A 128,915-nucleotide genomic window follows, 5' to 3' on the forward strand; every position below is an offset into this window, starting at 1 on the left:
GTGCTGGGAGAACTGGACAGCAACATGCAGAAGGTTGAAACTAGACCACTTTCTCACACCATTCACAAAAATAAACTCAAAATGGATAAAGGACCTGAATGTGAGACAGGAAACCATCAAAACCCTAGAGGAGAAAGCAGGAAAAGACCTCTCTGACCTCAGCCGTAGCAATCTCTTACTTGACACATCCCCAAAGGCAAGGGAATTCAAAGCAAAAAATGAACGACTGGGACCTCATGAAGATAAAAAGCTTCTGCACAGCAAAGGAAACAACCAACAAAACTAAAAGGCAACCAACGGAATGGGAAAAGATATTTGCAAATGACATATCGGACAAAGGGCTAGTATCCAAAATCTATAAAGAGCTCACCAAACTCCACACTCGAAAAACAAATAATCCAGTGAAGAAATGGGTAGAAAACATGAATAGACACTTCTCTAAAGAAGACATCCGGATGGCCAACAGGCACATGAAAAGATGCTCAACGTCACTCCTCATCAGGGAAATACAAATCAAAACCACACTCAGATATCACCTCACGCCAGTCAGAGTGGCCAAAATGAACAAATCAGGAGACTATAGATGCTGGAGAGGATGTGGAGAAACGGGAACCCTCTTGCACTGTTGGTGGGAATGCAAATTGGTGCAGCCACTCTGGAAAACAGTGTGGAGGTTCCTCAGAAAATTAAAAATAGACCTACCCTATGACCCAGCAATTGCACTGGTAGGAATTTACCCAAGGGATACAGGAGTACTGATGCATAGGGGCACTTGTACCCCAATGTTCATAGCAGCACTCTCAACAATAGCCAAATTATGGAAAGAGCCTAAATGTCCATCAACTGATGAATGGATAAAGAAATTGTGGTTTATATACACAATGGAGTACTACGTGGCAATGAGAAAGAATGAAATATGGCCCTTTGTAGCAACATGGATGGAACTGGAGAGTGTGATGCTAAGTGAAATAAGTCATACAGAGAAAGACAGATACTATATGTTTTCACTCTTATGTGGATCCTGAGAAACTTAACAGAAACCCATGGGGGAGGGGAAGGGAAAAAAAAAAAGGTTAGAGAGGGAGGGAGCCAAAACATAAGAGACTCTTAAAAACTGAGAACAAACTGAGGGTTGATGGGGGGTGGGAGGGAGGGGAGGGTGGGTGATGGGTATTGAGGAGGACACCTTTTGGGATGAGCACTGGGTGTTGTATGGAAACCAATTTGACAATAAACTTCATATATTGAAAAATAAAAAAAAAAAATAAAGTTGCTTTTCCAATATTACCTTGAATAAGAGCAAAAAAAAAAGACAGATTTGTTACATCAAGTAAACCTGTTAGTACTCACCTGTGAGAACTGTTCAATTCGCTCATTCACATCAGGTAGCATCCATGTATCCTCACCCCGAAGTCGTTTAAGTTCTTTACGCCTCTCTTCCTTTTCAAAATTTGCTTTAGCCTAAAACAATGAAAAAAGAAAAATTAACAAATGATCCAATTATTTTTCACAAAAAAAAGTAAAACAAAGTCATTTTCCACTTTCATATAAAGTCTCATAAATCACTGTCTGTCCCTGACAGGAATTTGCTTCTACCAAAGTATAGGGGCAAAAAAAAAAAAAAAAAAATTATATAAATATATATATATATTAATTTTTTTTTTTTTTAAACCCTCTCCTTCCACATTACTAATCACATCACCAGTCTCTAATGAATCAGGGACAGAATGCTGGGATCTATAGTAGACCGCCCCCTCTGCCCAAGCTCCCTGTCTTAAATAGGACTTGAATCTCTTTTTCTTTCACCATCCCACTGCTACTGCCTGGGACTTCTTCAGTGACTGTTAGGAGAATGGCAATGCCTTCAATCTGCAATGTCATATTCTTCTACCCATGCCCTCAAATGCTTCAGGAAGAATCATCTTTCTAAAAACAAATGATCATGTTGCTAATGTGTATTCATCTTTCAACAATTAGTCAAGTAAAATAAGTTCTTCCTAGGAGGTTGCTTTTGCCTTTTCATTCTCTCTCCAAACTCCAAAGCTGGTTTTGTCCTTCTCAAACTCTATGGGTATATCTACTACAAAAAAGTTTTTTTAAGTTTATTTATGTATTTAGAGAGAGAGCAAGAGGGCATGAGCAGGGGAGAGACAGACAGAGAGAGGGAAAGAGAATCACAAGCAGGCTCCACACTGCCAGCACAGAGCCCGACATGGGGCTCAAATTCACGAACCCGTGAGATCACGACCTGAGCCAAAATCAAGAGTCAGACGCTTAACCAACTGAGTCATCCAGTCCCCTTTACTATAAAATTTATCCTAGCTTACAAATCTTACTCCCTCCAAAAACTGCCCGAGATACCAAAAAAGTAAGGATGAAGAATATTTATTATACATGTATGTTACAGTATGCTGAAATCAGAGAACAATACCAACCATTCACCTGTCCAACACTAATCGCCTACTCTTCCCCTTGACATCTGCCTATAGTCATTATGCCTTTGCCCTCTACCAGCTCTTTCTCATCGGTATTTATTTAAAAATATTCCATCTTAAGCAAAAACAAAAACGCCCACTTGTACCCCATGCCGCTCTTCAGTCACAACTTTTCCCCTTCATCCTTACATCTTGTCAGATAATACAGTTTATTTCCTCCATTCTTTACAGGTTACCTCTATGCATCTCAACTTCAGAAATACAATGTGTCTTAACCTTTTTCGAGTCTCTCCTGTCAATCCTTGCATTGATCAGTAAGGATTTACAATAACCCTGCAACTAATATCAACAGTAAGACAAGAGCGTGAAACAGTCTGTTGCAATGTGCCTCACAAGTATTTCTGAAAACGGGAATTTTTATTTCAGATACAAGAGGGGCGAGGGCCGAGGCTGTGAAACGCGCTGGGAGAGCCGTCATTAGAGGCAGAGTACCTCAAAAGGGCGCTGCCCCTGGTAGCCAAGTGATGGAAATATCAAGAATGGAGAAATTAAAAAGTAAGTAAACTCAGGAAAGAAACAGGTCTTCCTAAAAAGAGAATGAGCAACTAGAGACTGCCAACGCATCTCCGAGGCGGGAGATAACCAAGACTTTTTGCGCATCCCAAAGGGAGACCCTCACCCAGATTAGGTGAGACATTGAGGTAGCGAAAGAAGAGAGGGGGTTAGGAAGACAGCCAGAGGCCTAGTTCCCAGGAACCGTCCACTCCCAATTCTAAATGACTCCAAAACCCCCAAAACGGAGATACCTGGCGCAACACCTCGGCCCTGGCAATCCTGGTCTGTTCTTTACGTTCTTCAATACTTCTCTCACTTTCAAACCTGCCACTGGTGGCCGCCATTGTTGCTGTCGTCGTAAAACTAGGAAGCCGGCACAAAAATCTCAGTTTACGACTGTCGTAATTTAATAAACAAACGGGACTTCCTCCTGGCGGAAAAGGAGGGGCGCTCCTACACCAACGGAGCATGCGCGCGTGTGAGCGTCAGTTAAGTCTCCGGTGCTGACGCGGATTTTAGGTTTCAGGGGAGATTTTGCAGAATGAAGTTAGGACCCGTGCTCCCTTCGCAAATTGGAATCTCCTGGAGCAGGAGAAATGTCACACTGCGTTTGTTACGCGCTTCGCACGACACCAACGGCATTCTCCTCGATTTCCTCTTAAAATCTACGAGTTAAAAGCTCATAGAAGTTAAGTCCCTACATCTCGAAATTTCCCACCAAAGTGCCCTTGTGGGCAAAGAATTTCCCTGTGCAGGAGGGATGGCCTGAAAGGGGGCAGGAAAGACCAGTTGCAGTGCAGTTTCGGTGCTTTGCTACAATTCAAGAAAACTTCTTTTTAATAAAAAAGCCATAAACCTACTTACTAAAAGTACGCGCTGTGTACTTGGGAAAATCAACCCAAAACAGCGAGCAATGAGACCTATTATAGGAAAACTATTGGGATTTTAAAGGGAAAACAGTATCTGGAGAATACAGGCAGAAAGATCGATTCAATTGCGTTTTTCTGTTTTGTTTTTTGTAAATATAAATAAGTGTGGCATCAGTAATCAAACACATGGAGATTAGTCTCTAAAAGGTTGCTGAGGACAAAAAATAGGTTTTCTTCTATGACTTAAGTGAATATGTAGTGTTTTTAAATCGTGTTCACCTGTTCATTGTTCATATATTCCATTAAATAAAAGCAACAATTTCATCTATAAAATAAACTAAAATAATGATAATAAAATGGAATTCGTGTGTGTTATAGAACAAATAGAATGAAGGAAGATTCCGTTTTAAGAGAAAGGAAATCAGATTCGCATCGGGTTTATTAGGTCATCTTTCTTTTCCAATTCCTCTCCTTTTCACTCCCTTCCCGTACATGTCAGCCCGGAAGTCATTCATTGGGTGGGCTAAGCAAGGTGTGCATACTTAGGGGGCAATGGGAAGGAATGCTCCCAGCACAGGAGGGTTGAGAAGAGTGCTGCTGTGGCAGAGGGACAGCTGAGACCGGGGTGTCAGGACCCAAGCAGGTGAGGAAGGAGTACATCTGAGTTGGAGGGTGGCCTACTTAACACTGTTGGAACCTGAGTGGGATACCTAGCACAGGATGTCAGGGCTCCAGTGGGGTGAGGAAGGGAACCTTGATGGCATGCCAGGAAGGGAACCTTGATGGCAACAAATACTCATTATATCTTGGATACTTGCACAAAGATGTTAATATACTAGCTTTATCCCTGTTGTAGAATGGAGTTTCAAATATGGAAATGAAGGGGTGCCTGGGTGGCTCAGTCAGTTGAGCCACCAGTTCTTGATTTCAACTCAGGTCATGGCACCAGGATTGTGGGATTGAGCCCTGGGTGGGGCCCCGGGGTTGAGCACGAAACCTGCTTTGGGTTCTCTCTCTCTCTCCCTTTGCCCCTCTCCCCCACTCACACTCTCTCTGTCTCAAATTTTAAAAATACAATAAAACCTTGGATTTTGAGTAACGTGTTCTGCAAGATGAGCAAACACTGCTCATCAATTTTAACGTGACAAACTAGCAGTGTCTTGGAATACGAATAGTATGTGATGCCAAATGTCACATGATCACAACTGAGCCAATGGTTTTCTCTCTCTCTCTCTTGCTCTCTCGCTCTCTCGCTCTCTCTCTCTCTGCAGGAATGGGCAATCATCTCCCATGCTCAATTGCTCGGTCTCAGGCCACAGTGTTTGTCAGAAATCAGTGATTTTTTCCAGAACGTTGGAAGGTGTCCACACGGGCACTATTGTATTTTTTGTCACTTCAAAGCACCTATGGGGGTGCCTGGGTGGCTCAGTCAACTAAGCGTCCGACTTGGGCTCAGGTCATGTCATGATCTCGCAGTCCGTGAGTTCTAGCCCCGCATCAGGCTCTGTGCTGACAGCTCAGAGCCTGGAGCCTGCTTCAGATTCTGTGTCTCCCTCTCTCTGCCCCTCCCTCACTCATGCTCGCTCTCTCTCGCTCTCTCTCTCTCTCTCTCTCAAAAATAAATAACCATTTTAAAGAAAAAATTTTTAAGTAAAAAGAAAAGCACCTATGGACAGTCCTTCGCTTTTCCATACAAGAGTAAGCTTAGGAATGCATTGCTTCATTCTAGGTTATTGGTTCCTTGTTAAAGTTTCACTGAAAGAAAAAGATTCCATTGAGCCAATAGATAGCAGTGATTCCGTCGGTGATAGTGAAAGTCATCCTACACTCTCTTGTCTCCCTCACACCAGCCATGAGATTTCCAAAGGCAAGTTCAGATTAATTTATTTGTTTTTCTTTATATTTTCCATTTTCTTTATTTTTGTATTATATTACAATATTGTAATCATTTTTATATGGATATTTTTGGGTTGTGGAACAAATCATCTGAGTTTTCATTACTTCTTATGGGGAAATTCGCTTTAATATACAAGAGCTTTGGATTACAAGCATGTTTCGAGAAGGAGTTAGGCTCACAAACCAAGGTTTTACTGTGTATGGAAATGAAGCAAACTCTAATGGACACTGTGGTGTTGAATTGGATTTGGAGGTATCTGTAAGCATTCGTGTTGTTAGTATTTATAGGTAGATATAGAAATACAAACATTTCTGTGTATCTATATCACCTGTCTTCCCAGCTCTGTCCATTAAGAGGACCTAGAAACAGCAATCCCCCAATGTTAATGATCGTATCTAATGCCCAGATCTTCACTTTGACCATTTTGAGGTTTACCTGAGCCCTGTGCTCCTGGACACAGCTGTTGTTTTAGAGGTCAGGAGTAGGAATCCACCTACCCATTTGTGTGCCAGGAAATGGCTTGCTGTAAAGAACCATCCTTCCCATGTGATTTAGATGAGACTTGCTCATGACATCCTTATTTACAAATAAGACTACAACTTCTCTCCAAATTCTCTTTTTAAAAAATAATAAATGATTAGCTGGACTGTTTGTTCCCACTCACCGATCTGCACAATCTACCCACTAAGCTGACTTGACCAAACTTGAGTCAGGCTTCTCCCCTCTCCATAGGTCCTTGGACCCTTGTTTGTTTTGTGCCATTGCTTTGACTTTTCTCTTTGGATTCCGTTCGACTCTTCCTTGACTCTCATCTATAACTATCACTTCCAAAAACTTTTATTCCCTTCATTTCTGTTTGATTTTTTTTCCACTTTTCTTCTTCCTCTGCTTTCCTTATACTTTCCAGGTACCTCTTTCTGAAATGTTTTCTTTGATTTCTGATTTTCTCCAAAGTTCTCTGAGCATTCTTTTTATAGCTTCTTTTTTTCTTTAATTTCCTACAGCTTTGTTTAAAACAACAAATTACTATTTTCTTCTGTTTTATAGCTCTATTTCTCCAATATATCATTCTCTGTGAATATGATAGTCCCATCATTCTATTTTTTCCCCTTTACAATATCTTATCTGGGAGATGGGTTATCTAGGAATTTTAAAAGGAGGATGTGTGGGGCCAGGATTACTTATTTCACGGCCTTTTATTACTGTTTCCATCACATGAAAAATGTAATTTCTACATCTTCACCAGCTTTCCCTCAGGTTTTTATATTTCCATTCTCTGACACCTCTTACAGTCTTATCTGACCCTTCTGTCTCCTTTACCAGAAGAGTTCTTGCCCTGATCAGTGTGTTCTATTATCATAAGCTTCTCCTACATCTTGGCTCTATGTTTTCTGGGTGTTTCTGAGAGCCTTGAGCACCCAGGCCACCTCAGCTCAGCTCTTACTTCAGCCTCTGTCTACTCACTTACAGATGGGAGTATGTAAAGCCCTTCCTAGGTTAAACTATTCCTTCATTCGGCGTTGGATGCCCTCATGTTGAAGTGAGCACTTGTTGCTGATCTCCGGGTCATGGTTCTTGGGACACTCAGAACTGCCCTCTATCCCTCCTCCCTTTGCTCCCATACACCTGTGCTTCCTCGTAGCTCTTGAAGTTGTAGATGATTTGGCCTAACCCAAATTCTCCATTGTTGGGATATTTTCTTGCCTATTTGGGTTGAAGTGTTGCTTTCCTAGTTGTTGTCTATATTCGTGTTCGGAGATTTCAAGGGATTCAAAAACTATGACACCTCTGCTGAGATTCCACAATCATTTTTTTTTTCAGTTTATGCTCTCTTGCTGGGTTGTACCTTTTATTAACACATAATGTCTCTTGTTGATAGTGCCTCAAGAGCCCACATGTCTATCAACTGATAAATGGATAAAGAAGATATGATATATATGCACAACGGAACATCAGCCATCAAAAGGAATGAAATCTTCCCATGTGCAATGATGTGGATGGAGCTAGAGTATATTATGCTAAGCAAAATAAGTCAGAGAAGGCAAATACCGTATGATTTCACTCATAAGTGGAACTTAAGAAACAAAACAAATGAACATAAGGGAAGGGAAGGGGAAATAATATAAAAACAGAGAGGGAAACAAACCACAAGAGACTCAATGATAGCGAACAAACTGACAGTTGATGGAGGGAGGAGGGTGGGGAATGGGCTGGATAGGGGATGGGCATTAAGGAGTGCACCTGGTGGGATGGGCACTGGGTGTTGTATGTAAGTGATGAATCACTAAATTCTACTCCTGAAACCGATACAACACTATACGTTAACTTGAATTTAAATAAAATCTTGAAAAAAAAAAAACACATAATGTCTCTAATTACTCTATTTAATTGCTCTGTTTAAAGAATATTTAATGTTCCTCACCTTGAATGGATATTAGTATTACCACTGCTAGCTTTGTTTCTGTGTACTTTCCTGGTATAGCTTCCTTGCCTATATCTTTATTTTTTCAACACTTGGGGGGTGGGCAGGCCATGTTTTATAGACATATTTCTTGTATTCTATATGTAACTGGATGTTGATTTTTTTAAACCCTGTCTTTTGGGAGAAATGAGTTCACTCAAATTTGGTGTAATGACTGATAAACCAGATATTGGCCTTCCTTGTTTTATGCTTCTCTTAAATTTTATTTTGTTCTATTTATTTTATTGTTTCTTTTTTCACCTGTTAATTACTTTCACTGCGTTGGGCAAGGTTTCCCTCATTGATTTGATAATCCTTGGTATGTATTCTAGCTCTCTTAACAGTTATCTCACTGCTCTCACATGATATAATTAAACATTTATATCATTATTATGTAAAAATAATATCTATTTGTACATCCTCATCTGGATCATCTATTAGCCCAACCCTCTCATTTCCATTGAAATCAAAATGCCTTCTGGACATCCTTTCCCTGTCATCTCTAAACACACCTCCACACACATGCTTGAGTTTTCTAAATCTTAACAAGTTATTTGTAGGATGTTTTTGTGTTTCCCTTATATTATGCCTCTTTGGCTTCAAAAACTTCTTTCTCAGCATTTATAAACTTCATTATCACCAATATGGATTAATTTAATACTGCAAGTTTCCTTGCTTACCAATGTTTCCTTCTCTTTCCAAATATGTTTTGTTATTATACAAAACTGCAATGATATATTTTCCACTGTAAGGAATATTGATATAAATTCTCCTGCTATGTCCCTCCCCGCTAGGAAGCACATTGCTGACAAGGCATTTTTGCCAACAAACAAACAAACAAACAAACCCGTGAATTCAATCCAACTTCTAGATCTAACTAGTTTATTGAAAACACAGGAGCTAGAGAAACAGGCTCAGTGACATTACACAGAAGTGATCCAAACCACCAAGTCCAGAATTTTACTAGACAAGTTATACATCCTAGAGGCCATATAGCAAGCTACATATCTCTTCCTGATTCTTTTTCACAGCAGCATAGTATCCAATTATAGGAATTTATTCATCCACTTATGGCCTGTTTTCCCCCATCAAAAATAAATTCTATTAGAGCAGAGATTTTAGTCTGCTCTTTTTTCAGTGCCCACAACAATGCCTACTGTAAATACACATTGTATTTTCTTATTGTTTCTGTCAGGAGAATTTCAAGGCATGTGGTTGCTCTGCTGGAGGAACCCCTAGGTGATAATGACTGTAGGTGGTGGGGAGGGGAGAGGGATGATCTGAGGTCAGCGTTGAGGTTTCTGAAAAGGCTTCCCATAGGCAACAATCCTAAACTGAATCTTGACACACCTTTAAGAACAGAGGACAGGGCATGGGGGGAGAGGGTGACTTCAGGGCAGAGAGCACAATGTAATGAAATGTACAGAAGCACAAGAGAAATGACACCTCGGCAGGGGGAGGGAGGTGAACTGTGGACTCAAAGGTAACAAAGTAGCTAGGAGCCAATTAGAATGATCCTTTTTTCTAATGTAGCCACTTTGGGAGAATGCTGCCTCTTTGAATAGCACACGGATGCTTGATTGTACTCCTGGGCTTCTTGAAAAATCTACAGAAGGTCTTCTCAAACCTGGATATGAAAGGCGTTTCCATCGCCTTGAGAAATATGCCTCAGTTATGAGATTAGCTCCCGCCCGGGGCCTCCTTCTTTGTCTTCTTTACATCTCCAAGAAATAGGTCTTTGCACGGGAGGTCCAGCAGTGTGCTTAGCTGGGCTGGTTCACCTAAAGGTGAGGCCTGCCACCTGCCCAATGCAGACATTATTGGGTCCCGATCCACACTAAACACAGCCAGTGCTCAAGGGACGACAGAGATGGAAATCTGGTCTCTAAGTGACAGACGGAGATGCGCAGGGCGTGGGAGCTGCAGTGCCCCTATCCCTTCTCTCCCTCTGCACCTCCCACCCCTGCGCACGAGTTCAGGCTTTTGCACCTGCTGTTGCCTCTTCCAGGGACTCATGTAACTGGCAACTTTTTGTCATTGATGTCTCAGATCCAATGTCCCTTCCTCGAGGAAGCCTTCCCTGACCACACTCGAATTCCCCTGTCCTGACACTGCTCCCCGGTTACTCCATCACACCCTCTGTTTTATTTCCAACATAGCTCTTATCTCCACCTGTAAATGTCTCCACTTATTTTGGGAGGTTTTGTTTGAGATTTTTTTTTTCTTTTGGCCAATTTGTTTCCTGCTGTCTCTCCAGCATCTAGCAAAGTGTGACAGGGCAGCTCAGCAAATTCAGGGAAGGGATGAATTTATATTTTAAAAAAGTGTATTACTATTGCAGTTTTAAAAAAAACTCTTTGCAAACCTCATTTATTTGGAATTTGTATTAATTCTTGCAGGAAAATCAAAAGCTATCAGTTCATACAGAGTCTCTCAAAAACATCTTTCTACAAGTTGGCTAACCTGCTAGATAAGATAACTTGTTTGAAAAATCCTTCACCTAACTGTATGGGGTGGTTTCTTTGTAGGGGTGAAATTCTACCACCTTTGGGTAAGGCAGGCACAGTCAAAATTATCCATCAAGACCTTCAAATTGCCCATGAAATACAGGCACCTCATCTCATGAAAACAACCGTAAACAGTAATATACACGTATTTGTGTGTGTCAGATTCAGGTTTCTACAACTTCTCCAATACTCTGCAGGTCTTGAAAGTTGAAACTTACCTTGTGAGTAGTCTGACCATATGTCCCAGTTTTCCTGGTGAAGTTATTAATAGCTTCTGACTTTTGGAAGTGTCCCAGTTTGGATGATATATCATACGGCCACTCTACCGTGAAGATCTTACTCCTGCCTATCTTCAGAAGAAGGTAGAGTTGAAGGAAAGGGCAAGAGTCTTCTAACAATATGCTGCAGTCGATCACACAGATTTAAAAGTCCCTGTCCTCCAGCCATGACTGTAATAATTTAAAGGAATTAGTTGGGTGTTAAATGCTCAGGTTCCGAAGCCAGTGTTCTGGGTTAGATACGAACCCTGCCACTGACTAGCTGTGTCAGTTTATATCACCTGTGAAATGGGAATAACGGTCACGTATACCTCGCAGAACTTCAGCGAGAATTAGACGGGTTGAAACGTACAATAAGTTAAACGTTAGAACAGTATGACAAGGGGCATCTGGGTGGCTCAGTTGGCTGAGGTCCGACTTTGGCTCAGGTCATGATCCCACGGGTAGTGAGTTTGAGCCCTGCCTGTGTCAGGCTCTGTGCTGTCAGCACTGAGCCCGCTTCGGATCTTCTGTCTCCCTCTCTCTCTCTGCACCTCCCCCACTCAGGCTCTCTCAAAGTAAACAAAAAAGAAAAAAAAAAGAAAAAAAGAACAATGTGTCAAAACTGCAGCTCAGAGCATGTCAGCAATAATCTTTTCAGACTTCATCCTATCCTTGTCTATTACCTGACGCCACACTAAACCATTCTTTTCTCTCTAATCTTTACCGCAGGGGTGCCGGCTAGATTTATCGCATGCACATTTTCGAGTCATACAGGAAACGAAGAGAACCATTTCTCAGTGAGTCCACCCTGCCAGTACTTGTCCAGAACTGGCAGATCACTGTTCGCCTGGTTGGGCACCAGACAAAGCGCTAGCTTCTACTTAGAGACCATGTGGTCCAAAATCACTTCACCTCACCTGGCCCTCGTTAGTTAAATGCTGATGTGTTTCATTTTACTTCATTGATTCTCAATTAATCATTGATTTTTAAGGTGAGAGATGTCACCATGATGAACTCGTTCACTATTGTCTGATGTCTCAGTAGAATTGCTTTGAAAGTATTCAAACACATCTGTCTGATGTGTTCTGACTACCATGAACCCCAGAGGTCTGCGACCTGACAAGTTCATTTCCACCCAGTGGAAAACTAAAGTCTAAATTAGCAGGATACTGGGAGTGCTTCATGTACTAGGGAGTTAGGTAGTTACTTTTTGACCCAGCATTTGGTGCTCTTGGGGGTGAATCCAGGACAATGGGTGTTTTGCATTCATTCCCCCACTTGCTGTGGTCTATCTACATGACTAGTCTGCAGTTTGTGGTTTTCCTCTACTGGGGTAAAACTGGAGCTGGATTCTAGGACTGGAGCCTGGTTCTGCACCTCAGCACAGCCGGAGGGGGCTCTAGGATCTCCCTTACCTGCCAGCCTCTTTCCTGGGGCTTGACCCTATTTTTGTTATCTCACACTATTTTGCAAGGATCCCCGACCTGTAGGATTCTGATCTCTCTACCAGATAACTAAGATTCCCCACAGTCTTCCCGTTGGCCCAGCCCTCTTGGATATTGACCCTTGCTCTAGGCAGAGCAGAACTGGTTATAGTTCCTTATTCTTAGTGATTTAAGAATGTTGTTTCTCCATGGAGGTCACCATATCTTCTGCCCCTGTTACAGTTTCTCCCAATTCCTGCTACTATTCACTTGTGCCCCCCACTCGATGGAAACACTGGTGTACTGTGTGACTAGGGGTCAGGATACCGATCCCACCCATGTCAGCGGGCTTTGGACTTTCACTGTTTTGTCACATGAGGTTTTCATGGGTTTGGGACCTGGGTTGGCTGAGCCTACAGTCAGCAGATTTTTAGTCCTGTAAGCAACAAAGGCGGGGAATAACAAAATATTAATTTCTATTTCCCATGCATAAAGTTCATTGTGTTTTAAATACCAATCAACACTTCATTATCCACAGTAATAGAAGGGAGGAATGACATATTTCTGTAGAGCACTGTCCTAAATAGCATATGCTTTGGAGCTTCATTATTCTCCCCAACGGCAGATGTACTTTGCTAGTTATCTTGCGTTTGTAATTTTATTGAAATGAGTCTGCTTTCCCTGAGCACTGAGCCTTAAAATCATAGGAGAAGACATCACAAAAGCTTTTTTCAGTGGCAGAGGCCAGACTTGGCTTAGATATTTAGACGAGATGCTTACTATAGGAAAATCCCATACATCTGTGAAGAGTCCGTTATGAGCACTTGAGACATCACGTAACAAGAGCATATGGTGGAATCAGGGGCGTAGGTGGGGTGTAATTTAGAACGAGGCATTGAATATGTGGACAGTTATGCCAATGGAATACTCATGGAATAACACAGGCAGAAAAAAGAGAGAGAACACATTTATCAGCAACGACCTATTGCTATGTGGACATGTTCAAGCACTATGCTTGTTTACCTCACACTGAAAATAATTTTATAATAAAATAGGTAGTCAAGACATGGAGAGAGGGCAGGGGAAAAAAAAGAGAAAAAGAGGAGGGGGAAGGAGAGAGGAAAAGCTCCCACTTGCTAAGTGTATCGCCAAGAATTGTGCTAAGCAATTTATGTGTATTAGCTCTGTGAGTCCTTGCCATGACCCTGTGAGGAAGGTACCATCACTGTCCTCATTTCACAGGTGGGCAATGCAGAGAGGTTATGTTGCATAAGAGCCCAAGACAATCTGATTTCGACAGCAGTATTATTCCCTACTTTCTACCACCTTTCACAGTAGAAAGGGCAGTGATGTTAAGTATAACTTGAACAGAACATCAAAGAAGAGGAAACATTTCTTGTCGTGATTGAGATTTTTTTAATCTTGGACAAAAGATGGCGATGGTTTGAGTGCTAAACGGAAACTAGGGGTAGGTCGTGGAGATATATTTATATTTTTGTTTTCTTGATATCCACATTTGTTTATCTGCTTTTATTTCCCATACACTACTTTTGAATTTTTTTTAATGTTTACTTATTTTTGAGACAGAGAGAGACAGAGAGCGAGAGAGAGAGAACATGAGTAGGGGAGGGGCAGAGAAAGGGGGAGACAGAATCTGAAGCAAGTTCCAGGTTCTGGGCACAGCCCAGACCCCTACACAGGGCTCGAACTCACGAACCGTATGATCATGACCTGAGCCAAAGTTGGACGCTTAACCAGCTGAGCCATACAATACTTTTTAAAGCTAGGTGCTTTAATCTTTTTTTCTTCCAAGATTTTATTTAAATTGAAGTTAGGTAACATATAGTATAGTATTGGATTCAAAAGTAGAATTGAGTGATTCATCACTTACATATAACACCCAGTGCTCATCCCAACAAGTGCCCTCCTTAAGGCTGATCATTCATTTAGCCCATCCTCCACCCACCTCCCCTCCACCAACTCCCAGTTTGTTCTCTATAGTTAAGAGTCTCTTATGGTTTGCCTCCCTGTGTTTTTTTATCTTATTTTATTTTTCGTTCCCTTCTCCTATGTTAATGTTTTATTTTTAAATTCCACATGAGTGAAATCATATGGTATTGTCTTTCTCCGACTGACTTATTTCACTTAGCACTAATACATTCCATCTAGCACCATCCATGTCATTGGAAATGGCAAGATTTAATTCTTTTTGATGCCCAAGTAATATTCCATTGTGTGTGTGTGCGTGTGCGCGTGTGTGTGTACCACATCTTCTTTATCCAGTTCTACAGTTCTACCTCCATTTTAGTTCAATCTGCATTATGCACAACAGTAGGTCAATGCAGATTATGTTTTATATAAATGCCCCTGCTTCAGCAGAGGTGAACTGAGGGCACCTGGGTGGCTCAGTTGGTTGAGCATCCAACTCTTGGTTTCAGCTCAGGTCATGATCTCATGGTTCATGGGTTCGAGCCCTGCGTTGGGCTCTGCACTGACAGTGCGAAACCTGCTCGGGATTCTCTCTCTCTACCCGCCCCCCCCCCGCCACTGCCCCACTCAAGCTATCACTGTCTCTCTCAAAATAAAATAAACTTAAAAAAAAAACAGAGGGGAACTACATCTGAGGAAAACCACACGATAGAAAGGGAAGAGTCTTTGGGAACCTAGAAGAAGAAAAAGCTAAGAACACATATCAGCTATTGTTCAAGAGGAAAAAGCAGATAACACTTTGACATGCCAATCACCAGAGTGATGTGACCTGTCAACGTTTTGTCAATTCTTATCATGGCTGTAATATTATCTGTGCTGTGATTCCCAGGCCATCACGAGGCACACATCTAGGAGCCACCATGTCCATGTTATTCTAGGGATTCCACAAGCATCATTTTAAGACTAACTCTACCTCCTAGGAACGTCAATTCTGACAAGGGAGTGTCTGGAAATACAAGTAAGAACATCTAACAAATGTTTTTGGTTAAAGTTTAGGTTCTAGAAAGAAAAGTCTTCCATTAGACAGGAACAAGAGGGGACTTGATCAGCCTCTTATGACCTTGGGTACTGAGACTCAGTCTGCTCCTCCTGATCAACCCTGGCCTTCTGGTCAAAACTGAGTTTCAGGATCTGCAAGCCTGAGGCCAAAACCCGGACAGTGATGATCACCAGCCCATCTGCCACGTCACGCAGACGGCCCTGTCTGGAAGGCAGCAAGTCTCATTGCTTTGTAACTGCAGCAACTTTTATAATTCCCCATGTTGTACTGGTTTCTATTAACTGAGCACCGTTAGTGAACAGGTGCAAGGCATCTCGTAAAGTGAACACGGTCATTCCCCAGTGAGTTCATAATCTAAAGAGGCGACTGTCCAAGGACAGGACGCCAGGAGAAACACAAGAGTCACACGCTAGGAGGCCCTGGTGTAGGAGCTCGAGCTCCACTTCTCTATAGCTTCTCCTCCTTTCCTCCAGCTCTAGCTTCCTTTTCATCATGACTCACCTTCTTGAAGGGAAGTCCCAAGGTCTGCATTGTTTTCCTTTTACCTAATTTCTTACAGAACGATTTCCTATAGGCCCCCCCAAACCCGCCCAATTCATGGTGCCAGTGTATCTTCACAAAATAAATGCAACGCATTTAATAAGAATAACCGAACCCACTATTGAGGGATTCTGCATCCGATGTGCTAGGGTATCACACATGTTCCCTTCCAAATGCCCTCACTGCATGGGGTGGCTGTGCTGCAGACCAGCATTCAGATTGCAGTCAATACCCAAGCACTTTCATGAAGAAGCGTCTCTGCAGAAGATAGCATTTACCAAAGCAGGGGTGGGGCAGGGCAGGGGGATATACAACACGGCACGGGGTAGGGTAAGGATGCCTTTTAAAATATTTTCCTTCAAGACGGACTTCCAAAAAAGTACTCCTGGGATCGTGACATCCGGCTCTACTGTAGATTTTCACCGAAGGTTGAAATTTCCTTGACCAGTGCTGTCCAGCAGGACTTTCGGTGATGATATAAATGTTCTATATCTTCACTCTCGAATGTATAGTAGCCACCACTAGCCACATGTGGCTACTGAGCACTTGAAACGTGACCAGTCCAAGTGAGGAACTGAATTTTAAGTTTTATTTCGTTTTAATTAATGTTAATAACCATGTGTAGTTAGCGGCTACCATAATGGACAACGCGACTCCAGAAGAAAGAAATGGTTAAGCCATTGTCTGTGCCAGAGAACTATTGAAAAGTCCTCTCCCTGCTTCCACAGCACTCAGCATTGGAGAATAATGACAGTGTGACTCATGGTGATCGGGACCAGGGGGTGACGATTTGTAATTTCTTTCTGTCATTCAGTAAACTGTAGGAGATCAACAGCCGCCAAAGGCCTACATATGTTTATGACCCATGGATGTTACCTCATAAGCAAAAGCTTGACCTACATAAAACAGGCATTTGTCTTTCTCTGATTGACCTATTTCACTTAGCATAATACTCTCCAGCTCCATCCCTGTGGTTGCACATGGCAAGATTGCATTCTTTTTTACGGCTGAGTAATATTCCATTATGTATATGTGTGTGTGTGTGTGTGTGTGTGTGTGTGTGTGTGTGTGTATATATATATCCAACATCTTCCTTATCCATACATCAGTTGATGGACACTTGCATTGCTTCCATGATTTGCCTTTTGTAGATAATGTTGCTACAAACACCAGGGCGCATCTGTCCCTCTGAATTAGTATTCCTGTGTTCTTTGGGTAAATACCCAGTATTGCGATTCTTGGATCATAGGGTGGTTCTATTTTTAACTCTTTTGAGACACCTCCACTGTTTTCCAGAGTGACTGCACACATTTGCATTCCCAGAAACAGGAGGGCAATGACATTGTAATCTTTGGGGTCATCTTCTCCACCTGTCCAAAGGAGGAGGAGGAGGTGGTGGGAGGGAGGGAGGCAGGCATCTCAGACTGTCGAGTCAGTGACGCTGGATTTATCTTTCCCAAGAGCCGGCTTCTCTTTCAGGACATCTCTCCAGGACTCCCACAAGGGCAATTTTCTTTTGCCCTTGTTCCCGCCCATCAAGGCAGTTGCTGTATCTTCTTTTAGGGGATTCCTCCCATTGCTACCCAACTGCTACATTTTCTTATCACGTGACTGTCAAAGACAAATAGGCAAACAAAACTCTTCTGCACTATTTAAGATTCAGGAAAACTTTTCTTTTTTTTTTTTTTTAATTTTTTTTTCAACGTTTATTTATTTTTGGGACAGAGAGAGACAGAGCATGAACGGGGGAGGGGCAGAGAGAGAGGGAGACACAGAATCGGAAACAGGCTCCAGGCTCTGAGCCATCAGCCCAGAGCCCGACGCGGGGCTCGAACTCACGGACCGCGAGATCGTGACCTGGCTGAAGTCGGACGCTTAACCGACTGCGCCACCCAGGCGCCCCTCAGGAAAACTTTTCAAATCACCTTTGACAACCACTGTGGTAGTTGTACACTGAACACCAACAAGAGAGATGAAACTCGAGCTATGAATGCCGGCCTCTTAAAGAAAAAGAGTACGTTTTTATATCTTTTAATAAATACATTTTTAAGTCACCTTTAATATTCACACCTACAACTGGTTCCTGAAGTAGAATTATCTGAATAGTGTGTAAGAAGCATTGGAAACATTTAAAAGGCCCGAGAGACGCAAGGTCTTTAATCTGTTGGAAGGGAGAGAGGAAAAACAAAAGCAGTGAATCACGAGGCTTCTAAGCGCTGGAAGCTTCTTTTCTTTCTGAGTTAGGCGGTTACAGATCAATTATTATAGTGAAAAAGGAACCAAAAATACACTGGCGTCGACACCTTTCCTTTAACCTCCCATCTAGCCAACAAGCACCACAGGGCCTTGAAGCTGCACATCTTCCTTAAAGAAGAAATTCGTTTTTCTGATCTCACCTTTTGTCAAGACAGGCTTATTTGTCTTTCTTTCACATCATTCAGGGACCAGTCTGCTGCGGCCAAACCCCTGCACCCTACTCTGGCCCCCTCCCACCCCAGCCTGATCCAAACACCACCACAGGATACCTCTTCCTGAATTGCTGCTCAGAAAACTATTAGGACTCAGTTCCTATTATATATAAGCTCCACTTTCCTTAACGAGCATTTGAAGCCCACTGTATCCTTATCCCAACCTCTCTCTCCAGCCTCACCACCGGTGCCCCTCCCTCCACGCAGACAACACTGTGTAAAATAGCACTTCTCCACCTACAAGCGCCTGAGCATGCCTACGCCCAGTCCTCAGAGGTTCTTCTCTAGCTGGCCTGGGGTAGCTCAGACCTCTGTATTTAAAAAAAAAAAAAAATTTTTTTTAATGATTATTTATTTTTGAGAGAGAGAGAGAGAGAGAGAGAGAGAGAGAGACAGAATGCAAGTGGGAGAAGGGCAGAGAGAGAGGGAGACACAGAATCCGAAGCAGGTTCCAGGCTCTGAGCTGTCAGCCCAGAGCCCATTGCAGGGCTTGAACTCAAAAGCAATGAGATCATGACCTGAGCGGAAGTGAGATGCTTAACCAGCTGAGCCACCCAAGAGCCCCATCAGACCTCTGTATTTTTAAAGGCTGCCCAAGTGATGCTAGTGTACAGGGAGGTAGAGAAGCCCTGGTCTAGTCAAACCAGACTCTGAAAATGACAGTGTGTACGTTTCTGCTTTCACCTCTTTGTGATTAATTAGCCCCTTTAGGGCTGTGGAAATCCTACCTGTTCTTTATTGTGCCCCTAAAACACCACCCCTCCATGAATCTCTGTCAGGGTTCCCCTAGCCCAAGGTTATCTCAGACTTTCTCCAAATTCTTACACCAATCTGCTCCACCTACACAGTCTCTCATCATGATAACTAATCAATTATCACTGATTTCAGGTCTGGCAGTACACAAAGTTCTTCTGCAAATCTCTCCTAATCTTTTCAATTTACCATATAATGGAGGTTTTATCTCCCCCAGGTTATAGATGAAGAAACTCTGGTTCAGAGTGTGGTTTTTTTCCCCAAGCTCACACAGTTGGTAAATGACAAAGTAGCACGCTGAGCCTGGGTCTTCTGAGCATCATGACCTGGTCAGAAATATTTAAAACAGGAATGGAATCAAATCCCTTGCCGTGCACAAACATCACTCCAGGAGCCTGTTAAAATGCACACACCTGAGTCCCAGCCTCAGCGATTCTAGCTTGTCTACCTGCACAGATCTCCTTGAGCACAACCAGGTAATTCTTAGGCACATGTTAAGGAGCCACATTTTGAGGAAAACTGCTCTCGGTGAATACACACCATATGGAAATTGTAGGAAAACTTCCAAAGGGCCATATGACCCATGTAAAATGATAATTCTACAATAATTAAGAATTAATTGAGGGAAAAACACTTTTTGGCCAGTTGAGATCACAGCCCTTTTGCCCAAGAGTGTTTTCTTTGTAATTGTGAAAGTTGTTTCTTAAAACCACAGCTGTCAGTCTTCCAGACCAGCAGACAGTGGGTTGACCAGATGACTGCTTGGCGGCCACTGCAAACTTCCTCCCCCTGAATTATGACAGGTGCACTGGCTTTATATTTGTCCTTGGGGAAGCACAGAAGTCGCATGCAGCACTTCTCATTCCAGAAGGGCTTTGGAGGAGTTTATTTGGCTTGGAGCTTTCAAACCAAATTTCCCTCATGAGAGACTCCTCACTGACATTCTGCTCAGTTGACCAGGGTAATGTTCTATGGCTTCCTGGAAAAAAAAAAAAAACAAAAAACTCTGCCTAGATTAGAAACAGAACAACCTGCTTCTGTGGAAAATGTTTCCAGTATTTTACATGAGACCATTTTACAACAACCTTGACATTCTGAAGAAAATGTATCACCAAGAATAAAAACTGACACTTGGCCTTTTGGCATGAAACTTCTTCGGCAGGTCAAATATGTCAACAATATCCTGACTTACCTGTGCGAACTTTGTGTCGTCCAAGATTACTTGGGTCTATTCATTTCTCCAGCAGGACTTTTATCAAGGTTATTCTCTAACTGGAGGCAATAGATCTTTCATTCCTTCAGGGAATCTTCCCTCACCTATGCAGCGTCATGTAGAGAAAGGAGAGAACACTGTATCTGATGAGCCCTTGTGTCTAGTTTAAACTGAATTTTAAAAGAAGGCTCTCTATTCTCTTGAGCACCACTTGATTTTAGAGCTCAAAGAACTTCTGTCTTTTGCCCTTCCCAGTCCTCTGGTTTCTGATGAAGGTCAGGAGTATCTGGCCAGTAATAACAATAATACCGAGGATAAGCCTACAGGGTATTGGCAAATTACCCAGGGCTGTGTCTTGCTCTCTGAAAAGAATTTTTCCCACTCTCAAAACAATATTGAGGCCTTCTAGTGCTTTGGAAAGGGGAGTGGGAAACTAATTAACTTTCCGATTTCAAGCCAAAAGGGAATTAGTTGTAGGTCAGACGTGGCAAAATCCAATCCACATCTTTCTCCCTGTGCCCCAGGAAGCTGCCCTTCATGGACTGTATCACTGGGCTCCTTTGTTTTCTGGTTTCCTCTTCAGTTCAGCCAGTGAGGGACACAGGCAGAAGACTGCAGACAGGAAAAGAAAGAAGTAGGGGTATTTATTCCCCTGACTCCCTACCTGCTTGGCTGTAGATTAATAGTCTGTGTTCTTCTATCAAAGGCCACTGCTGCTGTCAAGCAGCCCTCTCCCACGGCCACCAGCTCCTGGTTCCAGAAACCATCCCCTCCCTCTGGTCTTGCTACTTCATGCCTGGAGAGTGTTACGGCTCCCAGCTGTTGCCAGCTATGGGGTACTTCTCTCCGATGGTTTCCCTTAACCTTGCCCACACTTTTGTCACCAGCCCCTTCAGTAAACTTTCCCCCATTGCCTAAGTAGAGTATGTCATCTGTGCTCTTTGCTGGACCCCAACTTATACAGAGAGTAACCCTTAAATAGGCCATAACAATACTGAACATCTTAGTAACCTTGGTGTAAAGACACTGGGGCTGCCTTGGGGCGCCTGGGTGGCGCAGTCGGTTAAGCGTCCGACTTCAGCCAGGTCACGATCTCGCGGTCCGGGAGTTCGAGCCCCGCGTCAGGCTCTGGGCTGATGGCTCAGAGCCTGGAGCCTGTTTCCGATTCTGTGTCTCCCTGTCTCTCTGCCCCTCCCCCGTTCATGCTCTGTCTCTCTCTGTCCCAAAAATAAATAAACGTTGAAAAAAAAAATTAAAAAAAAAAAATAAATAAAGACACTGGGGCTGCCTTGATTCAAATTTGGAAAGTAAAGAAAGAGAGCTCTCAAATAAGGTGATAAATAAGGCAGATCTGACTGGTACAGATCTAACCTTATATCCCTACAATAAATGCCTTCTTTTCAGATGCTGCGACATTCACAAAAACTAACCGTATGCTAGGCCACAAACCAAGCCTCAGTAAATTATTAAAAAGTAGAAACAGCATGGACAACATTCTATGATCATAAATGCAGTAAGAGGAGAAAAGTAAGGGAACTTTTGTAAAAATTTATTATAAAAGCAGAAAATAAATGTTTCCACTGTGCCTGGGAAATTTAAAGGTCTTTTTTGTAATTAACGCTTTGACAAATGGAAGTTGCCAGATTTCTTAAAATCAACCAGGATGGAAACGTGACGTTATCAGAATCTAAAGAAGAGCTTAGAGGACAAGGGAAATCAATACAAAAGGAAAATGAAAATAAATGAATTAAGCACGTGTCTCAAAAAGGAAAGCAGACAGATGTCAGTGAGTTAGAAAAACAGTATTAAGGAATAAATCCAATAGCTAATTCTTTAGAGAGAGAGAGAGTGTGAGCAGCAGAGGGGCAGAAAGAGGGAGATCCAGAATCCCAAGCAGGCTCCAGGCTCTGAGCTGTCAGCACAGGGCCTGACACATGGCTTGAACCCATGAACCGTGAGATCATGACCTGAGCCAAAGTCGGACGCTTAACCCACTGAGCCACCCAGTGCCCCCCAATAGCTAATTCTTTTAATTTTTTTAATGTTTAGTTTTGACACAGAGAGAGAGAGACAGAGCAAGAGCGGGGGAGGGGCAGATAGTGAGGGAGACGGAGAATCTGAAGCAGGCTCCAGGCTCTGAGCTGTCAGCACAGAGCCCGACGTGGGGCTCGAACTCACGGACTGCCAGATCATGACCCGAGCCGAAGTCAGACCCTCAACCAAATGAACCACCCAGGTGCCCCACCAATAGCTAATTCTTTAAAGAGAAAGTTGGACAAACTACTAACCGCATCAAGTGATAATGGGACAAAGTACAGAAACACAGAATAAGAAATGAGAAGAAAAAGTAACCACAGGAAAAGAAAGTTAAAAGAATCATAAAAGACCACTTTGTTCAACCTTGTGTAAACAATTATGAAAACCTGAGGAAGAGAGAGAATATTCTAAGATACAACATCTGACCTCAGAGGAAGCAGAAAAATCTAATTACATTTCCAGAGAAGAAATAGAAAACTTGCTAAAGACTATCCCTACTCAACAAAACAAAACAAAACAAAACAAAACAAAACAAAACAAAACAAAACAGAAAGGCCCAGACCGCTTCATAAGAGTTGTACCCAGACTTCAAGGAGATCATCCCAATGCTATTCAACCATCTCACAGCTTGAGGAGGGAGGTGGAGGGAAATGGGCAGGTGGAGAGAAAACTAGAGAATACTAGTTTTATGAAAAGAATATACCATTGACACTAAAACCTGACAAAGACTCCAAAGAAAGCTACAAACAATTTTTGTTCATGAATAGCAATGCAAAGATCTGGAATATCTTTTTTAGTATTTTATTAAGAATTTTATTTGAGAGAGAGAGAGAGGGAGGGAGAGTGTATGAGTGGGGGAGGGGAAGAGGGAGAGAGAGAATCTTAAGCAGGCTCCATGCTGAGTAGGGGACCCCACTGGGGGGCTTGATCCCATGACCCTGGGATCATGACCTGAGCTGAAATCAAGAGTTGGATGCTCAGCTGACTGAGCCACCCAGGCACCTCCAAGTTTTTTGTTTTTTTTTTAAATTTTTTTTTTCAACGTTTATTTATTTTTGGGAGAGAGAGAGACAGACCATGAACGGGGGAGGGGCAGAGAGAGAGGAAGACACAGAATCGGAAACAGGCTCCAGGCTCCGAGCCATCAGCCCAGAGCCCGACGCGGGGCTCGAACTCCCGGACCGCGAGATCGTGACCTGGCTGAAGTCGGACGCTTAACCGACTGTGCCACCCAGGCGCCCCACCTCCAAGTTTTTAAAATTAAGGTGATTCAAAAGCACACACACACACACACACACACACACACACACACACACACACACACCAGAAACTCTGACATACCAGAAACTTCTTCAGAAACTCTGAAGAAGCACAATTGGTGGGGAGGGAGAGGTGACTAGACTCGCCAGATACAATAAATCTTCAACAATGAAAACTTTATGGAACTAGTACATGAGTAGATTAAGAAATAATGAAACAAATTAGAAAGCACATAAATACATCCAGCTACATACAGAAGATTAATATGTGGTAAATGTGACATCTCAAACCACTGAGCAAATACAGACTATTTAATAAATGGTACTGGGTCAACTGAGTAGCCGTGTGGCAGAAATTAATCAATTTGACCCTTATGGTACAGTATGCAATAAGATAAACTCCAAATAGATCAAATATTTAAGCATAAAAAATAAAGCCAAGATTACTAAAATCTAAGTGTGGGGTGGGAATGGAAGACACAGACCATTCCTTAATATCTTCAGATAAGAAAGATCCTTCTAAGTTTGATTCAAAATCCAGAACCATGAGAGAAAAGATCGACACTAAAGCCCCATGATTGGCTACCAATACCATAAGAAAACTACAAAGACAAATAAAAACTTGGAAAGAAATATTTTCAACTCATCTCACAAAGGCCTAATCCTTAAAAATCAACAGAGAAAAACTTAAGAGAAAAATGGCCAAAAGACATGAAGAGACAATTCATGGAAAAAGAAATGTAGATGACTTAATACAAGAAAACATACTGAACCTCACTCACAAGAGAAATGCAAATTAAACGCCATGAGCTATGATTTTCCATCTATCCAACATTTTAATAACAAATTCAGATGGGGAGTCATCCTCACTTACTCCTGATGGGATTATAAATCAGTATGGATTATGTGATGGGTAATTGGAAATTGCAAACAAATTTACACATGCACATCCTCTCTGAGCCAGTGATCCCGCACTTTGGAGCTGTTCCTATAGATATATTATTGAAAAATATACAAATGTATGAGGTAGACACGTGCTTTTACAATAGCTGATAATAAGTGTATTGGTTATATTGCTGCATAACAAATTATCCCCAAACATAGAGGCTTACAACAATATACATTTACGATCTCGGTTTCTGTGTGTTGGGAATCTGGGCATAGCTCAGCTGGTCCTCGGCCCCACTGTCTCTCATGAGGCCGCCAGATCTGCAGACTCATCGGAAGCTGCAACTGGGGAAGAATGCACTTCCAACCTCATTTAGTGGCTGTTGGCAGCATCCGTTCCTCAAAGGTTGTTGGACCAAGTTCCTCACTGACTGATGGCCAAAGCTTGCCCTCAGTTCCTTGCCACAAGGCCTCTCCCCCACAGCACCTGCTATCATCCAAGCATGCTAACCAAGAAGGAAATAGAGGTCAGCTAGCAGGACAGAGGTCACTTTCTGTAGCCTAATCATGGAAGTGACATCCATCACATTTGCTGTATTCAGAAGCAAGCCACAAGGTCTAGTCCACACAGAAAATGGAGGGATCATACAAGGGCATGAACACCAGAAGGCAGGCATCATGGGGAGCCATTTGCAACCACAATCTACAACAGGAAGATGTCAGAAACTGGGCATATAGATGACAAGGTGGTGAATAGGTACTACACTTACAGTGTTGAAATTTTTATTTATTTTTTCAATGTCTTTATTTTTGAGAGAGAGAGAGAGAGAGAGAGAGAGAGAGAGTGAGTGGGGAGGGGCAATGTAAGAGGGAGACACAGAATCTGAAGCAGTCTCCAGGCTCTGGGCTGTCAGCACAGAGCCCAATGTGGGGCTCAAACCTGTGAACCACAAGATCATGACCTGAGCTGAAGAGAGTTGCTTAACTGACTGAGCCACCCAGGCGCCCCCCAAAATTTTAAAATAACAAAAAGGTTATCAGTGAAAAGGTACTTGGTAGTGAAGCAACCAAACACCTTTTTTGTATTTAAATTTTTCTGAACCATGTGACTATATTACTTAAGATTTCTTGTTTTTTCTTTTTTTAAGTTTATTATTATTTTTTTTTTAGTAATCTCTGCACCCAAAGTGCAGCTCGAACTCATGACCCCAAGATCAAGAGTCTCATGCCAGGTGTCCCTTATTTAAGTTTTCAAATTAAAAATGCATTTACTTTTTTGGTAATCTCATCATTCTGCACGAGCTCTCCTGCTTTTATTCTCTATCAGTAAATCCAATTTACTTCTTTTTTATTTTTTTTAAAGATGTTTTTTTAAAGATGTTTTGTTTTGAGAGAGAGAGAGAGAGAGAGAGAGAGAGAGAGAATGCACGAAGACAAGTTGGGGAGGGGCACAGAGAGGGAGAGAGAATCCCAAGCAGGCTCTGCGCTGTCAGCACTGAGTACGACTTGAGGCTCCATGTCACAAACTGGGAGATCATGACCTGAGCTGTAATCAAGAGTCAGATGCTTAACTGACTGAGCCACCCAGGCTCCCCAAATGAGATTTATTTCTTTAGAGCACTTACAGGATTTGTAATTTATGTAATGACTTGCATCTTAACTTGTTTGTTGTTTTTCTTTTCTCAATACTTTAAACTTTAGGGAGGCAAGGGCAGGTGTGTTTCATTCCCAGTGTAGTACCCAGGACCACCACAGGACCTTGCACACAGCAAGCGTTCAGTAATTATTTGTTGCATTACAAACAAACCAATGAATGATACAAGCATTAAGCATGACAGTGTACATAGGACAAGAAGGGAATAGATTTGATTACATATATCTTCATATCACAAGGAAGTGAAATAAAGTTGAGAATGAAGTAAAAAAAAAGTAACAATTTATCAACCCAATGGCATGATATAGCTCTTATCCCATTACTATACTTCTAACCAGATTGTTTTTCCACACCTGTGAGCTTCTTGAGAGATAATTAAACTTTATACAAGTATAACAGATTTCAGGGCACCTGGGTGGCTCAGTCAGTTAAATGTCCGACTCTTGACGTCAGCTCAGATCATGATCTCATGGTTCGTAAGCTCGAGCCCCACATCAGGCTCTGCACGAACAGCTCAGAGCCTGGAGCCTACTTCAGATGATGTGTCTCCCTCTCTCTCTGCCCCTCCCCAACTCATGCTCTGTCTCTGTCTCTCTCTCTCAAAAATAAACATTTAAAATTTTTAATAAAAAGCAAGTATAATAGGTATCAGATTTATTAATATTTCCTTCCAAAATTTAGCTTCAATATCTTTATTACTTAAAAAAAAAATTAATGTTTATTTTTAAGAGAGACAGAACACGAGTTGGGGAGGGGCAGAGAGAGAGGGAGACACAGAATCTGAAGCAGGTTCCAGGCTCTGAGCTGTCAGCACAGAGCCCAACGCAGGGCTCAAACAAACCCATGAACCACGAGATCATGACCTTAGCTGAAGTCTGATGCTTAACCGACTGGGCCGCCCAGACACCTCTAGCTCTAATACCTTTAATTATGACATTTCTTTCAACAAAGAATTACCGATTCCCTACTATGTTCCTTACTACATTGTAAAATAAAGATGGTAATTCATATATACAAATGAATATAATTAGGTACAAAAGAATAAACAGGAGCATCTCAGGTAAAATGCTTTGGAGATTGGAAGAAAAAGATATTATTCCCAACTGGGGTAGGGGAATGGGAAAAAGCTTTACAGAGGAGACAGCACTCAAAGTAGGTCTTAAATAATGGATAAGATTTGAGCGTATGAAAATAACAGAAAAGAACATCTCGGGAGCAGGAAGAGAAAGAATCAGTAAACAACACAGGGAAAGTGTGAAGCATGCATGGAAACGACCAAGTGGCTTGGTATGAATGGGGCCCTAGGTGGAGGTGGGGAGCAGAGAGAAGTGAGGGGCACACCTAGCAGAGCACTGTTCGATGAAGAGTCACGTCCGACATTCACAGTGGTTGAATTTCATCGCTGGCAAGTAAAAGTCACGATGGAGTTAAGGGCAAACATCTTCAGATGTTATAAAATTCACTTTGGCAGCAGTGTAGAAAATCAAAGAGAGATGAGGCATGGGGCAGGGGAGAAATCAATGCATGAAATATTCGGGAGTAGGAATCAGTGGAACTTGGCGACCTAAAATGCAAGAAATGACTGAACAGCACGAGACAGAATCACTCACAGTACTGAATCTGGAGGTTCAGGCAGTGTGTGGAATGGAGTCCAGGGTGGGGAGTAGTTTAAAAGGGCCGGAGAGGGACGCCTGGGTGGCTCAGTCGGTTGAGCATCGGACTTCAGCTCAGGCCATGACTTCACGGCTCTTGAGTTCGAGCCCCGCGTTGGACTCTGTGCTAACATCTCAGAGTCTGGAGCCTGCTTTGGATTCTGTGCCTCCCCCACTCTCTGCCCGTCCCCTACTCGTGCTCTGTCTCTCTCTCTCAAAAATAAACATTAAAAAAAAAATTAAAAATAACAAAATAAAAGGGCTGGAGAGGCCAGGGTAGATGTTTGAATACCTAGTTATGAGGTCGTGCCTTCTGGGAGTCCTTGAGGAGCTGTGACTTTGCTGCTAAAGAAGTCACAAGTCTGTGTGGTGTTCTTGGTGTGAAAGATCTATGCTTTTTATTTAAGGGCAGATTGAGAATCCAAAACATGGCTTGCTCCTCATTACTAAAAGAACTAAGTCACTAAGTATTTTTCATTATTCAAACAATGCAGTATTGAGCTAGAGTAATTGAAGAAAAACTAAAAACCGTTGGCAATGTGTTCTGGTGGTTGACCCACCTGCACGCCAGCAACCAGGGGACAGGTTCAGTGGCCTGAGCACTTAGACCGTGTCTGAATTGGCAGCTGCCATTGCAGTCACGACCTGGGCACGTTTATGACCATCCCCTGTCATTCGTCAAGGTCCGCCTGTTTTCTGCACCAACCAAAGAAAGGCCAGTGGAATGGGGATGTGGCTCGAGCCCTCGATGGTGACACTGATCTGCGCGGTGCCTTCAGGAATGCTGCTGCCTTGGACTCATTATTTTCCTTAGGGAGGCAGTTCTAGTGGCTTCCACTTGGCCTTTCCTACAATCATAGCCCTCACTCCAGAGGGCAGGGAACCCACACAGGGATTGTGGCAGCTGAATATTCCACTTATTCATTCTGGAACCAGGGAAGTAACTGCAAGTTGGGTTCGGGGGCCCTCTGGGCTCACTGTGAGATGGACCTGAGCTAAAACTCCAATGATCACCTGACCTCTGTGAGCCCCTGTTCTTCCTGCTGGACCACGTGCCATCTTGGGTCTCCCAGAGCTATAGCATCGTGTCCAGTGATCCCCACAAGGTCTGATTATTTTCTTTTTCCCAGTGGGCAGTCGCCCAGTCAAGGCCAGTGTGTCCCTTTGAGGAAGGCTGAGAGAAAGGTTCACAATATAAATTTTTAGCAGGGGACCAGCATCCTTCCTCAAGGGGAGCTGGCTTCCTCTTAATTCAAGGAGTTCTGGTCTGTAAACTGGCTCATGCGTGGGAACTGACTGAACAGCTGTGACTCTTTGTTTTGGTGATTCAAGTTAGACTTCAACTGGAACTTTTCTGCTTCTACTGTTCAAGTAAAAATTTAGTAGATTCTCATCCAATTGTCTTATAGGGACAGAATAGTCAACCAGCCAGCACCTGGTCTCCTGCAGCCAGACTCTACTGACTGCTGCTTCCACTCTGCTGTCCTTCATGGTACCTGTGCCCACCTTGCTTTGGCGGTCAAGGGCAGCCACTGAGCCCCTGCCTCCCAAGAATCCCCTTGCCCCCATTGCTTTGGGGGTCCTAGTTTGTCGGCAGCTCTCACTGTAATTTCAGAGAAGAGCGAGCACAGAGCTCTTCAAGGATCCTCGGGACTCCTCACAAACTTGAGATCTCCTCGGAGGTCCCCAGCCACCAACACTCTTCCTGACGTCATCGTTGCTCCACATGGTTCTGAGGTCTCTCTGGCTGCTGCTTGGATAGTCCCTCTTGCTCTGCCTGTCATTGGGAGACATTGCTATCGTCCCACGGGTATGATGGTCCTGGCCAGAAGATGCTGCGATACCATTTCTGCCCCGCCAGAAAGCCTCATGGTGACAAGGCTACAAAACCTTATATGACGTAGGTTCACCTGCACCCTTTTCTGGAGGGGTAACAGTAAAATCCTTGTTATGTGCAGCCCAGCATCTATGGTCATTCAGGTTAGTACAGGACAAATTCCCTTCGGGAAACCTTCTCCCCATTCCCAACCCCATAGTTTGTGTAGTACTGGTGCTACCCAAAGATACACAGGAGGGTCCTGACTCCTTAAGCCAATCGAGGTACCCCATTCCTCCAGCTACAGTGATGGGTGTAGAGAATTGCACACAACCCAGGCCTGAGCCAATCAGCACCTCATTCCCCTGGCCACAGTGATAGTGCAACAGATCAGAGACAATCCTACACCACCAGTCTTATGACTGTACAGCCCAGTAGCCACTGATAATCTGTAGGGGAATAGTTTTTGTTTTCTTTCTTTAAAAAAAAAATATTTATTTTGAGAGATGGAGAGAATGCAAGTGGAGTAGGGGAGGGGCAGAGAGAGAGGGAGAGAGAGACAGAATCCCAATTAGATTCTCAACAGCACAGAGCCTGACGCGGGGCATGATCTTATGAACCCGTGAGATCAGGACCTGAGCCGAAATCAAGAGTCAGACGCTCAACCAACTTGAGCCACCCAGGTGCCCTAGTTTCGTCTTTTTCTATAATTGGCTAATGTTGCCACGGGTCTGTCTGAAAGTGGGAGGGTTCCATTACTATTGGTTCAATCGCTCTATTTAACAAGGAAATGTACTAGCCTGGCTTGTTTTATCGTCCAAGAACAAAAATGGGAGTTTTCTGTAGGAAAATACCCACTATCCTGGTTAATACTTATCATGTCTCTCCTATTCCTGCCCCAAGGTCAATCACAAATTAAAGAACATATCATGTACTCTCTTCATTTTTGCTTACAGTCTTTTCTTCACATAGGACCTAAATATGTATTCAAAAGGGTTGGATCGAGGACTGATTCAAGTAATAAGTAATAATCTTATAGACATACTACCACCTACACACACACATACACACAGACACACACACACACACACACACCTTGGGGGTACCTTTATATCCGAATCTATCAGTGCCTCTGGTGCTTGGACTTTGGGCTGTCTTTAAAATCTCATGAGCATAAGCAAGGTGGAGGGAGGGGGTCACTGCCTAGAGTCTATAGCTTGTGAGTTTTAACTTTTTTTAGAAAAAAAAAATGGACTCTCTCCTAAGAAGATGTGTACATGCACCTGCCCACAGTTATGTACACAACTGTGGGTCACTCACAAACACTCTGAAGCTTAGTCATGGACCACAGGTTAAGAACTCCTTCCTGAACTCTACATAGACCTCTCTTAGCCCTTTATGCTGAACCTTTAAAATGTGTTTTAAAAGCTTTTATTTCCTTAACTGCCCTCTTTTCCTTGCTGGAAACTACAAAAGCCAGAATGGACATTCTTTAAAATTGCATGATAGGCTTATTCGCCATTTCTCACTAATCAATAACCAACTCCACTGGCTTCTTCTGCAAGAGGGAAGAAAATGAGACTTTGCACATGAGAGAGTATCTATCGTTGTTCTTCTTTCACATTTGCTTTTCAGGGTTTGGGGGAACCTGTTGACAGAGGTGCAACAGAAGCAAGGCAGCAACAAAGCTCTTAACTCCCTCTTTCCATCACTGTTTATTTCCCTTGCTTCTGCAAAGGGCATTGGAAGGTTATGGTCCTGCATGCCTGGCTCTTCTTGGGGAAGCATTTTCTCCTTAGCAACTTACTAAAAATAAAGTGCCCTCCATCATCTGCCTTTCTATTGCTTACACTACTTTGGAATCCCTGGGTGTGTGTGTTTACCTCGATCTAATGGTCCCTAAAGGAGTTTATGATCACAATCCTTGTGCTGCCTTCTATTTCTGTTTTCACACACTGACTGAACATCGAGCTTCTCGGGAGCCTAAAGTACCTGCTGGGTTTATCAGCAGATGTTACCAGGACGACATGCTGGGGGCAGTGCCACGATGGATCTGTGCCCACGACCGAGGAGGGGAAGAATAGGACAAGCAGAAACTGCCTCTGAACGACAGGGCCCACGGAACAGATCGGAATCGCTGTGCAGTGGCTGCCCTCTCACGGGGATGGGGGCATCGCTGACGCCTCCTGCTCTCCACACCCCACATCGAACCCGTCAGAAACACTGATGCCTCTACCTCCAAATCACACAATCACCAGCCTGTTATTTTTGCCCCCACCTCCACTGCCACCACGCTGTGGCACGCCAGCTGTCATCCCCCATCTGGATTATGGCCACAGCCCTCCATCCTGTCTCCCCGCACCACCTGCATCCTCTTGTCTAATCTCCACTCAGCGGCCGGAGCATCTCTCTTAAAATGGAGCTGAGAACGTGTGGCTGGTCCACCCAAAGCCACTCCGAACAGCTCACCTTCTGAGAGCAAAATCCGGAGACGTCCTGGCACGTCCCGCTTGGTAAGCCTCACCTCTCCAGCAACTCTCGGACCTCACTCACCTCCACCAGCTCTCACGCAGTCCCCCAGCCACACCGGCCTCCCGGCGCCCCTTCGTCTCAGGCCTTTGCATTGGTCTCTCCTTCTCTCTGGAATGTTCTTCCCCAGATAAGTCCACAGTTAATCCTCCCCCTTTACAAGTCTTCACTCAGACGTCATCTTCTCAGAGACAACTGTCCTGACCACCCTTTCAGAAGCTGGAACTCATGTGCCCTCCCACCATTAACCTCCTTCTCTGCTCTGCTTCTTTTCTCGATGGAGGAAAACAACATAATACACGGTTGACTTACTATGTTTATCGCCCGTTCCACCACAGGCCGTGATACTACTCCCTCCAACTAGACTGTAAGCTCCGTGGGCACAGGATCCTTTCATGTTCACTGATGTATCCATTAGTTAAAATAGTGGCTGGCACATAGTAAGCGATCGATAAATGAGCCCTGAACTCATTAATGCCTGTGTCAAATTGACCACACACATACACATAAACACACAGGTTAGGGAAGGTAAAGACCAGATTGTTTGCTCTCAGGGATGCGATGAAGCAGAAGAGGGGGAAGGAATGACCTGGCATTCACTGACTGTCTAGTATGTAGTAAGTGCCGTGAGTATTTTACGCGCAATCTCACATAATCCACCCAACAGCCTGCAGGTGGGTATTATTGTTCTCTCTTTGCGGACACATGTTTCCCCAGGGTCTTATGGCTGGTAAGTAGTGGAGTTCAGTTTCAAATCCACGTCTGGCTTAAAAACATTTCATTCATTCTAGAACCACTAAACCAATTTGCCTCAGGTCAGAAGGACACTAGGGAAGAGTATTTAGCAAGGCAGATGCTGAAAAGTAAAGCAGCCATAGTCTTCACCATACTCTGCTATTCACAACTAATTTTCAAAGAGCCAGCTATGGAAACTCTGATTCCTATCACATGAGAGCCCTATTCTTATTTCTTATACTTGGGTCTTATCTTATCCAGTGCTGATTTAAACAGGTTATTATTTCTTCTTTTCTAACAGAGGCACTTAGGTTATCTTCCATACCATAAATAGGGTTTTGAAGCCACACGTGGGGAGCTAATATTTCTAACCCTACCTGCAGCCCCCAGACACTTTAATTCAAAAATTAATCAAACAGCAGAGGGAAGAATTATGAGTCGCAGTATATCCTGATCCCCCAACGCCCTCTATTAAAACTTGAGATTCTTCCTCTCATTAACTAAAGAATGATAACTCTTCAAAACTATAGGGTCATAACCGCAAAAGCGAATTGCAGATCTTAGTGTATGCGCTCTCTTCCTATATGGGAATTCTTTTATGGCAAGATCAAGACTTTTACTAAAGAAGGTTCTTCAGGAGAATGACAACAAGACTGTACCTTGAATGTTCCTCTTCCACTTCAAGTGAAGACAAAATAACCAGACGAAGCTAGGAACCAAGAAGAAGCCAGGAATGCGAGGCGTAGAGAGAAGTAATACATTCTCTGCCCACTGTGAGTGGAAAACATTCAGGAGGCTGACTTGAGGCTATTGGCAAGAACAAGGGACTCACTTAGTAAACTCCTAATGTGGCCAACAGCACACATTTGCTATTTGAAAGCAGAAAAGCAATGAAGGGAATATTACAATGAAAGAATTTCTCTTAATTTTTTTTAAATGTCAAGGAATAGAGAAATACTCAAAGTGGCAAAAAGAATAAATAATATGTTTTAAGAATTTTTATCCTTGCGGCTCCTGGGTGGCTCAGTCGGTTAAGCGTCCACCTTCGGCTCAGGTCCTGATCTCAAGGTTCATGGCTTTGAGCCCCACATCTGGCTCTGTGCTGACAGCTCAGAGCCTGGAGCCTGCTTCAGATTCTGTGTCCCTCTCTCTCTGCCCCTCCCTCACTTGTGCTCTGTCTCTCTCTCACTCTTAAAAATAAACATTAAAAAAATTTTTTTTAATAAAAAAAAGAATTTTTATCCTTATAGTCAGTCAACATGGCTTTCTTGCTCTACCCAGAATCTCAAATTCTCAAACACAATTTCCAAACATATTTAGGAACTGGCTAAGATCATGCTTCTTTCATATACAAACAGTGTCTTATTTCTCTCAACAGATCATAGAAAAACTGCATAATTAAATTAATTGGAATTTGAAGTAATCCTACTGTAAATATTTTTTGAAAAATAAGCATTATGAATACAGTAATAAACCCTTTTCAACCATTAGGCTTAAAAAGTGAGTACATGAGAACTTTAATTTTTTTTATTAATTGAATTTTCCAATTATAAAATTCACAGAATTGTCTCCCTGGTCAACTCAGACGGGCTAGAGGTTTATCAATGTTATTAGTCTCCAAGAACATGCTTTTGGTTTCACTGCTTTTCTCTACTGTTGTTCTGTGTGTCTGATTCCTGCTCTGATCGTTATCACTTCATCTGCATACTGTGCACTGCATTCGCTCCTCTTTTTCTAGTTTCTTAAGAAGAAAGCTGAGGTGCTTGTACTTGAGACCTTTCTTCCTTTCTAACATAGGCAATTAGTGCAGTATGCTTCCCCCTCAGTACTACTCTGAGCAATGTGCTGGGAGTCCCCAAGTCGGTTCCCAGGTTTGGTGATTCTCTAGGATTCACAGGACTGAGCATATGATTGTTCTCAGGGCTAAGATTTATCATAGCAAAACACAGCTCAGTCAGCAAAGGGAGAGGCACACGGGACGAAGTCCAGGGGAAACCAGGCATAAGCTTCCAAGAGTCTTCTCCCAGTACAGTCACGTAGGACATGCCCAATCCCTCCAGCATGAAATGCTGCCAACCAGGGAAGCTACTGACTTAGCGCCCACGTTTATTGAGAGCTGGTCACGTAGGCACTCTCTGCTGGCACGCAGCCCAACTCCAGACTCCCAAAAGGGAAGCAGGCGTTCGGCATAAACCATAGCGTTTGTAGAAACATGTTAGGCACAGGGAGCTACTCTTATCAGTTAGGGCAGTGGGAATCCCACGCCCTGAAATCCAAATTCACGGACACCAGCTAAAGGCTAACCTTCTAAGCAGGTCTTTCTAAGGACAGCAATGTCAAGCCTGGTATACTTTTGTTTTTGTGCACAAATTTTGATAGGCTGTGCTTTTATTTTCATCCAGTTCAAAATACTGTTTTCCCTTTTGAATTCTTGCTGAATCTATGGGTTATTTCCACTGTGCCCAGACAGCATATTTTGTATGACTTTAATACTTTTAAATTCCTGAGGCTTGTTTTATGGCCTAGAAGATGGTCTTAGTAAATGTTCTTGTGTATTCTGCTGTTGTTGGCTGGGCTGTTCTAAAATGCCAATAAGGCTGAGGTTAATACTACCCTTACTGACTTTCTAGGTACTTGTTCTATCAATTATTGAAATTTCCCTCTATAATTATACATTTGTCTATGTTTCTATACTTACATCAGTTTTTGCTTTGTGTATTTTGAAGCTGTTATTAAGTGCATAGAAGAACAAAGTTGGAAACCTTATTCCAAAACTTACTATTAAGCTACAGTAGCCAAAACAGTATTGGCATAAAATAGACACACAAATTAAAAAAAAAACTATGCAGAAATAGATCCACATATGTATGGCCAATTGGTTTTCCACAAAGGTGTCAAGCAATTCACTTGGGGAAAAGACTAATCTTTTCAAAATGATATTGGAACGACTGGATAGCAGCATGCAGAAAGGTAAGCCAACCCTCACAACATGTACACAAAACTTAATTTGAAATGGATCATGGACCTAAATGTAAGGGGTAAAGCTATAAAACTTCTAGATGACAACATAAAAGAAAATCTTAGTGATTTGGTTTAGGCAAAAATTTCTTAAAACAGAACACAAGAAGCACAACCTTTAAAATTAAAAAATAATTGACAGGGGGTGCCTGGCTGGCTCAGTCAGTAGAGCATGCAACTCTTGGTCTCAGGGTAATGAGTTCAAGCTCCATGGTGAGTGTAGAGATTATTTCATAAAAAAAAGTTTGGTTTGGGGCACCTGGGTGGCTCAGTCAGTTAAGCATCTGACTTCGGCTCAGGTCATGATCTCACAGTTCAGGTGTTCAAGCCTCACATTGGGCTCTGTGCTGACAGCTCAGAGCTTGGAGCCTGCTTTGGATTCCGTGTCTCCCTCTCTCTGCCCTTCCCCCACTTGTACTCTGTTTCTCTCCCTCAAAATTAAAAAAAAAAAAAAAAACAACAACAACACTGAATTTTTTTTAATATTTAAAATATTTCACTGCATGTTTAGAACTTTCTTTTACAAACTGTTTTAAATTTTGAAGTTCATATTACATATAAAGGTAACAAATCCTAAGTGTTTTATCACACACTCCATGTTAGTGAATTAACACAAAGCAAGCGCCCATGTACATACCACCCCGAGAAATAAACTGTGAGCAACCCAGAAGGCCTTGAACTCGTTCCTTCCTTTCAAAAGTTCACCATTATCCAGTCTTGTAAAAGTATAATATTGCTTGTTTATAAACTCTCACTTAAAAAAAACTATGTAGTAGAGTTGACCTTATCCAAGAAGAGGTCTGGCCTTTGTCTTAGGCTCCTGGGAGGTAATCTCTAAGCCTTTGCAATATCCTGCCTGAAAAGGATCTGTTTACCTGGGGGGGGCCTCCAGACGAGCTAGAGATGAAAGGTCAGCCATATGGGTGGTCAACCATGTGCGTGTAGTTAAGCCCTCAGTTAAAAATCTGAACCCAAGCCTCATGTGAGCCTCCATGGTTGGCAACACTCCATGTGTATTATCCTACCTGCTGCTGGGAGAAGTCAGCTCCATCCAGATTTCACCAGGAGGTGGCAACAGAAAGTTCCATGCGTGTAACTCTCCTGCACCTCTTCCCTTGGCTGATTTTAATCTGTAGCCTTTTGCTGTAATAAGCAATGGTCATGAGTATGACAGTTTCAGTGAGTCCTGTGAATCCTTCTAGCAAATGACCAAACCTGAGGATACTCTTGGGAGCCCCTGAACTTGCAGTCAGTGTCAGAAGCGAAGGTAGTCTCAGAGACACCTGCACGCTGAAGGAATTGTATGGTCTTACTTTGTGGGGTTTGTTACTCAGCATTATGGTCCTGAGATCTATTCACAGTGTACCTTGTGAAGACGATTTATTCACTTCCACTGCTTAGGTAGTAACATTCGATTCACTTACTCTACTGCTGATGGACATTGGGATTTTCCTTCCAGTTCTGCCTTATAATTATTGATAGATCTGGAAGGAAAAATAGAGAAATCCACAATCATAGCACGAAATTGTGATGTATCTGTTGCAATTAATAAGAGCAAGCAAAAAGACAAAAAATCAGTAAAACCATAGGTTTTTAATACACAATTAACAAATCAGATTTGATGTCATTCAATTCCTGAAACTCTTGAGGGCTTTCTCTGGGACTAATGATAATAAACATGTTTCACACACACACACACACACTCTATTCTTGCACTGCTCTGAGAGCTGTTATCCCAGCTAATTGCAGAACAACTCCTCCAGCACTACAGCTGAGAAAACTGGAGCACAGACAAGGGAGGGAGTTTGTCCAGAGTCTCCGGCTAAAACTAATGGCAGATCGAGAATTCAATTTCCAGTCTGAATCAGGAGCCAAGTTCTGAATTCCTATGCGGCTTTTTCAACACCTTCCATTTTCTGCCTCTTCTTGAGTTCATGTATTTGCATCCTCCTTGAAAATCGCCCATTTCATCTAGATTTTAAAAGTTATTCGCAGGAGCTGAGCTTCACATTGCAATGTGAAGTTCTAGAATTTCTGTCAGAATAAAACTGCTTTTTTGTAGCCCCATAATTTGTCTTTTCATATCATGAACCTTATACATTCATCTGGAGGGAACAGTTACAATCTTGCAGTGAAGATTCCACGACAAAAACAATCGTCGTCTCATCCGAGACCTATTCATCACGGCCGGTTTCGGAAAGCTTGACGCTGGAAAATAAACATCTCAACAATAACAACAGACACAATTGTCTGGGCGTCATCGTTCACAGGAAGCAATTTTTCTTGAAGTAGTCTTAAGCATAACTGCTATAAAAGCAACGAATGTTTTAAAAAGTACTTTCCTTTTGCGTGATCATCTGAGCTACGGTTGACTTTCTACCTTTGTTCTTCCTGGAAACTTGACCTGAGTGGTAAGCTGACTGAGTGTGAAGTATTTGGAGGTAAAAACTGCTGACTGCGCCCAGACTGGTACAAACCATGAAGGAACTGGAGACACCCGGTAGTGACACCACAGCTGTGGCTGTAAGGGCATAATTAAGTCTGACCGACCATTCTAACTTTTGCTACTTAAACAAAGGAGTTATAAGAGCCCACTGGGGTTGCCTTTAACACCTGGTCAATACATCAGGAATACCAACTAATTCTCGGTAACCAACTACAGTCAGGATTCGTGGTTACCGCAGCCCTTTGGAAATGATCCTTTGTTCCCGGGGAAAACCTCCAAGTCCTGTTTCACTTCTCACTACCTGGCACATTGGATCAATTTCATTTGCATACCGGCTGTCCTTCTTCCACAACGGAAGTTCCAGGAGGGCAGGAGCTTTCACTCTTGTTCACAGCTCCACTCACAGTACTTAAATACATAGTAGGGGCTCTGTAAGTATTTGTGGGATGAACGATCTGATGGGCTGAAATTCTACTGAGCACCTACTACGTGTCAAGCCTGCGTTAGGACAGTGAGGGGGGAGAGGTTATCGTCTGTGACTTTACAGAGCTAAGAGTCAAAGTCTTCAGACAATTCTCTGCTGTCCAGAAATACTTCTTTATTAAAATGTTGTATGACTGCATCACTAAGATTCTACATGATTTAGTTCGCTGAGTAACATTAATACCAAAACTTTGTCTTCAGAATGCTGCATTCTTACGCTGGGACCCCAAAAACTTCACAAACTACTTCAGTCACTTTTAAAATCCCTCCCTATGCCTCCCCATTTAAGAGAACCGTTCCCACATTTATGGATAAAATGGCCATACTAGTAGCCCAAATGTGTCCTAACTAATCTCTACTTCCAATTTTCTCTCAGGCGTTCTCCTTTCTTTGATTCTTTTCCACACATTTTCTCTTTAAAAAGACAGTAAATTTATGGGGCGCCTGGGTGGCGCAGTCGGTTAAGCGTCCGACTTCAGCCAGGTCACGATCTCGCAGTCCGTGAGTTCGAGCCCCACGTCAGGCTCTGTGCTGACCACTCAGAGCCTGGAGCCTGTTTCCGATTCTGTGTCTCCCTCTCTCTCTGCCCCTCCCCCGTTCATGCTCTGTCTCTCTCTGTCCCCCCCAAAAAATAAATAAACGTTGAAAAAAAAAATTAAAAAAAAAAAAGAAAAAGACAGTAAATTTAGAGTCCTTTAAAAAATAAAGCTGAGCCTTTCTTTCCGGTGTGTATGTTCAGAGACGTCAGACCTTCTCAAGAATCACACACCAGTTCCCCTGATCGTAGTAGCTTCGCAGGACGCGGACGTCACTCAGAGTCTGGCAGGAGGCTTCCAGCTCCCCCTCACGGAACACGTGGTAGAAACGATGAAACACAGGACTTGGGTCATGGGATCCTCCTGGACCAAACGGCTCAGCAGGTTTGTCTTTCCCAGGGTTGCCCTTAAGGTGCCAGGGAACCAGCACGTCTTGAGAATGAAAAGAAGTCCTATTAGTGTGAACGGGGAGCTTGGAATTAGGAACTTCCCTTGAATTCCGCCCTCCCTCCTGGAAGTCACTGATGGAGGGCATTCGACATGCTGGCTCCTTATGGCCTGTGTCAGGCACTTGCTCCACAAGCAACTCTGGGCCTGGCGTATCGCTGCTGACCTCCTCCTCCTTCCCCTGGCTCATTCTGTTTTCTCTAAGATACTTGGATTTCTTCTTATTATATTCTTGTTCCATTGCCCAGACATAAACGAGTGCCTTCCCGCCAGGTCTCAGGAGTCGAACGAGTTCTTGGAGAGCGGCTACTCTGCGCTCCTACGGTAAAAACACACATTGCCATTTATCAGCCAAGAGGAGATACAGAGGAAACAGGAAGTTGGACTGGCGATAGCACTGCTTTTCATTACGACGAACAGCTCAGAAAATCTACCAAAATATAAATATAAAATAAAATAAAAAACAAAAAAGAAAAAAAAGAGACGGGAAATCTTCTGAGGGGAAAAAGTGTTGAAGAAATAAGGAAAAGGACATTTTTATTTGTGTTAATAAAATAGAGGCATAGAGGGTTTGCCACTTGGTTTTGTCCTGCGTTCAGTTCAGTCACAAGGTGCGTGGGGACTGCTGGTAATGCCAGCACAGGGCGATTTATAAAATTATCGCTGAGATTAAGGGAGAAACCACCCACACACAGGAAAAATAAGATTCTGTTTTCTTATAAGAAAAATATAAAATATTAAATTCACTTATTTTTTTTAAGTTTATTTATTTATTTTGGGGGGGGGGAGACAGTGCAAGCGGGAGACGGGCAGAGAGACATGAAGATGTGGAGGTCGATCCCACGAACCATGAGATCGCGACCTGAGCCGAAATCAAGAGTCAGACACTGAACCAACTGACCCACCCCAGCGCCCCTAAATTCACTCATTTTAAAATTAGGGACCTGTGTGCCTAACTAAAAGCATGAGTAATATACCACCAGCAGCTAAATACCTGAATTTTGAGAAGAGAAGAAAAGCAGAATGGGAAGGAGAGGACACAGATGTCAGGGCTGCGGAGAAGGGCCGGGAAAGACAGGTGGGGCACAGACAGAGAAGAGGCTCAGAGGCCGAGGAGAGACTGCTGGGGAGGCGCAGGGCAGGTGAGCGCCTCCAGCCCCTGACAGCCAGGGCGCTGTGGCCCCGGATTCGAGGACACAACGATGAGGAAGGCTCAGGGAGGGTGGTGGGCGGTGGGCAGAGGGCAGAGGCCCACCGCAGCGGGGCACCTCACCTCCTTCCACGCGCTTTCTCAGCAAAGGGGGCAAACCACATAAGGAGGAAAGAGAAGGGAAAGAAAAGAAAAGCTAAAATAGGGTCCACGTGGGTGAAATCCATGAGCATTTCCTGCCACCACAGCCACGAGGTCTTGGAGAGAGAGAGAGAGAGAGACAGCACTCACCGCTGTTGCAAAATGGTGAATAACAGCAACGGAGATGCAGGCATCACAGGCCCCGCCGCGGATGGGCACAGCCAGCGCGTCGCAGACGAAGGCCTGGAAGTGCCGCTCTCGACAGATGTCCACGAGGCTCTGGCTCCGATCACAACCGATCTGTAACAGGCAGAAGCGACGAATCTCACAACCCCTTGTTTAAACGTCATGGGAAATTAAGAGCACTGGGCTTCTTCATTACCATAAAGTGAGGGCGCAGACCTCGTATGCACCGTGAAGCGGGTAAAGCCAGGGTTTACCAGTTCTTACAGCCGGCACAAAGTCAGATTGCGTCGTTTAGGGGGCAGCTTTTATTATCTTACCAGGTACCAGACTGAGCTCAAAGTAGCGAACGGAAAGAAAACGACTAGTATAAAGATGGCAGCAGTGGAAATGGAAAGGCCTAATTGCCCTCTAATCGATCACCCACCCAGATCCTTATGTGAGATCGCACGTATAAAAACGAAAACTATTCTGTAAACGCAGACACTCGGTCCTTTGTAGGGACCTACAGATGTCCCTCATCACTACACCAACGATACTGTGCTGGCCCAGATAGCAAGAGGGTGGCTGGGATTTGTGCCTGCTTCTTTTTACTTTTCAGTACATGTTACTGTACAATCAGAAAATAAAACCCCAAAACAACAAAAAAGTAAAATAACTTTTCATTTTTTAAAGCTATTGAGTCTTGTTCTGCTAAACACCTAACCCATATAAATCAGGAATGAAGTGAATTCAAAATCTGTCAAGTGCTATCTAATTACACCTTGCAGTCTAAGCGAACCGTCCCTAGGGAAAGGCAGCACGAAGGCAGCTCGCAGCCTCCCTTCATGTCCCTGGGCAGGGACCTCACGTGCCTTTCTGCCTGTGTCTGCTTCTGCGGGAAGCATCTGGGCACCGCGGCAGCCTCTCTCCTCTCTACTTTGGTTGTTACTGTTGTGTTCAGTTTTGCTGTTTGATTCTGAGGGCACCATGTGTGTGCACACATGTGTGTGCGTGTGTGCGTGTGGAGGGGAGGGAGAGAGCATGTACGCAGTGTGCACACGTGAAATGAGGGAGGACAGGGAAGGTGGGCAGGGCATCAGAAAGGTTAAACCACTAATTAATAATTATCCCCAGACAGTTCTTTACTCACTCTCTACAAAAGAGAAAAAGAAATGTGAAAGCAGGTTTCATCAGATAGCAGTGGCCACCTCAACCTTGTGTTTACTCATCTGAATTTCTGATGCAGTGAGCACTGATTGTTAGGGTTCCCTTGGTCTATGTGAGAATAAGGAGCATGAGTCCTCATGTCAAAACAACTCTTTTTTTTTAAGTTTTTTTTTTTTAGTGTTTTTTCTTATTTGTTTTTGAGACAGAGAGAGACAGAGCATGAACAGGCGGAGGGCCAGAGAGAGAGGGAGACACAGAATCCGAAGCAGGCTCCAGACTCTGAGCTGTCAGCACAGAGCCAGATGTGGGGCTCAAACTCATGGACCGCCAGATCATGACCTGAGCTGAAGTTGCATGCTTAACCGACTGAGCCACCCAGGTGCCCCTCAAAACAACCTTTATTAAGTTAATGGACACTGCCAGGCTACTCATAATATGAATTTGCTCAATTTCTAATTGGTATTAAACAGCTTCTATATTCTATCCCAGAGCTGCATTTATTTTTGAAGCATAATAAAAGGTACCACACTAGAGGTAAAATATAGCAATTTCCCTTTGATATATTTTAAGACAAAAAAGTCCCAGGGTACCTGCGTGGCTCTGTAAGTAGAGCAACTGACTCTTAGTTTGGGCTCAGGTCACGATCACATGGTTCGTGGATTCGAGCCCCACATCAGGCTCTGTGCTGACAGTGTGGAGCCTGCATGGGATTCTCTCTCTCCCTCTCTCTCTGCCCCCCAACCTGTACTCACTTGCTCTCTTTCTCTCTCTCTGCCTCTCTATCTCTCTCTCAAAATGAATTTAAAAAAAAAATGAAAAAGTACCAAGGGCCCATTAATAACAGGGGCCCAATTCCCAAATGATTGCTGTCTTTAACTATGTAAGATACGTTAAGTGCTTTATTATTCCTTGTATTTATTTTCACCCATATTCTATACCACTGAGCTAGCAGTGACAACATCAAGATGACAACACCACTGAAGTAATATGCATAGTACATTCTAGAGTTTGCCACTGTTTTTATAATAAAATTCAGTTCACGGAATCAGAAGTTTCAAGTATGTCCAACCCTGACAGACTGCTATAAATCTAGCTGAGAGTCGACAGGAAAAAAGTGCAACTTTACTACAGAACAAATACCAGGAGATAGAGCTCAACATGGAAAGAAAGTTATTACCCAAGAACCATAGATAAAGCAGAACACGGAGAAGAGCAGCCAAATAAAACAAGAGGAAATGTCCCTCTTCCCGCTGCCAGGCTGCTACCGTTACCTGCACAAAGTGCCCCTGTGTGGCAGTGTGAGGGATGGGACAGTCTCAGTCACAAAGCGTTAGGTGTAGCGTAAATGTGATTCGTGCCTGGCTCAGAACTTTCATCCTGCGCTTAACTGGCCTGAGTTTTTCATAAACTACAGTCAAGTCATCACTATCTTTTTCTCTTTTCTCTTTTTAAATTTCCTTAAGTTTTTATACCAAGGATAGTACCCAGTACTTGAAATTCTCCTTAATGATGTTGCATAATGTCAACAATATGACAGAAAATGGCCTAATTATAAATACTAGCATTCATTAAAAGACTCACGTAAAGCTCTGTTAATTCTGTATGGCAGATGGAGATCAATGACATAAAAACACATACAGGCTGGACTTAAAATGTGTGCTTATACTCCTCTATACTTAAAAAAAATTTTTTTTCCCTTACGTTTTTTTAAGTGGTCTCCATGCCCAGAGTAGCGCCCTAACACAAGGCTTGAACTCACGACCCTGAGATCAAGATGTGAGCTGAGATCCAGTCAGACACTTAACCAACCGAGCCACCTAGTGCCTGAACTTGTTTATAATTTTTAAAATCTCCAACAAAACGTTAAACATGCAATTCTGGAAGGGCTGGTAAAAAAAAAAAGAAAAAGTATTCAAACTAGTAATCAAAGGGGCAAACTAGAAAACAAGATCTCGTTTTTCTCCCCTGAAGGTATCAAAAATATTTTATTTTATTTTATTTTATTATTTTTTTTTTTAAACACAAATCATTACAATGTAATGACTTTTTTTTTTTTCAATGTTTATTTATTTTTGGGACAGAGAGAGACAGAGCATGAACAGGGGAGGGGCAGAGAGAGAGGGAGACACAGAATCGGAAACAGGCTCCAGGCTCCGAGCCATCAGCCCAGAGCCTGACGCGGGGCTCGAACTCACGGACTGCGAGATCGTGACCTGGCTGAAGTTGGACGCCCAACCGACTGCGCCACCCAGGCGCCCCTCAAAAATATTTTAAAACCACAGTACACCATGGTGACGGCAGTAACAAAACTTGCTCTCAAAAGTGCTAGTGATGTTACAAATGGACTCCACCCATTTTCAAAAGCAGTTTGGCACACCGCTTTTCAAGGGAGATAAAAATGTTCACAACTTTTGACCCAATAATTGTTCTTCTAAAAAGTCATCCTAAAAAAAGAAATAGTCCAACATATGGAAAAAGCTAAACAGGATTTAAAAAAAGGGGGGGGGCCTTTTACTGGGGCACCCGCTAAATCTTACAGCAGATTCTCTGTGCTAATGTACCCACCGCGAAGATACACCCTGAGTCAGGTACTGTTACTACACTGCAGATGAGGAAACCTCCTCTCAAAGCACGTAGGTAGTTTGGCTCAAGTAAGATAGTTAAGCGGCAGAGCAGAGATTTAAACCTGGGCATCTCTCACTCCAAAAAGCCGCGTTCTTCCTCCTTGTCACAGTATTTCTCAGGGTAGATTCTCATTACTGTGTTATTTATAACAACTTCACACTGAACATGAGGAACCATCAAGTAACGCAAAGAGCATCATAAAGTCCGGGAACCATGTAAGGCCACACAGCAAAATGGAAATATGAAGCAATACAAATGAGTTATTGAGCTGTACTCATACTCATGACGATATAAACATTACAGGAAAACACTGGAACGATCTTTCTCACAACAAACTGGTTTATTAGGGTGTTAACATTATAGGTAAACACCTTTCCTTCCATCTTCGGAACTGCAGCTACATTATTTTTATTGCTTAGAAAATACAACATTTTTAAAACTACTAAGAAAACAAGCAATTACAGGGAGATCAGACGGGCAGTACACAGTTGAGAGAGCCGGGGAAGAGTCAAAGTCAGTCCAGTACAGTGAAAACAGCACTCGGAACTCGCGAGCTGAAGTCTGGCTCCAGCAGTAACTAGGCGAACAACCTAGGAAAGCCATATGGTATCTCAGAGTTTCTGTTTCCTCATCATAAAAATGCCTACTTCTCAAGGTTCATATGAGAATCAAACAAAATGATGTAAACTAAATATTTCACTAACCACAGCAGGGCTATGCAAATGCTATCATTATTATTATATGGAACAAAGAGTGGACAAAAACTCGCATCCCAGAGTCTAGATACAAAGAGAGATCCTTGTATCCTCAAGGTACATTACTCTGGAGGAAGGCCCACCCACTTTCATGTTGTCACATTTCCTCCAAGATCACACAACACGGCATTGTGTATACTCTGCTTTCCATGTAAGAAATTGAGGGTGAATTCACAGGTTTGCTCCTCACCATTCAACAAACCATTAATAAGCTTCTATCACGTGCCAAGTAGGTGGACAACAAAACAGACACGATTTCAGGGCACCTGGGTAGCTCAGTCGTTAAATGACTGACTCTTTTGATTTGGGCTCAGGTCACGATCTCATGGTTCGTGGGACTGAGTCCCACGTTGGGCTCTGCACTGAAGGCACGGAGCCTGGTTGGGATTCCCTCTCTCCCTCTGTCTCTCCGCCCCCTCCCCCCTCCACATAAATAATTTTTTTTTTAATTTTCTAAATCTCTCTTAGCAGAATGCCACAGAGTACAGACTGTGCAGCTGGACATGAGGCTCCAACACTTGTCCTGACACCATGTAACCATGAGCCTGTCATAGCCTGACTGAGCATTCGGTTTCCCATTTGTAAAATGGAGGGAGTAATGCCAGTCTCCCACATTGTGTGAGAACACACAGCACAGCACTCAGCTCACGGGAGGAACCTGTCAATGTTAACATCCCTTCTGTTCTTTCCTTTATTGGCGTAGTCGACAGTTAAAACACAAAACCAAACCAAACCAGAAACGTGCAGAAGAGGTTTATATAAACATATCTCCAATTCTTCTAATTATAAATAGGTTCCTGGAGTTATTATTATATTTGCAATCCAGACTATTTAAAGCAACCAAGAAAGTCCCTACAATGGATGAGTCAGGCTGAGCTCTGGGTTCATACTGTCTCACCTCTTACTGGTACTATTATAAAGGCAATAAATCTCTTGAAGGTCTCAAGTTTTGCTTACAAAATTTAACTCTGAAAATAGAGACAACAGCTAGTGCTGATGACAGAAATGAACAGTAACCGATGATGTTATAAAAAATGAAAAGCAGTTTATAAAAGTATCTACAAGAGAGCCTAAGCTACTATTTCAAATATGCACTTTAGGGGCCCTGGGTGGCTCAGTCGGTTAATCATCTGACTTTGGCTCAAGTCATGATCTCAAGGTCCATGAGTTCATGAACCTCGCATTGGGCTCTGCGCTGGCAGCTCAGAGCCTAGAGCCTGCTTCAGATTCCGTGTCTCCCCCTCTCCCTGCCCCTCCCCCACTCATGCAGTCTCTCTCTCTCACAAAGATTAATTTTAAAATAATAAATAAATAAATAAATAAATAAATAAATAAAGTGCTTTATTAAGGAAGTATGTACTAATAATATTAATGACTTTTTAAATTCTGAGACTATCCTATGTTTTAATACCTAGAATGAATGTCTCGGGTCACATTTCCTCATGAATGTCAAGAAACATACATATTTTCAGGCTCAAAGTACATTCAAATACATAGGTTGGAGCCTCAGCAGCTTACAAGAGCAGGCTCCCCTATATTGTATATAATTTCATTTCTGGTGTAATGAAAACTGTAAGTCCAACCAGACTTGTAGCTTTCATTCATTCACTGAACCAACACTTACTGAGCCTTCCCGAGAAGTCAGACAGTGCAGGAGGCTCTGGGAATAGCAGACAGGAAGCAACACACGCGGACAGCCACTGATAAAATGAATACGAACAATGGAAGGTAACAGTACTTGTGGCTTCCCCACTCGTCTAAATATATTCTTTCTCGAATAGCTTCAGATTTATGCCTCAGTTTACCAAGAAGTCATTTTTCTCAATTGTAACAGGATAATGTTATCATCATGACTAAGTCAGTGTGGTTGACTTCAACCTAGCTTCTTGGTCACAGATGCTGCCTGACTAGATAAAGTTAAGGGTTATCATCAAGAAAGTGCAAAAGCAGGGGCGCCTGGGTGGCTCAGTCAGTTGAGCATCCGACTTCAGCTCAAGTCATGATCTCGCGGTCTGTGAGTTCGAGCCCCGCATCGGACTCTGTGCTGACAGCTCGGAGCCTGGAGCCTGCTTCAGATTCTGTGTCTCCCTCTCTCTCTGTCTCTCCCCCACTCATGCTCTGTCACTCTCTCCGTCAAAAATAAATAAACATTAAAAAAAAAAAAGAAAGTACAAAAGCAGAGCTCATTGAGAAACATTTTGGACAGTGCCTTAAGATTACAAAATCAGAAATATCACTTTGATTTTTAAGTGGCATATCAAAACCTACTTCTTCAACATGAAAAAACATTAATTCATTCGATCTTTCTCTTTATAAACTAAAACTTCATCCAAACATAATGACAATATACAACTACTAACATTTTATTGTGATGAAAAGCTATGCTTTTATTTCTTAATGCACAAACCTTTCCTCAAGCACAGGAGTAACTTACTTTGTTGACAGAGGTGTGTGATGTCAAGGATGAGGTGCAAACACATTACGCACAATCTGATGTGCTACAGTAGCTCGTGCGCGTAGATGGCTCTCATTCTCCTCGCCTACTGTCCTCACTCTAGTCCTCCCTCCCTAGTTTGAGAAAGGGAAGCTTCAGTCCTCCCAGAGCAGCGCTGATGTATTTATAATAATGCACTAGTGCAGGGAGAACTTTCTACTTCCCAGCATAGGAGGAAAAAAAAGTCGACCTTAGAAAAAGGAAATTACAGCAACTGAAAACAGAAACGCTGGCATAAGAGACAGGTGAGTTCAGATTCTGGGCCTAGCACTGTAACCTCGGTCACATTTTTTAATCTACTTAAGCTTTAGTTTCCTCAACAGTAAGACACCAATAAATAGTAACCTTTATATTTTCCTACTATGAATAAAAGCACACTAGATTTGGCGTCAGAGGCATGGGTTTAAATCCCAGTTATATTCCCTAATTCTACAACATTAGGGAAGAATACAGTCTGTGAGCCTCCGTTTCTTCATTAGTAAAAAACCAGATGAAAATATCTGCTTGACAACCGACAGAATCGGAGAAGATAATTGCAAATGACATATCAGGTAAAGGGTTAGTATCCAAAATCTATAAAGAACTTATCAAACTCAACACCCAAAAAACAAATAATCCAGTGAAGAAATGGGCAAAAGACATGAATAGACACTTTTCCAAAGAAGACATCAAGATGGCTAGCAGACACATGAAAAGATGGTCAACACCACCCATCATCAGGGAAATATAAATCAAAAACACACTGAGATACCACCTCACACATGTCAGAATGGCTAAAATGAACAACTCAGGCAACAACAGAGGCTGATGGGGATGTGTAGAAAGGGAACCCTTTTGCATTGCTGACGGGAATGAAAACTGGTGCAGCCACTCTGGAAAACAGTATTTTCCAGAGTTTTTTTCCTCAAAAAATTAAAAATAGAACTACCCGATGACCCAGCAATTGCACTACTAGGTATTTACCCAAAGGATACAGGAGTGCTGTTTCAACGGGGCACATGCACCCTAATGTTTATAGCAGCACTATCGACAACAGCCAAAATATGGAAAGAGCCCAAATGTCCATCGACAGATAAATGGATAAAGATGTGTTGTGTGTGTGCATGCATGTATGTGTGTGTGTGTGTGTGTGTGTGTGTGTATATACATCTATATACATGTATATTGCTGAGTGATATTCCATTGTGTGTGTATATGTGTATATACATATATATACATATATACGTACATATATATACATACACACACACACACACACACACACACACACACACACACACACAATGGAATATTACTCAGCAATCACAAAGAATGAAATCTTGCCATATGCAACAACGTGGATGGAACTAGAGTATATTATGCTAACTGAAATTAGTCAGAAAAAGACAAATATCATAGGACTTCACTCATGTGGAATTTAAGATGCAAAACAGAGGAACATAAGGGAAGGGAAGCAAAAATAATATAAAAACAGGGCGGGGACAAAACATAAGAGAGTCTTAAATACAGAGAACAAACTGAGGTTAGCTGGAGGGATTGTGGGTGGAGGGATGGGCTAAATTGGCAAAGGGCATTGAGGAGGACACTTGTTGGGATGAGCACTGGGTGTTATATGTAGGGGATGAATCACTGGATTCTACTCCTGAAATCATTACTACACTATATGCTAACTAAACTGGATGTAAGTAAATAAACAAATAAATAAATAAATAAATAACAGGATTTAAAAACCCAGAAAATATCTGCTTTAACTTTCTCATATTTAGGAGGATCAAAGCAAAGAAAATGGCTTCTATAAATATCCTTTCCAGGGGCACCTGGGGTAGCTCAGTTAGGTGTCCAACTCTTGATTTCCGCTCAGGTCATGATCTCATGGCTCATGGGATTGAGTCCCATGTCAGGCTCTACGACGACAGCACAGAGCCTGCTTGGGATTCTCTCTCTCCTGCTCTCTCTCTCTCTCTCTCTGCCCCTCCCCCCACTTGCAAGCTCTTTCTCAGAATAAACATTAAAAAAAATGTAAATATCCTTTCTAACCTGTAAAGAGTTTTACAGATATAAGATAGTATTACTGATAAAATAATCTCAGGAAGCAAAATCTAAGGAAAGGGAAGGGGGAAATTACAAATAATGGCATGCATGCCCGCAAATTCTCGGGGAATAAATAAGAATGAGTGCTCATTAATTTTCCATCTGTTGGTTATAACTTTTCTGTAACGGCCTAATCAACAAACAACATTCTATCATAAGGCAGAAGGTGCTAACAACCCTTACAAATAAAGCAAAAGACAGCCAGAGGCAACAATTACTTGCCATATATAACTCCTTATTGATGCCAAGATACTTTCCGTTTCCACAGCCAACATCAGCCACTAACGAACCACGGGGCAAAGCTTTCAAAAACTCCACCACATGTGGCCAAGGGGTATGTCTTGTGCTGCTGAAGTGCCCAGCAATCTCCTCATAGACTCGGTGGACATACTCTTGCTCCAGTTGTGAGGCTTCTCTTTCGCTCTCTGGAAATGATGGGGGGGTCGCCTTCATCTGGCTGTCACAGACCAAAGGGTAACCTAATGCAAAAATTAAGCAATAAAAACCTTTCATTTTTATCCAAGTGATTCATAAGGTATCATGTTTCCTTAAAAGAACAAGCAAATCAATCCAAATTTGGTGACGGGGGCTAAGCAGGCTCTGATTTATCAGTTTAAAAATAGGTGGTACCTAACAAGTCTAATTATATGTGCAAGGGTCTAACACACACAGAAGGGGAAAAATCCATGTGTGACAGAAATGACTGCAAGTCTGCAGGCCATATAATGCAGGTGCCTATCACCACTCAGGATTAAGGGTCCTCTCATTCAGGAAAGGTTCCTGATGGGCCTGGCCCAAAAAGAAGAAATTTAGCTGAACTAACATGATGTAGGGTTTTTCTCTTGGTGGGCAGAGGAGATAGGACTTCTGGGGCCCTCAGACTCTCAGAAAAACAAGCCCTAGGAGCAAAGTGCATCATTTGGTAATGATCACAGGCATTTAAACGAGCACTCTTTGAAACAGTTTATATGTGTGTTCTCAGTTCTCACAGGAACATCATGAGCTGGTACTATTGCATCCACTTTACAGATGAGGCAACTGAAGCAGAGAACATCAAATAACAATCCTCAAGCAACAAAGATGGCAAGTCATAGAGCCCGAACTGCACCCAGCCAGTGGGAACACCGGAGCCCACATTCTCAGTGACTACAGGTGTCGCCTCCTTCAGTTGAATCAGCAAACTCCAAGGAGAACACCATCAAGTCAAGATGACGAAGGAAATTTAGGATACACTGTTATTCTAATTAACTGAATTCTGAAGTTGTCCTTTGTTCTCTGCAATGATGTCTAATACTCATTTTAAATCCTTGTCTGTTCTCTGCTGTCCTATAATTTCCCTTTATCTTTGGCCAAAGTCCATGATACACATCGTTTTATTCTGGAAAATAAAGGAAAAAGGAGTGGTGTCCCTGGAGAAACCACAGTCAGGACAAAGGAAATAATCAGAAATCGTGAGGCAGCTAAGAATTGGGCTGCAGTGTTCACGGCTTCAGGAATTCTCCCTGCCTATAGTTAGAGGGTGCTGAACCTTGAGCAATGGGGCAGGAGATAGCTCTTCTATGCTAATGTGTGAGGTGGAGCTCTAAACAGTTTATGTGGACGTTTCAGAAAAGGGCAGCCACAGAAAGCCTGAGGGCTCTAAAACGTACATGTGAAAACAGACAGGTTACCTTATCTTGGTCACATCAGAATCCGACACAATATACATTAGAATTATCCTAAACTGATCTTAGGAACATTTTTGTTCTCTTGGAAATTATAAACATCTAAGTTAGCTAAAGGGAGGAGCAACCCTTATCCTTAAAAACCCACACATTTTGACAAAGAGTGTCTAAAAGATGGCCTTGAACGTGAAAATCATCTGTAAACTGAATATACATTCAGAGCTTCTACAATACGCCTTACATTTAATTAATGTCCACAACAAAGAAACATTTGCATAAGAAAACCGGCTTGTCTTTCCAACTAGACTTCAGTTCCTGGAGAACAAGAGCCATGCTTTATTTGTCAGTATCTTATAAAACTACTGGCAGTTTATGGGGTGCCTCTCTGACTTCAGCTCAGGTCAAGATCTCGCGGTCCGTGAGTTCAAGCCCCCCGTCGGGCTCTGTGTTGACAGCTCGGAGCCTGGAGCCTGCTTCCGATTCTGTGTCTCCCTCTCTCTCTGCTCTTCCCCTGCTCATGCTCTCTCCCTTCTTCAAACATAAATAAACATTAAAAAAAATTTTTTTTAATAAAAAATAAATAAATAAATAAATAAAACTACTGGCAGTTTAGACACTCAACAAATACTAAATAAGCTTTTTTTTAACTGATAAAAATTTTGATGTTTTAAGGTAGCAATGACACTTTTAGCAAAAGAAACAAAAATCTGAAGTTTCACTAGATATCAAATATAGCAATTTCAAGTTTTCTAACAGATACTATTTACAAAATGAAAGGGATTTTTATTCACTGGGTCTAAGAAATACAGGTCATGATGTACTTGTATAGATAAGTAGAAATAACATACTCCTGACATGTTTTTGAGCACTTCTTTTATTCCCTTCTAGATTTCCAAACTGATCAAAACACAAACCACTGTTTACCCCCCTAGAGTTACCTACTTACTAAGGAACAATCTGTCATCTCTAACTTCCTCACTGGGTTAATGAGAAGTAATTTAGAAACAAGACAAGCTGTTTCCAATAAAAACTATTTTTGTATAAGTGATATTTTAATGTCCTACAAGTGTGACTCCAATAAATAAAATATTTATTCGGCATCCAACTATGCTCAATTACTATATTTAGGAAAAATAAAGATGAATAAAATGCAGTCCCTGCCTTCAAGGAATATAAACTCTAATGGGGATGGGTTAAGAAAAGTCTACATTAAGTACAACACTAAGCAAAATATGGAAAATACCTTTAGTGAAGTTAAGACCGAGCTCTCCTTGGTTCTAATGGGACTTTAAAAGATTTTTACACTTGATTTACTCCATTGTACAGTGGAACCAAAATTATATACTTACTACAATTACAAGGTGTTTGCCTCACTTTCCTAAATGTAAATGATGTCCTTATTCCCCTCTTGCTTAAAGTTAAGTCTCCAACATCACTGGTGATAATTCCACTTTTGTGACCCTTGGATGCTTGAACAGTATCAAATTTTCTGGGTGTGATTCTAAAAACGACAGTCAAAATAATTTATTTAACACTGCATTCATAAAAGTATTTCAGGTCCTTTTAAAAACAGTAAGGGAACAGAGCAAATTTAGAAGAATTTATTGCAAATATCTACTGGATTTCCTCAATTGTTAAGCATTGTAGAGAAAACAAAAAATAGAAGTCTCTATCTTTTAAAAAGTTATCCTCAGGGTAATCATATTAAAAGAATGTACAACTAACAAATTATTCAAGAGATACAAACAGAGTAACTAATATTTAATTAATACCAATTATGAGAGAAAAAAATAAGGAACAGATGGAGCAAAGAGGAAACAAACAGTAAAAAAAAAAAAACCAAAAACAACAAAAAAACCCCATTTAAATCCAATCAACAATTACGTCAAATGTAAAAGGACTAACATATCCAACTAAACAGAGAATGTCAAACTGGATTAAAAAAATAAAGTCCAACTCTATGTCAATTATAAGAGATGCATACCTTAAAATAAGGACAGATAATGGTTGAAAAGAAAGACTGAAAAACAGGATAGAACAGCACTTTCAACAATAGCCAAATTATGGAAAGAGCCTAAATATCCATCAACTGATGAATGGATAAAGAAATTGTGGTTTATATACACAATGGAATACTACGTGGCGATGAGAAAAAATGAAATATGGCCATTTGCAGCAACAGGGATGGAACTGCAGGGTATTATGCTAAGGGAAGTAAGTCAGGCAGAGAAAGATACCATATGTTCTCACTCATATGTGGATCCTGAGAAACTTAACAGAAGACCATGGAGGGGAAGGGGAAAAAAAAAAAAAGTTAGAGAGGGAGGGAGCCAAAACATAAGAGACTCCTAAAAACTGAGAACAATCTGAGGGTTGATGGGGTGGGGGGGGGGGAGGGAGGGGAGGCTGGGTGACGGGTATTGAAGAGGGCACCTGTTGGGATAAGCATTGGGTGTTGTATGGAAACCAATTTGACAATAAATTTCATATTAAAAAAAAAATTTGTTTTAAATGTCTTTTCCACCCTGAATTATACTGGGGTCTTTGTCAAAAATCAACTGATCTTATATATGTGGATGTATTCTGCCCCAATGGTCTGTCTATACACCAACACTATACTCTTTTGATTATGTAGCTTCAGTAAATTTTAAAAACTGGGTAAAATAAATCCTCCAAAACTGTTCGTCTGTTTCAAGATTGTTTTGATTATTCTAGATCCTTCCTATTTCCTTATAAATTTTAGAATCTGCTCTTCAGTTTATATAAAAAGAGTCTTGGGGCGCCTGGGTGGCGCAGTCGGTTAAGCGTCCGACTTCAGCCAGGTCACGATCTCGCGGTCCGTGAGTTCGAGCCCTGCGTCGGGCTCTGGGCTGATGGCTCAGAGCCTGGAGCCTGTTTCCGATTCTGTGTCTCCCTCTCTCTCTGTCCCTCCCCTGTTCATGCTCTGTCTCTCTCTGTCCCAAAAATAAAAATAAACGTTGAAAAAAAAAAAAAGAGTCTTAAGATTTTAACTGGAATTACACTGAAACATTAGATCAACTTGGGACAACCTCTGAACAATATTAAGTTTCTATCCATGATCATGGCATCTCTATCTCTTCGTTCTTTCTGGTCTTCTTTAATTTCTCTCAGCAGTGTTTCATAATTTTCAGTGTATACGTGTTGCATATCTTTTGTTAAGTTATTCCTAAGACTTAAAACTTTTTTTAAAAAATGTTTATTTATTCATTTTGAGAGAAAGAGTGGAAGCAACCTGAGGGAGGGGCAGAGAGAGAGAATCCCAGGTAGGTTCAGCACTATCAGCACAGAGCCTGATGCGGGACTTGAACCCATGAACTGTGAGATCATGACCTGAGCCAAAATCAAGAGTCAGACACTTAACTGACTGAGCCACTCACGTGCCCCAAGATTTAAATCTGAGGCCAAGTTTTCTGCTTGATTTACCCTAGCAAGTTTATCTCCCTATAGAGGTGGGTTTTACATTCAGAGAGAATGTGCTAAGTCTCAAAGGTCTGAGCAAATTATACAAAAGCATAATTTTATACTTAATGTGTTGATTTCTCTTTACTAATAGCCAGATACGTTTTTTTTCTACACACCTAAAAAAGAGAAAGTTCAACTATATTATTAAAATGGATTTGATCCTGAAGTGAAAATAATGTATTTTAGCTAGTTTTCGTTTTGTCACTGTTCTACTGTTTCTTCAATTTGTTGTTAGAACCAGAATTCTCAAAAGGCAACAAAAGCAAAAATAAACAACTGGGACTACATCAAACTGAAAACCTTCTGCACAGTGAAGGAAACCATCAACAAAATGAAATGGCCAGCTACAGAATGAAAAAAAACATTTCAAATTATATTGGTAAGGGGCTGGTATCTAAAATATATAAACAACTCATACAACTCAATAGCAAAAAAACAGTCCATTTAAAAATGGGCAGAGGATCTGATGAGACATTTTTCCTAAGACATACAGATGGTCAACAGGTACATGACAATGTGTTCAGTATCACTCATCATCAGGGGAATACAAATCAAAACCACAATGAGATATCACCTCAAACCTGTTAGAATGGCTCTTACCAAAAAGATAAGAAATTACAAGTGTCGGCGAGCAGGCAGAGAAAAGAGAACCCATGTACACTGTTGGTTGGAATATAAACTGGTGCAGCCACTGCAGAAAACAGTATGAAGGTCCTCAAAAAATTAAAAGTAGAACTATCCTATGATCCAGCAACTTCACTTCTGGATTTTTTGTTTCCAAAGGAAACAACTTGAAAAGATATCTGCAGTCCATGGTCACTGCAACATTACTTACAACAGCCAAGACTTGGAAACAACCTAAGTGCTCATCAATGAATGAATGAAGAAAACGTGTGTGTGTGTGTGTGTGTGTGTGTGTGTGTAAGGGAGAGGGAAGGGTAATGAAATATTATTCAGCCATAAAAAAGAAAGAAATCTTCCCATTTGCAACAATGTAAATGGACCTTGAGGGTACTATGCTAAGTGAAATAAGTCTGGCAAAGAGAAACAAATCCCATATGATCTCACATATACATGGAATGTAAAACAAAAACAAAGCAAACTTGGAACACGTGGGTAGCTCACTTGGTTAACCATCTGACTCTTGATTTTGGCTCAGGTCATGATCTCACTTGATTGTGAGATCAAGCCCTGCATAGAGGTCTGTGCTGACTGTGCGGAGCCTGCTCAGGATTCTCTCTCTTTCCCTCTATCTCTGCCCCTCCCCCACTCGTGTTCTTTCTTACAATAAATAAATAAACACTGTTAAAAAACCTTAAATGTGGGGCTGTGGGGCTGGTGGGGGCGGGCCAGGGTAGGCAGAGCTGTGCAAAATGGGTGAAAGTGGTCAAAGGTACAAATTTCCAGTTACATAAATAAATCCTGGGCATGCAGTGTATAACATGGTCACTACAGTGAATAACACTGAACCGCATATTTGAAAGTTGCTAACAGTAAATCTTAAAAGTTCTCATCCCAACAAAAAAAGCCTGTAACTACCTGTGGTGATGGATGTTAACCAGACTTACTGTGATGATCATTTCACAACACATACAGATAAAGAATCTTAATGTTGTACACTTGAAACTAACACAATTTATATGTGAATTATATCTCAATTTTAAAAAGAATCAGAATTCCCAGGCTAATATCTTTTTAAACCACATCATAATTAACTAATTTGGGTACTAAAACGAAGTATTTTACAGGTCTTGATGCTATTTTAAAAAGAATTTTATTTCAGGGGCACCTGGGTGGCTCAGTTGGTTAAGCGTCCCACTTCAGCTTAGGTCATGATCTCGTGGTTCTTGCATTCAAGCCCCACATCTGGCTCTGTGCTGACAGCTCAGAACCTGTAGCCTGCTTTGGATTCTGTGTCTCCCTCTCTCTCTGCCCCTCCCCAATTCTCTCTCTGTCTCTCTCTGTCTCAAAAGTAAATAAATATTTTTTAAAAATTTTTAAGGATTCTATTTCATTTTCCAAAAATTAATTTTTGAATCTTGACCTAGTATGCTACAACTTTACTATATTCACGGTTTAGTTCTAACATTTGTTTAGATTTCCTAGGATTTTCCTACATCCACAATCATAAAGAGTTTTACTTCTTCCTTTCAAATCTCAATGATCTTTACATCTTTTTCTCGACCTACTATACTATGTAAAACACCCACTATAATATTCAATAGAGGTAGTGAGAGCAGACATCCCTGCCTTGTTCAGAATCTTAGGAAAAAGCATTCCATATTTCACCATTCGATAAAATGTTAGCTGTGGGTTCCTCACAGAGAGCCTTTATCCGACTGAAGATGTTTCCTTCTTGTCCTAGTTTGCCAAGTTTTTATCATGAATGGATGCTGAATTCTGTCAAATACAATTTCTGTATCAATCAACATGATTAAATATTTTTTTTTCTCCTTTGTCCTTTTAATGTCATGAATTACACGTTTTGGTTTCCAAATGTTAAACCAATCTTGCAATCCAGGGATAAACTCTCTTGGTCATGATGTATTTATATATATATCTCATACAATCGGATTTTCTAATATTTTTTAAGAATGTTTTCTCATCTCTGTTATGACAGATATTGGTCTGTAATTTTCTTTTGTTGTAATGTCCTTGACATGTTTTCGTGTCAGGGTAATGCTGGTCTCATAAAACAAGTTAGGAGAGTGGCTCTTGGAAAACAGCTTGCACTGAAGGCAATTTTTTAGAAGCAAAAGCAAGCAATCATTGCCTGATTTTATATGATTGTTACCCTGATAGCTGAAAATGATTAAAGCTATGGTATTAAATGCAGTCAAGATATTTTAGTACAATGAGTATCTTGAAACTCTTATTAGCAAGTAAATTTCTCTGCTGAGGACTAAGTACTTCTCTGTTATGGCTCTTTTCTTTTTTTTTTTTTTTTTTTTTTAAATATGAAATGTATTGTCAAATTGGTTTCCATACAACACCAGTGCTCATCCCAACAGGTGCCCTCCTCAATGACCATCACCCACTTTCCCCTCCCCTCTACCCCCATCAACCCTCAGTTTATTCTCAGTTTTAAAGAGTCTCTTATGATTTGCCTCTCTCCTTCTCTAACTTTTTTTTCCCCTTCCCCTCCCCCATGGTCTCCTGTTAAGTTTCTCAGGATCCACATAAGAGTGAAAACATATGGTGTCTGTCTTTCTCTGTGTGACTTATTTCACTTAGCATAACACTCTCCAGTTCTATCCAGTTATGGCTCTTTTAAGTCAATTACTTCACTTGCCTACAATTAAAGCTTAGACAAAGGCCAAGCAATACTTAACTGCTTTTCTGAGATTTTCCGCAATGGGTAATCCATAGGTTAAGAATAATGAATTCTTGGGGCTTTTGGGTGGCTCAGTCAGTTAAGCATCTGACTTCGGCTCAGGTCATGATCTTGCCGTTCACAGGCTCAAGCCCCGCATCAGACTCTGTGCTGACAGCTCAGAGCCTGAAGCCTGCTTCAGATTCTGTGTTTTCCTCCTCTCTGGCTCTCTCCTGCTTACATTCTGTCTGTCCCTCTCTCAAAAATAAATAAACATTTAAAAAAAATTTTTTTTAAAGAATGAATTCTTTAAACAGTACTGAACATCCTTTTTTTCCTTCTGTACTCAAATTATAATCTAGTTGAAAAAAATCTTTAAAAAGATAAAAACATTTTTTAGATTTAAATAATAGTTCAATAGAAGAGACATCTCAAGGATCAAACAATCTCTAGGAGTTTAAGGGAGAAATTATTTCAGGCTAATGTACCCAGAAGTTTTATAAATCATAAAGGAAGTCAAGGTTGAGCTTTACTGTAAAAACAAAGGAAAGGAAGCTTACTGCACTGAGGGCTGGCGCAAGTGGAAAGGCTAGAGGGTACAGAGGGCACCATATAAATTCGGAGGAAAGAGAGCAATCAAGTCCAGCTGGACCATCATGGTTAAGGGCACAGATCCTGAAGCCAGACTGCCTGGCTTCTCATCTTGGCTCTGACACTTAATGGTTCTATGACTCTGTACAAGTTCCATAACCTCTTTATGTTCCAATTTCCTTTAAAAATGGGACAAAGCATGGAACAAACTTTCCACTGTGACAGGATGAGTTAAGTCAGCAAACTGTGTGAAACTCTAAGCACAAGGGCCACCACAAACAAAACGCTCCAAAAGTAATTTAAAAGAAGAATCAAAGAAATGTATAAATAAGGGCCTCCCCAGGCAGTCAAATACCCTCATGGAGTGAAGCAGGTGGGCTTGTTTAGAAATGTGTCATTTGATGGGGCGCCTGGGTGGCTCAGTCGGTTGAGCGTCCGACTTCAGCTCAGGTCAGGATCTCACAGTCCGTGAGTTCGAGCCCCACGTCAGGCTCTGTGCTGACAGCTCAGAGCCTGGAGCCTGCTTCGGATTCTGTGTCTCCCTCTCTCTCTGACCCTCCCCTGTTCATGTTCTCTGTCTGTCTCAAAAATAAATAAACATTAAAAACAATAATAGAAAGAAACGCGTCCTTTGCCGTTAAACACATTGGAATCGTTTCATTTCAAAACAACAAAGTCTTCTCTTCCACCCATTCTAGCTTTCCATTCTCTACTTGTAACACAGACAAGATCTATTTAGTTTTCAGGTGACTCTGTCACAAGATAAACACAACAGTGCAAGCACAGTGGTAAGTGACAGGTGATGCTCAGCCTCAGTGTGGGGAACCACAGAACCAGGCAGGAACTGCAGAGAACTTGAGAACGTCCGCCTCATCTAAAGAAGGCCACTGACTTAATAAAACCACGGCCAAGGGCTGCTAGGGCCCATTGTTGTCACATTTCCCAATTTTCTTTTTTTTTTTTTAATGTTTATTCATTTTTGAGAGACAGAGAGAGACAAAGCATGTGTGGGGGCAGAGAGAGGGAGACACAGAAATCCAAAGCAGGCTCCAGGCTCCGAGCTGTCAGCACAGAGCCCGATGCTGGGCTCAAACCCATGAACTGTGAGATCATGACCTGAGCTGAAGTTGGATGCCCAACTGACTGAGCCACCCAGGCGCCTCACATTTCCCAATTTTCAAAGGACGCTGAAGACTCAGATTTTTATGTGAAAGCACCTGATTTTCTTACGTACACTATTTTTTAACATGCTACCACACATAACCACCACTACCCCAGCCAAAGAGAACACGCCTGACCACTGTATCTGACCCACGTGCTGCCCATCTGCCGTAAAGAGCATGGTGACTAGAATAGGAAACCTGAACTAGATCAAATTAAGAATCTGTAAGTAACATTTTAGGGCAGACATAACTGCCCTCTGGTCAATCTTGCAGAGATAACTCCTCTTAACAACGAACAGCACAATATACTTTGGATGAGAAAATAATGTGATCAAAATGATGTTTAGGAGAATTAATCTGTACCATCACCCAGCATAGATTAAAATATGTTTATAACACAGGCTTATGAAAAGTCATTTTTCATTTTGTATTTGCTGAAATACCATTGCTCTTAAGTTTAAATGTTACCAACAGTAAAAATGCTTAAACCTAAAAAAAAGAAAATGTGAATATTCTCAAAATTCTAGGAATACTTGAAGCCATTGGATCACCTCACCTTTTTCATTTACTGTAAGTGAAAATATTTTAGATGGCCATGAAAAGAAAATCAGGTAAATTTAAGCCTCACTGCACAAAATCAGGCCATCCGTTTTTATGGTTCACATTCAAGACAGGTTACAAATTCATTTACATGTTCATTTCCTTGAATTCTTATAAAAATGAATCAGTTAAAATCTTCAAGCAGGACATTATTAGTAAGTGAAGAACTCAGCAGTATTTTAAGTAGAATATAAGTAAATTTTAATGGCATGATGTCTCCCTTTTCAAGACTAAAGATATATTCTTATCAAAAGTGCATAAACCCATTTCTTTGAGATTAGATTCAGTTAAACAAACTCAAAGTGAGGGACATTCTAGAAAACAACTGGCCCCTTAAATATGCCAAAATTATGAAACACAGGGAAGTTGAGGAACTGTTTCAAATTAAAGAAGACTAAAGAGAACTGACAAGTTAGCATGTCATAGGCAGAGTCCCAGATCAGAGGGGAAAGACACTGTGAACTCACAGACGGATCCCAGATCAGAGCCCAATTTTAGAAAGAGCCCAATTTTAGAAAGAATCCTGCTGAGTCAGTTTAACCAGAATCGCCCACTCTAGATATCTGATTGTCCTCAATAACCAAACATATTCCTCACTCCCCAACTGGCACCCCCAGGTGACCTCTGATCTGCAAGCATCCTATGTGGATTTAGCCAGAAGTGCCCCCACCCCCGGCCTCCCGCTCTCGCCCCATCGCTGATGTTTCCTCTTCGTAATTTTCCCTCTACTGACACTGCCCCACCCCCACCCCAGCTCCTTGCCTATCAATCCTGACTTTTCCTTGTTGTATTTGGAATCCGGGCAAGTTCTATACTGTGGTCCCTTTTCTCCTACTGCAACAGTTTGAGTAAAATCTGGTTTTGCTACTTTAACTACTGGCAGTCTTGGACAGGACTGAACTATGAAGTACAACCAGCAAAATCTGTAGATGGTTTGTATAAGACTGTGTTAAGAGTATTTTTATCAATGTTGAGTTTTCTGAATTTGAGTTGCACAGCAGCCTTCTATCATAGGGTTTGGCAAACTTTTTCTGTAACAGGATCAAATAGCCAATATTTGAGGCATAGAGGGCCATGTACAGTTTCTGTGACATATTCTCTGTTGCTTTTGTTTCTTACAACCCTTTAAAAATGTAAAAACCAAAATAATAATCACAATCATAATAATCCTAAATTTAAAAAAAATAAAAATAAAAATGTAAAAACCATTCTTGGCTCAAGAGCTGCACAGAACAGGCTATGGGCTAAATCTGGCCAACAAGCCATAGGTTGCCAACCCCTGATATAATAAATACACTTGCTCTTAGGAAAACTGCAATGAGGCATGGAAGAGTAAAGGATCATAATGTCTGCAACTTGTTCTCGAATGACTCAGCAATAACAATAATAATAATGATAATAGGTACGAGAGAAATAAAACACACGGTAAAATGTTCACCAATGGTAAATCTAGGTGAAAGGTGAGGGGAGTTCATTATACCATGCTAGCAACTTTCCATTAAACTTGACTTTTATCAGAATAAAAGGGTAAGATCTACCAAAAAAGGGGCATAGGTGTCTCTGGGGATTTAAACCTGGACACCTCAATGTGCAGACATGGGGCCTGGTTCTAGCAGCTCAAGCAGGAGAGAATGAGAACTGCCACAAAGGAAGAGGTATTCTGTCATCAAGGTCACTTCAGCACATACCCATGCGTCCAGAGGTATCTAGATTCTCCGGTCATCACCAGCAAACTCCGACGAGGCAACATAACGGGCACCGTGATGCCGTCTGGGTGCTTAAAGTCCATGACAACCTTGAAGGAAAGACAAAAGCATAAAGATGAATCAAAAATGTCATGTACTCCAAGGGTAAGAATGATTAATTGATTCTGGCTTTCCAGGTTAACAGGGATTCAGACATGATAATGCTTACAGAAGAGTATAGCACGGTGGTCTTCAAACTTCTGTGCACATAAAAATCAACTGGACAGCTAAAAAACACCCTTCATCCATAGGCTGAAACTTAGCAGGTCTAGGATGAGGCCCAGGAATCTGCATTTCTAACAATCACCCCAGGAAATTATGATGCAGGTGGTCTGAGGACCATACATACAATGCAAAACACGAAGGCAGTGGTCAAATGCTAGGACTGGGGGCTGAAACATTCATATCCTGACTCTTCCATTTACTTGCTATATGACCCAGGACAAGTCAGTTAACCCCTCCATGCCTCAGTCCTTATAGGACTGTTACATGAATTAAATATATAATGGACATAAAAGACACTATCTGGCACATAATATAAAAATTCTATAATATAATTATACACAGGATATTAATAATTAATAACACCCCCCCCAACAACTGAAGGCTAATTTATAGGAGACAAGTGAAGAACACAGGAACATTTTCAGTAACTCTTTCTAAGTTGTGCTCAAATATTATTATGAATAACAACCTATTAAGATACAACACCAGGAAACTATTTGTCCTCAGGAACCCAAATGCCAAAGGGTTCAGTCTAAACATAGCAGCAGCTGACAAAGGTGACTTTAAAAGGCACACCACGGGGCTAAAAAATATTTTTAAGTGAACAATTCAATCCACTTGAAAATAAATATGACAACGAAGTATCAGCAGGATGAACGGAACTTAGCAAAGCATCTTTGTTAAAGGTGAACTTTTAGTACAGTACCTCGCATAACAACTGTTACCGACTATCATCGGTTCAAAGTAGACAACAGACATGAAAATTCCTCGTAAACTACAAAGATTTATAAAGACCCAAGGTGCTTTTCTCCCTTTTGCATCTGTCCTGGGAAATAGGGAAAATAAAGCGAACTGACAATTTCATTTTCTAACAATTATCTGTTCCAAATGATCACTTTTGAAATTTCAAAAAACCATGCTCTAAAAATATTCTATTTATAAACACTGCAGATGAATTCTTCAGTTGTAGGGTGAAGTATAATGATACCTGCAACTTTCCAAAATGTATACATAAGACAATGGACTGATAAAAGAATGGATAGATGGACAACTATTCGATAAAGCAAAAATGTTAAAAACTGGAGAATCTAGGTGGTACATATATAGGTATTTGCTATACAATTCATTCTATTTTCCTATATGAAAATTTTCATACTAAAAAGTTGAGGGAAAGGGAGAAAAACCCACTCTGACCCATTTTTAAACCAACACATGAAGGTTTCAATCTTCTGAAGAAAAACTAAGGTCCATGTAGAGGACAGAATGACAAGCAGATTTATTAATTTTTTTTTATCAGAGAAAATCATTTGTGGCTTAAGGAAATGAAAACTGCTGACAAGAAACTATTCTGAGAGACGAGACTCCCATTTATTCCTTAGATGAATATTTATTTTTCACTGTGTGAGCTTTCAAAGGCCACAATGGTAAGTGAGAAACATGTCCTTGCCTGCCCAGAGGTTACAGTTCCTGGCTAATTAACACTCAACATTTGTTACAAATCTACAGTGCCTATTTACTTGTAAAATGCAAACACATTTCCTTCCATCAACAGAGAGTAATGATCTTAAAATTCGGAAATCTCAGTTTAGACAAATGATCAGAACTAACAAGTATGAACTTGATGCTAATTATTTGGGAAATATTTGTCCTGAATACAGAAGCCAAGTTTCAAGGAAGAAAAACACACTACCAAATAAGTCAAATTTTACGGGAATTAGGTTAGAATATACATAATACTTATTATTATTTTTGATGATAATCATTATTAGTTTGCTAGACAGGCTCACAGAACTCAGGAAAACAGTTCACTGTTTACCAGTTGATTATAAAATGATATTATAAAGGATCCAGATGAACATCCAGATGGAAGAGACGTGCAGGGCCGTGTGTGTGTGGGAAGGGGCACACAGCTTCCATACCCTCTCTACTGTGCCCTTCTTCCAGCACCTCTGCATGTTCATCGGCCCGGAAGCTCTGTGACCCTCCGACTATTGGGATTTTTACGGAGGCCTCATCATGTAGGCATGACCAGTTACTAACTCTATGTCCAGCCCCTCTCGCCTCTGGAAAACAGGGAACGGGACTGAAAATTCCAAGCTTCTGACCTTGGCTTGGTCTTTCTGGTGAGCAGCCACCATCCAGGAGCCCACGAGGAGTCATCTCACTAGGACAAGACACTGCCATCCCCCAGGGAATTCCAAAGGCCTTAGGAAGTCTGTGTCAGGAACCCGGGTGAGTTACCAAATATTAGAACAAAAAATGCTCCTAGTACTCTTCTTATTTAGGAAATTTATAAGTGTTTTTGGAGTTCTGTGCCAGGAACTGGGGACACAGACTAATATACCTGTTTTCTATTACCTCACAGGTATACAATGTGAGAGTTTGTTTTTTTTTTTAATTTAAGAAAGTAATTTTTATTTATAAAATTAAAAGAAAATAAATTTTTCTTAAAACAGTCTATCATAAAAGACTGTCATTATCATCATATTTATTTAAAGTATCTGTATCTTAACTAAACAAGGCTTGTTAAGACTAAAAAAGAAAAAAACTTTTTAAAAAATTCACAAAGGATTCACAATCAATAACGCTCCCTGCAACTGCTGAATCATTCTGCCAATGTGACAGCTTTGCTCCACAGGAGCTTTTTCCAATTATTCTTTTTGGTTTTACCTATTTTCCTTATTTTCCGAGATGGCAGAGTCAATAAAGATCAAGGTCCCAGCAAGCTCATGGGGCATGATGGAGAATAATGTTCAGTTCAAAGCAAGCAAACAAAAAATCCTAGACTTTCTGATCTTATAAAACCTTTACGCATTCAAAGTACACTAGAAGTGAAAACCCCAGACACAGCCATCACTCTATCCTCAAGGAAAGATGACTCATGACAGAAAAGTACATGAATAAATAGATCTCCGTGTCGGCTAAACAGGAAAATGAAGAGTACATTGCTACTGGGAGCATTTCCAAGAAAGAAGACAAACTTAATGTGGATCCTTACTGGTTAGAAAATTGGGTTGAGATCATGAACATTCTGAAACCCTGAACGGCATATGCACGAGAGACAATATGATGTAAAGCATGACATGTGAGTCACAGAGAACGATGAAGACTGATAGGGTGGAAGTCACTATGTTTGACTGAAGAAAATATCCCACAGCTGAGAATGTAGCAGGAGCTAGAGAAGTCCACCTGTTCCCCATTTCCTGCCAAATATAAATCTTCTGTAATTGCACTGACGTTTTCATTGGATTCAAATGAAGCAAGAATTTGCTTATTTTAAATGGCAAACAAGGGGGCTCCTGGGAGGCTCAGCTGGTGAAGCGTCCGACTCTTGGGTTCAGCTGAGGTCAAGATCTCATGGTTTGTGAGTTCAAGCCCCACATCGGGCTCTGAAATGACACCGTGAAGCCTGCTGAGGATTCTCTTTCCCTATGTGTCTGCCCACTCAATCTCACCCCCACCTCTATCTTTCTAAAAAATAAATAAATGAATATTTTTTAAAAATGGCAAACGAGTGACTCTACATGTTTCATCAGGGCCATGCCTACCACATTTGGACAAGTGGGAAAGGAGAAAAGGAAAAAGGGAGAGAGTAACGAATGCAAATATACAAGCTATAAAGTATTTACAAAGACTGAAGCTATAAACTATTTACAAAGAAATACAGGTCATGTCAAAAATGTCTGCTTACATACTTTCCTTGGACCACAAATACAGAATCCCAGTGTATCATGAGATATATAGTCCATTGTGGGGGAGAAGAGGAACTTAGAACATTTTTAGCAAAACAAATAATAGTTTTTTGTCTCTCTACAAAAAATGACGCCCCTAAATGTGTACTTTGCTAAACTGAAAAGTAGCTGGAAGAAAAGCCTGCTGATACGCCATATTATTCCAGGGCAGAGGAACTAATAGGAATTTTGTCTGGGACACTTGGAGAACACTGGCTGATGTCAATGACCTTTCAATCTCTTACCCACGCCATATAAGTCTGCTTAGTTTTCATCCTTTAAGGCAAGTTAAAATCAAAGACCAAAACAAACCTATTTCCCTTCCTGGACTCCTATTGGCAAGATAAGTTTCCAAACAACAACAAAAGCAGGAGCCTTGAAATTTGCTAAATTTCTTGCAAGCTGAGAAGTCAAGATTACCAAGTCTGGTGAAACTCAAAGGAAAGAAACTGTGGCAGCCACACACCCTGAACATACTAGACCCACGGTCTCCCATTTGAAAATCGCTGAAAGAAAACAAACTCTACTCCCTTGTTGCACAGTCAGAAGCAATTTTGTAATGTCCAGGCCTCAATATTCTTGTCATGAGGGGCAAAGTTGCGCATTAGAACATATAGATGAGATGGTACTTTGTGGCACAGCAAAGTGGTCCTTCAAGAAGTACGTGCAGGAGAGAACTACCGCTGTGGCCCAAATGCCCTCGTTCCCCACTGCCTCTGAGAGAGGATGCGAGAAGCAGAGCATCATCTGAGCTTCTGGTGTGAAAACTTTCCCCGCTGGTCAGATACTACGTCTGCATTTAGGATCCATACCTGGGAACCTGCCTACAGTAGCGGATGTGTGAAACAAGCAAAATCAGGCAAAAATTTCAGAAGAAAACATCACAAACAACTCTAGAGCGTATGTCAGCAAATTCCACCTTTCGAATACAACTCTGTCTTCCCAAACTAGGTCTCCACTGCTGAAAGAATAGAGGCTGGCATCTCTACATCTTCCCCAAATACACATGATTTTGAACCGTTTTGTCTGGCTGAGCTCAAGTAGAATATAAAACAAAAGTGGAAGCATTTTTTAGTTTAAATGGTCTAAATACATTTGCAAAAGGCACAAAAGAGAGCAAAGTAAACACTGCACAACGGAAGAATACACTGGAAAAAGAAAAGATGCTGAATTGGACACACTGTAGCCACCACTGAATATTATAAATGCTTAGCTTAAATGTCTGTAATATATTCATGCTCACCTGTTTGCACTGGGACCACTTGCTATCAGCTTTCATTTACCACACGGAGGCTTCATTCCTTTGCAGGAACTGTAAAGTGAAAATCCACATCCCCCAAAGTCGAAATCCAAAAACAAGAGACAATCACAAACCACTTCAGTAAAATTAAGTTTTGCTTTATATATGACAAAACTCCAAAGGTAATGAAACATTTTAGCTTTAAAAAACATTATTTGGGGGCACCTGGGTGGCTCAGTCGGTTAAGCATCCGACGTCCGCTCAGGTCATGATCTCACGGTTCATGGGTTCAAGTCCCACGTCGGGCTCTGTGCTGACAGCTCACAGCCTGGAGCCTGCTTTGAGTTCTCTCCCTCTCTCTGTTTCTCCCTCTCTCTGCCCCTCCCCACTCATGCTCTGCCTCTCTCTCTCAAAAATAAACATTAAAAATTTTTTTAAAAATTATTTGATATTTTATGCTTGTTACATTCTGTCTAGTAGATTACACTCAACAAATATTTTTGAATGAATAAATGAATGAATAAATTCACCATCAACAATTTATTTGAAAAGAATAGGGTGATGTACCTTACATTTATGGACAGAAAGCTTCCAAAATTCCATTTAATTCTTTCCTGAGCTTTCCTCCTTAGGCAAAATAAGTCAACAGATTCACATACACAGATAACCACAATGAGACAGCTAAAGCAAAAAGAACAATAGTAGTCACGAGTATATCTACTCCTGAGGCCCTAGCTTACTTCTCATGAAGCAAACCCACTTATTAGAATAGCTTCCACAGGTACCATCATGAGGTACTACTTCACATCTCTTAGAGGGAAGGAAAGGAAAGGAAAGGGAAGGGAAAGGGAAGGGAAAGGGAAGGGAAAGGGAAGGGAAAGGGAAAGGGAAAGGGAAGGGAAGGGAAGGGAAGGGAAGGGAAGGGAAGGGAAGGGAAGAAGGGAAGAAGGAAGGAAGGAAGGAAGGAAGGAAGGAAGGAAGGAAGGAAGGAAGGAAATAAGGAAGAAAAAAATAAGGGGAGGGGAAGGGAGGGAAGGGAAAATGGAAAGAAGGAAGGGAAAGAAAGGAAGGAAGAAAGAAAGGAAAAAATAAGGGAAGAGAAGGGAAGGGGAGGGGAGGAAGGAAGGAAGGAAAGCCAAACAAGTATTAAAGAGTTAAAGACGTGGAGAAAAGAGAACCCTTGTGCGCTGCTGGGAATGCAAACTGGTGCAGCCACTGTGAAAAACAGTGTGGAGGTTCCTCAAAAAGCTAAAACTAGAATTACTCTCTGATCCAGCAATTCCACTTCTGGGTATTTACCCAAAAGAAATGAAAGCACTGACTCAAAAAGATATCTGCACCCCCATGTCCACAGCAGTATTATATACAACAGTCAAGACATGGAAACAATCTAAGTGTCCATCAAAAGATGAATGGATAAAGAAGGTGTGATATTTATACACAATGGAATATTATTCAGCCATTAAAAAGAAAGAAATCCTGCCATGTGTGACAACACGAATGCACTTGGACCAGGAGGGCATTATGCTGAGTAAAATAAGTCAGACAAAGACATGCCATATGAGCTCACTTAATATGTAGAATATAAAAAAATTAAAACACCAAACTCACAGATAGAGAACAGATTGGTGGTTGCCAAAGGCAGGGAGTGCAGAGTGGGTGAAATGGGTAAACAAACTTCCAGTTATAGAACTAGTAAATCGTGGGGAGATAAGATACAGTATGATGACTAATAGTAATACGGTGGTGTATATACGAAAGTTGCTGAGAGATTTTAAAAGCTCTCATCACAAGGGGAAAACACTGTAATCATATGCAGGGATAGATGCTCACCAGAGTTACTGGGACTCACTAGATTTACTGTGCTGATCATTCCGCAATATACACATATGCCAAGTCATTATGTTGTGCTCCCAAAACTAATACAATGTTATATGTCAATTACATCTCGATTACAAAACAAAAAACCCCAAAACTATGAAATATACACTAAAACAACAACTCACTGCTGGTGCGATGATTATGTTACGTCAGTGTCGGCATAGGGGTGGTAGCAACAGTAGCTGCCGTTATTGTTGAATTCTTCTCAATTCTATACAATTAAAATTCAAAAATTATATGCCAACTTCAATCTGTGACAGAGAGCACACAAAGGAGGTGACTTCTCCATGGTCCATTAAGAGTTACCAGTAGGGATGAGCTACAACCCAACTCTCCTGACTTGTCCAATGATGAACCCATTCCCTGTGTGAAAACGTAAGGATCTGGACACAAGACACACAGACTTTAACTTTTTCAGTTTCTAGCACTGCACTGGAACATTTGATTGAATGATGATTACAACTGCCATTGGGTGCCTATCTTACCTCATTTCTATTTATTTTCTGTGAAAGATTAATATGAAATCCTACTGCCTTTGAAGTTGATATTGTACAGATTTACCATTTTAACATTTTCTAACTCAACGACTCAGAATTCTAGCTAAATATCATAATTGTCTGTAAGCCTTCTATAAATATAGAGATCTGGCCTTCATCTCAGACATTCTGAATCAGAATAAACCACAGTACCTGCTCTGGAAAAAGATAGTCTAGATAGTCTAGAGAAACATCTCTAGATATCTCTAAAGAACATAAATGAACCACAGGGACCTCAAATATATAAATATCAGAAACAGGCTATAAAACAAAAATTCTTACCAAGTTTACAGATATAAATGCTAAACCTGAAAATTTCAGCAGAGAACTGGAAATGATTTTTTTTTTAATTTTTTTTCAACGTTTATTTATTTATTTTTGGGACAGAGAGAGACAGAGCATGAACGGGGGAGGGGCAGAGAGAGAGGGAGACACAGAATCTGAAACAGGGTCCAGGCTCCGAGCCATCAGCCCAGAGCCTGACGCGGGGCTCGAACTCACAGACCGCGAGATCGTGACCTGGCTGAAGTCGGATGCTTAACCGACTGCGCCACCCAGGCGCCCCTGGAAATGATTTTTTTTAAAGACACTGTAAATTTGAAGAAAAACCAAGTAGATACTCTGAAACTGACAAATACCATGACTGAAACTAGGCCACTGATGAATGAGTTTAACAGCAATCAGACATGGTTGAAAAAAAGAATTAGTGACAGAAGAAAACTGTCTCTAACAAAATACACTAAACACAGAAGAGAGGGCAAGCAAAATAAAGTCTATAGAAAACAGGCAGATGGACAGAGAACAGAACAGAGGCAAAAATCTATAGGGATAATGGCTCAGAGTTTTCCAAAATTGGTGGGGAGTAAAAAATCCACAGGTTCAAGAAACCCAATAAGTCCCAAGAATAAATAAACCCATAAAAATAAAGAGAATAATCAGGCACATCAAAATAAAAGTACAGGAAACACAAGAGAAAGAAGAAAATCTGAAAAGAAGCCAGAGAAATAAACAAAGGTCATGGGAGTGATAATGTGAGCCACAAGGAAGTCAATGAAGTCTTGCACGCACTATAGAAACTGCCAACCTCAAATTCTATACCCAGTGAAAATAGCCTGAAGGATGAAGGTGAGGTGAAGACACCTGCAGACAGAATAACAGGAGCAGCCAGCAGTGCACCTGGACTCAAGAAAATTTAAAGGTTGTACATTGTGGAAAAGGAAAATGATCCCAGATGGGAGGTCTGAGATCAAGGAATGAAGAGAAAAGAAAATGGTGTAAGTATGTCTAAATGATCACTAATGGTATAAATCAGGGAAGTAGCTAAAAAAAAAATGAAGAGAATTCAACTGCACAGTAATAACAGTATGTAAATTATAAGGGAGTCTCAGAGTTAAAGTGTTCTGAAGTTCTTATACTATTCAGCAAAAAAGTAAAGATTCCAATTAAGCTTCAACTCTGAATGAATCTCAAATAATTGTGATGAGTAAAAGAAACCATACAGGAAAGAGTACATACTGCATGACTGCTGTATAAAAACTCTGGAAAATACTATGTAATCTAAGATATTAAGGAACAGGAGGACACAAGGAAACTCTTGGGGATGATGGATATATTCATTATCTTGAGAGTGGTGAAGCTTTCATGAGTGTTTATTTTAACATGTGCAGCTATTGACAATTACACGTAGGAGCTGTTCTTGGAAGAAAATATTGTGGGGTGCAGTGAAAATAGTACTTGAAAGCAAAATTCACAATTTTAAAAATGTACGTCAAGAATGCTTCCCAGGTTCTACACTGATCGACTGGAGGAAATTAAACAGAGCAGGGAACTGAGGAAGAGACAAAGTCTGTTTTGTTTTGTATGGGAGAATATCAGTGGGTGGAAAATGGCTAAAGACAAAGATAACAAGTTCATATTTAGAAAAAAGAAAACATCTTTTAGAGAGCTGGATATTCACATCGAAAATCTGAGGTGGGGACGGGGTAGTCAAGGCTGGAAATGTTTTTCTATCTCCCAAATTGCTTGTGAAAATGGTGTTCACATCAATAAAAGCTCTTTTAAGGAAGGAGCCAAGATGGCGTAACAGCATGGAAGCTTTTAGTGTGTCTTGTGTCCATGAAATGGACAGACCAACACTAAACCATCCTACACACCTAGAAAACTGGAGAATTAACACAACAATGCACACAACCTGAACCACAGAATTCAGCAGGTACATGGCACAGAGAGCTGAACTTGGGGAGTGAGAAGCCGCAAAATGTAGGGAACTGCTTTTGTGGGCAGAGAGAGGACAGAGACTGGGGAGGGGGGCAGAATACAGGAAAAGCACCCCTCCCCAAAAGCAGTTGGAGAGAAAGTAGAAAATTGGAAACACCCGCAGGAACTAAACTAAAAAGGGAGAAAGGAGAAAGGAGAGGGTTTAAATTCCATTAAGACTGTAAACAAGGGGAGCGCAAAGGCTGCAACTCCACAGCTCGATACCTGGCGGTGCTCTGGTGGGAAGGGTAAATCCCCAGGAACAGAGTGGGGTCTGGGAGGTTCTCAGGCCACACAGGGAAAAGCAGTTCCAATGCTGGAAGGACATTTGGTAGAGACTCTTGAAGCCACCTGGTCCCAGCAGACCCCGGAAGGTGGCCACATTTGCTGGTGCTGGGACAAGGTCGTTAAGGGTACAGCCTAGTGCCAGATTTCGGTTGCGATTTTCCATAATCCCTGAGACGCTGCTGCTACGCTATATCTCACGAACTTTTTCCGGGGCAGGCTGGCATCTGGCTGCAGTCTCGGGGCACCGGCAACAAGAGGGTCCAGCGGGCGTACCTGGGTACAGCCTGTATTTGGCCATTGCTTGGTGAAACCCTCCTGCAGAGGGGAGGAATGGGTCAAGGCCGCAGACCTTGGAAGTAAGGGGCCGGGAAAAACAGCCGCATCTGAGACAAGGCTTGGGAGAGAGGTACTGCCTGGGGTCTGGTCAGAGAGAGTAAAGAAGCGGGGAGTGGACGAGAGCTGAAGGCAGACGACGGTGCGCAATTGCCTATCCAGGAGAACACGCTGGGTAGCTGGGTGGCACCATTTTCACCGCTCCCGAGCAAGTGAATATGCACCTATGAGCGCCGCAACAATCCATCCCAGTAGGCTAGCAGCACCATCTAGTGGAGAGTGGAGCTGTTACACCGAGTCCCGCCCAACTGGGACAGCTTCGCTCTTCAAGAACACAAACCTCACTGCTGGCTTAATTTACGGACTCTAAAGAGCTACACAGACTGACTTCTAGGGGAAAACGAAGCAATTTCAGTCCTACTTCAATCTGTTAGCAGGTTCATCTATTCAATTTTCTTTCTTTTTCCTTTTTCTCTTTTTTAAATTTTTTTTTTCAACATTTATTTATTTTTGGGACAGAGAGAGACAGAGCATGAATGGGGGAGGGGCAGAGAGAGAGGGAGACACAGAATCGGAAACAGGCTCCAGGCTCCGAGCCATCAGCCCAGAGCCCGACGCGGGGCTCGAACTCACGGACCGCGAGATCGTGACCTGGCTGAAGTCGGACGCTTAACCGACTGCACCACCCAGGCGCCCCTTCCTTTTTCTCTTTTACAAATCTTTTCTTTTCCTTGAATACAGAAAGAGAAAAAATTCGTTTTTATTTTCAATTTTCATTAAAAATATGTCTTTAATTTTTATTACTATATTTTTTCTTTTGTGTAAATTTTTTCAAATTCTACTTTACTTCCATCGTTTTATTTTAGTCTACTTCAGTGTATTCACCTTTTCAAATTTTCAAACAATTTCCTTTTTTCCTTTCTTTTTCTTTATTGTTTCTTTTTTTTCTTGAATGAAGAGAAAAACTTCATTTATACTTTCAATTTCTATTAAAAATATTCTTATTTAATTTTCATTACTATATTTTTTCTTTTGTGTAAATTTTTTCAAATTCTACTTTACTTCCATCATTTAATTTTAGTCTACTACACCGTATTCACTTTTTCAAATTTTCAAACAATTTCTTTTCTTTTTCTTTATGTTTTTTCTTTTTTGTTTCTTTTCTTTTTTCTTAAATGCAGAAAACAAAAAAATTCATATTTATTTTTAATTTTTATTAAAAATATTTTTCTTTAATTTTTTTTCTACTATATTCTTTACTTTTGTGTATGTTTTTTCAAATTCTATTTTACCCCCATCATCTTGTTTTAGTCTACTTCGGTGTATTCATCTTTTCAAATTCTCAAATGATATCCTTTTTTTTTTCTCTCCCACCCCCCTTTTTTTCTCTAATCTGTCAAACCACTTTCAACACCCAGACCAAAACACACCTAGGATCTAGCATCATCTATTCGATTTTTGTCTATGTGTGAGTTTTTAATTTTTAATCTAAGTATTTTTTTAATTTTAATTTGTTAATTTCAATTTTTCTCGCTCATTAATTCCTTTTCTCCATTCAAAATGACAAAACGAAAGAATTCACCCCAAAAGAAAGAGCACAAAGAAACGACAGCCAAGGATTTAACCAACACAGATATAAGCAAGATGTCTGAACCAGAATTTAGAATCACGATAATAAGAATACTAGCTGGAGTCAAAAATAGATTAGAATCCCTCTCTGCAGAGATAAAAGAAGAAAAAATAGCCAGAATGAAATTAAAAATGCTATAACTGAGCTGCAATCACGGTTGGATGCAGCGGCAGCACGGATGGACAAGGCAGAACAGAGAATCAGTGATATAGAGGACAAAATTTATAGAGAATAATGAAGCAGGAAAAAAGAGGGAGATTAAGGCAAAAGAGCACAATTTAAGAATTAGAGAAATCAGTGACTCCTTAAAAAGGAACATCAGAATCATAGGGGTCCCAGAAGAGGAAGAGAGAGAAATAGGGGTAGAAGGGTTATGTGAGCAAATCATAGCAGAAAACTTTCCTAACCTGGGGAAAGACACAGACATCAAAATCCAGGACTCCCATTAGATTCAACAAACACTGACCATCAACAAGGCAGATCATAGTCAAACTCACAAAATACTCAGGCAAGGAGAGAATCCTGAAGGCAGCAACGGAAAAATGTCCCTAACATACAAGAGAAGACAGATCAGGTTTGCAGCAGACCTATCCACAGAAACGTGGCAGGCCAGAAAGGAGTGGAGGGATATATTCGGTGTGCTGAATCAGAAAAATATGCAGCCAAGAATTCTTTATCCAGCAAGGCTCTCATTCAAAACAGAAGGAGAGATAAAAAGTTTCCCAGACAAACAAAAATTAAAGGAGTTTGTGACCACTAAACCAGTCCTGCAAGAAATTTTAAGGGGGACTCTCTGAGAGAGAAAAGATGAAAAAAAAAATATATATGTATATATATATGTATATATATATACATATATATATAAATAAATACCAAAAGCAACAAAAGATTAGAAAGGACCAGAGACCACCACCAGAAACTCCAACTCTACAAGCATCATAATGGCAATAAATTCATATCTTTCAGTATTCACTCTAAACGTCAATGGACTCAATGCTCCAATCAAAAGACATAGGGTAACAGAATGGTTAAAAGAACAAGATCCATCTATATGCTGTTCACAAGAGACCCACTTTACACCTAAAGACACCTTCAGATTGAAAATAAGGGGATGGAGAACCATCTATCATGCTAATGGTCAACAAAAGAAAGCCGGAGTAGCCATACTTATATCAGACAAGCTGGACTTTAAAATAAAGACTGTATCAAGGGATGCAGAAGGGCATTATATCATAATCAAGGGGTCTATAGACCAAGAAGACCTGACAATTGTAAACATTTATGTGCCAAATGTGAGAGCACCCAAATATATAAATCAATGAATCACAAACATCAAGGAACTCATCGATAGTAATACCATCACAGTAGGAGACTTCAACACCCCACTCACTGCAATGGACAGATCATCTAATCAAAAAACCAACAAGGAAACAATGGCTTTGAATGACACACTGGACCAGATGGACTTAACAGATATATTCAGAACATTTCATCCTAAAGCAGCAGAATATACATTCTTCTCCAGTGCACATGAAACATTCTCCAGAATAGGCCATGTACTGGGACACAAATCAGCCCTAAGTAAGTACAAAAAGATCAAGATCATACTGTGCATATTTTCAGACCACAACGCTATGAAACAAGAAATCAACCACAAGAAAAAATTTGGAAAGGTAACAAATACTTGGAGACGGAAGAACATCCTACTAAAGAATAAATGGACTGGGGCGCCTGGGTGGCGCAGTCGGTTAAGCGTCCGACTTCAGCCAGGTCACGATCTCACGGTCCGTGAGTTTGAGCCCCGCGTCAGGCTCTGGGCTGATGGCTCAGAGCCTGGAGCCTGTTTCCGATTCTGTGTCTCCCTCTCTCTCTGCCCCTCCCCCATTCATGCTCTGTCTCTCTCTGTCCCCCAAAAAATAAATAAACGTTGAAAAAAAAAAAAAAAAAAAAAAGAATGAATGGACTAACCAAGCAGTTAAAGAGGAAAGTTAAAAAGTATATGGAAGTCAATGAAAATGATAACACCACAACCCAAAACCTCTGGGACTCAGCAAAGGCAGTCATAAGAGGAAAGTATATAGCAATCCAGGCCTTCCTAAAGAAGGAAGAAAGATCTCAGATATACAACCTAATCTTACGCCTTAAGGAGCTGGAAAAAGAACAGCAAATAAAACCCAAAACAGGCAGAATACAGGTAATAATAAAGATTAGAGCAGAAATTAATGCTATCGAAACCAAAAAAACAGTAGAACATATCAATGAAATGAGAAGCTGGTTCTTTGAAAGAATTAACAAAACTGATAAACCACTAGCCAGTTTGATCAAGAAGAAAAAGGAAAGGACCCAAATAAATAAAATCAAGAATGAAAGAGGAGAGATCACAACCAAAAAAACAGAAATAAAAACAATAATAAGAGAATATTATCGGGGCACCTGGGCGGCTCAGTCGGTTAAGTGTCCAAATGCCGTTCAGGTTATGATCTCACTGTTTGTGGGTTCAAGCCCCACATCAGGCTTTGTGCTGATAGCACAGAGCCTGGAGCCTGCTTCGGATTCTGTGTCTCCCTCTCTCTCTGCCCCTCCCGCGCTCATGCTGTGTGTCTCTCTCTGTGTCAAAAATAAATGAACATTAAAAAAAATTTTTTTAAAGAATATTATGAGCAATTGTATGCCAATAAAATGGGTAATCTGAAATAAATGGACAAATTCCTAGAAACATATATACTACCAAAACTGAAGCAGGAAGAAAAAGAAAACTTGAACAGACCCATAACCAGTAAGGAAATCGAATTAATAATCAAAAATCTGCCAAAAAACAAGAGTCCAGGGCTAGATGGCTTTCCAGGGGAATTCTACCAAACATTTAAGGAAGAGTTAACACCTATTCTCTTGAAGCTGTCCCAAAAAATAGAAATGGAAGGAAAACTTCCAAACTCTTTCTATGAAGCCAGCCTTACCTTGATTCCAAAACCAGACTAAAAAGGAGAACTATAGACCAATTTCCCTGATGAACACGGATGCAAAAATCCTCAACAAGGTATTAGTCAACGGGATCCAACAATACATTAAAAAAAATATTCACCACGACCAAGTGGGATTTATACCTGGGATGCAGGGCTGGTTCAATATCTGCAAAACAATTAACATGATGCATCACATCAATAAAAGGACAAGAACCATATGATCCTCTCAATAGATGCACAGGAAGCATTTGACAAAATACAGTATCCTTTCTTGATAAAAACCCTCAAGAGGGGTGCCTGGGTGGCTCAGTCAGTTAAGCGTCCGACTTCAGCTCAGGTCATGATCTCACAGTTTGTGAGTTCAAGCCCCGCGTCGGGCTCTGTGCTGACAGCTCGAAGCCTGGAGCCTGCTTCGGATTCTGTGTCTCCCTCTCTCAGCCCCTCCCCTGCTCATGCTCTGTCTCTCTCTGTAATAAATAAATAAATAAATAAATAAAATAATTAAAAAATTTATTAAAAATTTTAATAAATTAAAAATTTATTAAAAAATAAATAAAAAGCATTAAAAATGTTTTTTTAATAAATAAATAAAAATAAAAACCCTCAAGAAAGTAGGGATAGAAGGATCATACCTCAAGATCATAAAAGCCATATATGAACGACCCAACACTAATATCATCCTCAATGGGGAAAAACCGAGAGCTTCCCCCTAAGGTCAGGAACAAGACAGGGATGTCCACTCTCGCCACTGTTATTCAACATAGTATTGGAAGTCTTAGCCTCTGCAATCAGACAACACAAAGAAATAAAAGGCATCCAAATCGACCAGGAGGAGGACAAACTTTCACTCTTCGCAGATGACGTGATACTCTATATGGAAAACCCAAAAGATTCCACCAAAAAACTGCTAGAACTGATTCATGAATTCAGCAAAGTGGCAGGGTATAAAATCAATGCAAAGAAATCGGCTGCATTCCTATACACGAACAATGAAGCAACAGAAAGAGAAATTAAGGAATCGATTCCACTTACAGTTGCACAAAAAACCCATAAAATACCTAGGAATAAATCTAACCAGAGAGGTGAAAAATCTATACAGTGAAAACTATAGAAAGCTTATGAAAGAAATTGAAGAAGACACCAAAAAATGGAAAAAGATTCCATGCTCCTGGACAGGAAGAACAAATATTGTTAAAATGGCAATACTACCCAAAGCAATCTACACATTTAATGCAATCCCTATCAAAATAACACCAGCATTCTTCACAGAGCTAGAACAAACAATCCTAAAATTTGTATGGAACCAGAAAAGACCCCAAAGAGCCAAAGCGATCTTGAAAAACAAAACCAAAGCAGGAAGCATCACAATCCCAGACTTCAAGCTATACTACAAAGCCGTAATCAGCAAGACAGTATGGTACTGGCACAAGAACAGACACTCAGATCAACGGAACAGAATAGAGAGCCCAGAAAGGGACCCACGACTGTATGGCCAACTAATCTTTGACAAAGCAGGAAAGAATATTCAATGGAATAAAGACAGTCTCTTCAGCAAGTGGTGCTGGGAAAACTGGACAGCAACATGCAGAAGAATGAACCCGGACCACTTTCTTATACCATGCTCATGCTCTGTCTCTCTTTGTCAATAATAAATAAACATTAAATATTAAAAAAAAAAAAAAGAAGACGGAAAGCCATCAAAATCCTCGAGGAAAAAGCAGGAAAAAATCTCTTAGATCTTGCCCGCAGCAACTTCTTACTTAACACATCTCCGGAGGCAAGGGAAACAAAAGCAAAAATGAACTACTGGGACCTCATCAAAATAAAAAGCTTCTGCACAGCGAAGGAAACAATCAGAAAGACTAAAAGGCAACCAACAGAATGGGAGAAGATATTTGCAAATGACGTATCAGATAAAGGGTTAGTATCCAAAATCTATAAAGAACTTATCAAACTCAACACCCAAAAAACAAATAATCCCGTAAATAAATGGGCAAAAGACATGAATAGACGCTTCTCCAAAGAAGACATCCAGATGGCCAATCGACACATGAAAAAATGCTCCACATCACTCATCACCAGGGAAATACAAATGAAAACCACAATGAGATACCACCTGACACCTGTCAGAATGGCTAACATTAACAACTCAGGCAACAACAGATGTTGGTGAGGATGCGGAGAAAGAGGATCTCTTTTGCATTGTTGGTGGCAGTGCAAGCTGGTGCAGACACTCTGGAAAACAGTATGGATGTTCCTCAAAAAACTAAAAATAGAACTACCCTATGACCCAGCAACTGCACTACTAGGTATTTATCCACAGGATACAGGTGTGCTGTTTTGAAGGGACACATGCACCCCGATGTTTATAGCAGCACTATCGACAATAGCCAAAGTATGGAAAGAGCCCAGATGTCCATCATTGGAGGAGTGGATAAAGAAGACGTGGTATATATATATATATATATATACAATGGAGTATTACTCGGCAATCAAAAAGAATGAAATCTTGCCATTTGCAACTACGTGGATGGAACTGGAGGGTATTATGCTAAGTGAAATTAGTCCATCAGAAAAAGACAAATATCAGATGACTTCATTCATATGAGGCCTTTAAGAGACAAAACAGATGACCATAAAGGAAGGGAAACAAAAATAATATAAAAACAGGGAGGGGGACAAAAGAGAAGACACTCATAAATATGGAGAACTGAGGGTTACTGGAAGGGGTGTGGAAGGGAGGATGGGCTGAATGGGTAAGGGGCACTAAGGAATCCACTCCTGAAATCATTGTTGCACTATATGCTAACTAATTTGGATGTAAAGTTTAAAAAATAAAAAACAAAATTTAAAAAAGTAAAAATAAAAACTCTTTTAAGAGGTTATCTATTTGACCAACCAACCGGCTCCATTACTTCTAGAAAGTACACTCACGCCCTGAGTGTCTGCTGATCCTCGGCCACTCTCCGACACACTGTCGGACCTCTACTCTCACTGGCTGGGCTGTACGTGAGCAAGTGAAGCACTCTGTGCCATCCACAAATGTTCTGCGGTTACTCGATTTAATCATCTGTTATGCAAACCGATGAAACTGACTTAAGAGAAGATAGGTTTTTTTCTCTATAAATCAGGTTGAATGCTGTTGAAAGACTCAGTAGAAGTGGGCAAAATAATAAACATTGTAACAGATGTGACAGCTCAATAATAAAACCTTAGAAATAAAAACATCAAAACCTAAAACCTTAAAAAACCTTAAACCTATGGAAGGTTCCATAGATGTCTTTAAGCTTTGCTTCACTTTAAAGGAATGAAAACTGTAAAGACAAGGCAGACCGTGGACTCTCACAGAAAGGACCTACATCAAAATACTGGTGAGTAAATTTATATGTGAGGTAAAACAAAATGTTTACAATACACATGTATCTTTACTAATATTATCCCCAAATCAGTGACTTCTCAATAAGCAGCCAACCAGTGGATCCAACTACATCTCCTAAAATTGACTCTATTGTGTAGTTTTCTGCACTCAACTGATAAATTTTATTCTAGTTCTACATACCTGGAGTGACAATAATGCTGCTATCTTGCTACGAAGCAAATGTACGAATTCTACCTGAAAAGATCCAAGAATTGGTACTTAGAAGACCTCGAATACAACAAAATGTTCTATTTTATGATGTCACACCACGAAACAGACTCTGTTAGCAGATTACTGGCCAAAATAGACATATCTCTTTGCCATTATCCTTACTGTTAGGGCATGAATATTACTGCATATAAAGGAGATAAAGAGTACACTTTAAAAACTGTCGGCAGACCCTCATTTGCCCAACTGACACAAAAGGGAATTTTGGCTCCCAAGAGACCTTGTAAGATGAGAATATTACACAAATATAGGAATCTTCCGAACACAAGTTTGAGAAAATACTTAAGTGAAAACAGAATTTGATTATAAAAATGAACATGACCAAGTAAGGGAAAGCATTTATTTCTGGCCCACAAACCAGCAGACCTACTCATCCACAAAAGTTCTGAATGTTAGGGACACACTGGATAAAAAGGAAAATGAAGATGTGGCCCAGTGCCATGTTGACTGTACTATAACGAAAATAACTGTCCAGGGCGCCTGGGTGGCTCAGTCGGTTGAGCGTCCGACTTTGGCTCAGGTCATGCTCTCACAGTCCGTGGGTTTGAGCCCTTCATCGGGCTGTGCTGACAGCTCAGAGCCTGGAGCCTGCTTTAGATTCTGTCTCTATCCGTCTCTCTCTCTGCCCCTCACCTGCTCACATGTGCTCTCTCTCCCTCTCTCTCCCCCTCTCTCAAAATAAATAAATAAACTTTGAAAAAAATGCTAAAATTTTTTAAAATAAGATAAAAATCTTAAAAGAAAAAAGAAACCAATATGAAAAATATTTACGGATAAACCAACTTCTTATAAAATTAGTACTTCTCTAAATATCTCTGTGTTTAATGCCAGCAGCGATCTGTGCCCACTGTGGTAACCGTCTGGACAGTCTTTCCATGAATCTTGATGTGATACATATGGACTTTGCAGGGTGACAGAAGGTAACCAGACTTGCTATGGCTGATCAGTTTGTAATATATGTAAATATCAAATCATTACATCACACCTGAACTCAATATAATATTGTAAGTCAATTATACTCAAAAAAATTAGGAGTTCTCAGAAATTTTCTAGGAAAAGCAAGCAAGTCAAGAGCTAAATATAATCTCAAAGATTTTGGGCAAGGAGAAACAAACAAAACAAACACTAAAAAAAAAAAGGTTATGCTGACAAATTATTACTGGGATAGACACTGTAATACATTTCTTACAACAATTAAGGATGTCAAGGCTGAGAACATAGAGAAAAAAAGGACAGAAGTCTGGGAGCCAGTTCCAGGTCGGGGATAAAGAACGAGCAATTGCACAGTAGGAAAAAGCAAACAGCACACGGCCCAGGTGTGACAGTGGGTAAATTCAAGAGGAAAAGCTGAGGTCACTTTTCTGGTGACCACTGGAAATCTTATTTTGAGGCCATGGGAATGTAACCTTCCTTTTGATACACCTTCCCGGAAGGAGCCCCAGAAGTAGCTCCCCCTTAGTAAGACGTCTCTACATGTACCCAGTGCTCAGAGTTAGAACGCAGTCCGCATACGCTAGCCCCCAATCCTTCAGCCAGGCAAGAGCTGATGTTAATGCCATTTTTCATATGAGACAAAGGGCTCCAAATACAGTCAACTTTTTAAATAGCATGACAAACTTACCTGTCGAGTGAATATTTTTCCCCAAGTTAGAAAGATTCTCTACCCCTCAAAAACTCATTTACAAGAAAATCTGCTGTTCTTGTCATAATGTATAACATGGATGCTTTCCTGCTCTTACCAGGCCAGCTGTAACCAAGATCCCCACCATGCAAACTGGCAGCTAACAGTTATGTGCCTTCAGAGACACCAAGTGGAGACAACAAATACAGCAGATTATCGGTGCAGGTAAGGGGCACACTGTCCCTTCTCTACAACTTTCGGCTGTGGGGGGACACTTAGTTCCCAGTCCTCCTATTTCCCCAGGAGGGGAGGGAATGTCCCCTGGAGTGAAAGTATAGAACATACCAGGCTTTCCTCCCCATCCCACTCCCACCCCTAACTTCCCAGGAGAGAAGGCCTGGCTTCCACAGAGTGGCTTGCCTGGGGCCACGCATCTGGCTGAGCTCTTTCCTCTCTCTTTCAGATCTAGCTGGCTTGCAGAACCTAATATATGCTCCTCCAAGTCCTGTTTTAGGGGAAGTCTCTGCCTCTATGAGGACGGTGTCCAGCCATCTGGCTGTGCCAGGGACAAGGACGACGTGTCTCTTAACTCAAAGGGGAAGTATTAACACGAACATGGCTACAGATCTAGGGCAGTCTGATCTCCAGTTATGTCTCCTTTCTCAGTTCAGTACACAGTTGAGAGGAAAGGACAAAGATGTTCTTTACTGCTCCCCTAGAGCCATAAGCCAGTATTAAGAAGATAAAAATAAGCTAGACAAAGAAGACCTTTTTCTTTTTCCTACCCATCCTCATTACTTTTTAAAGCATTTAACAAAAAATCCACACATGTAGCTGATACAATGGTTCCGTCTCATCAAATGACACTAGCTTGCTTGTCCCAGAATCAACATGATCACACGAGCTCAGCATGGGTTAACAAGCCAAAGCACTTGGGGCACCTGGGTGGCTCAGTCAGTTAAGTGTCCGACTCTTGGTTTTGGCCCAGGTCATGATCTCACAGTTCATGAGTTCCAGCCCCGCATCAGGCTCTGTGCTGACAGCCTGGAGCCTGCTTGGGATTCTCGCTCACTCTCTCTCTCTCTCTCTCTCAAAATAAATATCCTTTAAAAAAACAAACAAACAAACAAACCCCCTAGTCAACAGTATCGGCCCTCGGCAACAAGATTAGATTTTGAGGCAACCTCTAGTTAGATCAGATGACCTCATATGTTAAGGGTTCTTCTGGACTTAAAGTTCTGATTTTTTTTTTTTAATTTTTTTTTTCAACGTTTATTTATTTTTGGGACAGAGAGAGACAGAGCATGAACGGGGGAGGAGCAGAGAGAGAGGGAGACACAGAATCGGAAACAGGCTCCAGGCTCTGAGCCATCAGCCCAGAGCCCGACGCGGGGCTCGAACTCACGGACCGCGAGATCGTGACCTGGCTGAAGTCGGACGCTTAACCGACTGCGCCACCCAGGCGCCCCTTAAAGTTCTGATTTTTAACTAAAACTCTATCTGCAGTTTGCAACCATCACTGGAAATCACACTTTTCACATCTTCTTTAGTAGTTCAAGTAAAGTGCAGCGATACGAACAAGTCAATGAATACACATGAGCCACTTATTCTTTATCTGTAAAAATGAGGATATTACCGTGTACTGCTCAGGTGTCGTGAAGAGACCAAATCACTTAATATATGTGAAAAAGCATCAAAATTCTGGACACGCACATTTCTGTTTTGTTTCCTTTCTGCGTGGCCGGCAGCTACCGCCTTCCGCCACTAGATGGCAGTGCTGCATGGGTAAGGCCAGTCTGGATTGTAGTCAAGGGCTTCAGGTGAAATGTGTGAAAAATCAAATTACAGGGGTTTTCCTGGCATCCGATAAGGTAATAGAGTTGTAGATAGCTAATAAAAATGTGTGAACGTTTACCTCTGACCCCAGACTGAGAGAAATAATCTCATCCTCAAAAGCAGAATGTGTGTCAATATGAGCAGGAATTCCTGGGACAGAAAATAAAATAACATGTCACTTCATTTTTCCTTTTAGCAGATTTAAGATGACTCTAAACACAGCCTCTCATTACTATGGTTGAGAACACTGTGTGATAATCGGGAGTGGAGGATAATTTTAGTTAAAAGGAAACATTTAGGGTGAACGTGACTAAACAAAATCAAACTAAATCTCAACTAAAAATATCTTAACTTCATGATGAAGTGCCACTGGCACTCAATTTTGAAACCAAAACGTGAGAGTCACTGCTGACCTAGGACAATGACCCGGTCCCAGCCCAAGAGAAACGTGTGAAAGATAAACACCAAAGTCACGTTCTCCTTGAACACTGGATCCCCAAGTACACGCAGGGCAAAAGCGACATCCAGGTGTGAGGACCAAGCCTATCAATAATTAACATGTGGCTTCCACTACCCATTTCTCATCTATGTTAATTGAGTATTTCCTAGAAAAAGGAACTTTGCCACATGGTATGAGTACATAAAACAAGTAAGATGTACCCCTGTCCTCAAGGAACATAGAGACCAAGAACACTGATAGGTAAACAGGCAATTATAATACATTGTGATAAAAGCAGAAAAAAAAACAAAACCCCACAATGTCTGACATTAGTCAGATCCTTAAGACCATTTCGTTACTACAAACATCAAATGAAGATGCTAATAAATGCAAAAAAATCAGGACCCTAAAGATTTTTTCACTGACGTACCATCCTAGAATTGTCTTCACCTTCTGAGGGGAAAGAAGAGAGAGACCAGGTATCTGTAAATTATCTGGAACCTCTATCACACTTGTCTCCTATGTCCTTAAAACAATCTCCCCCCTCTCTAAATGAAACGTAGAGAAGTGAACAAAAAAAGAAATCACAAAAAAAAAAAAAAAAATCACACAGCAACTATGTCAGCCTGCTTACCTACACTTTGAGAAGTTCCTCAAGGGATTAACGTTTGCCTTACATGTAACAAACACAAGCAAATTACTGTGAAGAGATAGTTCAAGATAAAAAATAATATCCTTGATTTTAGGGAGTTGCATACTCTACTTCGTTATGAAATATGTGGTTGGAGTATTAAAATAAGAAGCACTCACCATGTCCAGGTTCATACTGGTTTACAGTCAACTGATCGGGTTTGTGTTTAATGTAACCTTCTTTCAACCATTTCTCCAAAATGCCATCACAAATGTCAGGAAGACCTGATGTCGGTAACCATAAAGGTGAAACATATTAAAATATTTACTTTGCATGTTTTACTCAAGAATAAAGTCACTGTGAGAAAAATCACGCAGCTTTTAATTTCGCAGTCAGATCCAAATGCAGCAATAGACCCATAACGCAAAACAAAATAAAAATAAAAACAAAACCTTCTTGAGAAGCTTCTGAAGTTATTTTATTGATTTTAATCAATAAAGTATCCAAAAGAACAATTGTGCTGACAATTTTGGTATTTTGTAAAACAGCAATAAGATTATAAAAGTTACTGTTATATACTAGAAATTAGCCTGACCGCTCTTTTTAAATTATTTTAATTATTTTAAATTAAATTTAAATTTAACTTAGTTATTCCAAGGCATTTCCCTTTAGAAAAACACAGTTTTCAGGGCACCTGGCTGGCTCAGCTGATAAGATCATGAGACTCTTGATCTCTGGGTTGTGAGTTCAAGCCCCATGTTAGGTACAGAGATTACTTTAAAAAAATAAAATATTTAAAAAACAAAAACAAAACACAGCTTTCAAAGTAGAACCAACTTACTTTCACTGGAGTCAAAAATAACAGAAAGTTAAAAGTTTTACAGCATCAAACGTTGGCGTGGCGGGTGAGAGAGGAGGTACACGCTTGGTAAGAATATGTCGACACAGCTGCTTTAGGGGGTAATTTTTCAGTGTCTACTAACATTTTCAAATGAACACAACCTTGATCTAACTATTCTACTTCTCCTGACTTACTGCATGACAGGCGGGCACAAAGACACTCACAGCAGCACTATTTATAACAGCTAACAAGTAGAAACAACCTAAATGTCTACCAACAGGGAACTAACTGAACAAGCTACCGCTAAACACTGAATAAAATTATAAAGCTGTATTAGATCTCCCAGACATTTAACGAAGGGAAAAGAACAAGCAGAAGGATACACGTAATATGTGAACAAACCACATATAATCACAACATAGTGAGTATGACATACTAACAACCATCTACCTTTACAGGTGTCCCTGGTGGGATGTAAACTCATTTGTTACAGGACTGGAATAAAATGTACTAGCCGGTTAACAGTACTACTTCTGAGAAGTATGCGACTAAGGATGGTGTTCAAGAGGGACTTCAGCCTTGGCTATATGTATCCAGTTTTGATAACAAAACTGCACTACGTATGTAATTTAAATGTTTTAAATTTAACCAGTTATCTCACCAGTTTACCTAGAAATGACAAATGAAACATACTATGACATCCTTCCAATAGATTAAGTCTTTCTTTTCTGACTCAGCATTTGTCACCGATTCACAATTACTTACCCCCAGGTAATGGCTTGCCTCTATCCACATTGTTGTTTTCATAGTGGAATTCATAACCAAAGTGCTTTACTCTTCTGTGCTTTAAAGATTTTTGAACTATACGAAGAGAAGAAAATAAACTACTTGAGAGAAAAAGAAATGCATTTCTTTGTATATTCGAAGTCAAAATTGTGAGTAAAGATTCCCTTAGTAATAGTAATTTTTGCTAACTGCTAAATTATTGTCGTTAATAAAATTAACCACTCTACCTCACCTCTGCTACATTTTCAGTCTAAAATTGTGACAATCCCTTTTTTCACTCCAGTCAACTTTAAAGAGTTAAACACAAACACTGCCAATCACAAGACCATTAAAGATCCGGAAAGAGTCAGGGTAACTAATTTGCAAGACTCTCCAGGAGGCTCTTACTGCATTGTGAACTGGTGATTCCTCACAGGAAATGTGCCTTAGAGGGGAGAGGATCAACTAAGATAATACATGTGAAAGGGCTTATCTGTGTTAGCTCTACAAAAGTTAGCTAATAAATATTAATTAGTTTGGAGCTTAAAATTGATAGTTATATAAATGTCATTTATGATTAATGCTCCTAAGAATTATTGGTATGACTTGCCTAATATTAGATCTAGGCTACTTCCAATAATTTTGAGGAAATATTAGAAGTTTTAATAAAGCAAAGGAGGAGGAGGAAAGAAGGAGCAGTAACGTGGTATTCTGCAGAGACACTTAAATAACACATTTTAAAAGTTTTACTTACCATTTTGATTGCCTGTATCTTCTGTCCAGTTAATACTTTCCAAAAGCATTTTCTCATCCTCAGAAGAAATAATTTCTTCTACTACCATGAGGCCTGGAGGTAAGGCCTGAAGCCCCAACTCTTTCCATTGTGCTGTGGGAAACCAAATTAAAACAGTCACATACAAAACTTACAGTTTCTAAATACAAATAATTCTGTCCATAGCCATTTATGAGATCCTAAAATTCCCAATCCTCATATTCATAAATAAGAACACTAGAGGCACATGACATAGGAAAATATAAAAATAAAGACCAAGATAAAAATCATGGTACATTTTATCCACTACAGTTACCAACAGCAAATAAAACAATATTTACTTCAATATTATTTGAACACAATTGAGTTTTTTTTTTTATTTTTTTAAACATTTATTTATTTTTGAGAGACAGAGCATGAGCAGGGGAGGGACAGAGAGAGAGGGAGACACAGAAACCGAAGCAGGTTCCAGGCTCTGAGCTGTCAGCACAGAGCCCCACGCGGAGCTCTAACTCACAAACCGCAAATTCATGAGCGAAGTCAGATGCTTAACCAACTGAGCCACCCAGGCACCCCACGATTGAGCTTTTTAAATCTCACTAGGAAACAAGGTTTTTCCTAATATCTACAATATGCTCCTCTATTTAAAAGCTAGATTGTCTGTAAATACTGAAAACACAAATTTAAATGCTCATTTTGGCCCTTAGGTTCTTGATACTAACTATGGTCAAGTAACAGAAAAAGGTAAAACAACATAAAACTTATTCTAAAGAAATAAAAATATCATTGTAGAGTTGATGCATTAAGGAATTATTTGGTATATATTAAAATAATTTAAGTCCTTGTGTCCTTAAAGTTTAAGATAGATGCAACCGTGAAAGAAAAAAAAGATAGAATTTATGATTAAAGGGAACAGTGCAATTCACATTTATCATTAGGGATCTCACTGTTCATGTTAGACGTGATTTCTAAAGCTTTTCTGCTGAAGAGTTTTCATCTTTGAATCATGTAATATAAAAATTCACAACAATAATAATATAAATGTCTACTAGATTTTATTACTATTTCAGAAATACAAATAGTGAATAACCTGATAAATATTTACCAAAGTGTTTACTGTATGTCAGGCATTATATTATTTGTTTAAATTATGTAAGAAACACTTGGGGAAAATTCCTTAAAGATAGGCAATTTATAGTATAAGAAATTCATACTTAGTTTTCTAAAATTACATTTAAAAAAAGATTAAAAATACCCCTTGTATTTGTTACTCAGTGGCTCTCTGGTGGTGATTATCAGAACATCTGTGACACAACTCTATTGTCTATTCATTTCTACCAAGAATTATCTCAAGGTGGGGGCACCTGGGTGGCTCATTTGGTTAAGTGCCCAACTCTTCATTTGGGTTCAGGTCATGATCTCACAGTTCCCGAGTTCAAGCCCCACATCAGGCTCTCCGCCGACAGCATGTAGCCTGCTTGGCATTCTCTCTCTCCTGTCCCCCTTTGCCCCTCTCCTGCTCATACTCTCTCTCAAAATAAATAAACTTAAAAAAAAAATGTTTTAAAAAGAATTTTTTCCAAGGTTATAAACATGATAACAACAGTCTTGAAAGTACATCTGTATCTAACACGGAATTTCAAATAAAGAACACTCTAGAACTCACTTTGGGCAATTTCTTACAGGGTGTTCAACATACTGACTAGGAGAAAACCCAAAGACAGTATTTTCTAATTAAAACTTACTCCCAAACCATTCAGTTTTCAAAAGCCAATCATAAACACATACTAGATATGTTTTTTTTTTCAATCTGCAAAGCTTAAGCCAGATTTTAAATTAAACACATACAGATACTGAAAATTATAACACCTAAAATAGATCTTTAAAAAGTTTTAAAAAGTTTCCTTTGAGTCTTACTTTACCAACACATAAATTTGGTCAGATTATGCTCACCTACCAGTCCCCAGGATACCTGAACAAAACATGACATTGTCTGAAGAGGTGACAAGTTAGGGGCACGTGGGTGGCTCAATAACGTAAGTGTCCAATTCTCGGTTTCAGCTCAGGTCATGACCTCATGGTTCGTGAGATTGAGCCCCATGTCGGGCTCCTCACTGCAATGTGAAGCCTGCTTGGGATTCTCTCTCTCTCCGTCTCTCTCTGCCCCTCCCCTGCTTGTACTCTCTCCCTCTCTCAAAATAAATAAATAAACTTAAAAAAAAAAAAAGAGGTGGCAAGTGAATTTAATAGGAGATCAGATGTCTAAGTCAAAGTTCATCTCATTTCCATGGGACAAAGGTGAAGAGACATAATAATCTCCCTAGCAGCTTTGTAAATCAGCCTATAAAGCTTTTATTTAAATTAGTTACCTTAAATAAAATTAAATTAAAAAATCAGTTCCTCAATCCCACAATCATGTTGGACAGTGCCACTATGAACGTCTGAACATTTGCATCATCACAGCGAGTTCTACTGGACGCTGCCACTATAAAGCTGTAGGGGTCTGGCGGCTAACGGGTAGCCTCCGTAAATTGAAGTCTGGCACACAGTCATCTGGATCACAATTAATTCTAAAGTGCTAAACTGAAAGCATCTGGGTAGATTGCAAAACTGGTAATCTGAATCCTCACCATTAAATTTTGAAAAACACACCAGGATTCCAAACTACGTGACATACACAATACACACACTGTTGGGCTGGTAGGCCCAGCTCCTTAAAGGGAGGCTATGTCTAATTCACGTCCCTTCAGCTACTTACCCCATGCCTGGAACAAACTAGGTGCGTAAAGAGGGTTTGAAAAGAAAGAGGGGGCACTTAACTGATGTCCTGTTCGGTTTCACAAAAACCACACCTCCTCACTTAGGTAAGAAAAGAAAACTCACCCAAAAGCAACAACTATGTTTTAAAAGATGCCCATATGCTAATACCTTTTTCCACAAAATTGAAGTACAGAATGATCTTTTGTCCTAAATCATCCACTATTTCTTTTCCGTTGAGGGTGACGTAGGCTTTCTTGGATTCTTCTGCAGTTTTGTAGCTCACAAATGAGTAGGGCTTGTTAGGAGGCATTAAGAGAGCATCTACTGGTCCACACGTCTCTAACACTGGGAGCAGCTGGTTCCTACTCACACCATTACCCAATCCACCATTGGCCACAACCAGGCTCTTTGAAACACACACACACACACACAAACAAAAACAAAAACAAAAAAAACAGGAGCAATTAGTATCAACCCATTTATTTTCAAATAAGATTTGAAATTTTATTTTCAAATAAAAATAAGGCTATTTTTAAATTAGATTTCTACAAAGGTGTAATTAAGATGGAAAAAAAGGTCTCCTTATGGCGGTTATTTGGTTTTCTAATTTCATACACAGTATGTAAAACAATTGATTAAACACTGAGGATTAAAAAGTACACTTATGTGTAAATAATAGATGATTTTTAAATAGCCCTTTCAGCAAAATATTCCTTTTTTAATGGCCACACAAATTAAAATAACATTTATTACTGTTTATATAAGTTTAACATAATGAAAGAGAAAGGAGGTAGAGAAGGAATAAGTTACATAATACTTTTTGCCAGACCTTACACCATGGATGCTTTTACCCACTTAATCCTCGTTAACATAAGCTTCACAACAAGCCTACAAGGTGGTTAATGTTAACGCCGCTTCACAAAGGAAGAAACTGAAGAGATGAAAAGTAGGTTAAGATAGTGATTAGGGGGAGTTGTGTTTCCAACCTATACTTCTGTCATTTTCCAGAATCCACACTTTTGACATAACCATGCTACAATGTCTACTAAAAACTGAAGTAAAGGTACTGACTCAAGGAAAAATCAACCACAGCTTCTGCTGAACATAAACAGGAAAATTTTCCTCTGTGTCTGAGTAATTCAGCCATTTTACAATTAAAACTTTTTCCTTAGTAAGCTTCATGATTCCTGCCTGTTATTTGCAGTCCTGCATTAAACTTTATTTCAGAGATTTGTTTGAGGGGTGGGAGTGGGGGGGGGAGGGGAGAAGCTTCCTGTTTTTATTCTGAAGCTTATGGCCCGGCACCTCTTATAATCTCACAGCACCCCTTAAAAAACATTCTTCTGGGGCGCCTGGGTGGCTCAGTCGGTTAAGCAACCAACTTTGGCTCAGGTCATGATCTCGCAAGTCCGTGAGTTCGAGCCCTGCGTTGGGCCCTGTGCTGACAGCTCGGAGCCTGGAGCCTGCTTCAGATTCTGTGTCTCCCTCTCTCTCTGCCCCTCCCCTGCTTGCACTCTGTCTCCCAAAAATAAATAAATATTTAAAAAATAAAAATAAAAAATACTGTGGAGAAAAAATAAGCAAGCCCAAATAAGAACACATTTTGGAAGCCATAAATGTGGGATTAAAGCTTCTAGAAATCCTAAGAAAACAGATCTACTAGAAACAAGCCTCCAAGGCAGGAAAGAAACTTAACCCATTTCTTTCCTTACCACTTCTCTTCACGACCCCGGAAGGAAAAGAAAGCAAGTTGCACTTGGGAGCACGAGAGCAAGCCAGCTTCATCTTCTGAGCGTCCCACAGCCTCGGTGGCTCTTGGCACAAACAGTAAAGTGTGTGCAGGCAAACCACTTGTAATGTTATGTATTTTATCCTCTTTACAGGATTTTAGTTTAATTCTCTGAAGTCATTGATATGGTGCTTAATGAAATCTAAGTATGGGCCTTTTCCTCGCTCATTTAAATCCCCCTCAACAGAGCACTCATTTGTCAACCTTAACTCATCACAGGAGACAGCGTGATCATGACGTAAGGGAGGAGAACTGGTCCGAGAGTCAAGAAACCCAAGTTTTAATCCCAGCTTCATCTTCTCAAAGACATGTCTCTCTCCTGCTTTCAGTTACATGATGGCTGAGCTTCCTTCCTACTCTTTACAACCAGAAAAGATACTTGATATTCACATGGAATTTTAATGACTAGTAAGTACCATCACATACATGTTCCCTTTAGCATCTAACAATCCAACAGAATAAAAAGGATGCAGGAACAGGTCTTTACAAATGAAGAGAGCTGAGATCAGAGGCACTGCCCGTGTCCAAGTAAGAAGAGAAGCTAAGAGTTAAAGTAAGTTCTTCTTAACCCACAGTCCAAGACGTCTCATAGTCCCATATATATATGGATATGATTGAATTATGGTCATCGGAAAATGAAAAGCCTTTGTAAATAAGTTCTAATAAGTTAAAAATGTTTTATAGCATACGATCAAAATACTTTAAAACAAAACTGAAGTCAGGCATAGAGGGGAGAAGACTGAATTAGGTTACAAAAGACCTAGCTCTAGTCTCCTGTTCAGCCACACTATATCAAAGGATGCATCACAACCTCTCAGAACCTTAGTTTTCTCAACTATCATGTAAGAATTCTTAAGGAATTAAATATAATAATGAATGTAATGACACTCTGTAAACCATAAACAGTTATACAGTGTATATATACAGTGTATCATTAATATGCACCCATAATTCAACCAACACAATCAACGGAAATTCAAAGTATGTCCCCAAATCCAAGGTTAGCAGGTACTATCGTATGCACATTTGGTAGAGATGTATCACATGACTGAACAATCATAGCCACCTTCTCTGAGCAATTACTAATGAATATTACTGTAACAATAACATGGTAATACGTTTACATTCAAATAATAGTTTTAGGTCACCTGGGTGGCATACGATACTGTCTCAATGCCTTCATGTCTCAGCAAAGTATGCCTGGCTTTAATCTGTTTCCTTAAGAACTTCTTCTCAGTTTTATTCAGTTTGTAATTACTTTGATGGTTGCTGTCCATGGCAGTACTAAAAAAAAAATAAAAAAAAAAAAAAAAAAAAAAAGATACAAAATGTCAACCTTAAGAATCCCAAAGGGAATTCTAATGATGCTATGCGTATATTCTATAGTTTATAGATACTTCTATGTGACAATATTTAAAAATGTTTACTTTACTTTTCACCAACCAAGAGAAGTGAAAACAAACAGATGCCTGGACAACAAAGACATATTTAAGAAGGTAACAAAGAAGCAAGGACATCTAAGAGTATCTCTGGAGGTTCTACAAAACTTTCCAATGCTTTAGCTCTATTAAATGCACTCTATCACCCACAGGAATATATCCCCTTACTTATGACGGCCTAGGTAAAATGTGCCACAGACAAATTTCACAAACATAATGTTAGGAGAGAAGAAAAAAAAAGGAACAAATGAAACAAAAAAATTCACAGAATATATAGTACGATTCTACTGACATACCTTCAAAACCCAAAAGTAAGCCATATATTGTTTAGAAATACATACATAGCAAAATGCAAGGAAAAGCAAAGAAATAATAAACAGAAAATGCAGGAGAAAAGTTATTCCTGCGGGGCAGGAGAGGAAGGTGATATAAAAGGCACATACAAAGCATCAAGGTCTTTCTTAAGTTACATGGAGGTTCAGGTATATTTTATTTTTAAGCAGTACATGTTATATAATTCTATGGTTTTTAAATACAGACATAAGAACCCCTAGAACTGTGTTTGCCTTCTACTAAAATATGCCAGTCAGCAAGTCGTTACCGAGCACTTTCCCAAAAAGGCCTTCACACGACCCAAATCAGGACCCTACGTCATGCTTTATTACAGTAGCCTACTTATTTCAGTCACAGAATTTAACATAAGTTGTGATGATTCCTTTGTTGGCTTAATTCCCCCCTCAGGAGGTAAACCCCAAGAGAGCAGGTGCTCAAGGGAAATGTGTGGAAGGGATAAACGGATGATGATGGGCAAATACACACGTGCCTACGGACGGTCTCAGCGCGTGCAGCCCACAACTATAACAGGCAGCTTACACGTAGCTGAGGAAAACACACAGACGCTAAGCAATGAAAGAATGACACATCTTTCTACAATTGTTAGCTGTACAGTCTTCAGATGTGCCGTGAATTAGAAGAAAAATAAGATTGATGTTAACTGGAAAAATCTGGGGGAACTTCAAATCAGAAGCCGACTTGAGCTGAGCACTGAAGGACAGGAGGAACACAGAGCCATTCGGAAGGAGGCTTTCGAGCGAGACAACAGAAGCTCAACACAGAATTGGATGCGTCTGGCAAAGGCAGTGAGAGGTAGGCAAAATTTTAGAGCAGGGAATGATGGCTGACCCGCTGATCCCACTCGTCACCCACTTGAAAGCCTCCAAAGTTAGCAAACAACATAAATGTAGGAAGTTAAATAAAATCATACTCCAAAACAGCTCATAAACAGCCCAAACTCTAATTAGCCATCTTTACGTCTAGAGAGAAAATGCTGAGTCAGCTGAAACAACAGCCAGGAAGGAGCTTACCTGGCACACGGAGTGCGCGTGAGAGAGGGAAGGCCGCGACAACAGGCGGGCTGCACAGCACAACAGGGGAGGGGGAGGCAAGAGGACCTTCGATAATCCAGCCCACCAGGTGGAAACCGACAGGAGGATCGGGGTGGAGGAAGAAGAAAGGAAAGAAGAAGAAGAAAGGAAAGGAGGGAAGAAAGAAGAAAGGAAACAGGGACAGGGGAGGACACGGGGAAAGTTCTAGTACGATCAGGAGGGCCTGGTGACTCCCCAGACGTGAGGGCAAGAGGAAACACAGGCCACTCACTAATACGGCAGAGTCTCAGGCTAGTGATGGCACTCGGGACACCGGGCTGACTCCAGACGTCAGAAGAAGGTCAGGACGAGACGGTAGTGGGTGGGATTTAGGAGAGAACGTGTGTGAGGTCGTGGCGAGGTACGGAGTTGCGGTGCCTGGCTGGCGGGCGACAGTGTGAAGTGGCTAAAAGGAGAAGAAACCAGGTGAGAGAGAAAGCTTTTGGTGTCCTCAACAGACAGGCAGAGGACAGCTGAATGGGTATTTTTAAAACTGCACGAATTACAATGATCTGTTTCCAGCATCTGGTCCCTTCCACTGGACTACGCGCTCTTTGAGGACCAGGATTACATGGCCTCCCCGGAGCCTCTGTCACTGCTAAGGGACAGTGTAACACAGTGTTCAGGGGTCCCGGTTGTCCACTCAAATCTCCGCTCTACCACTTATTAGCAGTATGATCCTGGGTGACTTATTCATTTCTGTGCTTAGGCTCCCCACCTGTAAAATGGGGGGATAACAGTGCCTGTTCCCGGCACGTAACTCCACCTAAACCCTGCACTAAAAAATCTGACCAAACTCTTCTATGGCTTCCAGCAGCATAAAGCCAGGATGTCCCCAGCACCCCCATTAAAAGCCTGCCTGAGAAAACTAAAAATGCTGCCAGGAAAGTGTGCCATTTGTTCCAGCAACACCTGTCAACAGACCCCTGACCTCCCCTTCTTAAAGTATTTATTGAAAGGTAACTACAGTTGGAATATGTATCTCTTGCTGCTCCGAAGTGTTGCTCTCAAGGACCTAAGAGCCATTCCTTTGGAATGCAGTCATCGGGAAGGATGGGGCCTCTGTCCCAGTCTCCACAGAAGGACAGAATCCTAACTGTGATAACTGCTAGCAGCAAACACGGCTGGCTGGTACTGCATTTGCACGGACCAATCCTTTGTAACTCTTCTCTGGCCCTACGGAGTCCCTGCTCTGCTCTCCCTTCCTAGTCTCCCTTTAAAACATCCGAATCATTTCTCACAAACTGGAACGGAGCTGAGCTCTTTCTCCTACTGTCAGTAGTTACTAATTAAAATCTGTTTTCAGGGGCGCCTGGGTGGCGCAGTCGGTTAAGCGTCCGACTTCAGCCAGGTCACCATCTCGCGGTCCGTGAGTTCGAGCCCCGCGTCAGGCTCTGGGCTGATGGCTCGGAGCCTGGAGCCTGTTTCCGATTCTGTGTCTCCCTCTCTCTCTGCCCCTCCCCCGTTCATGCTCTGTCTCTGTCTGTCCCATAAATAAATAAAAACGTTGAAAAAAAATTTTTTTTTAATCTGTTTTCACCACTTTAGTGTCTGGCTGTGTTAATCTCTGACACTACGTCACAAATTTCTTAAAAGGATTAAATACGCCTATTAATAATTATTTGGTGACTTCCAGAAGAGCCAGATCAGAATGGTTTAAGAAGACAAAGGAAAGCTGAGGGCCCTCAAAGAACTATCTCATTGCCATTCTATCCCAAGATCATGACCTTTGGAACGGCATTTTTGCAGTGTGAAATGGAAAACAAGGGATGGACGCATTAAGATTTTTTTTTTCTTTACATGCCACATGAGCAAAGACTGCAAAGTGGAAGAAATGAGAAAGAAAAGATGTTGGATACATGTGTGTAAAAGTACGACACTAAGAGCCCAGTGCCAGCAGATGGAGCCTCATGACCACACTCTGTCATCCTCTTTCCCTTCCTCCCTCAAACAACATTATTACACGTGAAGAAAGACAAATCCGGGTAGCCACGGAGGCTCGTTTCTTCCCGTTACAGGGACGTGGCAATGCACTGGCCCAGCAGGTCTGAGTCACCTCAACCAGGAGCAGGCTGCTAGCAGCTGCTGAGGTCTGGAGGTGCCCTCTTTCTAAAAAACCCACTTCCCTCACCAAGAAATTTCTACCACTGCACAAAGGTTTGGATGCTGCTTGCCATGTTGTGGGAGTGTGACGGGAGTGAGATCACGATTTACCAGACAGCCTACTAGCCATGGTGAGTCCAGTCTAATCAAAGTCTAAAGCACATTCTCTGTAGGACACAAGAGTTTGGAGATCACACAGACTCTGCTAGTAAGCTGAACCCCGACATATCCTATTGGATATCCCAAGTGGTAACAGTAGTATGTGTCCTCCTCCTTGAACAACGGGGTGCCTATAATTAACCAAAGAAGCATAGAAAAATGTTCCTGGTGGCATGTGGGTGGCTCAGTCAGTTAAGCATCGGACTTTGAATCAGGTCATGATCTCATGCTTTGTGAGTTCAAGCCCTATGTCGGGCTCTGTGCTTACAGTTCAGAGCCTGGAGCCTGCTTCAGATTCTGTGTGTGTGTCTCTCTCTCTGTCCATCTCTGGCTCGTGCTCTGGCTCTCTTTCAAAAATAAAAACAGAAAGAAAGAAAGAAAGAAAGAAAGAAAGAAAGGAAGGAAGGAAGGAAGGAAGGAAGGAAGGAAGGAAGGAAGGAAGGAAGGAAGGAAGGAAAAGAAAGAAAGAAAGAAAGAGACAAAGAAAGAAAGAAAGAGAGAGAGAGAGAGAGACAGGGAGGGAGAGAGAAGGAAAGAAAAATGCTCCTGTGCTTGTAGGCAAATTCCTATCAAATGAGCCCTGTTTATAAACTACAGCACAGGTATATAGGCTGCACACACAAATCTCCAGAACATACAAGATTAGTGGTAAGGGTTGCCTCCAGGAAGGGGAAATGGGTAGATGGGTACCGGAATGAGAGGGAGCTTTCTTCTTTCATAACTTTTGAATTTAGCAGCTATTCAAATTGCATTCCTATTAAAAAAGAAAATTAAAGGGACACCCATGTGGCTCAGTCGGTTAAGTGTGGGACTTTGGCTCAGGTCATGATCTCACAACTCGTCGGTTCAAGCCCTGTGTCTGAGCTGACAGCTCAGAGCCTGGAGCCTGCTTCAGGCTCTGCGTTTCCCTCTCTCTCTGCCCCTCCCCTGCTTGCACTCTGTCTCTCTCTCAAAAATAAATAAACATTAAAAAAAATTTTTTTTAATAAAAAATAAAATTAAAAACCTTTTTTTGAAAGAGTGAATGGGTAAGGGTGAGGGGAGACAGGAGGAATAGAGGGAAAAAAAGAGAACCTTAAGTACGTTGCATGCCCAGCACAGAGTCCAACTCAGGGCTCAGTCTCACCACTGTGAGATCCTGACCTGAGCCAAAATCAAGAGTAGGAGGCTTCACTGAGCCACCCAGGTGCCCTGAAAATTAAATTTTTATAATGTTTATTTTTGAGAGAGAAACTGTGAGTGGTGGAGGGCAGAGAGAGACAGAGATCTCAAGCAGCCAGCCTGATAAGGGGCTCCAACTCACAAGATCATGACCTGAGACGAAACCAAGAGTCAGATGCTTAAATGACTGAGCCACCCAGGTGCCCCTGAAATTGTAAATGGTTGTCATTTCACTTGTCACTTGTCATTTCACTGTTTTAATTCTTTGAAGAACACCTACTCTGAAGAACACCCTAGGATCTAGGGACACCTGGCTGGCTCAGTCAGTTCAGCGTCCCACTCTTGATTTTGGCTCAGGTCATGATCTCGCTGTTCATGAGACCCGGCCCCACATGGCGCTCTGTGCTGACAGCGAGGAACCTGCTTGGGATTCTTTCTCTCCCTCCCTCTTTCTCTCTCTCTCTCCCTCTGTCCCTCCTCCACTTGTCCCTCTCTCTGTGTCTCAAAATAAACTTTAAAAAAAAAAAAGTAAGAAAAACAACAACAACAAAAAACAGGATCTGGCAACAAGTAACCACCCAATAAACGTTTACTGAGTAGGCCTATACTCACTAAATTTACCTAACCTTGCCTTCTACCCTCCCAAGCCACTCAGAATTCTGAGTCTGGCGGCCCTCTTCAATGTTTCACTAATGCGTAGTGTATCTCTATCTGTGCACTTTTCAGATTGTATCACAACTACCCGTCTGCGTGATGGGCTCGCCCAGAAAAATACTGTCTACTTGAGGTCACAGAGAAAGTGCCCGGCAGACAGCGGGAATCGGTAAACGCCCGTAAAACGAAATCAACTAAAACCAGAGCCTGGCACCACCAACGGCCACAAGGCCTCCGGGACTGCTCAAACTGGAGCACAGGAAGAGCGAGCTGTGTGAGCCGCCCAACCCCACGAGCAACGCCCTTCTTTCAATGCACAGGTCGGACAAGCCCTAATCGCGCCAGCCGAACACTCCCCAGGCCGCGACCGCCAGTCCCCAACCCCACAGCAAACCCAAGAGCGACACCGAAGTCACGTGAGCATCCGCACCGCGCGCGCACACACACACGTGCACCTCACACAGCGACACGACCAGACGACGCACAGACACCCCGCAGCCCACGGACCGTCCCAGGGGCCCGCTCCGGCCACCCCTCCCCTCCCTCCGTGCCGAGGCCCACGGGGTGAGGCGGTCAGAGGAGACCGGAAGAGGCCGACAGGACAACGCGGCGTTGCAGCCACCCCTCCCGCCTCTGACAAGTGCCTCACATCTCCGCCACGGCCCACGTTGGGCTCTCACCGCGCCGGCGCCCTCTCCTTCGCCAGCCTCACCGGTTTGTCCCCGAAAGCGGCGGCGGCTACAGGCGCATCCCCTCACCTGGGCGCAGCCATGTTGGAGGAAACTGCACTACATTTCCCGTGAGTCTGCGGGGCGGCGAGGAGCGCTCCCACAATCCCCTTCGCCGCCCCGAGGGCCTCGGCCACTCCCCCGGCCTAGATCCGCCGCCCGTAAATGGCTGTGTGGTACCATCAAGGTGTGGTTGTCTTATTCTCGGGAATAGTGAGGGTTGGGAGTGCTCCTTACTCTGCATAGCTCCCCAGGTGGGCACTGCCAAGCCGGTTGTGTCCCTCGGTCCCTCAATGATGCTCCCCCTGTCCCCCCTACTCCTTGGGCCTTGAGCACCTTTCCTCCCGAATCTTCTAAGAGGGACGGGCGAGGACCCTGGGGTCTGGAAGGTGACATCGCGTGGGCCACAGAGAGGACAGGGAATATGCACGAACGTGCCCGGGGATGGTGAGTACCATACAGCGACAGGAAGACGTGTGGAAGAACGCCGAGGCGGGTGCAGGGCAGGGAAGAGGGGCCGCCCCGAGTCAGGGAAGACGCTCTGTGATCACAGAAACCATCCTGTCCTGCGGGTCTGGGACCAGAGCTTCCGCTGGGAGGCGGGACGAGGAACTAAAGAAGACTATTTAACAGGCTGTTGCACTGGTTAAAAAAAAAAAAAAAAGCACGGTAGCAAACGGTTAACCAGGACCCAGGCTTAGCGCACGGAAAAGAAAAAGGTGTTAACAGGAGAGGATGAGGGCTAGCCATTGTTGCGACTCCAGTGTTATCCGTGTGACACGACTGCACTGATCACCATTCAGCCCGCATTGTATTAGGAACCGCGTGAGCGCAGGGAAGGAAGTGGAGCCAGGAGCTTGGAGGAGATCACTTTCCGCAGCGCTGATGTGCTGCCCCCATCCGCACCCCAGCACAGTGGAGGGGCAGCGAAAGCTGAGGTTGGACCGGCCCGGGAAACATGGCCCCAACGAGAGTGTTGCTGAGCGGAGGAAGGGTTTTCACGGAGAGGAGGTTAGAAGCAGGAAAGAACAGAAGTCGGGAGGCAGAAAGGCAGCCACTGCAACAGTCCAGGAAAGAGTGTGAGGGGAAGTCCCAATTGCAAAAGTGAAGAGGCCAGGTGCAAGCTGGAGAGGTCAAGTCACCCTCACCACGGGAGGGCATAAGGGACAACCTCTTCAATCTCCCCCATTGCGTTCTTACTTCTGCACAACTGGATGCTTTCAAAAACACACTCCAACAGGGCTTTGTGATGATGGCAATGTAGGCGCCCGATATGTTAGCCACTAGCCATATGTGGCTTTTGAGCATTTCAAATGTGGCTAGTAAGGTACAACTGAAGAACTGAATTTTTAGTTTAGTTTTTTTTTTTAATTTTTTTTTTCAACGTTTATTTATTTTTGGGACAGAGAGAGACAGAGCATGAACGGGGGAGGGGCAGAGAGAGAGGGAGACACAGAATCGGAAACAGGCTCCAGGCTCTGAGCCATCAGCCCAGAGCCTGACGCGGTGCTCGAACTCACGGACCGCGAGATCGTGACCTGGCTGAAGTCGGACGCTTAACCGACTGCGCCACCCAGGCGCCCCTGAATTTTTAGTTTTAAAAAATTTTATCGAGGGGCACCTGGGTGACTCAGTCAGTTAAGCGTCCAATTCTCGGTTTCAGCCAAGGTCATGATCTCACAGTTCATGGGTTCCAGCCCCCACCCCCACCCCCCTTTCAGGCTCTGTGCTGACAGGGCAGAGGCTGCTTAGGATTTTCTCTCTCCCTCTTTCTCTGCTCCTCCCCCGCTCAAGTGCTCAATAAATAAATAAATAAATAAATAAATAAATAAATAAATAAAAATTTTTATTGAGTTTTGATTCAATTTTAACAGCTGTGGGGTGCCTGGGTGGCTCATTCGATTGAGCGTCCAACTTCGGCTCAGGTCATGGTTTCAGGACTCATGAGTTCGAGCCCCGCATAGGGCACTGTGCTGGCAGCTCAGAGCCTAGAGCCTGGAGCCTGCTTAAGATTCTGTGTCCCCCTCTCTCTCTGCCCCTCCCCCCATTCATGCTCTGTCTCTCAAAAATAAACATTTAAAAATTTTAAACAGCTGCATGTGGCTAGTGGCTCCCAAATTGAACAACATAAAATATCTCCTGTTGGCCAAGTTCAATTGTTTCATGTGCTTATCCACCCAGCTGGAATGTGCTGAAGCTTTTTTTTTTTTTTTTAACTTTTTTTTTTCAACGTTTATTTATTTTGGGGACAGAGAGAGACAGAGCATGAATGGGGGAGGGGCAGAGAGAGAGGGAGACACAGAATCGGAAACAGGCTCCAGGCTCTGAGCCACCAGCCCAGAGCCCGACGCGGGGCTCGAACTCACGCGAGATCACGGGAGATCACGCGAGATCGTGACCTGGCTGAAGTCGGTAACCGACTGCGCCACCCAGGCGCCCCTGTGCTGAAGCTTTTAAAGCTTTTGAGCTTCTTAGCCTCCATGAAACTTCTCTTTCTTAGGTCTCTACACGTTCCGATCACTTGTTTTCAGGGTTTTTTGCTAGCTTGCCTTCATGTTTCCACAATTAAATGCAAGCAACCCTTCAGGTTGTGTATTTGACGCTTTTCTCTTATTCTATAGTCTTTCCCTACTTCCCCAGAGTGTGAAAGATTTGTGAATCACTCCTTCATCTTTTATCTTCACCCCTGGCTTCCTTGTAGGAGGGAGTTTGGTTTAGTGAAAACAACACAGGCATTGGGGAATGACCTGAAGTAGAAACTACAAGATGGCATTGATTTGGGATTGATGTAATCATTACTATAAAGTAGCCATTAAATGGTTGTTTGTTCCTTTTCTACCCTTCAGACCTTAAGTTACAGACACAAATTTCTAACTACCTGCTGTCCATCCGTGACAATATATCCTTAGAAAGAGGTGGATACGTATAAAATTATGCATGCAGTAGCTCTTGGGGGGCTCAGTCAGTCAGGTGTCCAACTCGATTTCGGTCATGATCAGGTCATGGGATGGTCAGGTCATGATCTCATGGCTCATGGGATGGAGCCCCACATTAGGCTCTGTGCCAACAGCAGGGAGCCTGCTTGGGATTCTCGCTCTCCCTCTCTCTCTCTGCTCCTCCCCTGCTCACGCTCACTCTCTCTCTCTCTCTCAAATAAGTAAACTTTTTTTTTTAATTTTTCATGCAATCCTTTTTATACTGGCCCTTATCTCTTGCTTGGAATACTGCATGGATCGTGTCTCCCAGAGAAGAGGACTCCCTGGAGCAATTTTCAGCTGCACTAAGACCCTGTTGTATTGCATTATGTAACTCCAGGGTCTTCCATAGTCTTGTAATAATAGAAATCCAATCAATGTTGAGCTGAAAAGAAACTTAATTTGAAGATAGAATTCATCCTTACCTGTGCCAAAAGCTTTACATGGTGATCTATAATAATTTCTCTAAGGCCTTAAATGCTGACCTAATGACTCTCTCCTTAGTAAACCTCATCTCAGCGTCATGATTATTATTGTCCTCTGAGTGACTGATGCAGGGGTGGCAACATTTTTCTGTAAAAGAACCAGAAAGTAAATATTTTCAGCTTTGTGGCCACCCATGGTCTCCGGTCACATATTCTTTTTTTGTCCTTTTTGTTTGTTTGCTTTTAAACAACCCTTTAAAAAAATCTAAAAACCCTCCTTAACTCCCCTGGCTTATGCCAGCAGGATTTGGCTCATGGGTTATAGTCTTCTGACTCCTGGACCCTGTAATCCTGACCCCAGTCTCAAGGTGAAGCTAACATTGGCACCACCACTGAAGACATTTATAATGAATTAGTGTATAAATGAATTTTATCGGGCTAGTCACTACTACATTTTAAGCATGGAAAAGCAGAAGTCTGTCCCACAGTAGAGCTCTGGGAATTAAGGCTAGGAGCAACATATCACTCAGAATTGCTTTTAGTTGCCAGGGACAGAAACCTAGGCAGACTGCTTAAAAAGTATTTTTTCCCTCAACTGACAAGCCATCCAGACCAAAACAATCACTGGTTTTGGTCCTCCTGTTCCAAAATGTCATCAAGAACCCAGGTGCTTTCTACACTCCCACTCCACCATCCTTTGTATGTTCACTTTTTATCCTCATTCTTGATGTCTCCTGGTTACAAGGTGGCTGCTGCTGCTCCAGATATCTTGTCATCATACTAGTGTCTCTAGCTGGAAAAAAGGAGCAGAGTCTATGTCTTTTTCATTCAGGAAATGGAGTCCATTCAGTCCCAATGGACTCCCTCTTATTTCTTTGAGCAGACATGAGTTGCATACTGCGGTAGGAAGAATAATGGACCCCCAAAGATAACCACACTCTAAACATTGGAACCTGTGAATATGCAGGTATAATTAAAGTTTGCAAACTTTAAAATAGAGTATCCAGGGGCCCAATATAACCACCCAACTCCTTAAACAACAGAACATCTACTCCAGCCAGAGCAAGACAGTTCAAGTGGAAGAAATCAAAAAGATTTCAAGTGTGAAGGATTTGATATATTGTTGCTGTCTCCAAGAAGTAAGAGTCTGTGTGCAGCGTCTGGAGAGAGGCTTCTATAAGCTAGAACCAGCCCCCAGCTGGTAGCCAGCAAGGAAATGGGGACATTTCCACATTTCCAGCCACAAGGAACTGGATTCTGCCCACAATCTGTATAGGCTTGGAAGCAAATCCTTCCTAGAGCCTTGTAGTCAGGGCCCAGCCAGCTGACCCCTTGATTCTGTGCTTATGAAACTCAGAGCAGAGAAACCAAGTGAGCCAGCGCAAACTTAGGGCCTACAAAACTGTGAAGTAATAGATGTGTGCCTATGTGTTACAGCAGCAATAGAAAAACATGTGTTTACCCTCTGACCGATCACTAGCGTGGGATTTCCATGGCTGCTTTAGGCTAATCATCATTAATTCCATGGGGCTGGGATGAGGCCCATCCTCCCCGAGATCAAGAGACCTTGATGGCATAAACTCTAAAATTAGGTTTCTGTTAGCAAGAAATAAACAGGAAGACAACTGTTGGGTAGACAAGTGACAGTATATTCCATAAAAGGACAGAACAGTTGACCTGGCTGGATTTATCTTAAAACCTAAGGGACAGCGTTGCTAGAAGGGTGAGTGCTGTGATAAACTAACACAGCATTCAAAGGTAGGATTCTTTTTTTTTTTATAATTTTTCACACTTATTTATTTTTGAGAGACAGAGAGACAGAGCACAAGTGGGGAGGAGACAGAATCCGAAGCAGGCTCCAGGCTCTGAGCTGTCAGCACAGAACCCGATGTGGGGCCCAAACTCACAAGCCGTGAGATCATGACCTGAGCCGAAGTTGGACGCTCAACACACTGAGCCACCGAGGCGCCCCCCAAGGTAGGTTTCTAATAGCATTACATCTCTACTTCAAGACTCCTCAATCAGAAAATATTTGAAGATGTTCCCAACAGACCCTGAGACTTCTTACATTTTTACTATGGTTCCAAATTGTGATGCCATTTCACGACACTTTCAAACTCAATTCCTATGCTTAGGAGTTTTCTCATTTCCCTTGCTCCCACCCCAGACCATTTGTTCCTGGCTACCTTCTGGCTTTTTCCCCGCTTGTCCCCACTGGCAAGTTTTATTATTTTTTTTTCCTCCTTATGGTTTTAAAAATACACTTTCATTTCTCAGTCTTTCCACTTACTCTTCTGCGACTTATTTTATCCCTCCTAGGTAAATGACAAGTTTGTATCAAATTTCCTTTCCAAACTTTTGTCTCTGCTGCTTCCCGGATCGCTGGCTTCTTGAAACTCCAGCAAGAATGCATAATGGGAAAGCATTTGATGTTCACAGTGACATTTCAAGACTGAATGCATTATTCATGCTCTGGTGATAAAAATTCAATGAAAAGTTTGCGGGTTGTCATATGGTGAAATTCCCATGCAGTAATTAGAGGCAAAAAAAAAAAAAGGAAAAGAAAAAAGGAAAGGGGCCAGCCTGCAATTTGTTATACAGAACATAAAACACTGCTTGGAGGATTGTTTCTGGGATTTTTTTGGTCAGTTACAAAACATAACATTTTAGCTGTAAAACAATGTTTTAATTGCCCCCCCCCACCCCCGCCAACAAACACACAAAATGATTTGTTCTTGAGGCTGAAGACCTGCTTACTTCCCAGAATATTTTTTTTTCCTGCAACATACTTTTCATAAATAGAATAAAGAGCAGACCACTCTGGGTACAGGAAAACCTTTGGGGTGGCCAGAGTACTGGGATTTATGGCTTTAAAAAGGTTAGGATCGAGGGACACCTGGGTGGCTCAGTGGGTTAAGCATCTGACTCTTGATCTCAGCTCAGGTCATGATCCCAAGTTTGCGGTTCATGGGTTTGAGCCTGGCATCAGGCTCTGTGCTGACAGCATGGAGCCTGTTTGGGATCCTCTCTCTCCCTCTCTCTCTCTCTCTCTCTGCCCCTCCCCTGCTCACTTGCTCTTTGTCTCTCAAAATAAATAAGTAAACATTGAAAAACATAATTAAATGAAACGTGTCCCTTTACAAGACAAAAATTCTCTTAAAAATTTAAAAAACAATCCTTTAAAAATGTCTACCTCGATGGCTTCCTGTTATCATTAATCTCTCAAAAACACACTGAAACAAAAAGATACTTGCCCAGAGACGGTAAGCTTCCTCATTAACTGTGCTAGATATAAATCCACACTTCATATTCTCATGACGATTGCTTCTTGTTACATGTGGTTAAATGGTCTCGGGTTTCACTTTGTGGCTAATGATGACCTCAGGCTAGCAGCATCAATTCTGCCATTTTTCATTGGTGGGGCTGGACTTCTCTTTATTCCCCCTCACTGGAGGGAATTTAGAATTTTCTAGCCCACTTGTCCATTTTGCAAAAATAGTTTTTGGATTACGTAAGCACTTACCAGGCACCCAAATCACACCGTGCTTAAGGCAAAGCAGGGAAGGCAGCCACGGCAGCCCCTGTGCCTGAGAACTCCCACACCGCTCCTCTTTTAGAGCATCTCTCCAAGTCCCGGACACGTGACAATCTGACGCGCAGGCCTGACGAAGCCTCCAGTAGATGAACCATGAGTGGAGATTCACTTGCTTTATGTAACACGATTAGCAGAATTTCCAGCGTCTTCCAGATACTCTCAGCCGTGCAAACTGCACATTAGAGACCACAGCACGAGGGCATGTTTCTCCAGGCATGGCCCTCAGACTGGCCGCCACCAGCATCACTGGAGTCGTTGTTAAAAATGAAGAGTTACAGACCCCACGAGACAACAGGAGTCAACTGAAAGCAAACCTAAGTTTAAATAGCTTCTCTGAGCCCCGGAAGAGTATAGGGTGCATCTCAAAATCTCAGGGGGCTAGGGCCCAACAATCCGCACATTTCACAAGCCATCCTGCTGCTTTTGCAAACACTCGACCATTGAAGAAAAATTCTACCAAGAAAAATTCCCCGAGTAACAGAGCGCCAGGGTTCTAATACATTTGGGATTTATTTTAGGTGAAATGTTTTCAATGCATAAGGTACAATGAGGGACCAAGAAACCAGCTGATACAGCATTCAGATCATCACATTAGAGAACCCATCAAATGTCTGTCTCAGAACAATTGTAATTATTGCCATCTCCACAGCCCATTTTATAGATGTAGGAACTGAGCCTTAAAGACAAAGTGTAAGCTGGTTAAATAGGGGACATTTTTAAGAGACTGATTTACATTCACGTCTGTGTTCTCACAGGAATAAAAGAGCTCAGTTTTTTATATGTTAAAACATATCTATCTACTATTTTTTGGCAAGTACTAACACTTAACGTACGTTATCATTTAATCCTAACAACAGGGGCGCCTGGGTGGCGCAGTCGGTTGAGCGTCTGACTTCAGCCAGGTCACGATCTCGCGGTCCGTGAGTTCGAGCCCCGCGTCGGGCTCTGGGCTGATGGCTCAGAGCCTGGAGCCTGTTTCCCATTCTGTGTCTCCCTGTCTCTCTGCCCCTCCCCCGTTCATGCTCTGTCTCTCTCTGTCCCAAAAATAAATAAAAGTTGAAAAAAAAAAAAGTTTAATCCTAACAACAAAAACAACCCTAGGCATAAGTTTTATGTTCTCAATTTTACCAATGTGGAAACTAAGGCTCAGAGAGGTGAAGCAGTTTTCCCAAGATCACACAGTTAGTGACAGAGACACGAGTCAACACAGTGTCCCTCCTTTTCCATTTGTATGCATTAAGTTCAAGGACACTCCTGTAGGAAAATGTCCATTGATATTCTGACAACTACCCAAGTGTTATTGAGACAAATATAGACAGGACAAACATGAAAAAATGTCTTGTCTAAATGGTTGCATCTTTTAAGCAGCCCATGCAAGAATAATTTACAGAGTATAACTTTTATCCTTCCATAAAGAGGGTGAGTCCAGAATCTTGATTGCAAGTTTAGATGCTCTATTACCAATTTTTTTTTTTAATGTTTATTTTTGAGAGAGGGAGAGAGACAGCGTGAGTAGGGGAAGGGCCAAGAGACAAGGACAGAAAATCCAAAGCAGGCTCTGTGCTGACAGCAGACAGCCCGACACGGGGCTCAAACCCACACACTGTGAGATCATGACCTGAGCTTAAGTCAGATGCATGACCAACTGAGCCACCTAGGTGTCCCTCTATTCTCAAATTTTTTTAAAAGACAAGCAGTATTAACTGTCTTGTTTTTTCAGCTCCTCCAGCTTCCAGTGTCAGAAACAAAAGATTGGCTACTATCAGTTTCTCTCCCGTTGAAAATCCTGGCCTCAGAGACCATGTGGTTAATAGGAAGTTAACTAAACCTAGAATTTACTTTTCAACATCTCTAGGAAGCCTGTTGACAGTCTCAGGATGAGGAATTAATAATTAATTAGCACTGATTACGGAGTTCTTCGTGAAATTTAACACACCGTGATGGAAACAGATAGCTTTGAAAAATCATTTGAAACCAGAAACTTAGTGAAGTTGAATTATTAACGTGGTGATACAGGTGACATGATCTCAAATTTTTAAAAAATGGTTTCTGTGCCTGCCAAAATCACTGTTGGAGGTTTAGGGGTCTCCGACAGATTTCTTGGGTCGTCCCTCCTACTACAAATTCATCCATAGTTTTAAATGCTCTCTCGGTCCAACCACTGTAAATGTTATTGTGGCAGTGGCCTCGTGTTCACTGGCTCTAATCTAACCCGAGGAGACTGCATGGGGTGAAGCGGTCAGACAAGCCTCTGCTGGGAATTCAGCAATTCCAAACAAAAGGAGTTAGGAATGAATTGTTTAATGAATGGGCATCCAGGACCTAAAGAAACACAGGAAGCACGGAGCCATATGTAGTAGGTACCTCCAACCAGGAGATGGCAGCAGCAGAAGCGGGAACTTGTAGGGGGGAAAAAATAAACGGAATCCTGAGCAAATGTCCACACTCTGAAATCAGGACCCTGCCTCAAGACCTCCGGAATCACTAGAGGCTCCTGGCAGGTACGGAAGCCTTTAGGAGGTGCCTTGTCACTGAAATGATCACAGGTTTCTCCATTCAGAGTCCCAGCAGAAAGGGTTGGGCATATTGAACAGATGCCACGAAGCCAGGGTAGCAAAGGGTCTCTCAGAAGTCAGCCCGGTTCCTACCAACAAAAATCAAGCAGAAGTAACAGAGATACCAAAGCATTTCAGTAAGAAGCAGAAATGATGAATAGGGATTTGAGTCCTAGAACAAAGCAGAAAAGCAAATCCTTTTTTTATTTTTTTAGTGTTTATTTATTTTTTGAAAGAGAGACAGAAAGTGCACGCGGGCAAGAGGCAGAGAGAGAGGTGAGAGAGAATCCCAAGCAGGCTCCATACTGTCAGCACAGAGCCCAACGTGGGGCTCAATCTCACAAACCATGAGGTCAGGACCTGAGTCCTGATCAGAGTCAAGAGTCAGATGCTTCACTGACTGAGCCACCCAGGTGTCCCAGAAAAGCAAATCTGACTGGGAACAGAAAATGTTGACAACACTGGCCAGAGCCAAAGATCTAGGCTGGACATCTGGGTCCGTGAGTTCTTGAAGTAGTGGTGGGGAGCATCCCCAAGGGGGGAGTCTGGTCTGAGTTAGGTGGTATTTTGGCAACACACAGCCATCCTGTGTTTGGGGGTCCTTCAGTTTCTTGAGCCCTACTGAAGTGATCTGTGAGAGCAGCTAAAATCAAATGGTGCAGATCACAAATGTCCCCTTACTTTTCATTAACTGTTAAAGTAAATACAGGAATAAGGAACGAAGCCAAGGTGTCATTTAGATAAACAAAGGCCAATTAATGTTTTTTCCCAGGATCTTGAAGAGATTGTTGTTGAGGCTGGGTCAGACCTCATCACCACAAGGAGAGACAGTATTACCGTGAGGAATTATGTCTAGCACGATGCCTTGCATCCTTGGCTGTGCTATCTTATAAAGCACGGCTCAGTCACAACATGATCTAGAATGGGCATTAGTTCTAATCAAGTCGATGGCAGAAGGTGATGGCTGGAGCTTTAAGTTCCTAGGGATGTGGACGGTAAGAAATAGGGTCAAACGCCTAACTGAAGAAGAGCCAAGAAGCTTTGTTTGACGTTCTAAACAAAAACACTCAGATTTCAGCCACCATTGCCATTTCCTGAGGGAAAATGTGCTTCAGGAATACTCCCTCCCTTAGCCACACTTTTTGATTAAAGCAGGGTTTTACCAGGTTGTCTGTCTGGTCCAGAGCCCAGGATTAAGCACCAAATCAGTCACCTATCCTTCTTTTAAGGAATAGGACCTTGTGCTGAGCCTCAGATACAGAGTTTGGCCTCAGCAGAGCTCCTGCTAGGTCCAACTCCCTGCTCCTTCACTTCAGATTCCAAGGTCCTATCTCCTGGTCAGTCAGGTTAGGAACAAGTGCTTGGCAGAGATGGTCCCCAGGTCAAGGATGGTAAGCAAGCAAAACCAGAGTCAGAAGACCCTGGGTTTGTTTCTTGCACAAATGGGGCCAGAGAGCCTCCAAGGAAGTCTGATATATAGAAATTCCTTAGGAATTTGACTTTCAGACTTTGATAACCATGATCTAGCCCCTAGGACCATTAAAAAATAGTGAGAACCCCCTCCTTGCTCCCATATACACTGTGGGGGAGACTGAGGACGTCATCCATTAGCTATGGAATGCCTGTCTCCACACTAAGATATCACAGACCATGGAAGAGGTAGATTTCATGGAAGGCCCAATGCTCAGGTGTGTCAGGTTAGAATCAGGGTGTGCCACGCCAAATAAGAAGTGCTGGGACCACTCTCGCCACTGTTATTCAACATAGTATTGGAAGTCTTAGCCTCTGCAATCAGACAACACAAAGAAATAAAAGGCATCCAAATCGGCCAGGAGGAGGACAAACTTTCACTCTTCGCAGATGACATGATACTCTATATGGAAAACCCAAAAGATTCCACCAAAAAACTGCTAGAACTGATTCATGAATTCAGCAAAGTTGCAGGGTATAAAATCAATGCACAGAAATCAGTTGCATTCCTATTCACCAACAATGAAGCGACAGAAAGAGAAATCAAGGAATCGATCCCACTTACAGTTGCAGAAAAACCATAAAATACCTAGGAATAAATCTAACCAGAGAGGTGAAAAATCTATACACTGAAAACTATAGAAAGTTCATGAAAGAAATTGAAGAAGACACCAAAAAATGGAAAAAGATTCCATGCTCCTGGATAGGAAGAACAAATATTGTTAAAATGGCGATACTACCCAAAGCAATCTACATATTTAATGCAATCCCTGCCAAAACAACACGAGCATTCTTCACAGAGCTAGAACAAACAATCCTAAAACGTGTATGGAGCCAGAAAAGACTCCGAATAGCCAAAGCAATCTTGAAAAAGAAAACCAAAGCAGGAAGCATCACAATCCCGGACTTCAAGCTGTATTACAAAGCTGTAATCATCAACACAGTATGGTACTGGCACAAAAACAGACACAAAGATCAATGGAACAGAATAGAGAACCCAGAAATGGACCCACAGACATATGGCCAACTACTCTTTGACAAAGCAGGAAAAAATATCCAATGGAAGAAAGACAGTCTCTTCAGCAAGTGGTGCTGGGAACACTGGACAGCGACATGCAGAAGAATGAACCTGGACCACTTTCTTACAACACACACAAAAATAAACTCAAAATGGATGAAAGACCTCAATGTAAGACAGGAAGCCATCAAAAAACCTCTTTGATCTTGGCCGCAGCAACTTCTTACTCAACACATCTCCAGAGGCAAGGGAAACGAAAGCAAAAATGAACTACCGGGACCTCATCAAAATAAAAAGCTTCTGCATGGCAAAGGAAACAGTCAGTCAGCAAAACTAAAAGGCAACTGAAAGAACGAGAGAAGACATTTGCAAACAACATATCAGACAAAGGGTTAGTCTTCAAAATCTATAAAGAACTTATCAAACTCAACACCCAAAAAACAAATAATCTGGTGAAGAAATGGGCAAAAGACATGAATAGACACTTCTCCAAAGAAGACATCCAGATGGCCAACCGACACATGAAAAAATGCCCCACATCACTCATCATCGGAGAAATACAAATCAAAACAATAACGAGATACCACCTTACACCTGTCAGAATGGCTAACATGAAGAACTCAGGCAACAACAGTTGGCAAGGATGTGGAGAGAGAGGATCTCTTTTGCACTGCTGGTGGGAATGCAAGCTGGTGCAGCCACTCTGGAAAACAGTATGGAGGTTCCTCAAAAAACTAAAAGTAGAACTACCCTACAACCCAGCAATTGTACTACTAGGTATTTATCCAAGGGATACGGGTATGCTGTTTTGAAAAGGCTCATGCACCCCCAGGTTTATAGCAGCAATATCAACAATATCCTAAGTATGGAAAGAGTCCAAATGTCCATCGATGGATTAATGGATAAAGAAGATGTGATATATATATACAATGGAGTATTACTTGGCAATCAAAAAGAATGAAATCTTGCCATTTGCAACTACGTGGATGGAACTAGAGGGTATTATGCTAAGTGAAATTAGAGAGACAAATATCACACGACTTCACTCATATGAGGACTTTAAGAGACAAAACAGATGAACATAAGGGAAGGGAAGCAAAACTAATATAAAAACGGAGGGGGACAAAACATAAGAGACTCTTAACTATGGAAAACAGAAGGCTACTGGAGGGGGTCGGGGGGATGGGCTAAATGGGTAAGAGACATTAAGGAATCTACGCCTGAAATCATTATTGCACTACATGTTAACTTGTATGTAAATTAAAAAAATAAATTAACAACAACAACAAAAAAAGTGCTGGGAGAAGTACAAGAAGTAAGTGCCTGTAGGTGAGGTTTTGTATGGACCTGGGCACTGAGGCTCCAGCTCATAGTGTCGCTAAAGAAGTAGTCAAGGTTGACAAAGGTCCAGTGCGATTAGAAGGGCAATTTCCATCCCAAGCACTGGCCAGGAAGCCAGAGTCCCAAGTGATATACAAATGCCACCAGTGGATAATACAAAGCAGCCCAGACAGGGGAGAGCCGTCAGCCCTTTGCTATGCAAATGAGCCACCCCCAGCTTGGGGCGCACTGGACACACGGCTGGGAAATCCCCAGACTCCTACCGTTGACCTAGGTCCGCTGCAAACACTGGGGGCTTGAGCTCCTCTGTGCCGCGATGCACTTCAGTTTCACCTGGAGAAAGACTTCTAACCCTGGATTTAAAAGCTGGTTTTGGGGCGCCTGGGTGGCGCAGTCGGTTAAGCGTCCGACTTCAGCCAGGTCACGATCTCGCGGTCTGTGAGTTCGAGCCCCACGTCAGTCTCTGAGCTGATGGCTTGGAGCCTGGAGCCTGTTTCCGATTCTGTGTCTCCCTCTCTCTCTGCCCCTCCCCTGTTCATGCTCTGTCTCTCTCTGTCCCAAAAATAAATAAACATTGAAATAAATAAATAAATAAATAAAAGCTGGTTTACTGCTTCTCTGGCACACCAGCTTCGTTTTCCTCCCCCAAGATTTGTCGGGGCCTTTTCCACAAATGCCGTCCTGGGGGCTGTTATTCACCCAGCAGGCTGCTTACCTTGAGGCTCTTGACCTTCGGCCGGATTTTCATGTGATCAGACGAGACCGCGACTGGATTCTAGGACCTAGAAAAATCGGAAAAGGTTAGGTCAGCGGCAAACAGCTAGTCAGACTTCTCTAACTCCTCCACACGTGTTGAACTGTCAGAGCGGTGGGTCGCACCCTGATGAGACGGCCCAGATGCTGGGTCTTGAAGAGGTGATCCTTCTCGGTGAGGAAGGAGACGTAAGGCCTCAGAGCAGCGTTCTCCCGCAGTGACCACTGCTCTGGACCCCACAGAGCCAGTGTTCCCAGGGTGCAGTCGCGGCCAGGAAGGTCCAGGTGAGGCTGCTAGGACACTCCTGCTCTTCTTTGCAAATCAGGTCGCCGAAAACAACTCTCCGGGCCCGCGGTGACACAAAGGCCTAAAAGATACACGTGCACGCAGGTGAGGACAGACCAGACTCAGTCTAATAGCAGCTAAGACCAGGAGAAGCCCGAAGGCAGAGACGGGACCTCTTCAGCCACTGTTGGCACGGGCTGCTTAAAGCCGAAGGGAAGAGGCAGAACCAGAACCGGCCCGGCAGGGTGGCCGGGAGACAGTGCACCCAGGAAGCCAGGCAGACCCATCGGTGACATGCAGGCAACGGGGTGGCAGAGTTGTCCCCAAACGGCGAGAAGGAGACAAACATTCAACAGCAGGCAATTATGGGAAACCCAGCGAACGTGTTCAGGGAAATGGACCAGCAGGTAAAAGCCCCCAGTCACCGGCCTTGAAGGACAAAGTCGACTCCGCAAGTTTCAGTTTCAGGAAAAGCGAGTTCCATGACGCGGGCTCAGAAGCAGCGGGCAGGAAACGCGTCTGGAGACGGGACGGAAACGGAGCGGCCGGGAGGAGCCCTGGTGGGGCCTTTCACTCCCTCCAGGGGGAAGCGTGGGGGGCAGGTTTGAGCCTACAGGTGAGAGGTCAAGGACGGAGGGCACGTTCAGGAGGCTCCCGCTGTGGGAACGTCTGAGCGCCCGCAGGAAACAGAGGTGGATAGGTCTGGCTGACACCACTCCTTCCCTCGGGGGTCAGGTAGGTCCCCCCTCGACTCGTCCACTTTTACATCGTTAATTCAGTTTTCCCCAGGGAAGCGACCAACTGTTGGAAGGCTTCCACCGTTCTGTCTTCCATTATAGCCCCCGGGGTCGAGCCGGTACATGGAGAGTGTGACACGTGTTTGTAGATGTACTCTGCTCGCTGGTGGAGAGGCAGCGAGGTACATCAGAGAACGCGGTACGGGGGTCACGAGCGAGGGGCATTTCATTCCAGCAGGTCTGGGGGTCTTTCCGCACCTCACCTACATCTCCGTAAAATGGGGCCGTGAGACCAAACTGCTGGGTTGTACGTTGCATTTCTCGGAGCCTCAGGGTGTCCTAGTGATACCATAGGCGGTCACCAAGCACGGAGGGGAGGGACACTGGCCTGCGCCCGCTTCATCGACAGCACATCCGCCTCTGTCAGTTTTACGTTTGGGGGTTCACCGTAGAAGGCCGTTCATATGGCTTCGGTGGCTAAAAGTTTTAAAAATTACCTGACTCAAATATTTCCAAAGTCTCTTTCGCTGTAGCATGACATGATTTTGCAATGTCACCGACACGTACCTGGGACGAGGGCCTTACCAGCAGGTGGTGGTCCGGCCCAGCCTAAGGACTGGGCCTCCCTCTCCCTCCCTGGCCGCCGCTGCCCCTCCCATCTGCAGACGAGGAATAAAGACGGGCCCTGTGTGCAGGGAGTCCTCCCCTGCTTCACGCTCTGGAGCTCATTCATTTCAGACGTGTACCCACCTCCCTTTCCTGCAGCTTCTCATGAGCCTAATCGTGTCCAGACAGCAGGGAAAGGCACCAGGGACAGCCGTCCCTCCACTCCCTTGGATACATCCCCGCCCCTTTAGGCTTCTCCCCTCCACAGGACTCTTACCCGTGCCTCCTTTGCCCGGTCTACGCTTGCCTTTCTTCTCGCACTCTGCCTGTTTAGACCCGAGGGTTCTGGAGAGCGCTAAGAATTTCTGCAGGTGAAGTCTCTAGACTAATAGCCTGAGCAGTGGAAAAGGAGGAGCGGTGGGGCAAGGAGGAAGGGGGAAGACAAAGGAGAGAAGGCGACTGAGGACAGCAGCTGGGGGAGGTGTGCATGGTCTCAGCAAATGGCGACAAACCCACGTCCTCCCCGGCTTCCAAAATACGCCCCAGGCTGCCACTGTGCATGGGGCTGCTTCTAACAATCAGTAAAAAAAAAAAAAAAAACCCACAACAGAATAAAACTCGCACTCATCATCCCTTCTACCAAACTGCAGTCAACTACATGACTTTGAGAGACAGTATCCCCTGTTCATTCCAACATGCAGGCAGACTGCCTGGAATCTTGCCAGCTTTGTGACCTTGACCTCACCTTGCCTCCAGTTCCTCATTTGAAGGTGAGCATCACAGAAGAACTCAGCTTTATGGTTGTTACAACGATGAAACGGCCCGATGCCAGCAAAGAGTTCTGAATGAGGCCTGGCACAAAGTAAGGCCTTATGAACAAGGGACATTCTTCTAGAGAAATATTTTGTTTTAAGACTCTTCCCCCTTGGGGCGCCTGGGTGGTGCAGTCGGTTAAGCGTCCGACTTCAGCCAGGTCACGATCTCGCGGTCCGTGAGTTCGAGCCCCGCATCAGGCTCTGGGCTGATGGCTCAGAGCCTGGAGCCTGTTTCCGATTCTGTGTCTCCCTCTTTCTCTGCCCCTCCGCCATTCATGCTCTGTCTCTCTCTGTCCCAAAAATAAATAAACGTTGAAAAAAAAAAAAAATTTAAGACTCTTCCCCCAGACCCGTCCTCCACATCGTGCTGCTCTGTAAACGAACTGGCCCAGTCTCTCATGGCCTTACCAGGCCTACCACAGCCTAATCAGTGTTCCTGGTAAATGATGGCAAACATTGCTTCCCTCTCTGGAGTGCCCATTAAATGCCCTCGCTGTCGTGCTAGTTAATATAGTTCCACTTAGGCAGAAAGAAAAGGGGGGGGGGTGGATAACCACCTCCTATTCTATTCACAACAGGCTTGTTTCGAAGGATTTAAATTAGTGAACAGATTTTAAAAGTGTCACCAAAGCTTAAAACATACACATTTTGTTATTTTATTGCAAGAATATAATAAAATAGGAACCAAAGGAACTGCCGTTTATGCTTTTGCAGAACTTGGCTGATCTTCTAGGCACGTGGTTCTTAATCAGCTGTGTGTATTAGAGTCACCTGAGAGAGTTTTCCAACACATACAGACCTGGGGCCCACACCCCAAGGATTCTGATTCCCTAAGCCTAGGTGATGTTCTAGCATGTTTATTTGGGAAGTGTTTACCCAAGCGATATTCTGACGCAAAACCCCTGCTCCAAATATTCCCGGCCCCTTCCCTCCTATTCAACAAAACTCCGTTTCAACTAGAATGAAAACATTACCCACAGTTTTGATGGCACTCTCCATATAACGAGGCGTACTAGGAATCTCTTAGCCAATTCTCCAATCACAGAAGGAAATGCCTGCAGTTCAAGTCCATCACATAACCGTGGAATTATGTTCTGTTAGGACGGAGCAACTACTAACTCTTCTAGTGGGTTCCTCCTGCATTTTAATGAGAGCAACAACAGAAAAAAAGAGCCTTTGTGGGTAATTTTGTGCCTTACTTCCTTCACCTGAAGCCGATGTTGAAAACATAATGGCATGGCTGTTGCGATTTTTATTTTTCTCTTGGGTGCCTCTGCCCCTAGTTTCTTAATTTATGATACTTGTTTACATTTACTTATGAGGCACCCCAGTCACTTAGAACTTTGATGTAGAAACAAGAGCGCAACAGGGAATAGGAAAAATATAATGAATTCTACTTGATTTAAGTAAAGCATGTGTTTGACTTTCATGAAAGAAGAGATGTTATAAATAAAAAAGACATATTGGTTCACCTACTTGTAGCTCCTCGGCATCAAAAGTTCTCCTTATTACCATTGGCTGCTTCTCTGCCTCCGAAAATGGTTGATAATCTGGCCATCTGTAGCAGCTCCTTCCATACTGGCACTAAGCAAACACTGGCTAAAGTGATCCGGCAAACTAAACAGGGATTTTACAAGTGGACAGTATTTCCCAGCACATCCAAACACAAATTTCTCGTCCCCTTTATCCCCAAATCCACAGAAATCAGTTAAATCCGGGGCACGAGAGCCCCCATGTCAACTGGGTTCATACAGAAAGTGCGTGCAGCGGCCCCTGCTACCTTGTGGGAGCGGTGTGGCGATGTCAGCTATTTTTATTATTTTTTATTATCTTCAGGTGTTGTTATTATCATCCCAGGGCTACAACTACTTTCTAGGGCCTAACTACGCGGCATCTCCCTAGAAATGTGTCTCATTTATAGCAGACCCTCAAGAAACACTCTGTCATCTTAGCCACGGAAGTTAATTGTGAATGGATACATAATGTTTTTGAATTCCAGAGCTGCTTCACAGAAGAAACACCCTTCCTACGATCACAAAAGAGCAGGTACTCTCAGCCCGGCTGTTATGCGGAATTTCAAGGGCTGGAAAGTCAAACTTTGAGATGCACATCACCGCAGGTGGCTCCCTAGTGTGACTAACACACTTAAAAACCACCAGCTGCATACCCACACCGCACGAGTCACAGGGTGCTGTCCTGACATGCCCCTGAGCTCCAAGGAGACATGCTCTGTGATGGAAAAGCTTTGCTGTGTGTACAGAATTCCCGGACATACTAAAGACACACAGACTCAGGCACTCCCTCCAGTGGTGCCCCACAGGCACCTGTCCATCTCTTCAGTCCACCCCTTAAATTTATCTGTTTCCGTGACTCTTTTTGCTACTAGACTGCTACTATTTTTGAGGCTGGTCTCCACATTATTTACCTTCACATCCCCACTATCCACCAGAACCTAGCTCATAGCACTCAATAAATCCAGCACGAAGACAGGATGTCATGGTAATCTTTTTTTTTTCTAGTTTGCATATTAAATTAGTAAGAGAAGGGGCGCCTGGGTGGCGCAGTCGGTTAAGCGTCCGACTTCAGCCAGGTCACGATCTCGCGGTCCGTGAGTTCGAGCCCCGCGTCGGGCTCTGGGCTGATGGCTCAGAGCCTGGAGCCTGTTTCCGATTCTGTGTCTCCCTCTCTCTCTGACCCTCCCCCGTTCATGCTCTGTCTCTCTCTGTCCCAAAAATAAATAAACGTTGAAAAAAAATTTTTTTTTAAATAAATAAATAAATAAATTAGTAAGAGAAATATCTCCACGTATATGGTAACACATCTTCTGAACCAAAAATTGAGATTCATCATCTGAAACGGAATCTGACAATGAGAGAAAATATTTTTTTAATGTTTGTTTATTTTTGAGAGAGACACAGAGAGAGACAGAGCAGGAGCAGGAGCGGGGGAGGGGCAGAGTGAGAGGAAGACAGAATCTGAAGCAGGTTCCAGGCTCTGACCTATCAGTGCAGAGCCCAACATGGGGCTTAAACCCACGAACCTGTGGGTTCATGAGATCATGACCTGAGCCGAAGTCGGACGCTTAACTGACTGAGCCACCCAGGCGCCCCGAGAGAAAAATATTTGAAAATCTGGTGAGTCTCAGAAAATTCTGGACAGATAAATGCCTTGTCCATGTCCCATCCCTCCCTCCTCCCTCCATTTATCTGCCCATCCATCCACTTATCTATCCATCCATCCCTTATTTATTCAAAATACATTACCTACTCATACTTCCAAAATGGGGGGTGGGGAGGGGCTCTGTTGCTTTCGACAGGAAATAAATACATAGTCACAAAAATTACTTTTTTTTGCTTCTCAGTACAGAATTTTTTGCCAACAGGTCACATAATATAGGATTTAAATTAGTGAACAGATTTTAAAGGCATCCCCAATACTTAAAACTTAACTCAAATTCTTCTCTACCACATAAATAACTATTACAGAAAAAGCCACATTTTATTATATTTTTCCCTCTTTCAGCAACAAGCTGGTAGATTCTGAAGAAAAAATAAATTTAAAGCACCAACAACTATAACTTGATCTTCAGGGTTGTCTCACCTGAAGATGAATCAATTACATTGATTTTGAGAAGAATCAGAATTATTCAGTTACAAAATAAAAACGAAAACTTCTGCTCTACAGACATTAAAAAAAAAAAGCCGTTAGGTTTGATGTTGATTGTGACGTAAATAGTATATTCAAGTTTAAGGCAAGTGGTACAGTACACATGTCAGGTAAACATATGGAACTTTTATTGGAAAATAGTTTGGAATAGAAGAACCCCATAAATTCAGTCTGTGGTGAAATGAGAGACTTGCAACAACATTATGTTCTGTAATATTTGTTATCATGTCTCCACTGTAGCCTTTCAATAGTTTTAGCATGACCAAGCCATCTGTTTTAAATGCAATATTGCCAGAGATTTTTTTTAACTCTTATAATTAATATCCTAGACTATGCGTCCAACAGAATTCTTTTAACTAAACTAGGTCCTAATTCAAAAATCTTCACTGCATCCACATAGACTGCTCACAAAAGTCACCAAAATGCTGTCCACTGGTAGTTTTTTTTTTTTTAATGTTTATTTATTTTTGAGACAGAGAGAGACAGAGCATGAGCATGGGAGGGGCAGAAAGAGAGGGAGACAGAATCCGAAGCAGGCTCCAGGATCTGAGCTGTTAGCACAGAGCCTGATGCGGGGTTCGAACTCACAAACCGTGAGATCATGACCTGAGCCGAAGTCGGACGCTAAACCGACTGAGCCACCCAGGCGCCCCTGTCCACTGGTAGTTTTACCGTGTAAAGAGCATAACATGACAAAATTATTTTAATGAAAACTATATGTGAAATTAATGATTGAGAAAAGTACAAATTTAAGATTCTCCATATGCCTCCCGACCCTCACTCAGTTTTGTTTTGTGTTTTTTTAATGGAAAACTATTTTTCCTTCCAGTGATGAGAACTGTCCCTTTCTCTAGGAATGGAGACTTCAATCCCCCATGAATTAGAAACCAGGAGCCAGGGGCACCTGGGTGGCTCAGTCAGTTGAGTGTCCGACTCTTGATTTCGGCTTAGGTCATGATCCCAGGGTCGTGGGATTGAGCCTATTGGGCTCTGCCCTGAGCATGGAGTCTGCTTGAGATTCTCTCTCTCTCTCTCTCTCTCTCTCTCTCTCTCTCTCTCTCTCTCTCCCTCCCTTTGCCCCTCACCTCTCTCTCTCTCTCTCACTCTCTCAAATTAAAAAAAAAAGAGGGGTGCCTCGGGGGCTCAGTCGGTTAAGCATCTGACTCTTGGTTTCAGCTCAGGTCATGATCTCACAGTTCATGAGATTGAGCCCCACATCGGGCTCTGTGCTGGCAGTGCAGAGCCTGCTTGGGATTCTCTTCCCCTCTCTCTGCCCCTCTTCACTCGTGCTCTATCTCTCTCTCTCAAAACAGATAAAGAAAAATAAAAAAAAAAAAAAAGAAAGAAAGAAACAAGGAGCCATTTCTTTGCCATTCTAGCCACATCCTTTTTTTTTTTAATGTAAAATTTAGTGTCAAGTTAGCTAACATACAGTGTATACAATGTGCTCTTGGCTTTGGGAGTAGATTCCCATGATTCATCACCTACATGTAACACCCAGTGCCCATCCCAACAAGTGCCCTCCTCAATGCCCATCACCCATTTTGCCCACCCCCCTACTACCCCCCTCCGCCTGCTGCCCCCCTCAGTTTCTTCTCTGTATTTAAATTTTTTTAATGTTTATTTTATTTTTTGAGAGAGAGACAGAGACAGAGCATGAGCAGGGGAGGGGCAGAGAGAGAGAGAGGGAGACACAGAATCCAAAGCAGGCTCCAGGCTCTGAGCTGTCAGCACAGAGCCCAATGTGGGGCTCAAACTCAAGAACCGCAAGATCATGACCTGAGCCAAAGTCAGGCGCTCGACTCAGCCACCTAGGTGCCCCTCTTCTCTGTATTTAAAAGTCTCTTACGGTGTATATATATATACACGCATATATATATATATATACTTTTCTCCCCTTCCCCTCCCCCATGGTCTCCTGTTAAGTTTCTCAAGTCCCACATATGAGTGAAAACATATGATATCCATCTTTCTCTGCCTGACTTATTTCACTTAGCACAGTTCCATCCATGCTGTTGCAAATGGCCGGACTTCATTCTTTCTCATTGCCAAGCAGTATTCCATTGTATATATAAATCACATCTTTATCCATCCATCAGTTGATGGACATTTGAGCTCTTTCCATAATTTGGCTATTGTTGAAAGCGTTGCTATAAATATTGGGGTACATGTGTGCCTATGCATCAGCACTCCTGTATCCTTTGGGTGAAGTCTGGCCACATCCTTCTTGGCTGTGTCCCCCAAGTCAACACCAGAAGCAACAGAGAGTTGGGCACTGCTGTATCTATCCTGAGATCCCTGAACACGGATTCCTTCAAGTCTGACCACCTGAGCCATGAGTTCTGGTTCTCAGCGGTCTTTGAAGATGCCGTAAACAATACAGCTAATTTCACTGTCCCACCTAAAACAATGTGGAGCAGGGTTCCAACCCCAGGATCAGCAACGAGCAATTTAAAATTTAATACACATGAAACTCCTTTACACCACTACTGAGATCCAAGAAGTTGGCTAGGCTTTGACCGGTAAGGGAAATGATGCCATATATAGAGCCGTGTCTAGCCCAGCACCATCCACAAAGCCAAGGACATTCCCACTTACTTTTATGTATTTTAGGTCATGTCATTTTCAATAAATGCCTTTTATTATTTGTTGTCCACAGGAAAATACATGTTTTTGCAGGTGTCTTAAATTGTCCTTGAACTTTATCTTGGCATCCAACCAGGTAACTTATCTTTCCAGAGTTTTACCAAAGGATTTCACTGCAACCTAAGAAGCATCAATTTTCAGGAAGAAATGACACAGCTTCTTAACTCGAATCACAGCTTGATTTTCAAAGACTAATAGAAGCCTACATTTTCTCCCATCCACTAAACTTGACTGTCCTCCAAAACAAAAACAAAAACAAACAACAACAACAAAACCCTTCAAAAATGTTAGTTTGCTCCTTAAATATATTCTAGTCTAGAAGCTGCCACATATTAAACGTCAATGCCCCAGCTCGAGGCTGCCCACCAGGAAAGGCCATTGTAGGTTGGGCCCACCAAAATTTCCATGTAGGAGCATCAGACAGTGTCAGTCACAAAATATTCCAACGTGTGCCCTGTTATCTGACATCAGTTTCTTGCTCTTGGATTCCTGCAGGGTCAGCCACCTTTTGGAGATTAATTGAACTCCCTTGGACTTGGCCGATAAGACTGAGCACCAGGACTCACAGCTATTTGGGGCCTGCATTGTCATAGGGCAGTGACATCTTAAACCAAAACCAGGCCCAGAGGAGTCTGACAGGGTGATTGAAAGGGGAACAGAAGGAGGTTTAGTAGAGATTTAATCCTATGTTAGAGAAAACCTGTGTGTGTGTGTGTGTGTGTGTGTGTGTGTGTGTGTGTGTGTACACACATGTTTATACCTCTCTTTGGATAGGAGTTCCTCAAGATCATAGATGGTGTGTTATCCATCTTTGTCCCCCCCGTTATCTAGCACAATACATTATATACACTAGGTGCTCAATAAATGATCAGTAAACGTGTTGCATTTTGGACCAGTGTTTAGGCCCCCAGAAAGCCCTCGCTATCCCACATTTTGAGAACTACTAACATGGCACGCAACGTGTCTAAGAGCCTTATTGTACTTGGTTTCGAGAATTCTCTGGCATGATGATTAACACTCACATAATCCCAGGCACAATTTTATCAACATACATATTAACAGGCATACCGGGTCCAGCTGCCACTTCCGTTTTGTACCCAGAACTCCACAGTCTTGTAAAATCCATGCTGTTGGAAGACAGAATGGCCTTAAATTGATTTCTAAACTTGACACAACAATTAGGCAAAAGGGGACAAGGCCCAATACTTTTGAAGCCCAGAGGTTGCCTTTCTGGTTTCATTATGATGCCAATATACACAACACATACATCTTCTACCAGCAGTTCTTCAAGTCAAAAAACCCAAGACCGGAGCTAGATTAAAAATAAATACATGGGCCCTGACTTCCACCCCACCCACAAAATGATCCAGGCAGGAAACTCCCACTTGCCCATTGCTCAACAGAACCCTTGCCAAAGATAGAAACCTCTGGGTGGGGAGGCTTTTATTCAAATACATTCCTAAGGATGATGTTCAGTGAGAGATCTCCTGAGCAGGGCGGCATACCCACCTGCCTGGAAAGACCCAGACTCTGCGTCACCTGTAATGAGCTGATGTGGAATCCCGTAGATGATGGAGCACAGCATTCCCCTCCTCCTCAGCTCCACTGCTGTAATTAGGGCAGGCTCTGGTGGCACAATTTCCTCCTCTGTAGATCGTCTCCACCCATTATGTCTAAATGCTACATCGGACGATCTCGGTTCCTTCAACTACCACGTCCATTGATCTCACGGTAATCTGTTAAATACGATTTTGATCCAAAAACAATGCAGCTAGACTCATGGCTAACGTCTATTGAGCACAATGGGCTAGCCACAAAGCTAAGCACCTTACAAATCATTCATTTAATCCCGCCAGCAACACTCTGAGGCAGACGTTCTTCTCGTCATCCTCACTTTAGGGAGAAAACTGAAAACAATGAAGCCTACATCCCTGACTTTCCAGGCTGGCGCTTTCACTTTATGTAACGTTGCTGTAGCAAATGTCACCAAACACTTGGCTTCCTTCATTCCAACAATTAATTGCTTCCAAGCCACCTGGGCAAGAACTCTCACCAGTTTGGAAGCCCGGGAGGACTTTCTGGATGAATCCAAAGACGCAGCAGTCTGCAACAGGATGTTACCTGAAACTCTATGCGCCTCTTTGTATGTCACCCTACTACACTGTCTATCCGTTGAGTGTTCCAATGTTGATTAACTGACGAGAAATGCTTTATTTGCCTGTGACAAAGCTGCACGTCAGAGGAGTTTCCCTTGAACGGCACCTAGCTGGTACTCTACTAACAGATAAAAGACGTCTGAAGATGGAGATATTTAGAAAAGCTTTTTCAGTTAGCAGGCCATGAGGTCACACATCTTTGTGTACTTACAAACTTGGCAGTTGTAACTGTAGCCATGATGAGGCACAAAAGAAATGCCTGGAGACAGGAAAGAGTGGATGAGTTTTCTTTAAAGAACCCCTAAGAGCATTATACTAGACCGTCATTTTTAGACATCTTAAAAGGGCAATGGTGTCAAATCAGGTCTCCTAACAAACTCTGAGTATGTTTATCAGAAGATAGAAGGTGGTTGGGAGAGATCAGAGAGAGAAAGTTGGTGACAGCCAAAAGGGAGGGACCAAAGATGGAAGAAAATAGTCTATTGGACTGGACTAGCACGTGAGAATAAGGATAATACCTACTCTGCTGAGAAAGAAGAGGAAGAGGAAAGAGGGGATGGAGGACATATTTATAATAATGAGCTGATGACCCTTGATGGTCTCTCTTCGCTGCTGCAGTGGGGAGAGCCAGAGGTTCATTGTTCAAAACGTGGTGGGTGGGTGGTAGTTGGAAAAGAGACCCAATTTTAAAGATAGTTGCTGTGGATTGGAGGAAGCAAGAGTGATACTGTTTTATAGATAATAGGTTGTGGCTTTAGTTAAAACACACAAATTTATAACAAATTATGGCTAAGGCTCTCTCTAGAATGCTCTGTGGACCCTAAAGTGCAGAAATCTGTGCATTTGTGGCAGGAGGGAAATCGTGGAGTAGAAAAGGATGAAATGGAGCTGAAACCTAGCCTTCGTAGGAAGAATAGTTAGAAAAGAACTATAGTCTGAGGAGGCAAGAAGAGTTGAGAACCTGGATACATTCATTTATTCATTCCACAATCTTATCTTGAGGATCTGTTGTATAATGATCACCAGCTAGTGTGGCCATCTAAGGATGAATGAGATCCCGCCCTACAGGGTGTCACGTGACAAGGGTGTCATCAATGCCATGGAACACATGTATACGCATCCGCTTCAGGAAAGTTGGTTCTTCGTGGCTCCAAGTCTGTCTCACACTCAGATAATAAGAGAATCAGAGAGAGAAGCTTGAGTCATTCAGATCGTGGGTAGATGCAAACAGTCAAATGATGTACGACAGAGAAGAACTATTCACATACACAGAGGCCAAAGGTCGTGAGAGGGTGAGGGACTGGGAGTGGTGTATGATCCTGGGAGAAATGATTGGGATTCTGGAGATATGGGCATTCAGGCTAAATCTAGCCATTGGAGAGGAGATTCCTTGAAGTCAGAGAAAGGCTATAACTTGGTGTGGGGATTAAACTCTCTGGCCTACCCCTCACCATCTTCCATTCATCATATGGGATTGCAGGTACCTACCTAGAATCGTTTGGGATTAGGACAGTTTTAGCTGAGGGAGTCAAAAGAGAGGTGTAAAAATCAGTGGTTCAACAGCAAGTAGGTCAGCAGCCAGGTCCATGTAATCTGGTGGGCCTAGGGCCAGTATTAGTATTTTTATTGATACTTCTGGAAGGACGAATCAGGACTGCATACATTAATTTGATGAATAACACAAACACAAAAATAGTCTTGACCTGTTCCTCGGTGATCATTTATTGTTTGGGTGCTTACCACCTACCTTCCCCACAACAGACTATGATTTCCTTTCATACAGGCATCCCTCGCTTTCTGCAATAGTTGTGAAACACGGACCACAGCGGAATGCAGGCCAATTAAACTACTCTTAGAAGACGATAGAGTGCAGTTCTTATGTAGGTAATCCTGCCCAAAGCGCGTCCCACCTATACACGGCCTTGGTCTAGCTTTTCCCTAGAGGTTTCTTCAAAGAAGTACAAAGAAACTAGAGAGTTGAACCACAAGGTAATAGTGGCTAATGTTTTGTAACAAAAAGTTGGAAAGATCCAAGTTTCAGCTTATTCAAATCAAGGCAACAGCACAAATGCTCACCATTTAAAGATTAGCACTCCCCCCCCCCCCTTCATGAAAACGGAACAGTGGACGCGCGACCCGCAGGGACTCTTGTTCAATGCACATCTACCTCGTACCAAGTGCTTCGTTTGACCGCATTGCCTCACTTAATCCTCACAACAGTCCGGAGAGATCGGGACCACCACCCTCCAGGTCACAGAGGCGCCCAATGGCTAGGGAGCCAGGGTAGGAAATGACACTGAAAATCAAGGCCGACCTCGAAGCGCATCCTCTTTGCCTGACCTATGCTGCCTCTAACGTGAGCAGCTTTTTGCTTAGGTAGGGAGGAAACGTTCTTCATTGAACACCGAACACCATCCCAAAGCAAGGCACGGGCTTCGGAGCAGTCCTGGGCCACCGCTATTGCGCGGTGAAGCAATGCTCCCCAAAGAGTCCCAGACCACGAGGTGGACCATCCCTCCAGAACAATTAACCCCGGGGTGAGGCTAGTGTTTCCGAAGCCCTGGTTGAAATGCAGATATGTGACCCGGGAGGACGGACCCGATCCTCTCCATTACACCTAATGAAAGAGCTGGCCCTGGGAGAACTTGACCCGACAGGTCCAGGAGTTGGGAAAGGCGACGCTGCCCTCCCCCCTTCCCCCCCCCCCCGCCCCCAGGCACAGGAAGGCAGGTGGGGTGGGCGTCTGGACTGCTGGAATCCCTGGGAGAGGCCGCGGGGCCGCAGCTGAACTGACAGCAAACTTTGACTTCTGGACAATTCTCTGGGAAGGGAGCGGGGAGCGCATCTCGCTCCGACAGGTCCCCGGGTCCGCGCGCCTCCCGCGGATGGGCCCCGTGCCACTGACCTGGGCCCGCGCGGCCGCCCCCCTCCCTCCGCTCCCCGCCGCGCCCCTACCGCGCCCCCGCCACGCCCCCGCCCCGCGCCCGCGCCCCCGCCCGGGG

The 128,915-nt window shown here is 42.3% G+C and overlaps 2 protein-coding genes across 15 annotated transcripts in view; both read right to left on the minus strand.

The window, feature by feature from the left end:
* CWF19L2 (CWF19 like cell cycle control factor 2) overlaps positions 1 to 3,371 on the minus strand; it is a 153,996-nt gene extending 150,625 nt beyond the window's left edge. Inside the window, exons 1-2 of the mRNA XM_040482858.1 lie at positions 3,242 to 3,371; positions 1,351 to 1,461 (exon numbers count right to left, since the gene is read on the minus strand). Of these exons, the coding sequence (XP_040338792.1) occupies positions 1,351 to 1,461; positions 3,242 to 3,334 (204 nt within the window). The 5' untranslated portion in view covers positions 3,335 to 3,371. The remainder of the gene's footprint in view (positions 1 to 1,350; positions 1,462 to 3,241) is intronic.
* A 34,162-nt stretch (positions 3,372 to 37,533) lies between these two features.
* ALKBH8 (alkB homolog 8, tRNA methyltransferase) lies at positions 37,534 to 115,039 on the minus strand. 14 transcript variants are annotated; one of them, XM_040482865.1, is made up of 14 exons: positions 114,964 to 115,039; positions 96,297 to 96,470; positions 94,350 to 94,485; positions 91,581 to 91,818; positions 88,635 to 88,766; positions 87,881 to 87,976; positions 86,454 to 86,558; positions 85,284 to 85,354; positions 62,962 to 63,068; positions 53,473 to 53,624; positions 50,682 to 50,938; positions 41,313 to 41,462; positions 39,574 to 40,190; positions 37,534 to 39,321 (listed from the first exon to the last, which is right to left on the minus strand). In XM_040482865.1, exons 3-13 carry the CDS (start codon positions 94,476 to 94,478, stop codon positions 39,633 to 39,635), a joined length of 1,995 nt encoding a protein of 664 aa, XP_040338799.1. In that variant the 5' UTR covers positions 94,479 to 94,485; positions 96,297 to 96,470; positions 114,964 to 115,039; the 3' UTR covers positions 37,534 to 39,321; positions 39,574 to 39,632. The 14 variants fall into 14 exon arrangements, with proteins under 14 accessions (XP_040338799.1, XP_040338798.1, XP_040338796.1 ...); XM_040482864.1 differs by lacking the exon at positions 114,964 to 115,039 and adding an exon at positions 104,270 to 104,381; XM_040482862.1 differs by lacking the exon at positions 114,964 to 115,039 and adding an exon at positions 100,900 to 100,961.
* Positions 115,040 to 128,915: the final 13,876 nt, after the last annotated feature.

Source organism: Herpailurus yagouaroundi, unplaced genomic scaffold, assembly GCF_014898765.1.
Source record: "Herpailurus yagouaroundi ecotype Mexico unplaced genomic scaffold, PumYag 161, whole genome shotgun sequence".
Lineage (NCBI taxonomy): Eukaryota > Metazoa > Chordata > Mammalia > Carnivora > Felidae > Herpailurus > Herpailurus yagouaroundi.

Coding starts and splice junctions, on each gene's coding strand:
- ALKBH8 (XM_040482859.1), bottom strand. Junction 88,767..91,580: donor CTTCAATTTTGTGGAAAAAG/GTATTAGCATAT, acceptor GGTTTCCCACAG/CACAATGGAAAGAGTTGGGG. Junction 63,069..85,283: donor CTCTCAGTCTGGGGTCAGAG/GTAAACGTTCAC, acceptor CTTTCCTTCAAG/GTTGTCATGGACTTTAAGCA.